General features: G+C 35.5%; 1 protein-coding gene across 1 annotated transcript; it reads left to right on the top strand.

Annotated features, from left to right (window-relative positions):
• The first annotated feature begins 65,241 nt into the window (after positions 1-65,241).
• Positions 65,242-129,225, top strand: NECTIN3 (nectin cell adhesion molecule 3). The gene is made up of 6 exons (XM_063108733.1): positions 65,242-65,410; positions 105,071-105,412; positions 113,060-113,356; positions 116,173-116,290; positions 120,775-120,926; positions 127,444-129,225. The coding sequence occupies exons 1-6, from the start codon at positions 65,242-65,244 to the stop codon at positions 128,022-128,024; spliced, it is 1,659 nt and encodes a 552-aa protein (XP_062964803.1). The 3' UTR covers positions 128,025-129,225.
• The last annotated feature ends 14,954 nt before the right edge of the window (positions 129,226-144,179 follow it).

The following is a 144,179-nucleotide window of genomic DNA, read 5'->3' as shown; positions in this document are numbered from 1 at the left end:
CTTACTCTTCCTTCTGGATAACTGGTACCTCTGATATCTGAACTTTTCCATGGTTTGACAAATGTACAGGTTTGCACCTTGTTATCTCCCTCTGCTTGATTTTAAGGTTCATCTTCCCCTGCCTTGTTTTTTCCATCCACTTGCCATATTTCCCCAAATTTTTTATCTTTACTGTCCACTGTTGTCTTCTCTACCATTTTCATTGTCCTGTCTTGTAAAAATCAGTACCTTTTTTATTCCTCCTGTAATTTTGCTGGAAATTTGAGAAGGAGCAGAGATAAACACATTTGTTCAATTAGCCATTTACCTGACAAGTTTCAATAAATTTAAAGTGCCTATACTATACTGTGTATATGGGGGCATATCAATCTGTGAAGAATTTGACTTCTGCCCTGAAATTCTTAAGAAATAAATTACACTTTGAGATAATAGTTCAGGAATAGCCACAAGGTGGTACAAATGAATCACAGAGTCAAGAAGTAATATGGCTGTTCAGATAAAGGATTGAGTGATATGTGACCTTGATGTTGAAGAATCAATAGGTCTTGGGAATTTAGGAAGAAGGGAGACTATGTTCCTGGTCCAGGGAACTAAAAGACTGTGTGTGTCTGAAAGATTATACTAAGTTGTGATGGAATAAGAACTCCAAATTCTAACACATCTTTTACACTAATGGTTTAAGTCTAGCATTGATGTATTCTTGAAGTTCCTGTTCCTTCTCATCAATACACGTAACTTCTAAAATGCTTTAATTCTTTCGCTGTACATTGCAATTTGGATTTTTGATACAGTCAGCATCTGAAATTATGATAATTTTCAGTTAATTTCTACCTAGTATCTCCTCCAGAATGTTTCGTTAAAAGTTTTTAAATTTTAGGGCCGAGCCCGTGGCGCACTCGGGAGAGTGCAGTGCTGGGTGCGCAGCGACGCTCCCGCCGCGGGTTTGGATCCTATATAGGACTGGCCGGTGCACTCACTGGCTGAGTGCCGGTCACGAAAAAGACAAAAAAAAAAAAGTTTTTAAATTTTTATTTAAAAATTTAAAATTATCCAACCTTATAGTCTCTTACTTTTTTCTCAATCTTCTGAATAAAAATACAAGTATATAATGGGTATATTTCTCAAGGCTTTCTCCCCATTCCCTCAATGTCGCAATAAAAATCATATATATACATTGAATTCTTACCTGTTATTCTATACCTTGTATAGATGCGTTTTTCTAGACCAAGGAAGGGATACGTATACCTATACTTGAGGAAGTAAAAGAACCAGAAGTTGCTATTGTTTGATTTTACAAAATAAAAACATAAACAAGTCCTGTCATAGCTTCAAATTTTAAAGTTTTAGTGCTTTACAGAAACTTTGAGAATTTCAATTACAGCTTTCTAATATTTTACAGTGCTGCCAAGTTAAACAGCAACAGTTGTAAGATTTATCTGCAGAACACGTGGCTAATGACCTTTAAGGCAACTTGCCACATATGTCAACTAGAAAAAAAAAAGAACTACAACTACTGAGATTCGTTACTTTTCTTATTTTTGCCCATTTATGGAACTCAGTATCTGGTGTAATAGATGTAACATAAGGCCATAGAGGTGTTTTTAAGAACAGACTTTCTCTAAAAGATGTTATTTTTGAAACCAATTATTAAGAAAATTAGATTTTTTGGCATTTTGATCTAAATTATGTCAGTGTTTCTCTAAGTAGTTGGATTACATTTTCCTACAAATGTGTATATCAGCTCATATTAATCTTGGCTGAACAAACTGTTACCATGAGATTGTGTTTAAAATAACTGGTGGGACTTGTGGAAAACACATTTCAGCCATTAATAACTTGCCTTCATATTACACATTTCTTTAAGCAATTCAAAGGAGGTTATAAGGCATTTTGTTTTTATTATAAATGTCTTATAATATCTTATAAATACTAGGCATTACTTTTATTACAAACAACTTTTATTATCTCACATAAGAAATAATTATCAATAAAATGTTACAGATGAGAAAACTGGAATATTGATGGAATTATTCACTACTAAGGGAGCTTTGTTCTAAAACAGTAGCAATAATATTTACATTAGGCTCTGTGTTTATGATCCATGGCTATCAACAAGAGTAGGATAGTGTTGACAACTCTCAAGGTTAGCAGCAGTCTATGGCATGATAACAGAAAGTGTTCTGGTACTCCAGGATTTTTAGTAGGATATTTGCAGGCTTTATAGTCATAAAGGGCTGAGGTTAAATATTGTCCACTACCTCTATTTAACCTGAAGCAAATTATTTCATTTTTCAGTTTGTTGATATAGGTAAAGTTGCAAGATCATGGCAATAACAAATGAAGACTATTATTAACTTGTACAACAGGGCTAACAGTTAACAATGGGTCAAGACTTGTTGGTCCCTAGTCAAAAAGGCTGAAACATGCCTGTCTAGAAGGAGATAAATTTAGGTGAAGGGAAATTTTGACAGACTGCTTTAGGAGAAATCTGCTCAATTCTTTTATGCTCTATATTTTAAACAGTACTTTGTGATTTTGCCTGATAACCTAAGTTTTTCTGGTTTTCTTCTATTCTGTATGAAAAAAATGGTTGCTTTCAGTGTTGCTAAAAATACATAGCTAACAGCAAGTCATAGCTGGAATTCCAGGAACTCAAAGGAGTTTGTTTTGGCACTATAATGGGGTGCAGGTCACAGTATTATAAGAGATAGTAATGGACAGGTAGGAATAGACCAGATAATGAAGAATTTTGAATGACAGGATTAAGAATTCAACATTTCTTATTATGGCTATTAGAGAGCTATTGGAGATTTTAAGGAGAAACTTAGATGATCAGACTCACATTTTAGAAGGATGATTCTGGCAGAAATGTGAAGAATAGATAGCAAGAAAATGAGACTAGTGATAAAATGACAAGTTAGGAGGCTCTGCACGATTCCTGGTGATGCAGATTCTGATGACTCTGGAAGTGTGGCAGTGGCTTGGGCATAAAAAGAAAAGGATTTTCTTTTTAAATCACTTAACTTCTACTACAAGAAATTATAAAGGAAGTTCCTTAGGCTGAAATGAAATGAGAAGAGCTAAAAACTCAGATTTATACAAGGAATGAAGAGCACTAGAAATGGTAAATATTCGGGTAAATAGGAAACACTTTTGTTCCTGTTTCTAAATATTTTTAAAAGACAATTTCCTTTTTAGAAGAAAAAGTAATAAAAATGAATTGTAGGGAATATCATAAATGTACAGGTAAAATGGCACAATAATCTGGAAGGGGATAAATGCAAGTATAACCTTCTAAGGATCTTAATTTATATATCCTGTAATATTATATCAATTGCAGGCAGACTGTGATAAGTTAAGGATGAATACAATAAACCATAAATAGACCACTAAAAAAAAAAATGGAACCAAAGAGTTATAACAAAAAAGCCAAGAGAAGAGATACAATGAAATACTTATAAATACTAAATTAGTTCAAAGAAAAGGGAAAGGAGGAAAAAATTGGACAAAGAACAAATGGGACAAATAGAAAGTGAAAAATGAAATAATAGACTTAAATCCCAAATTATCAAAGATTATATTAAATATAGCAGCACACTAAACATACAAATTTAAAAGCAGAGATTTTCAACTGGATTAGAAAGTAACTGGATTATTCTGTTTGGACAGTTGGCAGGAGCACAGGTACCTCAGGAGCCAAGGGCAACTCCTGCTATCGCCCCACTGCCATGTGGGTGGTTCACCACAGTTATCACCACAGCCACTGCCACCTCAAGGGTGGCTCGCTGCCATAGCAGCATCCACTGCAGTCACAGAAGCCAACACATGTAGGTGGCCTGCCAACCACTCAACTGCATTGACACAAATAGAGTCACCAGTGGAGCCCTGAGGAAAGAGGTGAGTGAGCACAGATGCAGGACCCAGTGGCCCAATCTACAGGGGAACTACACTGCCACATGCAATAGCACACCTGGGAGTGGGAAGTACATGTGCAGCCCATGCAACTGTCTTGATCTAGGGAGAGACACACACAGAATCCACCAAGAGCATAGAAACCCATGATACCCAAATAGAATAAATAAGAAAATTCCCAATCATCATCAAAACATCCAGCAACCATGGGAAGCAAGAACCCAGGAGTAGCCTCTGCCTGTGGGAAAGAAGAAAGAGAAAATCCCACCCAGGGTCACCCAGCCCAGCCATAGAGCAAGAGGGCACCCAGGCACTTCTCCCAAGAACTTAAGAACTCACCCATATCCTCAACAAGCCAACACAGTGTCAGTAACATCAGCAAGGAATCGCTAAGTGCCTCAGTGCCTAGACCTTGGAGTCATTCACATGCAGCTCCAACAGTGAATACAGCTGCAGTACCCACACACAGACTACACTACTACATCTACCCAGAAACAATACTAAAACACCTGCTCAATGGTCAATATAAAACACATCTACAGGAGGAAGTCTCAATCCTCAAAGCACTCTACAAACTAATACAAGAAGCAACTGTTCTGCCAGATAACCCACTATCAATATAAAGGTGCTAGAAATAAAAAAAGAAAAGAAAATATGACACCAACAAATGAATATAATTCTTAAATATACCAGACCCCATAGAGCAGGAAACCCTTGAAATGACTGAAGAGGAATTAAGAGCAACAATCATAGGGAAAACTCGCTGAGTAGGAATAGCTACTCTTATATCAGATAAAATAGACTTCAAATCAAAAACCATAAAAAGAGGCAAAGAAGGACATTATATAATGAAAAAGGGATCGATCCAGGAAAAATACCTAACAATCATAGATATTTATGCACCCAACACTGGAGCACTGAGATACATAAAGCAAACACTCTTAGACCTAAAGAAAGAAATAGACCCCCTTTTGATAATTGTTGCAGACCTGAACACCCCTCTCTCAGCATTGGACAGATCATCTAGTCGACAAATCAGTAGAGAAACACAGGATTAAAACTACACTTTAGAACAAATGGACCTGGCAGATATCTACAGAACATTTTATTCAACAACTACAGAATATACATTTTCCTCATCAGCACATGGAATATTCTCCAGGATAGGCCACACATTAGGTCACAAATCAAATCTCAACAAATTCTAAAAAATTGAAATCATTTCCAGTATCTTTTCAGACCACCATGGATTAAAACTAGAAATCAATAATAAGCAAAACTCTAGAAACTATTCAAATACATAGAAATTTTTTTAAAAATCCTCCTGAATGACCTATGGGTCCAAGAAGACCAATGAAACTAAGATTTGGGGGTTTTTTATTGATAAATAAAATCAATAAGCCTTTAGCTAGACTGAGAAAGAAAAAAAGAGAGAAGACTGAAAAAAAAAAGAAAATCAGAAATGAAAAAGGAGACATTACAACTGATACCACAGAAGTACAAAGGATCAGAAGAGACTCCTATGAACAATTACATGTGAACAAACTGGAAAAAAGAAGAAATGAATACATTCTTGGACACATACAACTTACCAAGATTGAATCATGAAGAACTAGAAAACCTAAGCAGACCAATTATGAGTAAGGAGATTGAAACAGAAATAAAATGTCTCACAACAAAGAAAACCCCAGGACCAGATGGTTTTACTGCCAAATTGTACCAAACATTAGAAAAAAATAACTAATACCAATTCTTCTCAAATTCTTCGACAAAATTAAAGAGGAGTGAATACTTCCAAACTTATTCTACAAAGCCAACATTAATCTATACCAAAACTCGAAAAAGACACAACAAAAAACTACAGACTAATATCCCTAATGAACAAAGATGTGAACATCCTCAGTAACATGCTAGCAAACAGAATCCAAAAACACATTAAAAAGATCATTCACCATGATCAAGTTGGATTCATCCCAGGGATACAAGGATATTTCAACAAATCAATAAATGTGATACATCACATCAACAGAATGATGGGGAAAAAATGATCATTTCAATAGATGCATAAAAAGCATTTGGTAAAATCTAACACCCCTTTATGATAAAACACTCAACAAACTAGGTATAGAAAGAATGTACCTCAACACAATAAAGGCCTTATATGAAAAACCAATAGATAATATCACATTGAATGGACAAAAATTGGAGGCTTTTACTCAAAGATCTGGAACAAGACAAGGATGCCCACTTTCCCCACTCCTATTCAATATAGTAGTGCAAATTCTAGCCAGCACAATCAGGCAAGAAAAAGCAATGAAGGACATCACATCAGAAAGGAGGAAGCCAAGCTATGCCTATTTGCAGATGACATGATCTTATACATAGAAAATCCTAAAGACTCCACCAAAAAATTACTAGAACTAATGAATAAATTCAGTATAGTGGCAGGATACAAAATCAACACACAAAAATCAATAGCCTTCCTATATGCCAATAATAAATAGCTGACAAAGAAAAAAAAGCAATCCCATTCACAATAACTACCAAAAAATGAAATACCTAGGAGTAAATTTAACTAAGGAAGAGAAAGACCTCTACTATGGAACTATAAAACATTGGTTAAAAAAAATTGAATATGACACAAATAAATGGAAATATATCCCATGATCCTGGGTTGGAAGAATTAACATCATCAAAGTATCCATATTATCCAAAGCAATCTACACATTCAGTGCAATGCCTACCAAAATACCAATGACTTTCTTCACAGAAATAGAAATAGAGAAAATGATTTTAATATCTTTGGAACTACCAAAGACCCCATATAGCTAAAGCAATCTTGAACAAAAAGAGTGAAGTTGAAAGTATCACACTTTCTGACCTCAAAACATACTACAAAGCTTTACTAACCAAAACAGCATGGTACTGGCATAAAAATAGACAAATAGACCAAAGGAACAGAATAGAGAGCCCAGGAAGCAAACCCAGGCACTTATATCCAATTTTTGACAAAGGTGCCAAGAAAATACAGTGGGGAAAGGACAGCCTCTCCAAAAAATGGTTCTGGGAAAACTGGATATCCACATGCATGAGATTGAAACCAGACCCCTGTCTCTCACCATACAAAAAAATCAACTCAAAATGGATTAAAGATCTAAATTTAAGACCCAAAACTATGAAACTACTGAAAGAAAACATAGGGGAAACACTACATGAAATAGGAGGAGGCAGTACTTTTTTGAGCAAGTCTACAAAGCCACAGACAACCAAAGCAAAAATACACAAATGGGACTACATCAAACTAAAAAGCTTCTGCACAGTAAGGGACGCTGTCAACAAAGTGAAGAGACGACCTACAGAATGGGAAATAGTGTATGCAAACTACACATTAAACAGGGGCTAATATCCAGAATATATGAGGAACTTAACAGCAAAAAAAACAATAACCCAAATACAAAATGGGCACAACCCCTGCACAGACATTTCTCAAAAGACATACAAATGTCCAACAAGCACATGAAAAAATGCTCAACACCATTAATTATCAGGGAAATGCAAATTAAAACCACTATGAGATATCATCTCACTCCAGTTAGACTGGCGAGGATGCAAATGAAAAGGAACTCTCCCACATTGCTGGAGAAAGTGTAAATTGGTACAGCCACTGTGGAAAACAGTGTGGAGGTTCCTCAGAGAACTAAAAATAGATGTACCTTATGACCCAGCTAACCCACTACTAAGACCAAAAGAAATGAAGTCAGTCTATCAAAAATACACCTGCACTCCAGTGTTCATCACAGCACTATTCACAATAGCCAAGAGATGGAATCAACCTAAATGGCCCATCAGCAAATGAATGGATTAAAAAAAAAAAAAAAAACTGTGGTATGTATGCACAGTGAAATGCTACTCAGCTATTAAAAAAAATGATATTCTACCATTTGCAGCAACGTGGACGGAACTGGAAACCATCATGTTAAGTGAAGTAAGTCAAACACAAAAAGACAAATACCACATGATATCACTCATATGTGAAATCTTAAAAAAAAAAAAAAAAAAGTGCTTCTCATAGAAGTAGAGAATAGAATAATGGTTACCAGAGGGGGAGGGCGGAGGGGAGAGGAAAAGTAGTAGACTAATGGGTACAAAATTGTACCCTATGCTGTCTACCCTAAGTAAATCATTGTGCAGTATAGGCCTGTATTGAAACATAATACTGTATCCCACAAATATGTACAAGTAAATGTTAAAGTTTTTTTTGTTTTTCGTGACCAGTAAGGGGATCGCAACCCTCCACACAGTGAGGTCTGCACCACGCTCAGCCAGTGAGCACACCGGCCATCCCTATATAGGATCTGAACCCATGGCCTCAGCGCTACCAGCGCCACACTCTCCCGAGTGAGCCACAGAGCCGGCCCAAATATTAAAGTATTTTTAATAAAAAAAAAAAAAAGAAAGAAAGAAAATGATAGTATCAGAATTTATAAGGAGAGAACAGACTGAGAGTATGGCCTAAGAAGGGTCAGAAGATAGGTATCTAACTTCAGCGTGGCATATTTTGTGGTAAAGCTTTAGAAACCTAACAAACATTCTTGTTTTCCATGAGTGTCATCTTTCTCTACAGCACAGACTATCATCACACAATAAACTACATAATGAGAAGTCCACTGGTCTAAACTATTAATGTGTTTGGGAAAGCTTATAGGAGTCATATTTCTGTAACATTTAGATTTCATATAATGAACATGTATTACTCCTGTAATACAAAAAATGTATTAAAAAATGACAAAAATGAAAAAAAAAACTGAGAATAGATTTATATTGAATCTGCAAGATGTTCAAATTACACGGGAATAAAATTGCAATGCTACTAATCCGGAAGGTGTATGGCAACTAATTCTTGGAGCAAATGTTTTGTATTATAAGAGCTCGCTCTAAACAATGGTGTGGGCCACAGCAAATAAATCCAAGTGCCTATTACATTTTTCCACAGGTTAAAGTTCCTGAACAAGAAAATCAAAGACTATCTAAAAGAAGTAAAATAATATAATAATAATATATATAATATATAATATAATTGGTTTTTTCTATGTATCAACACTAAAAACAAGAGAAACATGAGAAAGGCAGAATGTAAAGTCCCATCAACTTTTATTAGGGAAAATCTTATGTCTGAATATAGAATACGAAGATGGATGCCATTGGCTTTTCTTTCTTTAATCCTTCTGACTATTCCCTGGAACACTGACAAATTATCAGGTTATTACATCAAAGCTCTAATATAGGTAGCAATTGACTGTTTTGCTACCAATAAAAAAATGGTTATTTGCTTGTGTTATCTTTCCCAGCTCCTGCAGAATATGAAAGAAATCAAGTTGAGATTGAGATTTTTTTTCTACTTTTCACAGAACAGGCATATGTTTTAATTTATAAGCAAACCAAATTGTCAGTTGCTTTTAACTCATTATTTTGGTAGGAAATAGTTGTTTGAGGTGGTTGTGGCTTTTCTGAGAAAAATTTCATTTTCATGTTTTCAGTGTAATCTTGAATTCCAAGTCTGATTCAGTAATCAACATATTTTCAGTTGAAATTCTGAAGAACAGTATGAGTAAATGTTCTTACTGTTTTCTTCCTCTCTCTCTTTTCAGTATATATTTAAATTTGAAGTTGAAATCTTGGGGAATTCATATATGAAGTGATGAAAATTATACTGTAATCAACATATTCGAGTTTGTGTTTCTTAACTGTGCTATTGTGTTTATACGCAGGATATAAAGTAGAAGGCCTTCTAAGAAGAAGGCATTATAAGTAAATTTAACCTTGAAAAGTGAATTGTGTCCAACTATTCTATAGCCTCTTGTGAACGTTTACAGAATTTATAGGAGAATTGTTGGAGAATGTGCTGAAGAATCTAGGGAAATACTGTATTAAAAAAAAAAAAACTTAACACTTAACATCATCTATTTAATATTGATTTTTTAGAAGTTCCATAAAGCCAAATAGCCTATACAACTTTTCAAACATGTAATATTTGAAAAAAATCATCCCGATGGAACTAGAAACAATGATAAATTATTTTTTCTATAATTTGCTCTGGCCATAGCCATTAGTCTGGCTGCAATAGCATAAAAATCTTTGCAAAGACAAGGAGGTGGATAAAAAATCAAACCATAACAACCACAGCAACAGGTAGAAGCAAACATAAGGCTCCCCAAATTAGAGTCCACCCTTCATGTAGGCAGAATAAATAACCACTCACAAAGTTTGATAAAGAATCATAGAATGATACAGTTTATTTCATGACAAAGACCCTCTATAAGTTAGGTATAGAGGGAAAGTATCTCAACATAATTAAAGCCGTATATGACAAACCCACTGCCAATATCATCCTGAATGGGGAAAAGCTGAAAGCTTTTCCTTTAAGAACAGGAACTAGACAAGGATGCCCACTCTCACAACTCCTATTCAACATAGTGTTGGAAGTACTAGCCAGAGCAATAAGAGAAGAGAAGGAAATAAAGGGCATCCAGTTGGGAAAAGATGAAGTCAAACTGTCCCTGTTTGCAGATGACATGATCCTATATATCGAACAGCCTAAAACCTCTACAAAAACCTCTTGGAATTGATAAATGATTTCAGCACAGTAGCAGGATACAAAATCAACACACAAAAATCAGTAGCATTTCTTTTCTCCAATAGTGAAAATGCAGAACAAGAAATCAAGAAAGCCTGCCCATTTACAATAGCCACCAAAAAAATTAAATACTTAGGAATTGAGTTAACCAAGGAGGTGAAAAATATCTATAATGAGAACTACAAACCACTGCTGAGAGAAATTAGAGAGGACACAAGAAGATGGAAAGATATCCCATGCTCTTGGATTGGAAGAATCAACATAGTGAAAATGTCCATACTATCCAAAGTGATATACAAATTCAATGCAATCCCCATCAAAATTCCAAAGACATTTTTCTCAGAAATGGAAAGAACTCTCCAGACATTTATATGGAATAATAAAAGACCACGCATAGCCAAAGCAACACTGAGCAAAAAAAATAAAGCTGGAGGCATAACACTACCCTACTTTAAGCCATACTACAAAGCTATAATAACCAAAACAGTATGGTACTGGCATAAAAACAGACACACTGATCAATGGAATAGAATAGAGAATCCAGAAATCAACCCACTCACTTACTGCCATCTGATCTTTGACAAAGGCACCAAACCTATCCACTGGGGTAGAGACTGCCTCTTCAGCAAATGGTGCTGGGATAACTAGATATCCATATGCAGGAGAATGAAACTAGACCCATACCTCTCACCATATACTAAAATCAACTCAAAATGGATTAAGGATTTAAATATACACCCTGAAACAATAAAACTTCTTAAAGAAAACATAGGAGAAGCAATTCAGGAAATAGGACTGGACACAGACTTCATGAATACGACCCCAAAAGCATGGGCAACCAAAGGAAAAATAAACAAATGGGATTATATCAAACTAAAAAGCTTCTGCACAGCAAAAGAAACAATTAACAGAGTTAAAAGACAACCAACAGAGTGGGAGAAAATATTTGCAAAATATACATCTGACAAAGGATTAATATCAAGAATACATAAGGAACTCAAACAACTTTACAAGAAAAACACAAGCAACCCAATTTAAAAATGGGCAAAAGAGCTAAGGAGGCATTTCTCTAAGGAAGATATACAAATGGCCAACAGACATATGAAAAAATGCTCAACATCACTCAGCATCCGGGAAATGCAAATCAAAACCACACTGAGATACCATCTCACCCCAGTTAGGATGGCTAGAATCCAAAAGACTCTGAACGATAAATGCTGGCGAGGTTGCGGAGAAAAAGGAACTCTCATACATTGTTGGTGGGACTGCAAAATGGTGCAGCCTCTATGGAAAATGGTATGGAGGTTCCTCAAACAATTGCAGATAGATCTACCATATGACCCAGCTATCCCACTGTTGGGAATATACCCAGACGAATGGAAATCATCAAGTCGAAGGTATACCTGTTCCCCAATGTTCATCGCAGCACTCTTTACAATAGCCAAGAGTTGGAACCAGCCCAAATGTCCATCATCAGATGAGTGGATACGGAAAATGTGGTACAACTACACAATGGAATACTACTCAGCTGTAAAAACGAATGAAATACTGCCATTTGCAACAACATGGATGGACCTTGAGAGAATTATATTAAGTGAAACGAGTCAGGCACAGAAAGAGAAATACCACATGTTCTCACTTATTGGTGGGAGCTAAAAATTAATATATAAATTCACACACACACACTCACACAAAAAGAAAACCGGGGGTGGGGGGAAGATGATGTAACAACTACAATTACTTGAAGTTGACACGAAAAGCAAACAGAAAGGATATTGTTGGGGGGGAGGGAAGGAGGTTTTGGTAAGGGGCAACAATAATCGACCACAATGTACATCGACCAAATAAAATTAAAAAAAAAAAAATAAAGAATGATACAGTTTATGATGAAACTGAGGACCAAAGTGATGAGTGCAAGTGGGATAATTTTTTAATTCTTCCCCTGTGGCACCCTCTGTTTTCCCACTTACTTTCTATAGGAGTGCCCTCCCTGCTTCATCATCATCAACGGTGGAATTAGCAAAAATCTCAAACACAAACACTTATATTTTAAGCTCAAGGTCTTGATCCAGGAGTGAGTCAGGAAAGATTGAAAAGATGCACCATCAGATGTTTGTTTTCTCAACCTTTCTGCGACCAATCTAAAAGTCCTGTTTGAATTTTGTTGTTGCTGTTATGTCAGAACAACAGTCTTGATATGCCTCCAATGATGAGTTTGTGCTTAGTATGAGGCCTATGGGTGCAGGAGGGCTTTCTCGGTGTCTCTGCTACATCCCTATATTTCATCAGTCCCTGCATACCTCAGACGGCATGTCTCTCCAAGCTCTTGAATATCTAATCTAGAGAGGTTTTAGTTATAGGATGGCCTTTTGTGTAATATTAGCATAAGCTTGCATAGTTGAACCAGGCCATTTGAAGAGATACACAAGGTGGGCCTATGTGATCTGAAGATCCAAAGTCACTCCTATAGGAAGGTCAACAAAGAGGGCACCAACATCTTCAAAAGGCTCTGATTAAAACACATATGTTTTCCCAGATAGTCAGAATACCCTAGAAGGGACTTCTCTCTCCTGTTTCTCTCTTTTGCATGTCTGGAGATTTTCTTTTTAAATTCATTCATTCATTTGACAAATATTTATTGAATACTACCGTGTTCCAGGCACTGCCTTGGGATGTTGGAATATGTCAGAACACAAAACAAAGATCCTTACTAATAGTGTGGAGTTTTCATTCTAGTAATGGGAGACAGAATTAAACAATATATGTGATAAATAATACGAGGAAAGTTGTAAGTGCTACAGAAAAAAAAGAACAAGTAAGGGAAATCAGAAAGGGTGAATGTGGTAAGTTGCAATTTTAAGTAGCGTCAGTGTAGACTTCAATGCAAAGAAGACATTTGAGCAAAGACTTGGAGATGACAAAGCTAGCCATGCAGATAACTGGGGAAAGAATGTCCTGGCAAAGGGAACAGTCAGTCATCAGAAAGGCCATGGGAGGGAATGTGCTCCGTGTGTTCCAAGAACAGTAGGAAGGCCAGCAAAGGAAAGAGGAGTAGGAGTGGATAGAGAGAGGCAAGGGACAGAGATGAAAGATCAAATAATTGCAAGTAGCATGTCTTATCTCGACATGTTGTTTCTCATCCCCATGCGGAATCCCCCTTCTACTGGTGAATGATCCATCTCTTTTTGTATCTGGCTTTTTAAATAAACAAGGTCCTTATAATTTTCATGTTGTGAGTCACCAGATGGATTTATTTGAGAAAGCATAGTTCAGTCCCAGATTTGTAATACAGTAGTTAGTAGAACAATTATTACCAGATAATTGAAGCAGGTCACAGTCTAGAAACCTTGAAATAAAGGTACATCAGTGGATTTGGTTGCTAACTGTGTAGAAATATATTAAGATAATAATCAAATAAAGAAATACAGATGATCAATAAACAAAATGACAAAAAGAAAATTCAGTCTTATTAGTTATCACCAAGATACAATCTTCTAATATTCACATAGATTATTTCTATATAATCTAGTTCTATATACTACAAGTTCAACATATTATCAAGTGTTATCAAAGGTAGGGGAACAGAAATTCTCCCATGATCTAATTGGGAACATACATAGGTTACAACTTTATTGAAAGACAATTGGCAATATATCAATAGCTCTCTTAACTGGCCCCTTCTTAACCAGTCTTCTGGATTTAACCAGCACTTGCTATTCTCTCTCCAAACCACACTGACCAGTACCCTCTGCACACTGAACACTTGAAGCTAGTATGCTTCTCTCAAATTCACCTAAGCACTGCTGCTTTCTCAATGGTTAGTAACCAAAGGGATTTACCTACCAAGGGTCAGTTATATTTTTCCTAAACTTCATTTCAGCTGTATTCATTTCTATAATTTTTTTTAAATGACTCAAACTAAAATCCCTTTGAACCCAGCACTATTTATTTATTTATTTATTCATTAAACTTTATTTTATTATTTTTTTTGTTTTGTTTTGCATGGCTGGCTGGCATTTGGATCTGAACTCATGAACTTGGTGTTGTAAGACTGTGCTCAAACAAACTGAGCTAACCAGCCAGCCCATTTTTATAATTATGTAATTAAAATTATTTAATATGATGATATGAAAAGTAATTTCTAATGGAAACTAAATACTTTGTAAAGACTCGATGAATATAAATTTTTTTAAAAAGAAGAAAAGAAAAAAATTGCTATCAAATTAGATGTGGGTTATTCAAATTTAAAAGAAAATTTTAAAAATCTTGAAGAGCTGCTTTTCAAGTGCTTTAAGTTCTCTCTCCATTTTAAAAAAAATCGAAACAATAATCATTAATGATTCATTTATTATAGTTGTGATTTATGAAAGAAAGATGATTCAGAACTCCAATCAGTAGAATTTACTAATAACAAAAAACAAAACAAACAAAAGCTTGGCCCAATATTTAAAAATTGGCAAGTAAAGGTACATAAACAAATAAAAGATATGAAGTATGTATGTATCATTTTTTAAAATTTCCTTCTCTAAACAACTTATTTCAAGTAATCTATCATTTATACTGGGTAAGAGGGCTTCTAATGTATATGTTGTGTGTCAGAAACCTTAAAACCACAAGTATGGTCACATTTCTGGTCTAATAATGAGAAAATATCAGACAAATCCAAATTGAGAGACATTCTACAAAACAGTTAACTGGTACTTTTCAAAAACATCAAGGTCATTAAAAGCACTTTGGAAAAGATTAAGGAGACATGACATCTAAATGCAACATGGTTTTATAGATTGGATTCTGAAACAGTAAAAAAATTGTTAGTGCTATAGATGTTAATTACTTAGAACTGGTAAATGCACCATGGTTAGTAAGATGTTAACATTAGAGGAATCTGAATGAAGGGTATAGAGAAATTCTCTGTATGTCTTTGTGACTCTTCTCTAAATCTAAAATTATTTTAAAATAAAATATTTTAAAGAAAGACATATGAGGAAAATACACTTTACCCAGTTCCAGAAATTTTATGGCTGATAATTTATCTCAAGGAAATAAAGATGTATGCAAAAATTTAGCCACAAGATGTTAATTGGAAATAACTCAAGGCATAAAACGGATGACCAAGTGTATTAATTAAGCATTACAATTGGTGAAATATTCCACAGCTACTAAAATGATATTTTAAAAGTATAAAGATATGGAAAAATATTTATAATATTAAGTGAAAAAAGTAGATTTGAAAATAGTCTATAGAGTATGAATCCATTTGCAAGTGTGAGTATACACACACTCCAACAGAAAAATATGCACACATATACTCACACAAACATGCACAGAAAAATCTTCGGAAGGCCAAAGATGTTTTGTTAACAGGAGCTATTGCTAGATTCAGGAATAAGTGCTGTTTTACTTTCAACCTAATTTTAAAACTGATTGTATTTTCTGACTTAGTTGTGTCCATTGTAGCGGAATTTCAGATATTTTTTCTTTCTTTTTTTTATGCACAGAGATGGAACTTTCTATTTCTCTCTCTCTCTGCCCCCCTTCCTCTCTTCCTTCCTCTCTCCCTCCTTCCCTCCTTTCCTGTTCCTTTCTTCCCTCCTTTTTCCCCTCTCTTTCCTTCCTTCCTTCCTTTCTATCTTCCTTCCTTCCTTTCTTCATTTTTCAAGACAAATTATTGCTATTATCCATATCTTTGAGATTGCTTCAAGGAATCATATTTGTATAAGGGGGATATAAAAGTACAGAAGCTCAAACTACTTATCCCCAAGACTCAAGATTTTTAGAACTTGTTAGAGTAGATTAGGATAGACACAACAGAGGCCCAATGACAAAGCTAAAGAGCCACAGAAATAAAGTCACCATGAAGGCAGAAAAAGGTAAGACCAAGCATGACTGACAGAAGAGTGGTTCTGCATAGGTGAGCCGGGCCAGGCCTATCGCAAATCAGGCTTTCCATGGGCAGGCTTATGTCTTCCTGAGGTAACTATGTGCATAAATCTAAAGAGCTAGAATGTTGGCACCTCAGGATGATTTTACCAGAAAGCATCATTGTCCTGACAAAGGACTGAGGAGAGTGTTGGGGAAAAAGCTGATCCTTCCCTAAAATCCTGAAGAATCACTGGACAGTGATCTGCACTGGCTGATGGAAAAGCTACTGGAGCTTAAAGTCCATCATAAGCCTCATTCCTCTGGACCTGTTAAAGAAAAAATTATTCAATGATACTTGTTAAAGCACAGTAAGGAACACTTTATTCAGGGTCATCTAGATAGGTATAGGGATCATTGCAATGGAGTCTTGTGGAGAACAGGGATTGGGCTCAACTCTGAATACAGAATGGGCAAGTGGGAATTTATAGCCAAGAAGCAGGGTGGAGGTTAGTAGATGAAAAATTGCTAAAAGGAAATATCAGGAGTAACGGGAATTCTGGCTAAATGGACATAACAATATTCTAGCTGAAAAGAGGCCAGGGTGATCAGACATCAACTGAGGGATGTTGAAGGATGAGACACCAATCAGGTATTGGGAGTGACCAGAAACAAGGTCTTCGAAAAGTTCATGGAAACATTTGTATTACCCTTTAATTCCATTTTTCAATGAACTTTTTAAAGTACCCTTGTATTAATGGTAGGAGGTTCTTGTCAAACTAACTTAGCAGGGTTCTTTGCTAAAGCTGGATTTTACAAGGAAGAACATAGATGGGGCTAGGAGACAGTTCAGAAGCCTGGCTAAAGTTTGGCAAAGCAGAGAATCTGTGTCAGACCCCACTCACTCTTAATGATTACTGGACTTTACTCAGATTTTGGCTACAATGCCAGCAGCACAGCAGCAGTTGGGTGTTAGAGGAAGTAGTAGCTTTTTAAAGAGTAACCAATGTCTGCTGGCATTTGTGAAGTCTTCCAGGTCAAAGAGTGGGATTGTCAGATTTAGCTGGCTAAAATACAGAATTCCCAGTTAAATTTGAATTTCAGATAAACAATGAATAATTTTTTTTAGTATAAATGTGTCCCAAATGTTGCATGGGACATACTTATACTAAAAAATTATTCATTGATTATCTGAAATTCACGTTTAAATGGACATCCTATACTTTTTCTGGCAACCCAATCAACTGATGAGTTCAAATCCTCACTCTAGCAGAATAAGCTTATATTACTTCTCATTTTTCTAACTTAAAATATTATTAAAGAAAATATTATAATGGAAAACATTTGAGTTAGAGCTATGGCAGTTCTAATGCCTTAGTGAGTACATACTACAAAGAAGAGAAAATATGAAAGAAGGCAGCTGAGCTCAGACACTCTTCTAGTAACAGAGGTCCTATTACTCTTGAACTAGGAGTTACTACATATTGAATTTAAAAACCTTTTAACCATAGAAATTATTTTAGGCACTTTTAATTTCAAGAAATATAAAAGCGATAGAGCTAGCAACAAGATGGAATAAAACAGAACCTGCTCTCAGAATATAAAAGGGAAGTTGGGTGAGTATCAGGGAAAAGGAGATTGTATTTCTCATTAACGTACTAATATAAGTTGGTGAAGTCAAATATAATATTTGAAAATGTGGTTCACTGCTGGCGGCTATTATTCACACTCAAGCTGTAAATCAGGACACCCCCAATTTCAATTACATCTCCAATGATCACTTGTTATTTGGGCAACAAAGAATAAAAGTTATCAAGAAACAAAAGAAATAAAACAAGCTTTTAGGAGCAGGAACTCAGGTAAGAAAAGTGATAGGTCACTGATGTCAGGGAGAGCAAATCTAGAATGCAGAAAACTGCATCAGAATCAACATCACTGCCACAGGACACAGAAGAACCTAATTCAACAGAGGACTTACTTTCCTTCTTAGTATTTCCTGCCAGAGGGAAGATGGTGAACAAACTCAGGTTTCCCTGAGGCTCCAAGTGACTGCAGAGACAATATTATCATAGTTATCTTTGTGTTCCAAATGTCTAGGCTTTAGCATGTCATATAAATCATTCAAATTTTATGGGAAAAATTGATATTACAACTAGAATCCTAAGTTAAAAGTTAATGAAAGTTATTAAGCTTTTTTAAGTAACAAAGGATACAAATCCATTTTGCAGCCGTGACTTCATTTGCAACACAATGAATAACTAAGTGCTTGATAAATGCTTTTTGATGGGAATTGGAATGTAATGAATGGTAATAGAAGGGTCAGAAAGAGACTTGAAGGGAAAATTGACCGCCACCTATATAGAGACAACGTGACAGGAATAGTCAGCTGTGCAAATATTTGACTTACTGTACTTGTCTCTTTGCCTGCCCCAGGTTGTTCTTTCTTGGTGGTCTAGCAAGGAACACACATAATGACAATGAATTATGTGTTTTTAGTTGTGCTGTGTTTTCTCAGCAAGGGTTTAGTTCCTCCTGAAACAGATAAATCAAATTAAACAATTACTAATCCTTTACCTGCATTCCATCTGCAAATATGTTCTGCATATTTCTTCCTCAGTACGTATTTACAAGGAAATATTAAAAAGACTTTGAATCTACTATCAAGTTATTGAAATTAATTCACTCATGCATTTATGAGGGCCTACTAGGTGCAAAGATTTTCTTTTTCTTAAAAAAATTTTTTTGATGGAACCAAGCTGGACACATCTGAGAATGTCCATGATCATTGTCAATAACAGCAAAACTGTACACAACCCAAAAGTTCATCAATAATACAATGGATAAATAAATTCTAGAATCTTTATTCAATAAAACATTATTCATCAATGAAATTAATGAATTTCATCATTAATTTCATTAACCTATATTCATCAGCATGAATGAATCTCAAAATCACTTTGCTGAAATCACAAATTCGTACAGTATGATTCAATTTGTACGACATTTAAAATTTGGAAAATTAAACAATATAATTATGTTTAAGGATAGATATCTAGGTGGCAAAACTAAAAAGAAAAGCAAAGAATAAAAATTTAAGATAGCAATTAACTCTGGGTGAGAGTAAAAGGGTTGCATTTGGCAAGGTGCCTCCAAGGTGCTGGTAATGTCCTGTTTCTTAACCCTGGATGGTGGGATATTTTTTTTCTATTTTGATATCTCAGAAATATCAGTTCTGTATAAAATGCTTTTATGGGCTACTCTATTAAAAAAGAACTTTCTGTAGGTTTGTCAGACACTGACATACAGTGGGTAATTTAGATGATCATCGTTAAAAGGAGAATGTGGAGAAATGAGTATCTCTAAAGAAAATCTGTCTTTCATATTTGGCTTTAAGGTAGTCACATCTTGTTAAATAAAAAAAAATTCTATTTAGTATAAATTTCAAAAAAACAATGTATTGACTGAGATGACAACTCACTACACGTGATTATATTATCTATTAGCTGAGAGTAATCAACTGAGTGTCAAAATTAGGCTGCAAAACTGACTGGATGAGCCAGTGGCCCCATTACCCAGATGGTGAGACTTTCATACAAAGCTAGCCAGTATTAAAAATATATATATTAGAGATTTTTTAAAAAATTTTACTGGGGCACTTAATTCACAAACCAGTTTTTCTTTCCTAGTAAGAAAGAGAAAAAATGATTTTTAAATAGATTTACCAACGAAAGTTAATGGAATTGGGATAGCTTGACCTGAAGAAAGGAAAACTAAAAAGCAATTGACAGCTGGCCCCGGATCCATGAACAGTTTATAAGAGAAACTTGAATAGATGTTTCCTGTTTCTGGAGAAGAATACACAAGAGATATCATATTTAAATTGAAATATATATTGGTAGATAGATGGATAGATACACATGTATATTAATGTAGGTATTTTTATTTGTAGATATATATTTTAAATGTTTGGAAGGATATGCAACAACAGTTAACATGAATTTACTTCTGAGGAATGGCATCACAAGACAGCAAGACTTGGAATATGCACTTTCACTTTCTGTACTTCTGTATCATTTGACTTTTTTTTTCACTAAGCGTGTATTACTTTTTACTTTTCTAACTTAAATTATGTTTTATCTTCTATTATTTTATTTTTTATTATATGTTGACAAATTATAGTTGTATATATTTATGGGGTACAAAGTGATGCTGTGATTTTTTAATATAATGTAGAATGATTAAATCAGGTGAATTAACATATCTATTACCACAAATATCAATGTATTATTAATAAAGAAAAAAAGGTAATGAGAAGCATTTGGGTTGGACAGCATCATGGCTCTGATACTAAGACTTATTCCTGTTATTCTGTTATCCCTACAATTTGAAATAAAGAATGTTTAATCATAAGCATTATCTTAGTCAAGCATTGTTTAGTTACAAGAAAAAGAAATTCACTTGAGCTAGCTTAAGCTAGCTTTCAAAGGACAGGAAGTGTGGGATGGCCAGGAACTAGAAAGCAAGCTGGCAGGAAACTTCCAGCCCAAATGCTGTCTTCTACCTTCTGCTCTGTGCTTATTTGCTTTTTTTATTTGCTCTTCTCTTTTTCTATGTGTAAGAAATTTTTTCCTTTATTGTTCTGCGCACAAGAGATGGTGTCCTCTATTTCTAAATCTATATTATTTTCTAAAATAAGCTCCTACAGCCAACTACCTAAAATTTCTAAATCACATTTTTAAATCACAGATTGTCCCCTGATATCAATCAGCTTTACCAGAGTGTTGATTCACAGTCCATTATTCCATTCACAGAGATTGCTAGTGAGAGATTTCTGAGAAGGAAAAATGGACAAGTTCTCTAAGATATGGAGTAGGGGGGCAAAAAGGGAAGAATAGCATCTTTTCTAAAAGTGTTCGAAGTCATTGTAATGGTCTGCTAAAGTTTGGCTTTTGGAAATATGCTGTCCACTCCCTATGTTTCAAAGTTCAATGTCAGATATGTTTATAATATTTATAAATAATTTTTAGTAATATTACATTTGAATTTTTGTCAGACTATCTATGAAAATTTTTATCCATGTTATTCAAAAAAGATATACTTAAAAGAATATGCACTGCTTTATTAATCAGAAATATCTCTGCAAACTCGGAAGCCTGGGAGAAGGCTAGTTAACATAAAATACCTATGCCATCAGGAAAGGTGAAAATAACAAAAGTCACCCTGGGACTATAAGAGAAAACGTCAGGTTATCAATTCAAGATAACCTTGATGGTAGCATGTCCAAGGAAATGCCACCAGCCTCCTCTAGACAGAAGAGACATTTGTGGTGTTTTGCTACATGTCTGAGGTAGAGAGACACAGACTGAGAGCAGAAGTCAATATATTCATGTCATGAAGATAATGTGTGGAAAAATGAGCAATAGAAACCATTTTTTAACATAAAATGAAAAGTTGCAGTATTATGTATAGAGAAGCAAATGGAATTAGGTCAAATTAAGAGAAAAAAATCTGTTGAGATGATAATTTGTTTTTTATTGCCCTGAAAGTAAATTTTCTTTTTCTTTCTTTTTTTTTTTTTTTTTTTTTTTTTTTTTTTTTTTTTGGTGGCTGGCCAGTATGGGGATTTGAACCCCTGACTTTGGTGTTATAAGGCAGTGGTCCAACCAGCTAAGCTAACCAGCCAGCCCAGGAAGTAAGTTTTCTACTCTTTTGTTTCTTATCTTTATTTCAGCAGTAACTTCCTTAGCTTTTGTTTAACCTGGATATTTGATTGAACAAAAAGATAGTTAAGGATTGAAGAATTTACTTACAATGGGAATCTATTCATTGTGAATCATATCTTACCAGCACTGGCATTGTGCATCTGATCATACAAACTTTTTTCAGGCAAGAAAGATATGAAAACATACAGGCTAGATTAAGGACTCTCAAAGTAAGCTAGGTTCAATGCATTAATAAAGAGTTCCACCCCAAAAGCACGGGCAACCAAAAGAAAAATAAACAAATGGGATTATATCAAACTAAAAAGCTTCTGCACAGCAAAAGAAACAAGTAACAGAGTTAAAAGACAACCAACAGAGTGGGAGAAAATATTTGCAAAATATACATCTGACAAAGGATTAATATCAAGAATATATAAGGAACTCAAACAACTTTACAAGAAGAAAACAAGCAACCCAATTAAAAAATGGGCAAAAGAGCTAAGGAGGCATTTCTCTAAGGAAGATATACAAATGGCCAACAGACCTATGAAAAAATGCTCAACATCACTCAGCATCCGGGAAATGCAAATCAAAACCACACTGAGATACCATCTCACCCCAGTTAGGATGGCTAGAATCCAAAAGACTCTGAACGATAAATGCTGGCGAGGTTGCGGAGAAAAAGGAACTCTCATACATTGTTGGTGGGACTGCAAAATGGTGCAGCCTCTATGGAAAATGGTATGGAGGTTCCTCAAACAATTGCAGATAGATCTACCATACGACCCAGCTATCCCACTGTTGGGAATATACCCAGACGAATGGAAATCATCAAGTCGAAGGTATACCTGTTCCCCAGTGTTCATCGCAGCACTCTTTACAATAGCCAAGAGTTGGAACCAGCCCAAATGTCCATCATCAGATGAGTGGATACGGAAAATGTGGTACATCTACACAATGGAATACTACTCAGCTATAAAAACGAATGAAATACTGCCATTTGCAACAACATGGATGGACCTTGAGAGAATTATATTAAGTGAAACAAGTCAGGCACAGAAAGAGAAATACCACATGTTCTAACTTATTGGTGGGAGCTAAAAATTAATATATAAATTCACACACACACATACACACACACACACACACACACACAAAACTGGGGGGGGGGAGAAGATATAACAACCACAATTACTTGAAGTTGATACGACAAGCAAACAGAAAGGACATTGTTGGGGGGGAGGGGGGGAGGGAGAAGGGAGGGAGGTTTTGGTGATGGGGAGCAATAATCAGCCACAATGTATATTGACAAAATAAAATTTAAAAAAAAAAAAAAAAAAGAGTTCCAGAAATTGGTGCGGTCGAAGTAAAGTATTAACCTGACAATTAATGAATATAATCCAAACTAGAAGAGTTTCATTATACTTTAGTATTATCTATACTTCTCTTGCATTAATTAATTTGATTGGTATTAGGAGATGGAAGTCATGTGCCAATAACTAGAAATGTTATAAATATATGAATGCTCTTCAATGGCTAGGACTTCAAACTGCATAGGCTTCCAATCTTGAGAACAGGTTCTGTAGGTTAGCCCCAAGTAATATTTAGGAAGACACAACAGAAAGCTCAATGCATTTTAAAAGACTTGTCTGAACAATCTATTTTATACATTTCCCCTTGGATAATCATTAATATCTTTTCAATAAAAGAACAGAACATAAATTAAAACAAAGTGATTTCTGGGGTAACCACTTGCCTTAATTTAAAATAGTAGTTTACTGTTCTCTGAATCAGAAACTCTGAGAGTGGAACCCAGTAATTTTAACAAGCCTTCCAGTTGACTCAGATACATTCTAAAGTTTGAGAACCACAGCTTTAAACCATGTAATAAAATAAAAGTCTAATGACCTTTACTGGAAAAAGGGGAAAATCTAGGCCATTGATAAAAATGAATTCCTCATCAAAATACCTGCAAATGCGTTTTTAAGCCTTGATGGATTAATCATCTAGACTGGGTTATAAAGATTAACCAAAATAATTGCAATTCAGCAGCCGTTAGCATTACATTATTTTAGATAAAAGAAGGCAAGTTTCCATTTTTCAGGTGAAAGGTATTACAATAGTATTACAATAATTTTTCTTTTGCCATTGAAGATTGTAATTATGGCATTCTCTGTAATCATAGCACTGCAGAAATGATACTCTGGTAAAGACTGAGAATGCTTGTTTAATGAGGTTGTCTAATTCAGGAACTGAATTGAAATTTCAGAGCAAGTTTTCCCCTGGCCTAAAGATTTTTATACTGCTATACCACGTTCCAACAGATCATTGTTTATTTGGATCTCACTTTCCTCACCTTCCTATTTTCCCAGGGATAAAACTTCTGAGGACTTCAAAGGATGTTATAAATGCTAGTTAACGCAAGGGAATTGATTACTATCTATTTTATGGCCTAATTCCTTTGTTTCTTTTTCCTACCTCTCTCCCCATGCTTCCCAAATCCCCCTTGTTGGTCTACGAGAGTCTTCAGAGGCTAGTAATATTGTCCAGGGATTTATGAAGCTAATTATAGATTAGAAAACCAATTTGAGTTACTGAGGATATTAAAACTTTTATAAGACTTTCAAAGTATGTGTGTTTGAGTAGTTGTTTAGGCCTAATCAAGCTTCCTGCAGACAAACGGCCCATTTTTTAAATAGGCTAATTTAAATTACATTATTCTGAAGGAGGGTCTTAAATGCACTATCATTTATAAAGAAAATAAATTATTACTTTGATTACATAGGAGAAAGACATTGAAGACAAAGGCAGGAAAACACATTCTCACTTATATAAATCTATGTAAGCTCTGTAAAAAAAATAATTCTCGTTTATGATATTGTGATATAATAAGAAATGCATATATTTTGGTCTTTGCCTCCCCTTTTTCCGGCACACAGCTCCTTAAACCCTTGGAACCTTGGAAGTGGTTAAGTGTCTTTTTATATAGTAATGAGATTACTGATGGCTGGGGGGCTCCTTGGTAACTTCAGGATTAGAAGCTTGTTTCCAGGGGAACAAATCACATGATTAGAGGGTTGGAACTTGAAGCCCCACCCCTGAGCTTGGGGAGAGGAGAGGAGCTGAAGGTTGAGTTAATAATAACAATAGCTCATGATTTAATCAATCATGTCTACATAATAAGCCCAAAAGGCCTGGGTTCGGAGAGCTTCCAAGTTGGTGAACACAAGGAGGTACTGGCACGTATCAAAATTGAGTTGAATTGTAGGACACGCAGCTAATGTCAAATTGGTGTGGGAGAGATCCCCACTCATTTGGTAACCAGAGTGAAGTACTGACTGTTGTGAGAGTATAGGAGAAGAAAAAAGTTTGTTTTTTCTGTATTCACTGTTCATTTATAAAAAAATTTATCCTTTTTAAGCTTACAACTAAAAGAAGAAATTTTCTTTTTTTAAGACCTCTTCCTCTTCAGTATATAATCTTAGTTATTTTTCACTAATTTTGAAAGAAAAAGTATATAAAATGTAACTTTTGCGAAAAGCCTTAGATATTATTGAATTAAATATTAATAGCTAAAATTTTTTCTCTATATGAATTGTGTGATAAATACAATTTAGATATCACATATCCCAAGATATCATTACAGCTATCCAGACTGATAGCCAGACTTTCCCCAAAGGTAGCCAAATGTTTGAGACTATTCATTCGGTACCAAATTTATATTTGTCAATCACTGATGGCATTGTTATTGTGAAGAGAGAAAGAGGCCAGAAAGGAGAACAGAAGAAAGAACTGAAGTGACTTCATGTTTGAACTTTAAGTGACTTGTTCCCCAGGGCCTTAGAAACTGACCTTTTATTTGAATTTATTGATGTCAAGAAACCCACTGTTTAGACAAAGATAGGCATGATCATTTGACTTGGTACCGTAAACACAATTAACTTTGTTCTATAGATCAAAATTGTCCTGGAAACCTGATGTAATCACTTACCTATTATGCTTTAAAATTTGGGATCTTGTTTACTGCTTGTACATTTCTGTACTTTCACTGTAAAAACCTCTTGCTTTTTACTTCAAGTGGGCAGATTTTCCCATCATCTAGAGAAGTAATCTTTCCCAGTTTGCAACCCAATAAATGCCTCTTCAAAATTTCCTTACAAACTGAAGTGTTTTGCTTCAACAGTCTTTGGATATAATAGCTTGCAGTGATGGTAGGATACAATGCTATTATTATAATATTTAGCCAAAGATTCAGAAATACCAAATTTTGTCCCAGTAGCCACCCTTCACTACAGGAGGGGTGAAATATCCATTCAATTAGTCAACACATTTATTGAACACCTACCATTTGGCAAGTTCTAGAAATACATAATAAAACAAATCACATTGCTACATTCATGGAACTGACATTCTACTTGGAGTGATAGAACATAAACAAATATATCAAATAAATATTTAATGTATCAGGGCAAAAACTGCTGAAAAGAAAAAGTCAATTTAGGGGCTAGAAAGTGAATGGGATATAGAGGACAAAGAAATGCTCTTTTTAAATATAAGGTTAAGAAAGGCCTCTCTGTGAATAGTCAAATTGCAGAAAGCAGAAAATGAAGTGAGGGAAGAAGCCTTATGAACATGAGGGTTGGGGGTGAGGAATAAGTAAATGAGGGGAGATAAAGACGATGAAGTATCGGAGCCAGGAACAAGATCACTAAGGGCTGTGTGAAGCACGGTAAATCCTTTGGATTTGATTCTGAGTGAGACAGAAAACATTGAAGTGTTTGGAGCAGAAGCGTGACATAGTTTATAATGGATCACTCTCTGACTGCTATATTATTCGCAAAGTTGGAAGCAAGGACATGAGCTCAGGCAAGAGGTGATGAAAACTTGGATTAAGGTGGGGGCGAAAACTAGTCAGATTTGGGATATATTTAAAGGTAGATTCAATAAAGTTTACTTATGGATTAGATGTAGGTTGTGAAAGTAAGGAAGGAATCAAGGATGATTCAGGGTTTGAGACCTGAGCTTAAGAACGAAAGCTCAGTAGAGAATATACTTATGGCAGGAGCAAGAGAAGGAACTTTATTATTAGTGTAAATTTTACTTCTTGGAGGACTCTGTCACATGACTTGAAGGAGAACTTAGTAGAAGGAAATAACTGGCGCGAGAGAGCCAGAAAGAGTGAGAGCTATTCCTATCATAGCAGCTTATCAGAGCAAGATACCAGCAGGACATCTGTGGGAGACAGAGAGAGTTGTCCTGAGGCACCTTCACGTGACAACTTCATGTGGCCCAAGAGACAACAGACTACTCAGCATCTGACATCATCAGATACAGGTTGGAGTTGGAGATAAGGAAAATGGAGATAAAGAAAATGGAAAGCACCATATAATAATAGCTTATAGGCTTGGTAATAACAATAAAACATCCCTAGGGGAACCTTCAGAAATAACTATGGAAAAGTCAGTAGGGGGCTGGAGATTCTGCAATAGCAGGTACGGGAAAGAGCCAACAAAACAGAAGTTCAAGTTAGTTTAACACTTATTTCACTGTGGAGAAGCAAATATTTCAGGCCAAAATATACTTCTTTGACATATTTCAAGATGGTTAACTCAGGGAGACTGAAAAAATAAGATTAGCTAGAAGGCTGTTTTTTGGGAAGGAGTGCGGAAGGGGTGAAAGAAATTTACATCTGATGCAAACAGCCAGGCTACTCTAAGGCCCCTCATCTGCATAACAAGACAGTCTCTGTTTAACTTTAACTTTTGTCTTCCTTCTTTCACCTGCCACTTCCCCCAGGGCTCTGGAGAAACTCCCACCCAGGCGATTTTTCTGGGAGTTGTACCTCTCCCACCTCTTCTCTCTCTTATGAACATTGTATATAAGCTTCTATACCCCAGTGTATTATTGGGGTTTGAGGGAAATTAGTCTCTTGCAATTCCCCCATGCATTGCTCCCCCTCAGCATGTTAAAATAATACAATTTGTTATGCCTTTTCTTCATATTAATCTGAATTTTTCAGTTATTTCTAGTGAAACTTTGGGGTAAAGAGGAAACTTTCCCTTGGCCCCTACACACTTATCTAGGATTTTGTACATGTTTCTTTGGTTTTAGAGATTTTATAAATGAGAAATGAGAAATTGCTTTATACTATTGCCACTTTTCACCAGTGGAATGTTATGGAACTTTTTTTTTATTAGAAGTATGATATAAAATAAAAGTGTTAAAGTGGCACTTAAAATGTCTAGAACCTTTCCATATCATTTTATCAATAAAAAATATATATACCATCAATATATATTTCAACACTACTCAGAAATATATTGATTTCTATGTGATTTTACTTATTTTAATATTTCTTATGCAACCTATTTGTGATCTTTTCGAATCAGATGTAGTCTATAGCCTTGTTTGAAATAGGTATGTTCTAAGATGTGTTACACCCCTATGTGTACAATATACACAGTGCATGCTGCAAATGGTATTTTAAATCACTGCAAATATAGTAAAGGAGAGATAAGAGGCTTTTCATATTATATTCAGGAATATATCTTCTCTGAATATGCAATATCAACTGTCAGTAAGAGCTGATGATTATTTATATAACAGAAAAGATGCATTTTGGCTTTTGTGATATACACAGCTATTTTTCTCAATTATTCTTGCCATTTCAGCTATCATACCAAGAACTACCTTGTAGATAAGAAACAATGACCATTTTCTTCCAAGAACAAAGTGAGAATTACTTTGTTTCATGAAGTGATTTTTCTGTCACAGTTCTGAAAGCCTTGCTGGTGTGGATTAGTTTTTTTTTTTTTTTTTTTTTTTTTAATCTTCACACCAAAGATAGAGTAAAAAAAGAGAGAGAGGAAAGCCATCAATATAGTGCTATTTTCATATTGTAAAGGAGCATTGAAGATAAATTAAAATCCAAATGTTCAGGTGCAGTTTTAAGATCATAACAGGTGGAGTCCCAAAGGGAAGACTGAGTTTCTGCTTTAATTCACTTTGATAAGAAAAAGTGAACCCCATGAGTTAAGTGGGGGAGGACAGATGACTTTTATTACAAGCCTTGCTCTTTAAAGCAACCATATGACAATTAGGAACCACAGTATATTAAAAACAACTGCTTATGTGTTTACCCTGTATGATATGCTGGTAAGCTTGTCATTGTGAAAAGAAGTGGAAAAAACTATTTTTACAAAATCTGTGATTAACCCAGGGGACTTTCCACTAAATTTATAGCTTAGCTAGGATTCTAAATGGATTTAAAAGGTAGGCGAGTTAACTATCGCATTTTCATGAGTGACTCTCAGTGGCTGCAATTGACATAAAATAAGGATATCACTTCTTCTTTCTAAGTAGTAGCATTACTTCCAAGACGTGGGTAGAATTTCAGTGAGATACAAGTAGCAGATTTTTTTGAGTGAAACTTGGAATATAATCCCCATTGCAGTAGGGAGTATATCGGTCTTGTTCATCACTATATCTCTAGCACCCTGCACAGTGACTGTGCTATATATATAACAGCAGCTTGACAGATACATTCAACGTATGAGTGACCCTATCTGAAAACGCCATAATGTTAACATTGCTGCTAATGCAAAATGTATGACAACATGAGTCCCTAATGCATGGGAATGAGCCAAAAGGAAAGAATCCAGAAGTGCTGGAGTAACTGTCTCCAAAGTCAATTAAAGAACCTCCTATGATCTCATTTGGAAAGTAGACTTAATTAGAGGAATGGGTGTCTGGAGTTTAAATCTTTGAAACCATAGCATGCACTGTTGTTATCTTACCCATATCCCCTTGGGCTTTTACTACTGAAGAGAAAAAGAGGCCAGAAAAGAGAACTGAAGAAAGAACTGAAATGACTCCATGTTTGAACTTTGAGTGACCTGTTCCTCAGGGACTTTGAAACTGACCTTTTACTTGAATTTATTGATGTCAGGAAATCCACTGCTTAGACAAAAATAGGTATAATCATTTCACTTGTTACTGTAAACACAATCAACTTTTCTCTATAGATCAAAATTGCCCTGGAAACCTGAAGTAATCACTTATCTATTATGTCTCAAAACAATATTTGGAATCTTGTTTACTGCTTATACTTTCCTGTACTTTTACTATAAAAGACTCTTGCTTTTTACCTCAAGCGGTCAGACTTTCCCCTTATCTTGAAAGGTAGTCTTCCCTGGTTTGCAAACCTAATAAACACCTCAAAATTTCCTTGCATACTGAAGTGTTTTGCTTCTACACCATGACAGTCCACTCTAGCCTTCAGCTACTGGCATCTTCCATCTCCTTGCTAGAGGGCTCATTGGGCTTGCAGAACCAGGCCTGGCTTGGTAGGTGTGTGACCAGTGAACTCACACAGGATCCTTGGAAGTGGAATCCCATTCTTGGGGTTAACTGTCTACTGTTGCCACACTGAACTTCTTAATGTTTATCTTTAAATCTGCATTCTGTAAATGAAGTCAGTGGGACAATAGAATGTACACTGGGAGGTTAGAGCCCCCACTTTATACATATTCCCTCCTACTGCTGCCTCCCTGCCTCTCTGCTACTCTGACCGAGTGACTTCTGCTACACTCTGTCCATAAAGAGGGTCTGGACACAAGTTGGGTTGAGAGTCAGGATCAGGCACATGTATTCAGCAACCCCCATGTATTAGTGGCACAGGGGGAGGCCAGGACTAGCCAACTGTGAGGATCTGCACTTGCCCTATGAGCATGTCTGTGCCAGAGGGAGGGTGACATTAAAAAGCAAACACAAACATACACCTGGAGTGTGCGTGTGGGAGGAGGCGGTGAGAAAGACAGAGAAAGAGACAGAAGAAACATGGAAAAAGCCCTTTTTCTACAAGGGATCTCCTATTCTCATTTTGATTTTGCTCTGGGCTCCACAAATCCTATAATTGACACTGGGTGGGATTCTCTCTGCCCATTGGCATGGCAGACTGGCAATAGCAGAGAATTAATCCTCACCCTCCTCACTCTGCCCTTAACAAAGGACTGATTGTTGGAGGTGGTAGGACGATTCTGAGGCACATGTTCTGCCCTGACCCACTCCAGAGTTCTACAGCAGGATTACACTCCTTTTATCCTCCATGGTGACTTGCTTGATAATGGCTTTATTGGCTATCTTCCCTTCTCTATCTCACTTCCTCACATCTCTACTGGTGTTTCCTGATATCGCCTCCCAAATAAACCTCCCAAATAAACTTGGACTTGAATCCTTATCTCAGGGTCTATTTCTGGAGAAAACCAAAGTAAGACTTTTAAGAGACATTTCTAATATCTTTGACTAACTGAAAATAAATGTCTCCAGTGGAGTAGGGTCCTTTCTTCCACAGGCTACTCTGTAATTCAGAGGCTCGGGATTTGTATTTTTGTTTTCCTTTTAGTATCTAGGATACATAATGTAACTTATTTTTTTCCCTTTTATTTCCTCCTCCTCTGATCTGAATGAACAGAATGCAAGCTTTCCAAGGGTTCCTTCTTCCCCACTCTATAATTCTATGAATCTTCTGGCCTCTGCCTGAAAGAAAGGGAAAAGTTGCCCTATACCTATTATCACAAAACACAGTAATTTTCTGTGAATTTCTGAATTTTGGTGTGGAGGTGTTTATGTTAAATATGACCCTCAAATTACAAAGAACCTATACAATGGATTTCTAGTCCTTTATTCCTGAAAACAAATGCGTTCAACTGAAACTAAAAATGTGACTTCAATATTTCTTTCCAAATTTGGGTAAGAAATTAGAAATGCTAGAAAGGTATAAGAAGGTATGAGATTTTTTTTAAGAGCAAAATATGTTTTGTACTTAATTTTTCTGTTTAAATCTTTACTTTAGAATTTTACTTATACTATGGAACTTTTTTTGGTTTTGTTTTTTTACATTCTACGTCCCTAGGTACAGCTTCTTACTGCTGGTATGAAAGAAAGCGATTAGAGGGTCCTGTCAGGGTCTTGGTTAAACATCCCATTTTGGGAATTGCCTTAGAGGGAAAAAATAACATTTTTTAGAAATAAATTTCCACTTGCTCCCTCTTCACTCGATGATTCATGGACTCTTAGATAAAACTAGTTGCAATCACCGATATACAGACCCCCCTCTCTCTCCATGTTTCAGGCCTAATAAATGCAGGATGAACATACCAAACTAGAGCTGCAAAGGAAAATCCTAGGTCATCTTCTACCATAAGCAATTGATGCAAACCCCAACCCCTCTAGGTATAACCCTAAATACTAGGTCTTTTGACTCTGATCTATCTCACCAATTCTTCAGTTCTAACCATCCTCTCTACCTATCTCACTGCCTTGTCCCTATTCCTTGTCCTGATGAGAAGTTTATTCATTGATTTGTTCACTTTTTGAACAAAAATTGATACTCTATGGGACACAGTGATCTGCAATTCAAGTAAAATGTGGTCTGCAGAATGGCAGCATCAACATCACCTGAGAGTTTGTTAGAAAGGCAAATTCCTGATCCTCACCACAAATCAAATGAATCATAATCTCTGATGGTGGGACCCAAGAATCCTTGTTGTAAATAGCTGTTCAGATGATTCCTATGCACCTAAAGTTTGAGGAACATGGATCTGAGTCTCTAGATTGGGGCCCAAGAATTGGCATTTTTAATAAGCTTCCAGGTGACATTGATGCTGCTAGTCCAGGAACCACACTTTAAGAATCACCAGTCCAGAGATTTAAATTAATTTTCCTACTACCTAACAAGGCCTGAATCCAAGTCTTCCCAAATTATTTTTTCACCTTCATCCTCGGCTTGTCCAAACTAAACCCAATTTTACTAGAAAGTTTTAGGCCCAACTTGCCAATTCAAAGCTTTTTTAGTTTAGTAGCAATTTGAGACAGCTGCCACTGTATCCTGTTAGTATAATTTCTCTCATTATCATTATTTTTGTCTCACATGCTTTATCTAAAAATCTCATGGAATGTTGAACTTGATACAACTTAGAATTAAATCCCATGGGCTTAAACTTTGAATATACCACATTACCTGCGTAATTTCGAACTAGTCACTTAACATTTCTGAAGCTTGATTCCTTAACCAAACAACGAATATTTGATGAATTGGAAGAGATTATATATTTGAAGAAAGCCAGGGACAAGGTCTGGCGTATAATATGAATACTATTTAAATTTTTATATCACAATATTCTCTTTAATACTATCTAATACCAAGTAATGACATGAGATATGTTAAAATTACTAAATTTAATCTTGTATATGTCTTCAGAATGCATTTTTGTTACATGTAGAATTCGTTTTGACTTTATTGTCTATTTCCTTCCTCCTTCATTTTGGTGGCTTCTAGGAAGTGTAAAGTGCTAATTTTCCTTTGATTTTAAAAATATTTAAGTTTTAAAAAGGAAAGCAGACTATAATAGAATGTCACAGAGGTAGTTCTAATGTTCCATTTCCTATGTTTCCTTGTCTCGTTAGATGTCACATAGAAGTCATAGCTAAATGTACCTTAAAATTTCTCATTAGAAAAAATAGCTTCAGGCAGTGTGGAGGCGGTTTCAAGATGGCAGTGGCTGTGGCGGTTGGCGCGGAGTAGCTGAGGTGGAAAAGGCGGCCACTGGGCCTCAGGCAGCTGGGAAACTTGTGGACCTTCCTCTTGCCATCTCTTAAGGGAGGACTGCTGCTGGTGGCTGGTCGTGGGGGCTGACTGCCACTTTGCCCTCGGCAGGAGAGGCTGCCTCATTTACAGGCAACAGCTTTCAAGTATGAGGCAAGAAAAGAACTGTTTTGTAGCTGCAAAAGTGAGTCTCTAAACAGGGAACATGGCATCAGGGCTGCTGTGGATGCAGACTGGATCCCGGAGGCTGGGACCGTGCTGAAAGCAGCCAGCTGCCCTATTCATGATTCAAGGTTTCAGGCTGGCATAAAAGAAGATTCCTGGGAGTGCCCGAACCGCGCCGCGGGACCAAGTGAGCAGCCCGAGGTGGCGATGGCCAAGAACAGGGAAGGCGACAAACCAGAGGCAGAGAGTGAGCACCCGACCTGGCACAGCCTTCTGAGTGACCCCTGGCCCAGCCCTGCTCGGGGGGCTGATGTCCACCCGGCTTCTGCCTGCATCACCGGGCCACTCACCTCCCCGGGGCTGCCTCCATTTTCTCAGGAGGTGGCAGCTCCAGCCCGGCTCGGCTCCTCACTGAGCCTTCCCACTAGCTTGCCCTGGCGCGGGGCTTCCCGGGGCCTGTAGGCTGGCCTCCCCTCCCACTCCCTCCACGGTTCTCTGGCAGGGCTGGTGGCGTGGGGCGTCTCCGGCCAGTGTCGGGAGGGCAAGGAAGTACGGGCGGGGCCAACTGTCACTCCACCACACCCTGGACTCCGGCCCCCGGTAAACTTCCTGTTACTGGGAGGCAGATACCATCTCTGTGGCCACCAGTTCGGAAAAAGGCCTAACCAATTTCTGGTTGGGAATAGTGTGGTAGGAGAGTTCCCAAGTCTGCTTGAACCTGCTGGAGAGCTGACTGCAGGGGGGCACTGGACTCAGTTCATGCCAGGGGGATACAAAGGTGAACCATGTGCTGCGGGTCCTCCCCCAAGGAGCTCATGCTCTGGTGTGGGAGATAAGACAAGTACACAAATAACCGCGATACCAGGAGGAAGGTGATAAGTCCCAAGAAAGATCTACACAGTACTACAAAGGCACCCAAAGCAACCGGTTGTCTGTGCCTAGCAGAAACCTGGTAGACTTCCTGGGCAAGGCGGTGCCGAGCAGGGTCTTGAAGGCCCAGCTGATAGACGAAGGTTGCAGAAGACACGTCCCAGCCCATCCCAGTGCGCACAGAGAGGGGAGACGTGCGGCCAGGGAGGCGGAGACTCCACAGAAACCACACACCCTGTGGGGTCGCCACTGCACAATCCAACAGCCCGGGCCAGAGCACACGGAACAGGGAGAAGTCCTGCATGGGAAGTGAAAGCTCAACAGAGATCACACACCCTGTGGTACGTGATCCACCAGCCCAGCAGATTCCAAGCTGACCAGAAAGGTGGCTCCCCAGAGAGGCCCAAGACCCGAGGCAACTACACACATAAGGCACTAGAGGCCAACTGAGCAGTCACAAAGGTAGCCATAGCAAATTGGCAACCACAGCAACATCTAAGTTAGTCATTAGTCTCAAACCGGTGGACTGTGAAACCCCCTGCCACAATGAATAAACATCAAAAAAAAGATACCAGTAATACAAAAAATCAAGAAAGTACACCACCAAAAGTTAATAAATCTCAAACTCTAGATCCTATAGAACAAGAAGCCCTTGAAATGACTGACAAGGAATTTCGAGTGATAATTCTAAGGAAACTGAATGAGAAACAAGAAAACTCAGCTAGAAATCATGATGAAATGAGGAAAAGTGTACAGGACCTGAAAGAGGAAATGTACAAGGAAATCAATGTCCTGAAAAAAAATGTAGCAGAACTTGCTAAACTGAAGAAGTTATTCAGCGAAATAAAAAACACAATGGCGAATTTAACCAGCAGGCTTGTCAAAGATGAAGAGAGAACCTCTGAACTTGAAAATGGGCTGTTTGAAATAACACAAGCAGACAAAAAGAAAGAAAAAAGAATCAAGGACATGGAAGAAAATCTGAGAGAGATATCAGACAACCTTAAGCGCTCAAATATCTGAGTCATGGGTATTCCAGAAGGGGAGGAAAATGGAGATTGCATTGAAAACATATTCAACAAAATAGTGGCAGAAAACTTCCCAGGTATAGGAAAAATCACAGATCTTCAGATCCAGGAAGCTCAATGATCTCCAAACGTATTCAACCCAAAAAGGTCTTCTCCAAGACATGTTATAGTCAAATTGGCAAAACTCAGAGACAAAGAGAGAATTTTAAAAGCTGCAAGAGAGAAGCGTCAAATCACCTATAAGGGAGCCCCAATCACACTAACATCAGACTTTACATCACAAACCCTAAAGGCTAGAAAGGAATGGGATGATATTTTCAAAATACTAAAAGACAAAGATTGCCAGCCAAGAATACTCTACCCTGCAAGGCTATCCTTCCGAAATGAAGGGCAAATAGTATATTTCTCAGACAAACAAAAACTGCGGGAGTTCACTACGACACGACCACCCTTACAAGAAATCCTCAAGGGAGTACTGGGTTTGGTTCCTGAAAAATAACTACCACTGCCATAAAAACGCAAGAAAAATCAATACCCACTAGTATAATAAAAATGGCATTCAGGAAGAGAAAACAAGCAAACAAAAATGCTATCTACAACCTAACGAACCAACAAACACAGAAACCAAACAGTAAATCAGAAAGCAAGGAACAAAAGACACCTAAGACAACCAAACAACCAACAAAATGCTAGGAATAAATCAACACCTTTCAATAACAACTCTTAATGTAAAAGACTTAAATTCCCCAATCAAAAGACACAGACTAGCTGACTGGATCAAAAAGGAGGACCCAACTATATGCTGCCTACAAGAGACCCACCTCACACATAAAGATTCACACAGACTAAGAGTGAAAGGATGGAAAAAGATTTACAATGCAAACAGAAAAGAAAAACGAGCTGGAGTAGCTATTCTTATATCTGACAAAATAGACTTTAAACTAAAAACCATAAAAAGAGACAATGAGGGACCCTACGTAATGATAAAAGGACTGATCCATCAAGAAGACATAACAATCATAAATATATATGCACCCAATGTTGGAGCAGCCAGATTTATAAAACAAACTCTATTAGACCGAAAGAAGGATATAGACACTAATACCATAATAGTAGGGGACCTGAACACCACACTGTCAATATTAGACAGATCATCTAGGCAAAGAATTAGTAGAGAAACACAAGATCTAAACAAGACTCTAGACCAATTGGAATTGGCAGATATCTACAGAACATTCCACCAAACAACCTCAGAGTATTCATTCTTCTCATCAGCACATGGATCATTCTCCAGGATAGATCACATATTAGGTCACAAATCAAGTCTCAATAAATTCAAAAAAATTGGTATTATCCCATGTATCTTCTCAGACCACAATGGATTAAAACTAGAAATTAATAACAAACGAAACTCTGGAAACTACATAAACTCATGGAAATTAAACAGCATTCTACTTAATGACATATGGGTCCAAGAAGAAATCAAGCAGGAAATCAAAAAATTTATTGAAACTAATGAAAACAATGATACGTCATACCAAAACCTGTGGGATACTGCAAAAGCAGTATTGAGGGGGAAATTTATTGCATTAAATGCTCACCTCAGAAGAATGGAAAGATGGCAAGTGAACAACCTAACACTTCACCTTAAAGAACTAGAAAAACAAGAACAATCCAAACCTAAAGTTGGCAGATGGAAAGAAATCACTAAGATCAGAGCAGAACTGAATGAAATTGAAACCCAAAAAACAATACAAAAGATCAATGAATCAAAAAGTTGGTTTTCTGAAAAGGTAAATAAAATTGACAAACCATTAGCATGGCTAACAAAAAAAAGAAGAGATAAGACTCAAATAACAAAAATTTGAAATGAAAAAGATGATAAAACTGATTCATCTGAAATACAAGGAATCATTCGAGACTACTATAAAGAACTACATGCCAACAAATTTGAAAATCTGGAGGAAATGGATAAATTTCTGGACACACACAAGCTCCCAAAACTGAACCATGAAGACGTAGAAAATTTGAATAGACCAATAACAATAAAGGAGATTGAAGCTCTCATCAGAAGCCTCGCAGCAAAGAAAATCCCAGGACCAGATGGATTCACAGCAGAATTATACCAAACATTCAAAGAGGAATTGACACCTATTCTTTACAAACTATTCCAAAAGATTGAAACGGATGCAAATCTCCCACACTCATTCTATGAAGCAAACATCATCCTGATACCAAAACCAGATAAAGATATAACCAAAAAAGAAAACTACAGGCCGATATCCTTGATGAATATAGATGCAAAAATCCTCACTAAAATACTAGCAAACAGAATACAGCAACACATACGTAAAATTATTCACCACGATCAAGTGGGATTCATCCCAGGGATGCAAGGTTGGTTCAACATATGCAAATCAATAAATGTGATACACCACATTAATAAAGTCAAACACAAGGTCCATATGATCATCTCTATAGATGTTGAAAAAGCATTTGATAAAGTTCAGCACTCATTCATGACAAAGACCCTCTATAAGTTAGGTATAGAGGGAAAGTATCTCAACATAATTAAAGCCATATATGCCAAACCCACTGCCAATATCATCCTGAATGGGCAAAAGCTGAAAGCTTTTCCTTTAAGAACAGGAACTAGACAAGGATGTCCACTCTCACCACTCCTATTCAACATAGTGTTGGAAGTACTAGCCAGAGCAATAAGAGAAGAGAAGGAAATAAAGGGCATCCAGATTGGAAAAGATGAAGTCAAACTGTCCCTGTTTACAGATGACATGATCCTATATATCGAACAGCCTAAAACCTCTACAAAAAAACTGTTGGAATTGATAAATGATTTCAGCACAGTAGCAGGATACAAAATCACACACAAAAATCAGTAGCATTTCTTTTCAACAATAGTGAACATGCAGAATGAGAAATCAAGAAAGCCTGCCCATTTACAATAGCCACCAAAAAAATTAAATACTTAGGAATTGAGTTAACCAAGGAGGTGAAAAATCTCTATAATGAGAACTACAAACCACTGCTGAGAGAAATTAGAGAGGATACAAGAAGATGGAAAGATATCCCATGCTCTTGGATTGGAAGAATCAACATAGTGAAAATGTCCATACTACCCAAAGTGATATACAAATTCAATGCAATCCCCATCAAAATTCCAAAGACATTTTTCTCAGAAATGGAAAAAACTATCCAGACATTTATATGGAACAATAAAAGACCACACATAGCCAAAGCAATGCTGAGCAAAAAAAATAAAGCTGGAGGCATAACACTACCTGACTTTAAGCTATACTACAAAGCTATAATAACCAAAACAGTATGGTACTGGCATAAAAACAGACACACTGATCAATGGAATAGAATAGAGAATCCAGAAATCAACCCACACACTTACTGCCATCTGATCTTTGACAAAGGCATCAAGCCTATTCACTGGGGAAGGGACTGCCTCTTCAGCAAATGGTGCTGGGATAACTGGATATCCATATGCAGGAGAATTAAACTAGACCCATACCTCTCACCATATACTAAAATCAACACAAAATGGATTAACGATTTAAATATACACCCTGAAACAATAAAACTTCTTAAAGAAAACATAAGAGAAACTCTTCAGGAAATAGGACTGGACACAGACTTCATGAATACGACCCCAAAAGCACGGGCAACCAAAGGAAAAATAAACAAATGGGATTATATCAAACTAAAAAGCTTCTGCACAGCAAAAGAAACAAGTAACAGAGTTAAAAGACAACCAACAGAGTGGGAGAAAATATTTGCAAAATATACATCTGACAAAGGATTAATATCCAGAATATATAAGGAACTCAAACAACTTTACAAGAAAAAAACAAGCAACCCAGTTAAAAAATGGGCAAAAGAGCTAAGTAGGCATTTCTCTAAGGAAGATATACAAATGGCCAACAGACATATGAAAAAATGCTCAACATCACTCAGCATCCAGGAAATGCAAATCAAAACCACAGTGAGATACCATCTAACCCCAGTTAGGATGGCTAAAATCCAAAAGACTCTGAACGATAAAAGCTGGCGAGGTTGTGGAGAAAAAGGAACTCTCACACATTTTTGGTGGGACTGCAAAATGGTGCAGCCTCTATGGAAAATGGTATTTAGGTTCCTCAAACAATTGCAGATAGATCTACCATATGACCCAGCTATCCCACTGCTGGGAATATACCCAGAGGAATGGAAATCATCAAGTCGAAGGTATACCTGTTCCCCAATGTTCATCGCAGCACTCTTTACAATAGCCAAGAGTTGGAACCAGCCCAAATGTCCATCATCGGATGAGTGGATACGGAAAATGTGGTACATCTACACAATGGAATACTACTCAGCTATAAAAACGAATGAAGGGCCGAGCCCGTGGCGCACTCGGGAGAGTGCGGCACTTGGGAGCGCAGCGACGCTCTCACCTCGGGTTCAGATCCTATATAGGACTGGCCGTTGCACTCGCTGGCTGAGTGCCGGTCACGAAAAATACAAAAAAAAAAAAGAAAAAAACGAATGAAATACTGCCATTTGCAACAACATGGATGGACCTTGAGAGAATTATATTAAGTGAAACAAGTCAGGCACAGAAAGAGAAATACCACATGTTCTCACTTATTGGTGGGAGCTAAAAATTAATATATAATTCACACACACACACACAATAAAAAAAAAAACCGGGGGTGGGGGAAGAAGATATAACAACCACAATTATTTGAAGTTGATACAACAAGCATACAGAAAGGACAGTGTTGTGGGGGAGGAGGGGAGGGTGGAGGGAGGGAGGTTTTGGTGATGGGCAACAATAATCAGCCACAATGTATATCGACAAATTAAAATTTTTTAAAAAAAGAAAAAAAAAAACAGAACAGCTAAGCAAATTTTGGTTTTCAATGTAATATTATCCAATTTTTGAAAATAATGTTTATGAAAATTGCCTACAGTATCCACAGCAAATGAAAAATAAAAAGCAATTTGATATTTTAAATAAATAAATAAATAAATAAATAAATCGCAAAAAAAAAAAAAAAGAAAAGAAAAGAAAAAATAGCTTCAACATTGACTAAGCTTTTCACCCAAGTACCTGAAATCCCTTTATAGGTATTAGCTAATTAAGTTTTAAAACACCTCCATCAGGAAGGTAAGAATTAGAACACATGGACTAAAACCACAGAGGCTAGTTTAAGAAATAGGGGCTTTACTATACCTATCAGAGTAAACTGAACAGGTTACAGCACAGCCAGTCTGTTCATTTTCATAATATTAATGACTGATGTGGAAGTCCAACTTGGAAGAGTTTTTTAAAAAAATTCTATTTATATAAAAGTAATGCATACATATGCTTACAAAAAATCAGATAGTACTGAATATTAACCATGTTTTTTCTCCATATCTCCCCAACCCCAGGTTCTGTTTCCTAGAAACAGTTTCTTTTTAACTACAGGCTTCTGTATTTATAAATAACATGTTTAAATTGCTATCTTGATTTACCAATGTTAGACACTATTTATGTCCTTCTCTGATAAATAAGGATTTCACTCTTACAACATAACCACCACCTCTCTCCCATTCCTTCCAATATAGTCATATAATTTTTAGTTAAATAACCTAACAGTGTTTGGATTATTTTGAGTATATATAAATATTCACTAAACAGTCAAGTAGTTGGGACTATTAGCCAAAAAGTCGTACTATGGTTACATTTCCTTTCTTAGAGCTTTTTGGTTTTGTTCCTGGAATTCCTAATTATTTTACTTTATTGTTGCAGTTTCTTCCTTATAACCATCCTTAATTTTTATTTTTTCCTGAAATCTCATCATAGCAGGTATTTATTAGATTAGTCCCCTCTTCTTCCCACCCTAACCACAGAAAGTTTCCCTCCCAATTTTCTGCTTCATGTGGGGCTGCTGCTCTCTAGACCTGCTGCATAGCTATCCTGGGACCACCCTTGACTACATTTCTGGGTTAGAGCAACTATTTCCTGAATTTCGTGTATTTCTAATTCTTGATTTACTTTGTATATTGCTGGAGGCAAATTTTTTGAGTCTTTGCCTACTGAAAGTGTTTTTATTCTCTTTACTCTCACACTTGATACTTTGTAAAAGTATAGAATTCTAGATAGAAAATCATTTCCCATTAGAATTTTGAAGGGATTGCTTTGTTTTCTCAAGACAATAGATGACTGTGAATAAACTTGAAGGTCCTAACTGTGCCATGATCTAATTTGACATCCCCACATGCAAACATCTTGAGAATTCTTAGAGAATGAAATAAGAGTACAGATCCCATGGTAACAAGCCTTTGGTTTAGGTAGGACTGGCTACATAATTTGCAGGGGCCCAGTGCAAAAGGAAAACATAGGGCCCTTTGTTAATAAATTATTAACAATTTCAAAATGTTGACAGTGGAGCATTAAACCAAGCACAAGGGCCTTTTACATGCAGTCACACCTGTTACTCTGGCCCTGGTTTAAGATCTGGATCTGTAGGGCATCTCTAATTTTTAATTCCTCACTTCACTGAGCCTTATAGTTCCATTACTAAAATAGGAATAATGTTATCTGCCCTTCCAACCATCTAGGGTTGAAGTGTGTTATATATAAAATATGTATAAGCACGATGCAAATCATAGCCATGTCAAGAAGAGTTAGTATATATGAAGTACTTTCCTGTATCATTTATAAAAATGTTATTTTGCTGTGTGCTTCATCATATCCTCTTCTATGGATGGATGGCTGATGTACAGACTTTTCTTAGCTTCATATATATGTCTTAGAGCTACCTCAGCGCTAGGGTTTTGTACGAGAAGCTTCAACTCATTGTTGATCATTGCATCATAATAGGAAACTAAAATAATGGACTTTTTATTGGAGTTTTATACTGATTTTTCCTTATAAATGACATTTTAGTCAGCACTTAAAATCTGCCTTAAGTTGTGAAACATGAGTGGTAAGAGTGTGATTTACTATTATTGTGCCCTGTGTTTTACCTGGTGACCCTATTAAAATGAAAGCACTTTACCCAATTTCAACTTATATTCATTCACAAGTGTGTGTGGGTACTCTGTTTCAGTGTTTGAATCCTGGATTAGTTATTAACTAGCTCTGTAACATCAAGTATGATATGGAATGTTTCAAGTCTCACAGGGTGTTGTGGAGATTGAGTAATATATCTAAGATTTCAGACACATAATAATAGGTACTTTGCAAATGGTTACTATTCTTGTTATTACAAGAAAGAATAGGAATAATAATTTTATTTTTCACATGACCAAGCATACCAATTTTTGTACAAGACAATTTTTTTCAAAAACAGTCTAATTCAAAACATGCGAGTGTATAGTTTCATGGCCAGAAATGAGTACTCATCTTCTTGATAGGTCAACACTGTGCCTTTAGACTAGGAGTCTAAACAGTGGCTCACTGCCTGCTTTTGTGAGCTAAGAATGGAATTTACATTTTAAAATGATTGAAAAAAAATTTGTGTGACATGTGAATATCATATAAAATTCAAATTTGTGTTAATAAATAATTTTATCATAACACACCCACACTCATTCATTTATATATTGTCTATAGCCTCTTTTATGGTACAACAGCAGTTAAGCAGCTGCAACAGAGATCTTATGGCCTGCAAAGCTAAAATAGTTACTATCTGGACTTAACAGAAAAGTTCTTAACTAAGACCCAAAGAGACTGGTTGATTTGCTTGAGCTCTTTATTGATAGGTCTTGGACTTGAATCCGTTTCTCTTCCTGTTCTAACAGAGAGAGAGAGAGAGAGAGAGAGAGAGAGAGACTGTGTGTGTGTGTGTGTGTGTGTGTGTGTGTGTGTGTGTGTGTGTGTGTGTGTGTGTGTGTGTGTGTGTGTGTGTAAGTGGATGTGGGAGGAAGAGGTTGCAGTATTTGTCTGCAATTTTTTTTTTCCTCTTCCCTCTAACTATGAGGCAAACAAGGAAACAGAATACATTTGACCCAGTATGCCTATGGAAATTAGACTGTAGTGGATCCAGAGTCATCCTGGATATCACTGCAGGTACTATGAGGCTCTCTCATAAGTTCTCATGAGACTTGCAGGTGGACTAGTCTATCACTTTCCACCCTCTACCCAACTACTTCCCCAGAGTCTTCAGTTACAATATACACACTGGCTCTGTCTTGTTTCCAGAGCACTGAGGTTGCAAATAGCTATTAGAGCCATCAGTTATATTTCACTTGAGTATCGTTCTAGACAATTCTCTGTACAAATTATATTGTTTCTTTATGGCTGTCTTACCTTTCTCATTTGGGATGATAAGATTTCATCTTCCCTTCTGCCCTGTCAGATCTGGGAGAAGTTTTGGGAAGACTGGTAAATTACTCTTTCTTTTGTACCTGTCTCAAGTCCATGGCTTCTATTCCCCATCATACAAGGGAGACTCCTTTTCAATATACAGTACTTCCAGTTTTGAGAAAAACAAACTGCCAGGAGCTGAATTGCTGCTCTGTGGCCAGCAGGCAATTTCTGGCTTCTAGCTCTAACTTCTCCATGTACCTTTCTGAATTGTGATGATTAGTGGCACAGTAGGTCACTACAGATTCTCTTGTTTTCTGAGAAGGACTTTGGGTACGATGATCTTCCTAGTTATCCTCTGAGCCAAAGAATATGGCAGGAATTCTTAGGAAAAAGAATGTGCCTCTAACAGCAAGTATTAGAATCTTTATCTAGCAGAAAATCCAGTATCCTAGGGGGAAAAAAACAATTGGAAGTGCAATTCTTGAATATACAGAAACCATTCTTTAAACAGGATCCCATTAATAATTAACACATCTGAAACTGTTTATTTTATAAACCTAGGAGAGTAACTCAGAGTTATGGTTTATATAATAAGAAATCAAATTTGCAAACATATTACTAATTCTACCTACTCCACAGTGTCCAGAACACACACGCATGTGCACTTTAAGAGAAAAGAAAATCGAGAAAATGTTGCTTCTAATACACTTATTTTTATATTTCAAGATAATAACCACAGCTACCAGGACAGGCTACTTGGGAACTTCAAAAACATCAGTCAGTTTCATAACTAGTAGCATTGCCTTTCTTTGGGGAACACTTCGTAAGAGGTGGAATGTGCCCTGTTCTGACCAGGGCAGAAAAGGGGAGCTTAATAGAGAGGATGAGAGAGCCATGCCCACCCGCTCTACAAGGAAAGGTGGGGAGGTGAGAATTAGCCAGCACTCACTCCTCCACCTGCTTTCCACATGCCTCTTCCTGTTTTGCCCAATTTTTCTTTCCCCTCTGAACTTGGACTCTTTGCATAGATAGGCAAAAAAGATGCTTCTAATCTTGCCACAAACACTGGACAATTAAACTGAATTTTCAAGAACTGCCCAACAGCACTTCCTCTGGACCAGACTTTCAGATTTTTTTATCCAAAACTTGAAAATAAAGGAAAATCTCAGTGCAAGAATGCCTTTTAAATCATTCTCTTTTTTCCTTCTCTTCCTTTTTTTCTACCTTCATTTTATGAAAGGGGGAAATATGTGAATATATATGAAATGTATTCATTAAAAGCATCATCTGTTCTTTGTTTTTACCATTTGTTCATTTAACAGCTATTCATTATGCATTAGCTAGATGCTGAGTATGTATATGGTACTCAACAAAATAGACAAGGTCATAATGAAGCTTATACTCTTCTGAGTTAGACAGTAAATCAAACATTTGCTGTGTGAAGAAATAACCAGGGGTTACCTAATTTAGACTGGAGAATCAGGAAAGGTTCTCTGAGGAAGTGACACATGTTAATATACTTGAGGATGATTCTAGATATTCTGGACAAATTGTTCTCCTAAGTCTTCTGATACAAAAATTTAACTGAGCATATCTACATATCTGCAAAATAAATGTAATGGAAAAGTGTGAACATTTGTTTTTAAGAAGAGATATTCATTTTTCCAGGACTGAAGCCAATTTCATCCAGTAAACCTGCATTTTCTATTACTCTGAGAGAAGATCCCAAATAAAGTACCTTATTATTTGATGTCAGTGGGGCTTACTAAAGTGACAGGGTAAATACAAAGGCAGTCAGCCAGATACACTTTTCAGTAGATATTTAAGAAAGGAATTTAAAAATCTCAAAATGAATGGCAGAGGGAGACTGATTAATATTATAAACAGACTCAAACCCTTTTTTAATTACACCTTTGTTGTTATTGCAAGCTATGTAAAGGAGAACAACATGTAAAATATGAAAAAGTAGTTTTTCTAGACACTGTCTTGGTTAAACTTCAGAACTTTATTATAAATCCTTGAAATACAGTTTACCTTAAAGGAGGCCCACCTTGGACTTACCCCCAATTTAATTGCCAAATTAACAAGATAATGCACTCATAACTTGTTTTCTTGTTCATAAAATGCTCACATCTATATTAATATCCCAGTTGATTCTCAAACCAAATTTTTGAAGTAGATATTATTATCCCTATTTTGAAGAATAAAGAGTTTAAGTGAAGTGCTCATAGAGAATTAATGTGTGGGGAAACTGAGCTTCAAATCTTGGTCACTGCCGTCAAAGCCCATGGTCTTGCTGTTGTATCACAATGCCAGCCCTTAATGTGAATAGAAGAGCCCTTGAGGCTGTCCCAGAAAGAGTGACAGACTAAGATATTGCACAGTAAAATGTCAGTTGGACAATCATACTATTGCTGTGTCACTTTATGGAGTCCAAGAGGTCACAACTTCATCTCATTGTACTTTTTTTCATAAACCCAGTATAATATCTCACATTTAGAAATAGAAGGAAAGATAAATCTTAACTTTTAACATGGTTTTGAGGTATTTTGTGACAGTGCCTACAGAGGCAAATTTGACAAAGGTGAGACTGACAGTCTCATGAGTATCTTTCATAAAGAAGGATGCAAAAAAAGAGGAGAGAGGACTTGGAATAAGATGAGAACTTGTAAGTGATGGGGTTCAGGACATGCTACCCCCCAAATGTGGCACCTTGGCATTTGAGAAAACACCAGAAGCAGAAAGGTCTCTCTGACCTTCTGCCCTTCTCCCCTGAAGCAGGCCATAAAAGATTCTCTGAACTTCCTCTAAAATAGGTCAAAAGGGCCAGCCCGTGGCTCACTTGGGAGAGTGTTGTGCTGATAACACCAAGGCCACGGGTTCGGATCCCTATATAGATATGGCCAGTTAGCTTACTTGGGAGAGCATGGTGCTGACAACACCAAGTCAAGGGTTAAGATCCCCTTACTGGTCATCTTTATAAAAATAAATAAATAAATAAAATAGGTCAGAAGACCCTTATAAGAGAAATACCCTCCCTGTACCTGCAGAAAAGGAACATCCTTATCTGTGAAGCACAGGGACATAGAAAAGAACCTGAACTAGCAGGTCTTACTAAAGTTCCCCCCAGTTTCTTACTATTAGATACTACCCACTTTGTCCAATCATACTTCTCCATGACTATCCACTTCTTCATCAAACCTAGCATAAAATATACACAGGTTTATCTGTTTTTTTCGGGTCTTCATTGCCTTATCAAAGCTTCCATATCATGTAAAATTTATATGAAATAAATTTGTGTGCTTTTCTCTTGTTAATCTTTTGTCATAGGGCTCTCAGCCATGAACCTAGCAATGGGTGAGAAATCTTTTCTCCCCAACAAGCCTGTTTCCTTGTGTGTAAAATAGGAGAAGGATGAATCCTTGTAGATCAAAGAATGCTCATTCAAAAAGTACATTGGCCCTAGTTTACTCAGAAGCACATTAAAAAAAATACATATTTCAAGCTTGTGTTTTTAATTTATAAATAGCATTATCTTTGCTGTGGGGATATGAAATATCATATATTTTAAATATATTTTGCTGTTATTTGTTTACTGTTTAAACGGTTATATAATTTTAATGCAAAATGCTTTTATGTTTTCATAATTCTTCACAGACAGGATCCTAGTGAATGCAATGGGACTTTTCCATTGGACCTGTCTTAAAAGCCAAAGAATTTTTGGTGTCATAGAATGTATACTTTAATTTTAAGAGGACAAAGACAATTACAAAAAGACTATCAATCAAGTCCTTAGTCTGAGCCCAGCACAGGGAAAACTACCTTTTCCAATGACAACTCTGAAGAAAAAGGCCTTTTATTGTGTCTATTTAAAGATCACTATGGGAAGTAATGCTTGGGCACTGACAAGGAACTCCCTTCATAGGCAAAGGGATGGAAGTAAGGGCTTTTTAGGGCAATTAGTAGATATGCAACAACAGACTTTCAGGAAATGACTATTACCTTTGTTTTCAATAGGAAGCCATGTTATCATAACAAAAATAAAATACTGTGTCTTCTCACATATAATTTTAAGAGTTTTAAGTATTAGAAAGGCCTTAAAAATTAGGATTTTTTAAAAAAACAGTTCTAGTGAGCAGAATCAGAGTGCTATATTTGAGGTAAAAAGCTGAAAAATAATAATGTATTATTGCTTTCGTGTGCCTCAATTTTTTTAACAATTATGTCAAGAACAGTAGATATACAGTCTTTTTACTGTTAATATTTTAATAATTGTAAATCAGCATGATTCAGGATATAGCTCTACTTCTAAGTTTGGCTTAAATGGTAGAATATTTTAAAAATTCAGTTTAGTATACTGTTCTTTTTTAAGTTCCTTTTAAAAATCTCTCAAAACAGATTCATATTATACTGAATTTAACATCAGTAACGAATAAGTGAAAAAGGAGTTTGCACCAAGCTGACAACTTGTTTATAGTTTTTAATAGATGAAGCTTGAACTAGTAAGGATCTTACAAAACTTCTGAGAACTTAAGAAAATCAAATAGAATTTGTGTTGCTTCTGTGTAAGCAAATCCTTGTAAATTTGTTCCTGTCTCCACGTAACAGATGAGGGCAAATAGTAATGGTACTTCTCCCTACCATGGTGGTATTTTCTGGCAGCTTAATCACCCATTCTTAGGGTGTCCCTCCAGTCACAGAGATCATCTTGACCTCAGTCTTTCTCTTAGCTAGAGAAGTGAAAAATTAAACATTTCACTTTCATTAAACCTTTTTGTCTCCCCTCAACCAGCTAAGAGTTGATGGAGAAATATCAGACAACTGAGCATATAGGAATTCGTTTGTATCTCTAATGCCCAACCTCTGTTTGGCCCTCAACACTGCCTTGCAATTTTGCATTCCTTTGGTCACTCACTCTCTTACACTCAAAATAATTATTTTAAACTCCTGCTCTTAAACTCCATCCTTGCTGTACTTCTTATACACTCATGACTGTATCTTCCCTTAAAAAAAAAGCTTCACATGGAAAATTTTTTCTTCAATCTTTTAACCTTCTGCACCAAATCACTGTTACATCTCCCCTTTCTAATCTAACCCGTAAAAATGGAGGAAATTTTTCTTCTTATTTTTCAAGTCTAATCTCCCCCCATATTCTAGGCATTCTATTTCTTTGTATACTTCCTGGAAACTTACAGGCTTTTTGTTCTCAAGTTTTAACTGTTTTGGGTAAGCAATATATTTAAATGATGCAAAGTTCAAAAATTACAGAAGAGAATATGATGTAAAGTCTCTTTTTCATTCCTAGCCCCAGTCACCTATCTTCTCCTAGGTACAGGTGTGCTGCCAGAGATATTCTATGTACACACAAGTAAATGCATACCAACATTCTTTCTTGAGTCTTAAAAAAAAAAAAAAAAAAGCAACATACTTTACACATTGTTACATATCTTGGTTTTTTATTTAAAAATATGTCTTGGAGACAAAACTAAATTATAAAGTATCGGTTTATTCTATTTTAACTGCATAGCATAAATTATGAATGTCCAATAATTTATTTAACCTGACCATATTGAGGGACATTTAAGTTGTCTCTAAACTTTTACTATTATAAACATTGTAATACATAATTTTGTACATTATTTTACATATGTGAAGATATATTTGTAGGTTAAATTCCTATTAGTGGGAATATAGGATTAAAGGATAAATGTAGCTTTCATTTTAATAAATATTGCCAAATTATCCTCCATAGAAGTCAAACCAAACTGTAGTGTCACCAAAAATATATGAAAGTAACAATACTTACCCAACAGAAAGTCATCACAAAGTTTTTGCTGATTTTATAATATAACTTTAATTAGCAGTTTGCTTACTACAAGATTGAGCATTTTCAAATATTTAAAAGCCATTTGTAATTATTTTTTCTAGGACCTCTGTTCATATTCTTCTTCTATTTTTTCATGTTATGTTTCCTAAAAATTGATTTGTAGAAGTTACTCACGTGTAAATATAGCTTTTATAATATGTGTTGTAATTTTTTTTTGGCCATGCAGAAACATTTTACTTTTATGGTTCTGGCTTTTGTGATATACTTAGAAAGTTCTTTTTCCTCTAAGATTATGAAAAAACATTCTATAGTTTTTTTCTAACTTTTTTATGATTCCCATTTTAAAGTCTTCTTCATGTAGGTTTTATGTCTTTCTCGTTAGGATCATTTCTAGGTGTTTGATCATTTTTATTGCTATTGTAAGTAGATCTTGTTTTGAATCTCCTAGCTCATTGTTTCAATATATGAAGGCTACTAATTTCTGTATACTAATTTTGTAGTCAGTTACCTTACCGAATTCTCTGATTTTAATGGTTTTTCAGTTCATCGTGTTGGGATTTTCGTGTGTACAATTATATTACCTGCAAACAGTGATAATTTAAACTCTTCCTTTCTCAAATTTAAAACTCAAAATTCTCTTTATTTTCTGTAATTTGTATCTCCAGAAAAATGTTAGACAATAGTGTGATAGCAGGCACTCTTGTCTTGTTACTCAAGTAATCTTACATTTTAGATTATCTTCTTAATATCATCAGCTTCTCTCTATTTGCTGGATCCTTCTTATCTTAAAAACTCCCTGTGACTATGACTCTGCTCTCTAGCTACTGCTGCGTCACTTTTCTTACACAGCCAAATGCCTTGAAAAAGTTATCTATACTTGTTCTTCTCATAGCCTCATCTTCCATTCATTCTGCCATTAATTTCAATCTACCTTTTATTTCCACCACTAGATGGGTCAGATGCACTGGCCTATGAATCACATAGTACTCAAGAAACTCTTTGGTTGCTGAGACTGAGTTCCAGAGCTGTAGGTGGCAGCAACGTAAGAAGTGGTGTCTAATATAAAGTTTGAGCTTTCTCCTTGGTGCCAAATGTGGCAGCTAGTATCCAGTGGCTTCATCAATGGTATCCTCCCTTGGGATAAATACTGCAAGTACTCATCATAAGTGGGAGCTAAGAGAGGAAGAAGGAAGGAAAGAAAGACCACAGTGGTGCGTTGGACTTGCAGAGGGAAACAACATACCTTGGGATACAAAGTGGAGTGGGGGTGGGGTGGGGTGGGGATAATTGGGTGAGGACACAGGGTACAATCACAATTTGTGGTAATGGGCAAGCTGTCAGTATGAATCTGGCCTTCACATCTTGGGCACAAGGGGTGACAATCAGCTCTGTATCTCATGAATATTCATTCCCAATAAAAAGAAAAAAATGATATCCTCTCTTGATTACTGTCTGGCTATAACAAGGGCTACTGTGAGGCTAAGGCTGATGTTGCGAATCCTACTCACAGCCCCAATTGTCTAGCTCTTAATCCTGTAGGCGATGCCAATTGTAAAGCTAGGCGACTGCGCTAGTTGTCGTGGCTCTTTTACCTGCCAGTAATCCTGCACCGACTGGGCCAATTATTGAGCTAGGGCAGGGTCTGGAGCTCCCAGACCCCTCAAGCCTGTTCGCAGACTGAGTCACAAACCCTTCATACACCAGGCTGGGTCACCAGCCCCCTCCATGCCAGCCTGGGTCAGCAGACCCCTTAAATGCCAGGCTGGGTCACCAGACCCCTTCACACAGGTCTATATGCTAGGCAACTGGCCACATGGTCCTCAGAAGCTGCAGGTCTGGAAAAACATGGCCACATAGGGCAGGCGCCAGAGGCAGTAAAACACCAGCCAAAGCGGTGCTGTTCAAGCCACTCACTCCACCCACACAATGTTTACCGAATCACCCTGAACCGGCTCCAAGGTGAGGGGAGCCTGATCAAATTGTTCCATTTTCCCAACAATTACATCTACAGTGTAATTTTAGGCATTGTTTCTGGCTGCTGAATGTAAATCTGGTTTACCATGCCTTCCAGAGATTTAATGAACGACCCGATATCCTTTAAACAAATTCAGTGTCTGCTTATATTAACCACAGTGGGTTTCTGTTATTTGCTCTTGCTGAGATTATCAATGCCCTTATTTAATTATAACAATCAACCTAATTGATCATTTCCTCTTTCTAGAAATATTCTTGTCCTTAAGTTTCTACCTGATCATATTTTTAGTCTCCCTTTTTTTCTCTCCTGCATCTCCTCATTCTCTTTTGCTAGTGCTGCCTTTTCTTCAACATGTTATTTAAATATCCTCACTTCTCAGGATTAGGCCTTATCTTCTCACGATGTGCTCATGTCCTAAGTGATCTCATATATTTACATGGCTTGAAATACAATCGATTTGCTGATCACTTCTAAACTTATTTCCCCAGCATAGACTAATGTTATGAACTCTATATCTCTATATTAAACTGTACACAGCAAATCTGCTTGGATGTTTCATATGTAACTCAAACTCAAAGTTATGATATTTGCCCCTAAAATATTATCTCAGTGAATTGGTATCACTATCTATCCAGTACTTATGTCAGAAACCTTAGAGTCATCCTTAACTTTTTTCTTCTTACCCCCTAAATCTGACTGATCCCCCAATCCTACCCATTCATTTTCAGCTCTGTTAATGTCTCTATTTTCATCACTTTGGATCTAACTACCATCACTTCTTGCTTGAATTCCTACATCCACTTAATCGATCTCTGAATTTACTCTTATTCTTACCAATCCATTCTCTTTATGGTAGTCAGATTGCTCTTATTAAGACTGAAAAATTGGTCATGTCACTTATTTATTAAGACTCCTTCAATGGCTTCCTATTGTTAGGATGAAGTCTAAAATACCTAACATGGCCTGTAAGAATCTCCTTCACCTGGCCCCCTTCTATCTTGAAAGGATCTTATGCCATCCTTCTATTCTGTATTAGTCAATGTGCAGCCAGAAAAACAGAAACCCAAGAACCACTTCAATGAATTTAGTGTTACCTGGAGATTAGGAAGTTGCTATACCCCCTGGGTTGGGGGAGCCCACTAGCCTTCACTTCCCTTTGATATGCTAGAGGCACTGTGCCTGTTTCTGTTGCTGTTGGAATTAGATAGGTTTCTGGTTTTCTACAGGTGCTGCTAAAAACTTCTACTGACTACTGGAGCTCAGAGCCTTCTACTACTTCTATTGTTGCTATCAGAGGCTCTACCAGAAGCAGAAAAAAATGGCTTCTTTATTCTCTTAATTTCTAATGTCCTGCCAGTGCAGCCTAGTGGCAGAAATTAACAGAAAATGTGCTGACAAAGAAGTTTGCAAAATGTAGTTTGCAGGCTTCCAGCCCCTGTCAGTAAGAGGAGAACACACAAGGTTGGGAGTAGAGCTGAGGGCTGAAGACAAATAACTGGCACATGCTTCTACTCCAGTTTTTCAAATTAACCGAACTGTTGGCTTTTACACCCAACCCTTTCAAGACACACATGTGCATACACACAACACACATACAGTTTTTATAGGGTTAAAAACTCATACAGTTTTTATAATCAATTTATCTTTTGGTTTTTAGCTTAAACTACAGTTTGTCAATAAAGCTATTTTTGGCCCAACATATTAATCTGAGTGCCTCAATATATACTCTTTAGCACCCTGTTTCCTCATAACATTAATAAAATTGAGACTAAACAACTAACTGCATAATTATTCATTTAATATCTGCCTCTCATGGTAAACTGAAAAGACGTTGAAAAGAAGGACCTACATGTCTTATTCATTGCTACATCTCCACTGAATGGAGCACAGAAGATCTGGAAATACATTTGCTGATTAAATGAAGTGTATCTTCTATCATAGCATTCAAAAGGGTAGTTCCTTATTCATTGTCAATAATCCCTCCAGGGACAAAACATTTACTAGTCCTGAATACTTATTTTATCATTAGGAAAAACGGTCAGTTTCTCAGGGATTTCTCTCATAAACACAGAGGTTGACAGAAATGACATATTGGTTTCTCTGAGTAAGTTGTGTTGAAAGTACGAATGCCCATATATTTTTCAGTAATCTAGTACAGTTCACCATAATTTAAGTAATCATGGAGATAGTTACGGAAATAGCTAGGAAAAGACAAATTCAAGAAGTTAAATAGATGGAATTCTTATGAAATGTACGAAGGGTAGAGTAAAACAGACTAGGAAAATTAGAAAGCAAAGACTTCTAATCCTGAGGCTCTAGCACATATGAAAACAACAAGACCTGCTTATTTACCCAAATATTCACATACATTTTATACCAAAACAACATCTTCAAACAGTGAATGGCAACAGCTAAGCATTAAAATATATGAATCATGAGAGGAATGGAACTGATTCCCTTGACAAGCTGGCTGGTAGTTCCCCAGTTTAGTTCTATTCATCGGGTCAGCTCCTTTGGCTTTCTATTCCCATAACAGAAAGACTAGGGTAAAAGAGGGCAGCCGAGCTATTGGCAGTCTGTTATCTTTGAAGCTGAGTTCCTGATTCTGAAATTAGATTTTAAGAATTCTAATATTTCACATGTTTGATCTATTTTTAAGAGTCGAGTTGTATCTGTGCTCTTCCATCCCCAGCTGATTAGAGAATAATCATCTACAGGTTCTAATTTGTGGGGAAAGGTGGAGATGAGGTTATTGTCAATGAACTTTTAAATTATTTCTGAGAGAGAGGAAAGTGTGACAAGATAAATTAAATTAGAGGGTGATTGATGCATTTCATTTAGGAGGGCTTCAATTTTTTCAGAGAAATAAGCAGAGTTATCAAATGAAAGTACACGGGCTAAGGAAGTGGATAGAGGCTTGAAGAAAAAAGGAAAAATTTGGAGCAGTTACTGCAAAAGCTTCAACAAAGATGACTATAAAGACTGTTGCATAACTTTGAGAACCTGAGGGGAGGTTTCAGCAATACCGTGAAAAACCATGAAATTTCAGGAATCATAACTAATACCCTGTTGAGATTGTATCAACAACCTCCTGAACTATGGCAGGAATGCTAAATGTCATTAGAGAAGGTTAACAAAGAAGACAACGGCTGATGAGTGCATTACTGAGAAATTTACTGTGAAGTCCGGTCCAGAAAGGAAGGCAGAAATGCCAGAATAGGAATAACGAATTTGGAGATAAGTGTTGGAAGACAAAAACTGGGAGAAAAATAGTAAATTCAATAGTGGTGATAAATTGATAAGAAAACAGGAGGCTAAGTAATAAAAAGGTCTTAAATGAGAAATTCCCACTAAGACCAAAGGTTCACAGCAAGTTAAAAAGTAGAAACAGGAAAAAAAGTGTACACAGAGGTTCAAGAGAAGAGAGGTTATTAAATGAAGTCTACACAACAATGTTCTAGAAGTAGAGACTCCCAGCCCTGATCCAGGCCACATGGGTTGAAGGAAGTGAAGAAAAAAAACCCAAAAAAACCCAAAAACCAAAAACCCCAGAAGCTTTCTTTTAGAAAAGGATGCAAAAGGTCTTAAATTTTAAGTGGAAAATCCATGTTTCATTTATTTTGAGAAGGTAGGAATGTTAAAGGCAAACATAGGAGGATGTTTGTTCATGGAGGAACAGATGCCTAAAGGGTTTCAAAAGGGAAACAGATTGGTCAGGAATTGTTTGGGCCTAGAACAGTGTTGAGACAAGCTAGATGAGGTGGTTAGCAACAGGCTGAGTTTTATTCCTTGAGTCAAAGGAATTAAGGTTAGGGGGTTGGGAAATGTGTTAGTTTTCTACTGCTGCTGTAACATTATCACAGATTCAATGGCTTATAACAACACAAATTTATAAACTTATAACTCTGTAGCTTAGGAGTTTAACACAGGTCTCACCTGGCTAAAATCAAGGTTTTGGGCTGGGTCACAGGCCCCTCAAACCCGTTGTGCAACCTGGGTCACAGACCCCTCAAACCTGATGTGCAGACTGGGTCACAGACCCCTCAAACCTGATGTGCAGACTGGGTCACAGATCCCTGTTGGGTTAGGGCTCACACATCCTTCAAACTCATTGTACAAACTGGGCCACAGACTTCTCATATGCCAGGCTGGGTCACCAGACTCCTCACATGTCTGGCTGGATTGCCAGATCCCTGACATGTCTGGCTGGGTCGCCAGACCTCGCACAACAGTTCCCTGAGCTAGGTAATTGGGAAAGATCCCAGGAACTGTTGGCAGACAACATGAATTCAGTCCTCAGCTTCCTCAGCAGCAGCAGCAGCAGCCTCCAGCAGTCTCCAGCAGATGCAGCAGCCTCCAGCAGATGCTGCAGCAGCAGCCACCACCACCTCCCCTGAGCCCCCCCAACCCAGGGCACCCCTGGGGCGAGGGTGCTGTGGATCAGAGCCATTCATTCATCCTTTATACTCAAATCCAATAACCCAGGACACCTGGGTGCAAGTCAGACAACCCAGGAACACCTTGGCAAACATGTGCAACTACATTAGACAATAACCAAGTAATACCTGGGCGCATGTGCATATTTACATTAAATGCTTGCCAAGATTTCAGACATCTGAGGGGCCCCGATAATTTACTTTTAATTTTCCGTACATCCCTCAACTGTGCAGACTGGGTCACAGACCCCTCAAACCCACTGTACAGACTGGGTCACAGATCTCTCACATGCAGGTCACGATCTAGGTAATTGGATAAGATCCTGGGAGCTGTGGGTAAAACTGACATGCTTTATTCTGACTCGAGCTCAGCCCCCTCTATTCCCACAGCAGCAGCTTACAGCAGCCTCTTGCAGAGGCAGCAGCCCCCTGATGGCCTCCCAGGGGTGTCCCAGAGGCACTGTGGATCAGAACCATTCATCCTTTATACTTAAGTCAGATAACCCAGGGACACCTAGGTGTGAGTCAGATAACCAAGGAACACCTGGGCACACATGTATAATTAAGGTATCTACATCAGACAATAGCCAAGGAACACCTGGGTGCACGTGCAAGGTTAATATTTACATCAAACAGGCCAGATCATGCTGGTTAAGATTCCAAACAGCTGAGGGAGCCCGACCATTTTTCATTTTCCTTGCACAAGATGTGGGGAGGATTGCATTCTTTTCTGAAGGCTCTCATGGGGAATCTGTCTTTGACTTTTCAGTCATTTAGATACTGCCATATTCCTTAGCTCATTGTCCCCCCTTCCTCCATCTTCAAACCCAGTATCGTTGCATCTCTCTAACCATTCTCCAGTAGTCACATCTCCCTCTGACTCTTGTCTTCTGCCTTCCTCTTTGACTTTTAAGGGCCCTGGTTATTACATTGCACCCACCTGGATAATCCAGAATAATCACCATATTTTTAAGGTCAGCTGATTAATAACCTTAATTCTATCTGCAAACTTAATTCCTCTTTGCCATGTAATCTAATATGTTCACAGGTTTTGGAGATTAGGAGGTGGACATCTTTGGGGGAAGGGGACATTATTCTGCCTACCACAGGAGGTAAACTGCACAGGTTTGTAAGCAATAAAGAAGGAAACTGAATTAGCAAAATCTGGTTAATGGAAGGCAGAGTTTATCAGAACCGGTTTCAAGATTTCAGTTGGGAATATGAACCTTATCAAAATTCTACTCTCAGGCTGCTATGACTGATATGCAACTTCTGAATTTATGTTTAAAATACTGCTACTATTAATAATAATACAACTACTACCACAACTAACACCTCTTGGACTTATGTATCAGGCCTCTTCTAAAGTCATTACATGAACTAATTTTATCCTTAAACAATACTATAAGGGAGGAATAATCATTTTCCCTATTTTAACATGAGAAAACTAGGAGAATCAGTAATTTACCCAAGGTCACAAAGTGAAGGACTTAATCTGAAACCCAGGTAGTGTGGCTCTAGGGCTTTTAACATTATATTATGCAGCTTCTTTATGTGCATCTCTCTGGGTTTGGGGACAAGGAGTGGCTGATGAGTATCTTGTTTTGCATTAGATACCAAAGGGTGCAAGTTAGAAACAATGTCTTAGGTGATTAATTAGGTCAGGATCTGTTGACACATCCATAGGGGGAAAAAGTGGCTCTTCTTTGTACTGAACCTATGCAGACAACAGACTTCTTTAGTTCAGTTCAGTCTAAACGTAACAGGAAAATCATCTACAAGGCTATTCTTTCTTTTCTTTCTCTTCCTCCCTTTCATTCAAAAAATATTTGATTGTTGACAATGTAAAAGAAACTGTACTGGACATTATGAAAACCTGATTAACTGAGATAAGACTTAAATAATATTCAGTGGAAGTGAATTATAAAATTTGCACTAAAATTTTGCCCCATAATTTATAAAATCATCAATTGCATTATTGCAGCCTTTGCCATTTGGCTTTCTCCCACTATTTTCTTCTCTCTTCTTTTAATATCCCCTTGACTCTACCCGTATTGTCATTATCTTCTTTGATTGTTTCTCTTTTCATCTTTCTGCTCTTAAGCCTTTTGACTCTTGCTTCTCTCAGTTGCTTAGATGACTATCTCCTCACTATCCATACTACATTCAACCCACTCTGGAAATAAACTATTTTGTTTTAAAAAACTACAATTCTCCTCAACTCGTTTTCTCCTTTTCATCCACTTTACCATTTTATTTTATCCATGAATGAAAGTTCAGACCTTCATTTGCTCTGCTCCTTTCAACTTTTTTACAAAATTCCTGCTTATAATTCTCCCAGATCTCTTGACAATCCATTCATCTTCACCTTCACTTTTCTCTAACTTTTCTAGCAAATCTAACCTTGTCATTTTCCTACTCAAAATTCTTCAAGTGTTCTCATGATCTACCAGATAAAATTCAAAATTCTTTACAAGGTTTAAAAAATCTCTGCTTACCCATCTAACTTCATTTTTACCTTTTCCCCTAATTCCCCTTTGCATGCTACCCTCTAGCAGCACAGAAATACTTGTGGTTCCCAGAACACATCATACTTCGTCATGTCTATGGTAACTTTCCATCTGTCATTCCCCTATTCCCTCTGCTGCTTTTTTTCCGCCCATATGGAAAACTTATTCTTTAAGATTGTTCAAATGTTATCTCTGCTGCGAGGTCTTCCCAGTCTCTTTCAGGTAGACCTGGGACTTCTTCACTCTCTCCTCCTATACGGTACATCCCTCTAAATGTTTTTAAGAATATTTCTATTCATATTTCGGATCAGGACTTGGAGTTTTCTATTCCTAACACCCAACATAGAATCCAGCACATAGTTGCTCAATCATTTTAGTTAAATTAACCTACCCTAGTATCTATATTTAACCTACCATAATGCTGAATAACAATTTCCCAAACTGTATTTTTTGGAAAATTAGCACCCCTACAAAAGAGTTGTGTATTATAGAGTTGGACTTTTTTTTTTTTTTTTTTTTTTTTTTAATTTTTATTTTATTTAATTTATTATTTTTTTTATTATTATTATTTTTTTTAAATTTTATTTTGTCGATATACATTGTAGCTGATTATTGCTCCCCATCACCAAAACCTCCCTCCCTTCTCCCTCCCCCCCTCCCCACCAACAATGTCCTTTCTGTTTGCTTGTTGTATCAACTTCAAATAATTGTGGTTGTTTTATCTTCTCCCCCCCCCCCGGTTTGTGTGTGTGTGTGTGTGTGTGTGTGAATTTATATATTAATTTTTAGCTCCCTCCAATAAGTGAGAACATGTGGTATTTCTCTTTCTGTGCCTGACTTGTTTCACTTAATATAATTCTCTCCAGGTCCATCCATGTTGTTGCAAATGGCAGTATTTCATTCGTTTTTATAGCTGAGTAGTATTCCATTGTGTAGATGTACCACATTTTCTGTATCCACTCATCTGAAGATGGGCATTTGGGCTGGTTCCAACTCTTGGCTATTGTAAAGAGTGCTGCGATGAACATTGGGGAACAGGTATACCTTCGACTTGATGATTTCCATTCCTCTGGGTATATTCCCAACAGTGGGAGGGCTGGGTCGTATGGTAGATCTATTTGCAATTGTTTAAGGAACCTCCATACCATTTTCCATAGAGGCTGCACCATTTTGCAGTCCCACCAACAATGTATGAGAGTTCCTTTTTCTCCGCAGCCTCGCCAGCATTTATCGTTCATAGTCTTTTGGATTTTAGCCATCCTAACTGGGGTTAGATGGTATCTCAATGTGGTTTTGATTTGCATTTCCCAGATGCTGAGTGATGTTGAGCATTTTTTCATATGTCTGTTGGCCATTTGGATATCTTCCTTAGAGAAATGCCTACTTAGCTCTTTTGCCCATTTTTTAATTGGGTTGCTTGTTTTCTTCTTGTAAAGTTGTTTGAGTTCCTTATATATTAGAGTTGGTCTTTAAATAGTTATGTGAAATGTATGTTTGTTTTCACTGTAGGTTTAAGAGAGAAGTTCAAATCTTCTTTTCCCTAATAATACTCTTATCTTTTAGTGTCATAACAATTCTCAAGTGCAGTCAAGTTTCATAAAATAAATAAATCGCCTAAACCACCTAAAATGATAAATTTATATTTGTTTTTACCATGACCTGGATGAGGAACATCAACCAAAACAAAGCATATGTATATATGACTAAAATGCCAACATAATTACCTCCAAATTTACTTATATCAAATCCAGCTCTGCTTAACCTGGATTATTGCCAACAAAATAGAACAAATTTTGCTCAGTTGCCCTATTTCTTTTATTTACATTAATTGATTGATTGATGAGGGCCCTGTTTTTTAAGCAGTTTGGCTTAGTGAAAATTATCTGTTACAAGGGAAGATTTTGGGAAATAATCACTGAAAAATAGAGCATCTATTGAGGTCCAATCAGGAATACAGAAACCATTCTATGGAAACTAAGGAACTTAATATAGGGGAATTTTACACAGAGGTTGGAGGGAGTCTCCAGATCAAAAAGGGGAACACTGAGGTGACCCAGCGATATTAACTATAGGAAGTTGTTAATCACTTTTAGAGCTGGGGGAGCGAAGAACTTGGAAGCTCAGAGGAAGGATTCCACTGAGCTGGACTTGGACTCTGAAAAGTAGAACAGACTGGCTGAGGCTGCTACCTTTGAGGGGTCATGATGAGTCTGGTTTTTAAGGAACAAAAGAAGTGGGAAGCTGGATTCAACTGCTAAAGACAGGGTGATGGGCTGTTACTGCCAAGATGATGCTGATAGGCGCAAGAAGCAAATGGAAATGAACAAGTCTCTCTTTTCTATTCCTGCTTTCTACTCTCCCTCCAGTGACCTCTGTTGATAGAACCTATCAGGAAGCCAGTTGGTAAAAGAGACATGTAGTTTGGGGAGTCTCATCCCCAGAATTACAAAAACTGAGTACAAAACTATTGATACAGAGTGGAGAGACAGTTTAATAAGCTGCACTAAGCAATTAAATCAAGCTGCACTAAATAGAGTCTTAATCAATGGTCAGAGTAACCATCATCCAGCTTAAAAAACTCAATAACTTAAAAATTAATATACTTCTATTGAATTTGCTTGCCATTAGACATGCACTTTTGTATGCTTCATCACTATAGTTATCATTTAATCGTCCAATCTGGGACCTATACGGCACACATTATTTTAGGTTTTCGGATGGAGAAAATAAAGCAAACTGAGGGGATAGGGATTGGAGTGGGGGCAGCTCTTTCATATGGGGTTGTTCTAGAAGGTCTCAATGAGAAAGTGAAATTTGAGTAAAGACCCAAAAGAAATATGAGAAAGCAGTAGGAATATATGGGGGAAGATTTTTTCAGCAGGAAAGAGTTGTGTTTGATAAATATGAAACTGGTAAACATTTTGCAAGTGAGTGGACTTTTCTGAGGGTTTGAAGTTTGTTTTTAACTATTTGCATAGTTCTCTTTTAGAAGACTGTGATTCTAGCTGAGTACCATCAGCTCATTATCAAGTATAGTATCAAGTTCAAACATTCCACAAAGCATTGCTCACCTCTTCCACTAAGGGAAAAGCTATGCTTTTCACACAGCAGGTTATAAAAAATTTGCTGATGGTAAAGGAAGTTAGGTGAAGTATATAATGCTCTACCCCTACTATAAAATACTTCCTTTGTTTCAGAGTCAGCTATGAAATTCTAATAATAGTCTCAAACCTTTAATTTGGATTATTTGAGTAAACGTAAAATGCCCAGCACTGTACATAATTACTTCTTTGTTAAGATGTCAACCTTTGTTTTTTAGTTAAGAGTTAATGAACCTTGATAATTTGCAAACAATCTTTGAGGCAGAAAGTAGGATGGACACCATCAGTATTCTTAACCCAAAACAATGAAACCATTGTTGGTGTTTGAATCACGCTGCTTTTTGTTCAGATAATTTTTTTCCTGAAAAAATACATGCATACTTTGGTACCCAAAGGTGTCAGAAATATTAATAATTTAGCTATAATGAAGTACTCCTTCAGTCAGTTTTGTTACTCAAACAATAAATGTGAACTTATCTGTAAAGTTAGAAAATTAAAAATGATATAAAACCCAGGAATATTCTCATGTTAAAGGTTTAAAAAATCAACAGTAATTGTTGTCCTTGAAAAAAAAATGAGTTGTACCAGATAATGTAAAATCTTTCTGTAGTGAGTAAAAATTTCCAACAGGAAAGCTTGGGGTGGGTATGTCTAAGGTTCATTCATCTGAGGAGAATTTAAGACTGGACAATTTTAGAAAGTAGATATTTGAGTTACCTTAGTAAATTTGTTTTTAACTTAAAAAGAATCTTGAGAGGTCAGTAGTGCCCACTGGAAGGCAAGGACTTGGTTCTGGCAGGAAAACCCTTGCACGTGGCTGGTAGTATTTGCAGAGCACTTAACCAGTGTGCCCAGTTTCCCCTAGCTGTCAAGTATAAATAATAGTAATTGCTACCTTCCGTGGGAAGTGAGCATGTGCTTTGACATCCCTGGTTGGAGATGCTATACCAACACAAATATTATTATTAGAATATAATACATGTATGCACATAAACCGCCAGCATCGTGCTGTTTTAATGCTTATATAACATCTATATATACGGCTCTTCCATGCTCTCTCTTCACTTTAGGTCGGAGGAGAATATAATCATAGCATGCCACTATTCAATTTTTCCAAATATGGAGGAAATATGTTTTGTAAAGCTCCATATCATCCTTCTGAGAAGCACTAAACCTACTAATCCCTTATGGTCTCTAGCAATTGCATGATGGCCCCCATATTAAGCCTTCGGCACCTTTTTCAATATTAGCTAAATTACTTTTTCTGGAACCATCGGGGAAAGGCTGGGGAATGAAATTGGCTAGCGTCTTAAAATTGTGGTTGTTTAACATTTAACTGAGTCTCAACAACGTGTTAAAGTGCTATCTAAACAGATAATTAGCTAGCTGTTGCGCAGTGGGCTCTGTCTAAATTTAGCAGTAAATTAGGCTCACGGAAAGTAAAATTTTCTTAAGGGAAACGGTGGTGTCAGCACAGCCAATGGATGTCACAATAGCTACATTTCGTCAATTATGATGATCATCAGGGGATCTCCCAGAGCGATGCAGGACAAGGTTTACTTATAAGTACCTACTGAGGATAGGTGATAGAGAAGTGGGCAGTGGGTAGAATGGCCTGAAGCCTTGGAGGTGAGTAAAACATTGTAAGCCAGCCGGCGGAGGGTGAGCCGACCCTAGTGATTGAAAGCTGAGGACAGTGTGGTCTTAGCCACAGGCAAACGTTCGTTTAACTGCGACAGGCTCGTCTGTAGGAGGCTGACCCTTGTTTGACTTTATTATTGGAGCATATTTGTGGCTATCTGGTGGAGGTGGAAGGACTTACATACATGTAAAATTAATGGTATCAGCCCTGAGAACTGGTGTTCTACGCCTCCACCCACCCCCACCAGTCCAAACTGTCCACCCTCCTACTCCCCCCGCGGAACTGCAAGTGGCTGTGGCTCCAAGGTCAAGCCACCGGGGCTGTGAGTGGCGGGTGGCTGAAGAGGGCAGGGCAGGCAGCCATCTAGGGTGAGAGAAGGACATGGGGGACCACAGACGCTCCTTTTAGGGGCAAATGTTTAATACTTTCCGAGGTTGCTTTCCTGCGATCAGTTAAAAGGAAAACAGGCAAGAATATTACACGTGCGAGCATGCAAATAAAACAAAACCAAAGAAAACACCACCGCATGCGAAGCCCTCCGATGGGGGAAAATCCATGGCCTCCTGTTGCCAGTCGCCCGGCGCTGAAAGTGGACAGCCCGGCGGCCGGAGAGAAGAACGGGAGGCAAATCTGGGACCCCTCTCCTCGCCTGGCTCCGCTGGCCCTTCCACCAAGCCGCCCTCCCAGAGAAAGGAGCAGGAAAAACGCTTCTGCAAACGTGCCTTGGCGAGCGGGGGTGGGGGGGGGGGTGAAGAGCGGGGCTGAGAAGAAAGGAGGGAATCGGAGAGCAGTTGTCCCGGGAAGCAAGAAAGAGTCTTTCATTCCCCCGCGTCTAGGCGAGAAGGGAGAAAACTAGTCCAGCAGGCAGCGTCCAGCTTCCTAGACAGGAACCTTTAGCACGGGCAACGGAAGGGCAGCCCCATCCTGCCTTCCCCTCCCCAACCCCTCCTTGTCCCGGGTCGCCACCACAGGGACAGCGCCGCCCGGGTAAGACGAGCTCCGAGCGCGATAGTCCCATAGCCCTCCTCCTCCTGCGCCGGGGCAGCAGTGGACCCGCGAGGGGCGGAGTGGACGAGACCATTGGAAACGCTGGGTAGAGGGTGAGCACGAAGCAGGAACGGGGGGCGGGGCCGACTAACCTATTCCAGATTTTCCTGTCCTCTTTAAAGCTCTGCTTTGGGAGAAACCCCGTTATCAAAGTGGATGAAGGAGAGTTTTTTTTTTTTTTTTTGAAAGGGGAGGAGCGTGTGTAGGAGGGCGGGGTGGGAGGAGACGCGGCTTATACCCGGGGATCAGATAGAAGCAGCAGTTGCGCGGGGAAGCGGACGAGTCCCAGCGTCCGCTCTGAGGGTCGGCTTTCTCTCCCCCTCTGGCGCGGGGCAGGGTGGTGCGTTCCGAGTTCCCAGGAGTTCGAGGCGGGCGGGTGCCGGGGGGAGGGGAGTGGCGGCGGTGGCGGGCGGCTCCCACTTCAGGCTCGGCGTCGGCTACGGCTGAGTCTAGGCAGCCGCGAGCACTCGGCTCAGTGTCAGCCGGCGGCGACGGCGCTAGAGCTAGGAGTTGGGTACGCGCGCGCCGGCCGTTTCGCCGCCGCCGCCCAGAGACTGAGACGCCGGGGCCGGGGGAGTCGGGGGGGCGGGCGGGTGAGCGGGCCGGGGGGAGGGTGGGGGATGGCGCGGACCCCGGGCCTGGCCCCACCGTGTCCTGGAGGCGGCAAAGCACAACTTTATTCCACTTCTCCCCCTGGGGCCGGGCTCCTGCTGCCGCCCCCGCCGCCGCCGCCGCCGCCGCCGCTGCTGCTGCTGCTCTTCCCGTTGCTGCTCTTCTCCCGGCTCTGTGGTAGGTGAACCTCGGCGGCCGGCGCGGGCTGAAGGAGGCTCGACGGTGGCCGTGAACGCGCGGGCCGCTGTCCGGAGTGACCAGGCGGTTATGCTGGGCGGTTGGCTGCGCGAGCGGGTACCGTGGACTTTGGCTGGAAACTTTTCGCCGCGCCCGGGGCGAGGCCGCTGAAGGGCCGGGCCGCCGCGGCGGCCGCCCGCTCTCCTCCCCCGCGTCCGCGCGGGTAGCCGCGCAGATGGCCGGGGGTCTCCAGTGGCGCTTCGTGTGCGGGGCTCCTCCGGATTTGCTCCTGGGACCGTTACTTCCTCGCTCTTCCGCGGAGGAAGCCGAGATCGCAGACTTTTCTGGGCCGGGGTTAAGATGCCGGGATGCACGTTTGTCGCTTCCTTTTTTCCTGTTGAAACTTGTAAGCCCAGAAACCCTAGGGACCAGAAGCCGACGGAACCAAGCCTTCGGGTCCGCTCCTCATCGCCTGCCACCCAGGCTAAGGCACCATTTTAGCCCACCCCTCCGTAGCATCCCCTACAGTCAGTTTTCTTTGGTCCTCCGACCCCGTTCTGCCCTGGCAACCTCTGGGTCTCTTTGGATTGAGCCTCCTGCTGCCTTCCAGTTTGGGGGACGTCTCTCACACCGTCCATGCTTATTTTAGCAATCCCTGTTTGTCCCCAGGACCTAGATTTACGTGTTAAATGCTTGATTGAATCTATTGTGCCCCGACTGTTCAAATCAAAGCAGCGCCACGCCACTTCCCCATCTCTTCCTTCCCCGTGTTATGTTACAGTTTTCCTGTCACACACATTTGGGAACTAGTCTCTTTGTAAGTTCTGTTTCCCAGGTATCGAGACTAGAAACCTACTTGTGGGGGAGGGGAGCAGGGGAAGTCTGCCTTTCGTGCAGGAGAAATCGACGTAAGTAATAGTTAATGGAAGGCGGTGATGTGAGAAAATAAGGCCACCAGTCTTTGGAGATTAGCTCTAAATGTCTTTAGTAGTATCAAGACACCGTGGGGCGTTATTCATTCGAGGGCTCTTGGTGAGCAAGGTGGAAGAGCAAAACTTATGGTTGCTCAAAGATTGGTTCTTTGTTTCATGAAATTTTAAACTGAAGTTTTACTTGTATTTATTAAAAGGAGAGATGTGTGCACATTTCTTGGATAATGTGATTTAGAAGAAAAGAATCCCGTTAAATGTGTAGGTGAGTCAAGGGTAGTTGGTTGTGAGCGAGGCAAAGTTTTCATGATGAGAATGAATGCCTCTTATAGGCTGAGAATTCACCACCACATTTCTACACTGTAGTGAAAGTTTCAGATTTACACAGAATATAGTGTGACAAATGGCGTGTTATCTAATGTGCACTGTTTCTGTATCCCCACTCCCCAGATGTTTGGTTCTAAGACACAGTTCTTAATAATATGACCTCTTTAAATTGATGCAAGATTCTAGATTGAATTTGTGTACTATTCATTTCCGTTAAGGAGGATTGTGGCTGCTGCTTACAATTGGGTGAGGAAATAGTTGGAGGGGACTTAAACCTATCCCGACTTAATTTATATTAAGGACTGAGAATATTTGTACCTCTATAGAGGCAGATCTACTTAGGTAAAGCTCTATGGAATACTGAAGCTAGGTAGTGTGTACACCTGATACAAGAGATAAAATTTGCATAATAATTTAACAGTGGTTGTGAAAATGAACTGTTGATTACTTTTTGAAGGCACACGTTGGTTTTCACATGGAAGAAGAAACGTTTTAAAAAAATCTTTTTAGTAATGTGCTATTGGAGGGACTTGATATTTTAGAGCCTAAAAACTAAGCATTGTAGGCAAATGGACTGATTTAGAGAAGGTATAAACTGAAGATTTTAAAGCCAACTCTGCTTGTAGCTGTAGAGACAGACAGTAGTTTTGTGCACTGCTCATTTAAAGAGCTTCCTTTTTTGGCTTATAGTGTTATAACACCCTAATTTGTGCACCCTCATGACAAGTTTTTTTCCATCAGCCTTTGTTTTAGAATTCAGTCTTTGAAAAGGGCACAGTTGTGACTTATGGATGCTTTGTAAGTATGGAAACAGAATTTTCTTCATGTAAGCTGTTTGTTGATCTAACAACTAATGTTAGTAGTACTGATATTCATGACAAAGTTTGGCATGTACATATGTTTGACTGAGTAGGGCCAGTTTTAGAGTTGACAGGATTTTTAGGCTTTAAAAAGATGACTTTTTCTGATGATTTGTTCATCAATAGGCTTTACTTGTTTTATCCCATACAGATTTTTTTCTTTTTGCTGCTATTTTTTATATGTTGCTTACATTCAGCGTGGCCTTAACTTTGCTTAACTTTGTCATGTTATTTTGAGTGTTAAAAATATCTCTCACAACTGGTAGACCTGATATGCTGAAAGCTATAAAAAAAATTTTATAGCAGATTTGCTCTTTGTTTTGGGGGTGTACATTATCTTATTTGAAGAACTGAAATTTTAAAATTAGAATTTTACAGGTTGTCAAACTGCCAGTTTTTTGTTTGTTTTTTATTCTTAGGTATAAAGGTGAAGGGAACTAAGTTTACCACAGTGTCTGACTTTATAAGCCTCATTTTCTTAATTCTGAAATTCCATGTTTCTTTATGATGGCAATAATCAATTAATGGATGATCAGATATATCTCACTTTTCCTTCTTACATTTTTCTTGGGACATAGAGAATATTAGTACACATATGGTATTGACGAATGAGAGGATAGACTATTTGACCTTTGTATGGTCCCATTTGACTCTGGGATTCTATAACTCTTTTCATTTTCAACAAAACTTTATCTTAAGATAGATATTTAGAAGATGATAGAAAAGATGATCTAGTATGATATGGGACCTTTAGCACTTTAAGTACTTTCTATGTAATTGATGGGCACTTGGGGACATAACACATGAATAAGACAGTCCTGGCTTCAAGATGCTTATAGCTTTGTAACAGACATAAAGGAAACAGATGATTATCAGACACTTTGGTGTTTATGGTAGAGATATGCATGAGGTACTGTAAGGTTGCCCAGAAGAGGGATACCTAACTCATTAGGTGAAGACATATGAGTGTGAAATGAGAAAAAAAAAAAATCACTTTTTAGCAATCGTTTGAGTCAGATCTTTTTTCAGATTAGACATTGTGGTAGTGGTACAAGATCTCCCCTCTCTCCCCCTCTCCCTCCCCCTCCCTCCCTCTCCCCCTTTCTCCCTCCCTCTCCCCCCTCTCCCCCCTCTCCCCCCTCTCCCCCCTCTCTCCCTCCCTCTCCCCCTCTCCCCCCCTCTCTCCCCCTCTCTCCCCCTCTCCCCCCTCTCTCCCCCTCTCCCCACCCTCTCCCCCTCTCCCACCCTCTTCCCCCTCTCCCCCCTCACCCCCGCTCTCCCCTGCTCTCCCCCGCTCTCCTCCTCTTTCCTTGGGCAGTTTATGGTTTAGTTACTAAAGGGGCAGTTTGATTCTGAAAAAAGAATGCACTTACTAGCTGTGAATCATTGGCAGGTTATTTAACCTTGGAAATTTAATGTTTCTCATTCATCTTTTTAAAAAAGGATATTACCTTGCTGATTGAGTTCTTGGGAGAATTATATGAAAGAATAAAGTAAAACATTTAGTGGAGTGCCTGGAATACAGTAACACTCATGTTAGCATTTATTATATTCCACAGCTTAAACCAACCAGCCTGATACCAGTGATTCTTAAATTCTACTCTGATGTCCTGAATAATTGAGTTTTCAAGTTACTTGACTTGTATTTGCATTTTACATCTTTGTACTGAGGGTATAGCCAAATCAGTGGTCATTACCGATAGTATTAGGTTGGGGCCTACAGTATATTCTGCCTATATTAGTCTTTATACATCCTAAACAGATATTATTGGAAAGTGAACCAAATTTAGAAGCAAGCAAAAAAGACCAGATCTTCCTTTCTTGCAGTTAGCTGCAGCATCAGAAATAGGAATTGGAAAAGTAAAGCAGTTATACATATGTGTGTGTATGTTATATATTTAACTGTCTTACCTTGTTTATGTCACTTTCACATATATTTATAATTTAGTGACTCAGCAATTCTGGTGTATGTTTTATATCTGTATAGTTAAGGAATAAAATTTGTGGGTTATTGCCAGATATTTGAAAGTTATCAGAGAAGCTGGCTGTAATATCCTTTTTTTTTTTTAAAAGTAGTAGTCTGACATTTTGTAATTTACCCATTAAAAATTAGTGGGTAAATAGTATATTGTTATAGCATATTCTGTAATTTATTAAAGTCTTCATAAAAGTCTTCATTTAATAGAATGAAAAGTTCAGAATGTCTATAGAGCACTATATGGGTTGCAAAAGATGAGACATATTTAATTTATAATTACTGTTAGCATATAAATACAGGATAAAATCAAATAACCCTTAAGTCCATAATGGAGTATTAAAGATGATTTTGTGTGCCAAACACTCTTATCTAAAAATCTGAGTACCATTAGTCTGTCATACTTTTGATTACCTTATATCTTTTTGTTTAAATTTTTTGTCTTTAAATTCTTGAACCTTTATCCTTCAATAAATTTCATAAAACTTATGATTTTTATTTTTGTAATAGGCTTTGGTATAGTTTAATCATTTATTTAAAGTTTGCTGCAAACTTTTATCAAGGGTGGGCTTCAAGTTTTTTTCTAAGTGGCTCACTTACTATAATGTAGGACATCAATTTAAAATTTTAGTGAGAGTTGCCTCCTGTGAGTCTAGATATAGCCATATTGCAGGTACTATACAGCCATGCCTCAGAGAAATTGCAGGTTTGATCCGAGACCAATGCAGTAAAGCAAATATGGCAATAGAGTGAGTCACATGAATTTTTTGGTGTCTGAGTACACGTAAAAGTTACGTCTACACTATACTGTTTAATCTCTTAAATGTGCTATAGCATTATGCCTAAAAAAGCAAATGTACATACCTTAATTAAAAATACTTTTCTGCTAAAAAAAATGCTAACAATCATCTGAGCCTTCAGCGAATTGTTTCTTTTTGTTGGTGGTGTAATCTTGGCTCGATGTCGATGGCTGCTTACTTACCATGGTGGTGGTTGCTGAAGGTTAGGGTAGCTGTGCAAGTTTCTTAAAATAAGACAGCATTGACCACATCAATTGATTCTTCCTTTCACGAAAGACGTGTCTGTAGCATGCAATGCTCTTTGATAGTATTTTACCCACAGTAGAACTTCTTTCAAAATTGGAGTCAATCTTTCAGACTCTGCTGCTGCTTCAGCAACTTAGTTTATGTAATATTCTAAATCCTTTGTTGTCATTTCAGCAATGTTCACATCATCTTCACCAGGAGTAGATTCCATCTCAAGAAACCCCTTTCTTTACTCATCCATGAGAAGCACCTTGTCATTTGTTCAAAGTTTATCATGAGATAGTAGCAATTCAGTCACATTTTTAGGCTCTCTTTACAATTTTAGTTCTTTTGCTGTTTCCACCACATCTGTATTTACTTCTTCCACATAAGTCTTGAACCCCTCAAAGTCATCCATGAGGGTTGGAGTCAACTTCTTTCAAACTCCTGTTAGTGTTGATATTTTGACCTCCTCCAATGAATCATGAATGTTGTTAATGGCATTTAACACTGTGAGTCCTTTCCAGAAGGTTTTCAATTTACTTTGCCCAGACCCATCAGAAGAATCACTATCTATGTCAGCTATGGAATGTATTTCTTAAATAATAAGACTTTGAAATTCAAAATTACTCCTTGATCCTTGGGCTTGCAGAATGGATGTTGTGTTAGCAGGCATGAAAACAACATCTTGTACATCTCCATCAGAGCTCTTTGGTGACAAGGTGCCTCGTCACTGAGCAGTAATATTTTGAAAGCAATCTTTTTTTCTGAGCAGTAGGTCTCAAGTAGGCTTAAAATATTCAGTAAACCATGTTGTAAACAGATGTGTTGTCATCCAGGCTTTGTTGTTTCATTTATAGAGCACAGGCAGATTAGATTTTGCATAAATCTTAAAGGCCCTAGTAATATTCGTTACAGCATTTTTGTTTATGGTTTGACCAGATCTGACCAATGTTTGAAAGAAATATACTCTACCCTTTTGTTGACTATTTATATCCCCAGGTGCTTGGCATGTAGTAGGCTTTATTTCAAGAGTTTAACAGCAAAATCCAGTTTAGTTTAAGCCAGCACTGTTCAATAGAAATATAATGTCAGTCACATAATTTTAAGTTTTTTTGATGCCATGTTAAAAAAGTAAAAAAGGAACAGGTGAATTTAATCTTAATAATATAGTTTATTTAGCACAGTGTAACCAAAATATTATTTCAGCATGCAGTTCATAGTAAAAATGGAGAATAAAAATTTTCTTTCATAGTAAGTCTTTGGAATCTCGTGGATATTTTACACTTATAGATATTTTCAGTTTGGACTAGGCACATTTAATGCACTAAGATAAGTGTGGTGTGGCTGTTGGCTACCATTTTGGCCTGTGAAGTCTAAAAACTATTCATTGTCTCTGAAGTATAGATTATACCCTTCTCCAGTCCTTATTCATAAGTCCCAGAATGACATTTATCTTCCTTCCTACCTAGTGAAATTTTGGAGTACTCGAAATTTTGAAATTTACTTTCTTCATGAAGGCTTCCTTCAACACTTCTTGTGAACAGTGAGCATGCACATTCTGTTCATTTTTTCATGCTTTTAGTTTTAGAACAAAGTTTGTCAATGTTTTCATGGAACACTAGTTTCAGAAGATAGGTTTTTGGAAGAAAGTACCATGGTTGAATACATTTGGGTGTGGGAAAAAATAACCATACACTCTTCATGGAAAGTTAAAATGTACATTAGTTTATTAATGGTCTGAGGAATTCTTCAGTAAAATATTCTGTTTTACAAATTAATTAAACAAATCCTTTTTATTGTAATACCTATTCTCATGTTGCAGATGTTATGTTGTGCGGACTGCACTATGGGAGATAAATCCTTAGAGAGATTTGTACTCTTACTATTTTTATCTTGGAAGGAATTTATATTTTAAATTCGAATTCTAAACTAGAAAATATAGGTTTAAAGATGTTACTTGATGAGATAGTTCTGCACTGGTTTTTCTTTTTATATATTTTTTTTTGCTCTTTTTAGTTGTCTGTCTTTTTCCCCGTTGCCTTAGTATTTTGGATTTGAGTTGTACAAAATCAGCTGTGTATTATTTGCCCTAGGATGTATGTAGCTTAAACAGCCTCTGTGGAACATATCTTACTTTAGATATGACACATCTCATGCTGAGACTGTTTTCGGAATAAAGTGGGTAAATTTAAGATAGCTAGTTTGTAAGAAAACTATGCCAGTGCTCCTATTGGGAAGGACATGAAAAAACCAAGGGGCAAATATAAGAATAGGTGCACAGAGCCTGGGCTCCAACTCAGCATTTGAGAATATTGTATATAATTAAGAATATGGTAGACTCTTCTAATTGCTTCAATTCAGAAGAAAAACTAAGACTTTAATGAAATGTTATTATTGGTAAATTGCGGTAAGATCAGTTTCATATATTAACTCTAGGAGTTACTCATGACAGACATGATTGCCATTACTAAAATATCTATGAGACAATAGTCTTTGAAGATTATTAATAAGATTTCTAGTTTAGTCATATGAGGGCACTTCAAAAAAGTCCGTGGAAAGATTTATATTATCTTTTAATTCCGTTTTTCCATGAACTTTTGAAGTATGCTTGTAGTTACTGCAGGCTAGGTTAAGATTTATTTTACAGATTTCCCTTGTTATGGACCCCAACTCTTTACTAAATTGATTTAGATTAGAAGTAATCATTTAAGGGTATAAGTCAAGACAATAAACTGCTTAGTTTTTAAACTTGCTTAGAAATACCCTAGCTCCTTTATTTTAAATGCAAAATTTAAAAATGCTTTTTAGTTTCTTTCATTGAATGTTTTTGAAGATAATGAAGTGGGAGAAAGAACATAGCTATCAGTTCTATCCTTCTTTGTTAAGGGCATGGGACTAGAACAACATAGCAGCATTTTTCACTAAATCATGTTGGCTTATGTTAATTGCTTATAGCAGCCACTCTAAAATTGTACATTTCTGCTTGTTAAATTTGAAGGAGGTAGAAAATTACCACCAACACAAACCTCAAGAAACATCTGCAAATAATGCTGTTGTATTCAATATTAACTTTTATAGTAGCTTCCTCATTCCTATAAGCTATTCTGAGATTATAAATACTATAATATTATAAGTACTGTATATCTTGATGCTGTTTGTCTGCCTATTTCCTATTAAAAACAGAATGAACTTTAATATTGAAATAACAGTAAAGAACTTATTCTTTTTCAAGTTATTGCCTTCTGTTTGTTGTATAATAGTACATTATTAAAAGAATCATTTTTTTTTTTTTAAAGAAGGTATAGACCCTACAGTTGGCTGACTGATTTTGAGTTAAAAAAAAAAAAGGCATATCAAGGCTAGAATTAGTAATACTAATGAGGACGTCTTTCTTAGCAGGAAATAAGACTGTCTAGTTAGACTATTGACATTCTTTTCTATACCTAAGAAAATAAAATTAGGAAATAAAAATAGGTTATCTTTATGCTTTTTAAATGATAAAACATTTTCAACTTTTAGATTCTTAAAGATGTCAGCAATTATAGTGGCTGTTTTGAAACCATGCATTGTTTATCAAGTTTATTTTCCTTATGTATACAGAAAGATCTAAGAATTGATACGTTTTCATTATATTCATAGTTGATAGTGAAAATGTTTAAATATATAAGTAGCTGGTGAAATTTGTGTACAGTATCCCCCAAATCTCTTGTCCTCAAAATGCTTTAATCCTAGCAGCATCTGTTAAAATATGGAAAAAAAAAAAATCTAAACCTCCCTAAGAAAAATACATGTTTTTCTTTGAATATACTACTGTTGCTTTGCTGCCCTCTACAGTCATCTAAAATAGTCACTGTAGGTTTTTCTCCGATCAAATGATTAGGATACTTCCTTGACCTGTGAGCTTTAAATTTCAGGAATGGATTGAGTAATATTTACTGTTAAAATATGTTAAAATTTAGTTAGTTGCAATAGTTGATCTATATCTGTTATGCAAAACATGAAGGACTTAGAAATTGGAGCAGGGAATAGATTGGAGACTACTGAGCATCAATTAGGAAATAGGTGGTAGAGCACCAACTGTATGCTATGTAGTGTAGAGGATACCTTGATGGAATAAGGAATGGTACTACTGTCAAACATATAAACCCATTGTAAAACTAATGACATGCTAGAATATTTATATATGAGGGTACTTCAAAAAGTTTGTGGAAAAATATAATTAAAAGATAATACAAATCTTTCACGAGCTTTTTGAAGTACCCTCATATGTAGGTATTTGTAGCAACATACCAAGTAGTATGATATAATTTTTAAAAAGATCAGTGAGCCTGGAAGAGTCAAGGAAAACAAGGAAACTTTTGAGCTGTCTGGATGGATAGAGTTCAGACAGGTAAAACAGGGTTATTTCAAACAAGGAAGAGAATATTTATTGAAAACACAAAGTATCTGTTATACACAAAAGACTCTGCTAGGCTGCTTGCAGTCTTTACCCTTAAGACATGTAAAATTTAATTGTCAGGAGATTTGGAGTTAGAAGATCTCTGTGTGTGTGTACTTCTCTTCCTGTTTCATCCCGTGTAAAATTGGCTAAACAATACTTCCTTCACAAAATTTCTGTGAAAATAAAATGCAATAAAGTGCTCTACAAATACAACTAACAATAATGCAAGGGAAAATAAACTATCTTTTGTTAGAAATATAAACAAAATGTTGGGATTATAGAAGGACGGGGCAGTTTAACTGGAGATGGAGGAAGACTTAAAGAGGACTGAATTTTCTAGGTGAATCTTGAACTTGAGTTTAGATTTCCATTTGCAAGGGAAGGTCAGAGAAAAAGAGGGCATTCCAAGTTGGAAAGACCACTGGATTCAGGATTCTATAGAAGGAATTAGTATTCCTATGTGGTTCAAGCATGAGTTTTATAGAGGGAAGGCATGGATTTTTAAATACTTTGTTGAGGAGATTAGACTCTGTATGGTAGGTGGTGAGGACCGTTTGAAGGCAGGTAGCTATTGAGTCTGATTTGAGAATATTGTATAGCTCTGGCAGCAGTGTGAAAGATATATTGGAGGTATGAGACAGGAAAAAGGGAAAACCATTGCAGTGTTCCATGGGAAGAGAGGATTACAGAGGTAAAGGGCAGTTTGGCAGAGGGAGTTGAAAGGAGGAATGGGATCTGAGAAGCAGATTACACTCTTTAGTTACCATTGTGGATGAGGAAGGAGGAGTTAGATATGAACTGACATGGATTTTTCCCTTGAATGATTAGGAAAGGATGGTGAAAGGATTGATTAATCAATCTGGTGATTTTTTTGTGGGCATTTTAGTTGTGGTGGCTCTGGGGCATATTTTTGAGCTGTAGTTGGAAATTTGTTATGAGAAGTTGGGGGTATGATGTGAAATTGGGAATTATTAGGATTGAGGTATTTGGATTGGATGAGCTGTTAGAAATAGAGGACTGCAGTGAGGGGAGAGAGGGAGGGAAAGGAAAAGGAGGGAAGAAAAGGGGGGGCTGGGAAAATTTTTATGATTGAGGTATTTTGATCAGATTAGCTGTCAGTGGGAGGAAGGGAGGAGATAAATAATTAATATGGGAAAAAAATCTTACTTGGTAACTAGATAAATACATTTATTTAGTAGTTAGGAGGAAGACATTGGTGACCCTTAGTAATTTAGTAGAAGTAGGTAGGGGGAAAAAAGTCAGATTTCAAGGGATTAACAAATAAGGGGTTAGTGAGGAAGTAGTAAGGTAGAAATTACTCTTGGCAAAGATGGGAAAGAGAAAGAGTAATGTTAAGAGGAAGAATATATCAGTTGTTATGGACTGAGTCCCCTCTACCCACCTGCCCAAAGTTCATATGTTGAAGCTCAACGTGATGTTATTAGGAGGTGGAGCCTTTGGAAGATAATTAGATTTAGATGAGGTCAGGAGGGTAAAGTTCCATTATGGGATTAATGCCCTTATAAGAAGAGGAAGAAATACCAGAGCTACTTCTCTGTGCCATGTGTGGATACAGCAAGAAAGCAGCCATATGCAAGCCAGGAAGAGGGTCCTCACCAAGAACCCAACTATGCTGGCACCTTCATCTCAGATTTTCAGCTTCCAGAACTGCAAGAAATAAATGTCTGTTTAGGCTACGCAGCCAATGCTATTTTGTTACAGGAGCTCGAGCTAAGTTGTCAGTCAAGGATCTTGGTTAATAAACTTCAGAAACTTAACTCTGGTTAAAAGAAATTTTATTGAAGCATACGGAGTGGTTCAAGTATGGAAATCAAGAACCAAAAGAGGCTAGGCAAGTAGAACTATATTCAGAACTACAGCCAAGATAATGTTGAAGAGCAGTGTATCAAGGTCATTACTTCTTGCTGCTTAGACAATGGATATTGTAGCCTTGTCTCTGACACTGGCATTGCTGCTCTTACAAACTGGATGATGTTGTTGCCATAGCCCAAGAAAATATATTGTCCATAGGTGTCCACTATAGAAAGTTGAAGTAAAGCATATTCTTTTTAATACAGTTTTTATAATGAGACTTCCATGTCTTTGGGAGGGGAGTGAGAGAGACATATTGATATGGCAGGGTACAGGAACAAAAAATAAGTAGAAACATTAGAAACACAGATGGGAGAGGCTAATCTTAGAAATAAGAGACTTCTTTCTGTTAGAAAGGGAAAAGAAAATGATAGGTGAAAATGTAGAGATACTTTTAGGAGTACAAGAAGGCAGTTATAGAAAGGCTTTGATCTTTAGTGACTTAAGTGTTATATTTTGAGAATAAGTGAATATGGGCTGATGTTGAGACTTAGGACAGAACCTTTGGGGGAAAATGGAATAAGAAATCAACTAAGAATTAATAAACTGATGAATGAGCATTGAAGGCATGTGTTGCCATAACATGAACTAGTAAATGTGAATGATGGTGTGGAGGTGTAGTAATAAGTTTATGTTTATGGCTGTTAATATTTAGTTGAGCACTAAGTGTAATGGAGATTATTGTAGGTACTATGAAAGACTAGAGAATAAAGACTAAAGAATAAAATGTGTTCCTGGAAACCACTTGTATATGGGGTCTTCGAAAAGTTCATGAAAACTGCATATTATGAAAAAACTATGTATAGATTACAAAAATTTTTTGAACCAAAATAAATTCATACTAATTTGTTATAACATGTCTGAACAGGATCTGGTTTGAGGCACTAAGAAGGGTAAGACATCAATTTGAATAGAGCCCCTATCAGAGCAACATGAATTCTGTCAACATTGAAACAAGAACAAACATCAAATTGATAGTGAAGCTTGGGTAGAAGAATGGTGAGATCACTGATGTTTTACAAAACATGTATGGGAACAATGTCCCAAAGAAATCAGTTTACAAATGGATAACTCATTTTAAGAAAGGATGAGACAGTGTTGAAGATGAAGCTGGCAGCGACAGACCATCCACATCCATTTGTGAGGAAAAAAATCTTGTTTGTGCCCTGGATGAAGAGGACCAATGATTAACAGTAGAAACAATAGCCAACACCATAGACATCTCAATTGATTTAGCTTACACAATTCCAACTGAAAAATTACATTTGAGTAAACTTTCTGCTTGACGGGTACCAAAACTCTTATGTCCCAGTCAGCTGCAGACAAGAGCAGAGCTTTCAATGGAAATTTTAAACAAGTGGGATCAAGATCCTGAAGCATTTCTTCAAAGAATTGTAACAGGAGATGACACATGGCTTTACCAGTATGATCCTAAACAAAGCACAAACCCATGGGTACCAAGAGGTGGAAGTCGTTCAGTCAAAGCAAGAATGGACCAGTCTAGAGTAGAGGTCATGGCAGCAGTTTTTTGGGATTCTCAGGGCATTTTGCTTGTTGTCTTCTGGAGGGTCAAAGAACGATCACATCTGTTTGTATGAGAGTGTTCTTAGAAAGTTAAAGCTTCAGCAGAAAAACGCCTAGAAAGGCTTCACTGGAGAGTCATTCACCACAGCAGTGCTCCTTCTTATTCCTCTCATCAAACAAGGGCAGTTTTGCAAGAGTTTCGATAGTAAATCATTAGACATCTACCTATGATGCCTGATTTGCTCCTTCTGACCTTATTTATTTATTTATTTTTGTTTTCTAATCAAAAAAATCTTTAAAGGGCACCCCCCCTTTTTTTTAGTTAATAATACAAAAAGACTATGTTAACATTAAATTCCCAAGACCCTTAGTTCTTTAGGGTTGGACCAACTAGCTGTTATTCTCGCTTATAAAAGTATTTTGAACTTGATGGAGCTTATGTTGAGAAATCAAGTTTGTATTTTTTATTTTTATCTTTTAATTCCATTTTTCCATGAACTTTTTGAAGTTCCCTTGCATTTATGTATTGAAGGAAACAATATAGTTAGGCTACTGAGTACCTTTTGAATATGATGGGATAGGGTGTCTGAAAGTTTGGGAACAGAGATTATATAAGGAAAGTAGAATTTAAGAAATACTGATTTATCATAAGTGAGGTGGTCTAGATGTAGATTTATTAAGGCCTGTATTAGGGTGGTAGTGGTAGAGATGGAAGGGAAGGATTTAGAAACTAGATAATTAAAGGGTAGTACCTCTTGATGATCCTAGAATATGAGAAGTGGAGAAAAATCAGTAAATTTGGAGTTTTTGTATTGGACAGATGGGAGAATAGTGTACATATTGCTGAATGAGAGGTTGAGGTAGGAATTAGATATTGCATGGGAAGGGCGTATTAGTTTCCTAGGCCTGCCATAATAAATCACCAGAAACTGGATGGCTTTAAGACAGCAGCAATTTATTCTCTCACAGTTCTGGATCCTAGAAGTCTGAAATCATGGTGTCAGCAGTGCCATGTTTCCTCTGAGACTGAATAGAATCATTCCTTGTCTCTTCCAAATTTCTGGTAGTAGCCATCAATCCTTGGCTTCCTTGGTTTGCAGCTGCATCACTACAATCTCTGCCTCTGTCATCATGTGACATTCTCTCTGTGTGTCTCTTTCATGGTGTTTTCCTCTTATAAGGACAATAGTCGTATTGTATTAAGGGCACCTAGCCTTTTCTAGTATAACCTCATCTTAATTTACAAATTACATCTGTAGTGACTATTTCCAAATAAGGTCACATTTACAGGTACTAGAGCTTAGGGCTTCAACATGTCTTTTGGGGGGACACAATTCAACCCATAATAAAGAGGTGATGATTTTTGTTTTTACTATGTTAACTGTGAGATTTGAGGCTTGACTCAAGTCAAGGTACCAGATAAACAAAATATTTTGAAGATGTGAGGTATGAGCTGGTTTGAACAAGACTTGAGACAGATTTATGAAATATTAAAACTTTTATTCACGTACACGTACAGAGAAGTATACATAAGTGTACAATTGGAGGAGCTATTACAAAGTGAGCATAACCATGAAATGATCACCCTGGTCAAGAAATAAAACATTACTAGCACTCCAGAAGTCTCTCTCACTCTTCTTCTCAATCACAAATTCTTCCCTCATCTCAGAAATAACCACAAAACCACCAAAAATCAGTTTTACCTGTTTTTGAGCTTTATGTAATACTTTATTGCTGACATTGTGAGATTCACCCATGTTGTAGCAGGTAGCAATAGTTTGTTCTTTTTTAACATTGTATTTTACCCTTGTATGACTGTTCATTTATCAGTTCTTTTAATGTTGGACAGACCGTTGGGTTGTATTCACTTTGAGACTTTTGTGAACAGTACCACTATGTGCTTGTTTTTGGTGGTAGAATTACTAGTTCTTATTATGCATGTTTTTGTCGAAACAGCTTTCCAAAGGGTTTATAACTTATACTCACACCAGTAGTGTATAAGAAGTTTTAGTTGCTCTACATTCTCACCAGTCCTTTGTAATATTAGTATTTTTTTTTTAAAAGATGACTGGTAAGGGGATCTTAACCGCCCCGACTTGGTGTTGTCAGCACCACACTCTCCCAAGCAGGCCAACCGGCCATTCCTTTATAGGGATCCGAACCCGCGGCCCTGGTGCCAACAGCACCACACTCTCCCACATGAGTCATGGGCCGGTCTTTTTTTTTTATCCGTTCTGATCAGTGTGTTATGGCATAACATTGTGATTTTAATTTATATTTCCCTGATGATTGAGATCTAAGGATTATAGGCCATTTTTTAATATCCTCTTTTGTGAACTACTTGTTCATTCTCTTTTTATATTCAGTTGGGTTGTCTTTTGTTTTTATATGCTAGGTATGAACTCTTTGTTAGTCATATGTATTGCAAATATCTTCTCCCACTCTGGCCCTTTCACTCTATGAATGGTGCCTTTTGATGAACAGAAGTTCTGTAATATCTATCCATGTAGTCAAAACTAATCTTTTTCTTTACAATTAATTCTTTGTGTCTTATTTACAAAATCTTTCTGTAGCAAACCATCATGAAAATTTTCCTCCTAGAAGTTTTATTATTTTGCCTTTACTATGAAACATCTAGAATTTACTTTTGTGATTACATGAGGTAGGGTCCATGTTTTTTACCCCCATTTACTATCCAATCAATCATTACTGGGCTGAGCCCGTGGCTCACTCGGGAGAGTGTGGCGCTGGGAGCGCCGAGGCCGCGGGTTCGGATCCCATATAGGGATGGCCGGTTTGCTCACTGGGTGAGCGTGGTGCTGACAATCAATCATTACCATTTATGGAAAAGACCCTCTGGTGTAGAGTGCTCCTTTATATAAGTTAAGTAGTCTTATATGTCTGGGTTTGTTTTGGGCTCTTCCTGGTCCATTTTTCAATTTTTGTGCAAATGTCATAATGTGTCATTTAACATTATAATAATAGCCTGGTATCGGGTGGAGTAAGTCCACCTGTTTATTCAAATTTATTGTGCTTAATCTTGGTCCTTTTTCCTTCCTATATAAATTTTAGTAGCAACTTATCAATTTCCACAAAAAGCCTGCAGGAATTTTTATTGGGAATACATTAAATATATATGGATTAATGTGGGGCTAAATTGACATCTCTAATACAGAGTCATCCAGTACATGAACCTGGTTTATTTCTTCATTTGCTGAGGTTTTCTTTAAGTAAAACTTTCCAGTTGTTTCAGTGTGTAGAAGTCTTGTATAACTATAAATTTTAGATTAAATTTAATCTAAATTATTTGAGTTATAGATTTATTTTAAATTATTTGTTTTTTTATATTATTGTAAATCATACTTATAAAATATTTTCTAATTATTTACAGGCATATAAGAATGTAATTGATTTTTGTATTGTGACCTTATATTCAGAGACCTTGCTTAACTCCACTTATTTCTAATACTTTGTAGAACCTTTTGGATTTTCCATCTATACAATCATGCCATCTATGAATAATGAAAGGCTATTTCTCTCCAGTCCTTATACTTCCTTTCTTTTCCTTTGCCTTATTGCACTGGCTAGTACCTCCAATATGATGTTGAATTAAAGTGGTGACTTCAGGAATCATTGTCTCATTCATAACCTCAGAGGTAAAAGTGTCCAGCATTTCAAAATTAAGTATATTTGCTGTAGTTTCTTTTCTTTTTTTTTTTTTTTAACCCTTTCTAAAAAAAAAAAAAATGAGATTAGGGAAGTTTCAACCATCTGTGTGTTTCTGGGATAACCCATTTGGTTTTGACGAATTTATGCTTTATTATATCACTGGATTCAATTTGATATTATTTTCATTCTTTTTTTTCTATCTATGTTTATGAATTAAATAGGTTTAATTTTTTAATTAAAATTAAATTTAAATAGGTTTGTAGTTCTTTTTTATAATGCTTTTGCCGAGTTTTGGTATGTAACAAGGTTATGCTAATCATTAAAACATTGAGAAGTGTTAACGTCTTTTTCTATTTCATGTGAGAGTTTAAGATTGGTATTTTTTTCTTTAACTGTTTGGTAGAAATTCATAAGCAAAGAAACCATCTGGGCCTGGGGTGTTTTTATTGTTGTTGTTTGTCAATGAGAAGGTAAAGATTCAACTTTTTAAAGATTATGGTTCTAGTCAGATTTCTCCTATTGTGTCAGTTTTGGCACTTAGTTTTTGTAGGAATTGGTTGATTTTTATGCTTTCAAATCTATTGACGTGAAATTGTTCCTATTATCTTTTAATGCCTGGGGGATCTGTAGTGATGCTGTGCATTTTCATTTCCTGTATTGGTATTTTGTACCCTCTCTTTTGTTCTCTGAATTAGTCTTTCCAGGGGTTCATCAATTTTATCAGACTTTTCAAAGAATGCTCTTTTGATTCATTGTTGATTCTATTTTATGTTTATTTTTTATTTTATTATTTTTTGTTCTATCTTCTACTTTTTGGGAGGAGTTATTTCTTATTCCTTTTCTAGTTCTTGAGATGGATAGTTAAGTTACTGATTGCCAGCCTTGTTCTTTTTCTCATAGGCTTTTGAGCCTATATATTTCTCTGTAGGCACAACTTTACTGCATCCTGTGTGTACTGAGTTTTAAACATTTTTAAATTTCCTTGTGATCTTTTGACTCATGATTATTTTGAAATTTATTGCTTAACTAAACGTGGGAATTTTAAAGTTATCTTTGTTATTGATTTTTAGCGTCATTACATTGTGTCAAGGAACCTACTCTGTGATTTCAGTCTTTGGGCCCACGTACAATTCCATGTACATGTGAAAAGGATGTATATACATTGCTTTTGTTGGGTGAAGTGTTAGATATACATGCCAGTTAGATCAAGTTGGTTGCATTGTTCAAATCTTTTTTATTCTTTCTGATTTTTTTTTGGGGGGGGGGGGTCCTGCTTCTTCATTTAATTACTGAGAAATGTATTAAAATCATGTACCATGATGTGGATTTATTTTTTCTTTTGATTCTGTGAATTTTTACTCTGAACAGTTTGAGGTTAGATTATGAGGTGCAGTCAAATATGGAATTGTTATGTCTTTCTGGGACTTGACTCTTAACGTTAGTAAATGGCCCTCTATCATTAGCATTACTTCTTGCCTTACAGTCTACTTTGTCTGATTTTAGTATAGCTACCTTAGGATTATTTTGGTTAGTGTTTGCATTTTATCTTTTGCATATTTGAGTTTTACTCTTACACCTGCTTTCTGCTTATCCATATGTTCTTATTTAATTCATTCACTCATTCATTGCTTTGCTTTGTATTATTTTTAATTCCATTTTCTCTCATTAAATTGCTAGTGTTATATGCTTTTATTATTCACTTTGTATCTACCTTAGAGATTACAATATACATCCCTGACTTAATAATATCTAATATAAATTAGTACATTTATTATTTCCTAGATAATTTAGGAATCGTCAAGCACTTTATTTTTATCCCCATTTTATCATTGGCACTATAGTGTGTGCATTTCATAAGGCATTTTTATTGTTTTATGCAGTAAATGTGTATTTTCCCTATGTGTTTACCTTTTCTGTAATTCTTCGTTTCTTTGGTAACATCTTTATTTTTTTTGCTGCTTCATTTCTTCATGGTATCTTCAAGTTCCCATTGGAATCCTTTTTCTTATGCCTGAAGAATATCCTTTGTGTTTTATTGTGAATGTTATGATTAGAATTCTCTCTCTCTTTGTCTGAAATTTATTTTACCTTCTTTTAAAATATATAACAGCTTTATTGATAAAATTCACAAACCATACAATTTACTGATTTGAAGTGCATCATTTGATGGTTTTTAGTATATTACAGAATTGCACAACCATCACTACAGTCAATTTTATCATTCCCTTAAAAAAAGCGGTCATTCCCTGTTTTACCTCACCCATCCCAACACCAAGCAACCACTAACTTACTTTTATGTCTTTGTAGATTTACCTATTCTGTACTTTTCATGTAAGAGTTATCATGAAATACGTAGTCTTTTGTGACTGGTTTATTTCATTTAGTGTAATGTTTTCAAGGTTTATCCATCTTAAAGCACATATCAGTACTTCATTCTTTTTTATTATACATAAATTGTGGATATATCACATTTTATTTATCTAGTCATCAGTTGACAGACATTTGGGTAATTTCTACTTTGGGGCTATTATGAATAATGCTACTGTTAACATTTATATACAAGTTTTTTGTGTGGACATATATTTTTATTTCACTTGGGTATTTACCCTGGAGTGAAATTGCTGGGTTCTTTGGTAATTATACTTAACCTTTTGACTATTTCCCAAAGGGGCTGCACCATTTTTCATTCCCCAGCATTGTATGAGGCTTCTCCACATTCTTACAAACACTGATTATCTGTAATTTTGATTGTAGCAATCACAGTGTTTGTGAGGTGGTATATCATTGTTGTTTTGATTTGCATTTCCCTGATGGCTAATGATTTTGAGCAAATTTCATTTGCTTATTGGCCATTTGTATATCTTCTTTGGAGATGTGTCTATTTGGATCCTTTGCCCATGTTTCAGTTCTGTTATTTGTATTTTTATAACTGAGTTATAGGAGTTCTTTTTATATTCTAGAGACAAGAATCTTAGGTATGTGATCTGCAGATATTTTCTTCCAATCTGTAGGTTATTATCCATTTTAACCCAAAAGTTTTTAATCTTGCCGAGGGCCCGTTTATCTCTTTTTTATCCTTTAGTTGCTTATACTTTTAGTGTCATATCTAAGAATGCTTTTGCTTATCACAAGTTCACAAAGTTTTACTACTGTATTTTCTTCTCGAAGTTGTATCATTTTAGTTCTTATGTTTAGGTCTATGATCCATTTTGATTTAATTTTTGTGTATGGTGTGAGGAAGGGGTCCAACTTTTTTTTCTTTTTTAGTATATATGTGGATATCCTTTTGCCACAGGACCATTTGTTGAAAATATTATTTTGTCCCCATTAAATTGACTTGGTACTCTTCTTGAAAGTCAATTGATCATAAGTGAAATGGTTTATATCTGGAATCCTAGTACTATTCTATTGATCCATATGCCTATCCTTATCCTAGTAGCACACAGTTTTGAATACTGTAGGTTTGCCCCACAGTTTTTTTTTTTTTTTTTTTTTGTCTTTTTCATGACCGGTACTCAGCCAGTGAGTGCACTGGCCATTCCTATATAGGATCTGAACCCGCGGCGGGAGCGCCACTGCGCTCCCAGCGCCGCACTCTCCCGAGTGCGCCACAGGCTCGGCCCCACAGTTTTCATTACTGTACTTTTGCAGAGAGTCTTGAAATTGTGAAGTGTTAGTCCTTCAACTTTTTTTCTTCAAGTTTGTTTGGCTATTCTTAATCCCTTTCATCTCTATATGAATTTGAGGTTGAATTTGTCAATTTCAGTAGTGATGCCAGGTGGGATTTGGATAAAGATTGTCTTGAATCTGTAGATCAGTTGGGGATCGTTGCCATTTTAGCAGTATTAAGTCTTCTAATACATGAACATGGGATAGCTTTTCATTTATTTAGGTTTACTTTAATTTCTTTTAACATTGTTTTGTAATTTCAGTGTAAGTTTTACACTTTGGTGTTAAATTTATTTATATTTATTCTTTTTGATGCTGTTGTCAATGGAATTTTCTTCTTAATTTCTTTTTCAGGTTGTTCATTATTAGTTTATAGAAATGCAATAGAATTTTGTATATTCTTGTATCCTACAACCTTGATGAAGTCTTATTAGTTCTGATAGCCTCTTTCTCCTGCACTATCCCTTCAACTCCATCTCCTGAGAAAGCATAATACCATGTTATATTAAAGAAGAAGTTCTTAAAAGAATTTCATTTATTACAGAGCACATATAGAAGGGTGTATTTGGAGCTAAGAGGCAATAGTTGATAACACATACACTGCAATAGTGTGAAGATATTTTAAAGGCATTCCTACACAAGATTAGAAACTATGTCTTGTGTTTTGTGTATCTCTTAGACCAAATGAAATGAAAAATGTCTTTATTCATGCTTTTCTGGAAACTTTGAGAATTATATATATTGATATAAATAAAACAATTTAAATATTTGGAAAATATGGAATGCAGAAACAACAAACAATTATTTTTTTTTATCTCTTTAATCTTTTTTGAGTGTCATAACTTGCATTGCCTTCTCACATGAGATACTTATTAATATCAATATTTTACCCATAGGCGTAGATTTTTTAGTCATCATAACTTGTGTGCATACATGGAAAATATAAGTGGAAAATGTTTAAGGTATTTCTGTTACCTCTTTACAGTCAGAGTCTTACTTTTTTGTATTGTTTTTGCTATGTCTGTGCCATGTTTTTCATCAGTGCTATAAAGAGCTCTTTGATGATGTCTTTCTTAAAAGATGTGTTGGAAGGCTCCCAAGGCTAGCCTCAGATTCAGTAATTCTCTGGGAGGATTCACAGGACTCAGCCTAGAGTCATTTTTAAGTCTATGATGTATTACAGCAAAGACACCAAACATAGTCAACAAAAGGGCATGAAGCAAAGTCTGGAGAAAACCAGGCAGAAGCTTCCAGAGTCACACAGGATTCACTTAATTCTCCCAGGAACAAGTTGTGACAACATGTGTGAAATGTTGCCAACCAGAGAAGCTCATTAGAGATTCAGTGCACAGGGTTTTTATTGGGGGCTGATGATGGAGGTACTCCCCACTTAGCACATACCCAAATTTCAAACTCCCAGAAGGAACGTAGATGTTCAGCATAAAGCATATTGTTTATACAAACAATTTAAGCTCAGTGAGCTTCTATTATCAGTTAATGGTAGGGATCCTCCTCAAATCCAAGTATCTGGATGCCAGCCGAGGTCCAGCCTTGTAAGAAGGCCTTTTCAAGGACTGTACTTTAGGTTTGCCGTGTAAACTCATTAATACATAAATGACCATCTGAGATTTTTTAAAAAAAAACCTCTAATATCCATTTTGCATATTTCTTACCAGAAGGAATTAGTGGAACATATGGTCCTTGTTAACCTAAAGGTCTTAAGCCATAGGGTTGCATACTGTCAGTCATGCCGCCAGGAGTAACATTCAAGTTTGCATATACACAACTGTATCCCTATTTTAGAGAATGGGGTGTGGGGTGTGGGATCTGCATCTTGAAGTCAGTGAAAAAAGTAATCTAAAAGTTACTTTTTTTTTTTTGAGATTGCTGGCTATATTCAAGAATTTATCCAATTCAAAGGATAATTAATATTTGTTGTTGAGATGCTTTATTGAAACTGTGGTGGGAAAAAATAGTGTGGTTAGATTGCAGTATAAAATTTGGGGTCTGACTTTGACCATCTTTTTTCCAGAATGCAGAAGAAAAAACAAATTGCTAAACATTGCTAAAAATGACTCTAAACATCTATTCTGGCAATATTCAGCCTTTTTCCCATTTCCCTTTCCCGTCCCCTTCCTTTCTTCAGTTTCAGATGTTCAAAAGTGAAGCTGCTCTGATAGAATCTCTGAACTCTGTCCCTTGAAATTCTCTTATTCTTTTTCCCACCCTTCCTTGAGTTACATTATTAGAATTGGACATGAAGAATAATTTGAAAACCACTTTTCTAGTCCAGATTCTACCTTTTCTAGATGAAGAGTCCGAGACCTATTGAGGTTATAGTTTTCTTTGGTCTTAATCTGTCAGTTTTTTCTCTGGATTTGTAACAGACAAAAATACTTTTAAATTAACACAGTGATTCTGGGACTTTTAAATGACGTCTAAACATCTTCCCTGTTTCTATTCATATTATCTACTCTTATTGTAGGTATTATTATCTTATGCCTAGTCTAGTGCAATCGTCTCCTATGCTAGTTTCTTAGGGCTTCTATAACAAATTACCATAAAGTTGGTGGCTTAAAACACAGTTCTGGAGTGCAGAAGTCCCAAATCAAGGTGTTGTCAGGGCCTTGTTCCCTCCAGAGGCCCTAGGGAAGATTTCATTCCTTGCTTCTTTCAGCCCTGGTGGCTACAGGCATTCCTTAGCTGTGGCTGTGTAACTCCAGTCCCTCTTTCTGTCTTTACAAGGTCTTCTCTATGTTTTTCCTCTCTGTGGCTCTTAGAAGGACACATGTCATTGGATTTATGGCCTGCCGTGGATAATCCAGGGTGATTTCACTCTTAAGACTGTTAAACTTAATTATATCTGCATGCAAAGTCCCTTTTTCAAATAAGATCACATTCACAGGTTCACATCCCCTAATTGCTCTTTCTGCATCTATGCTTTCTTTTTCCAGTATAATATGTGAATTGCTAGATGGATTTTCCTAATATTCCTGCTAATTTTTTGGCTTCCTGTATTTTCATCCTACAATATTCCCTATTTTCCTCTTTGCTTATTTACAGTTTCCCTCACTAGGCTTTTGGTTACTGTAGCGTAATGCCTGGGCTACACAGATAGTTGTTAAATAAGTGTTTGTGAAAACAAATGGATGTACAAACAAACTGAATTAGGAATTTGCCTTTCTGGCTTTATCTCCTCTTATTTTGTTACCAATACTTGTATTTTTCTGACTTCTACAAGCTTTCCTTGCATTTTCTATTTATATGGGTATCTTTGTTTTTCTTTTTCCTTTTGTGCCCTTTCTTTACTTGAAAAAATTCACCTCGACTAAAATTTGACTTAAATGCCACTATTCTCCCACAGAGTACACAGATAAAATTCGAATCACTGATTTAGGCTTAACTGAAGGAAAATTTCACTTTCTAGATGTTGCTTTTTACTCTATATGCTTCTCTCATTGCCTCTCCGAAGTCTCTTTTTAAGTTTACACCCTGAACCAGGGTGGCTTTCATAGGGGTAATATGTTCTGGTTTGCCGTGGAATGTCTAGGTTTACAGTTGTTATTCTGGCATATTTATTAGTAGTGCTTCTCTACTCCTCTTTACTCTAAAAAATGCTTTGGCTTGGATAACAAATTATATGGTCACTCTACCCATAAACATCTCTTACCTTATATGTCTTTTCTACATTCTCAGCTCTTGGAAATTTCAGGCTACATTATTTTCTACCTTATAATACGAAGTACTTAATATTTAGTGAAGGAAACTCAATAAATATTTGAGCTCATAATATGTGCTATATGTATCCTGTATTTTGCCCATATTAGCTCACTTCTTTCAAACTAGACTTGTCTTAGAATATCTTATCACTTGCCCGTATGATTTTCAGTTACACCAGCCTTGCAAAATCTTAGCTGTAAGATCAGTTCAGCTCTACGACATTCTTTGTGCTTACCTCCCAGCTTCTAGTGATGCTGGGGCTGGGGGTGGGGGTGGGGGAAGGGAGTGAATTATATAGCCATGCAGATTGGTGCTACAACAGAATCAGGTTTTAGTTTTAACTGGACCTCAAACAATTTTAGCAATTCTTTCTTTGGTGCCTGTTCCCATGTGTGAGTGTTTTCTTTTAAATTTTGTTGAAACCTTGTTAATTAGGTGATAATAGTCCCATACAGGTGGTAAAACAGCTCAAGTACAGAGAGTCACACTGTGTTCTTGGATCTAGGTTAGTCTGGCTCCAGAGTTCTTCTTTATTCCATCCACTCTGTTACTGGTCTTCAGTTTTAAGTCTCATTCTTTGAGAGAAGTGTACTACTGAACCATAGTCCCATATACTTGTTTAGAGATACCTCCTTTAAGACAATAAATTTGAGATTTTTGGAGAATTGAATGTTCACGGGCTCTCTGTTTTTATGTATTGCTTACAGTAAGTTTAAAGTAATTAAAGGATCAGAAGTAAATTCATAAATATGGTTAAAAAAACAATTCCTTTGGATCAAAATTGTTCGATGTTGATTATAAATTTTACTGCTGGAATAGCAGTAAAGCCTAACTAAGATAACATAATTCCTGTATTTCAGGGATAAATTTTATTATTAGGATTAAAACTCATTTAAATTTTTAAACAGTGATTCATTAGCATTTAAAAATTGCAACAATTTTACACATTGAAATGGGAATTGAAAGAGCAGATTCTTAGTATTTGTCATTAAAACCCTGTTTCTGATTCATTTCACCTGTGGTGGAAGTAGCGTGGACTTAACAACTGCATCCCCCTCCTCCACCTTTTCATTTTGAAAGTCACTAAGCTTTTGAATGTCCCAACTAATGGCCCTTCTAGGTTTGCGTTCTGTGAAATGTTCAGATTTTACTCATAATGTGCTCAGCAGGATGGAGTTGGAAAGATTCTTTTCAAAGCCAGGAGGCTTCTTGTCTGTGTTTTACCACTAACTAGCCATGATGAGGGCAGATCACTTCACCGTCTCTGTAAAGTAAGTGTAGATCAAATACCCGTACATTCTCTTCCTGGTCTAAAGTTTCGTGCTTCTATTCTGAAAATATGAAGAAATTGTGCTTTTAGGCATAAAGTAAATTCAGCTAAAAAGAACCCTTGTTTATGTTGGTTGGTGCTGTGATATGAATGTCCCCTTCAAAGTGCATGTTGAAATGTAATTGCCATTGTGACTATGTTAGGAGGTGGGACCTTTGGGAGGTGATTAGGTCATGGGGACTATACCCTCATGGATGGATTAATGTCGGAGTGGGCTCCTGAAAGATGAGTGAGTTTGGCCCAATTGCCTCTCTCTGTCTCTCATGCTCTCTTGCCTTTCTACCATGTTATGACTTAGCACAAATGCCTTCACCAGATACGACCCCTCGATTTTGAACTTCCCAGCCTCCAGAACCTTGTGCCAAATATATATATATATTATTATTTTTTTTTTTAGGGCAGCATGATTTACATTCTGCTTTTTTTTTTTAACTTCTCAATATACATTGTAGTCGATTTTCATGACCCTTTAAAATCTTTTTTTTTTAATGTAAATTACCCAGTCTGTGTGGTATTCCGTTATAGCAGCAGAAAACAGACTAAGACAGTTGGTTAAATAAAGCTACTCTCCTTATTTGAAATGACAATAGAGTAATTGAGAATAGATGGTGAAAACCACATTTTAGAAAGAGCATTTTATAAAGCCTGAAATTGATACTTAAAGATTATTAATGATATCATGATGCAATAGAATAAAATTTATATTTAGTGTTAACGTATAGAAAACATTTTAGTAGAAATTTGCTATTTCCCGCACCTGTTAATTTATTATGTTGGTTACATGTAAGTTATCATTATAGAAATGTAAACTTTTAAAATTTAACTCTTTGAGACAATTTTTTTAGTTTTATAGAAAACTGTAGACCTGTAGTTAGGACGGAAGTTAACCGTTATTGCCTTTATTGAACTGCTATTCTAGGTCTGTGCTATCTAGAACTTTCTGCAGTTATGCACATGTTATATAGGTATATTCATCAGTACCATAGTCATAAACCACATGTGGAACTTGAGCACTTGAAATATGGCTGGTGAAACTAAAAACCTGAACTTTAAATTTTATTTAATTTCAAATCTTGATGTCAGCTGGTGTCAGTCCTCTGGCTTTGTTCTTCTCCTTCAGTATTGTGTTGACTATTCTGGGTCTTTTGCCTCTCCATGTAAACTTTAGAATCAATTTGTTGATATGCAAAAAATAACTTGATGAGATTTTGATTGGGATTACATTGAATCTACAGGTCAAATTGGGAAGAACTGACACCTTTATATTGTCTCCCTATTTATGAATGTAGGATATCTATTTAGTTCCTTGGTTCATCAGAGTTTTGTAGTTTTCTGCATATAGATCTTGCACATATTCTATTAGATTTATACCTAAGCATTTCATTTGGGGGGATGCTAACATAAAAGGTACTGTGTTTTTAATTTCAAATTCCACTTTTTCATTGTTATTACATTAGAAAAGTGATTGACTTTTGTTTATTAACCTTGTATTCTGCAACCTTGCTATAATTGTGTATTAGTTTCAGGAGTTTTTTGTCACTTGTGGACAAAGACAGTTTTATTTCTTCCTTCCTAATAAATATACATTTTATTGCCTTTTCTTGTCTTGTGACATTAGCTAGGATTTCCAATATGATACTGAAAAGGAGCAGTGAGAGGGGACATTCTTTCCTTGTTCCTGAACTTAGCAGGAAAGCTTCTAGTTTATTACCATTAAGAATGATGTTAGCTGTTGGTTTTTTGCAAATGTTCTTTATCAAGTTTAGGAAGTTTCCCTATATTCCTAGTTGGGTGTTCCTTTTCATTTCCGGGTAATATTTCATTGCATGGGTCTACCGCAATTTGTTTATTCGTTCACCTGTTGGTGGATGTTTGGGTTGTTTACAGTTTTTAGCTGTTGTAAGTAAAGCTGCTATGAACATTTGTATACACGTCTTTGAATGGACATGTGCTATATTTTCTAATGGGTAAAGACATAGAAGTGATATGGCTGGCTCATACGGTGATTGAATCTTTAAGAAATTGCCAAGTGTCTTCCAATATAATTATATGATTTCATAGTCCAACCAGCAATGTAGGAGGGTTCCAGTTCACCCACATTCTCTTGAACACTTGGTTTGTCAGTCTTTTCAACTTTATCCACTCTAATGGGTATGTGTGGGTATCTTGTGGTCATAATTTGCATTTCTCTAATGATGTTGAGCATCTTTTCATGTGCTTATTCATGTATCTTTTTTTGGTGATTTGTTCAAATCTTTTGCTCATTTTTATTGGCTTGTTTTCTTACTATAGTGTTTTGAAAGTTTTTAAATGTATTTTGGTCCTGATTAGATATAAATCTTTTATCAGATATATGTTGTGCAAAGATTTTCTCCTAGTCATTGGCTTAAGAGTGTCTTTTGAAGGGCAGAAAATTTTAATTTGGATAAAGTTCACTGATTGTGCTTTTAGTGACATATTTAAGAAATATTTGCTTTCTGTGAATAAGACGTCATTTCTTCCTATCCGATCTGGATGCCCCCACCCTTTTTAAAAAAAAATTCTTGCCTGATCATACTGGCTAAAACCTATAGGACAATTTTAAATGTAACTCGTGAAGGATGCCCGACTCTGTTTAGTTTCTTTCTCCCTCTTCTGCGGTCTTGAAATTCTCTCCAGGTGGTAAGCTGGAGCCAATCACAGGCCTCACCTTGTTTGTTTACTGTCTCTCAGGAACCAGTATTTTGCTGCCTGTTGACTATTGTCTTGAAATTGTTATTTCAGGCAAGAGGATAAAACCCCTTCTTGTGTAAAAGCAGAATTCTCTATTCTATTTTGAATATATTCCAAATCAGCCTTTTATCCTCGCCACTCCATCAAAACAGTTGCTTAATTCAGTAGTTTCTTAGTCCTCTTTTCACTTGTTAACAGCAGTTGGAATTACTGATCACTCTTTTTTTCTAGATACTTTCTTCACTTACCGTGAATACCTTCTTAGTTCTCTGCCTTCTTCCCTGGCTGCTCTTTTGCCATCTTTGTTGAATTCTCCCTTTAAATGTTTGAATGCACCAGGATGTTTGGTCTTCATAGCTGTTTTCTCTTTGCTATTAATAATTTATAGATGGTTTCATCCAGTCCCATGACTTTATATACCTCTTATATGTTGGTTACTCTACATTTATATCTCCAGTCTACCACTTTGTCTGGAACAGCTTATTTATTTCCAGCTGCTTTGTCAGCATACCTATTTGGTTGTCAGATAGGCATCTCAAACTTAACAAGCCCCAACTGCATTTCTGAATTCTTCTCTACCCATAATCCTTTAAAGTGTTCCACTTGCTAGTTCTTATTTCAGTAAATGGAAGCCATCATTCCACTTACCCAGACCAAAAACCTTCTCTATTTCTTTTAGACCCTGTTTTTCTTTACATTGTCAAATCTTGTTTGCTCTGCTTTCAGGAATTGTTGAATTAGTCCATTTTTGTTGCTTGTAACAAAATACCTGAAACTGAGTAATTTATAAAGAAAAACAAAGTTTATTGCTTACATTTTCCGAGGCTGGGAAGTCCAAAGTCAATCCTGGTGGTGGTGACAGTGACCCAAGGATCTCACATTGCAAGATGGTGGAAGTAGAGAGAGAGAGAGAGAGAGAAAAAAAAAAGATAGACTCTCCTCTTCTCTTAAAGCCCTCGGAACCACACCCCTGACCACCATTTTTAATCCACTCACTACTTACTGCATGGTCCTACAATCCATTCACCTCTTTAAGGCTCCACCTTTCAATTACCGTAATAGGATTCCCACCCTCTTAACAGTCACAGTAGGGATTAAGCTTCTAATATTTGAAACTTGGGGACACAATTCAAGCTTCATTGAGGTTTGGAAGCACATAATTCAGTCCACTACAACAGTATTTCCAGAATCTGACTTCTTAATATTACTCTCTTGATTGCCCTTATCCTAACCTCATCTTTTCTTTTCTGCATTAACATAATAGATTCCTAACTGATATCCTTTAGTCTTTGCTTTCCTGCTGCCTATTCTCAACAGAGCCGAGTAATCCTTCTAAAAGGTAAGTTAGAATATTATAATGTTCCTGCCAAAAATTCTCCAGTGGCCTTCCATCTTATTCAGGATTAAAGCCAAGTCTTACAATGGCGTGCATGGTCTGGTGCCTGCTACCTCTGTGGCCCATCTCCTGCCATTCTTCCTCTCACTTACTTCACTCCAAGAACACTGATAGGTTTTTTCCTTTCTCTCACTTTATTTTTTTTTAAGTCTGTGCTCCACAGGCTCTCTTTTATCACCCTTATGTCAAAAAAGCTATGCTGCATCCACCTTACAGTAATCACTGCCCCTATGACTTTGCTTTACTTTCCTCCATAGTTCTTACTCTCTGATATATTTTTGCTTCCTTGTTAATTGTTTCGCCATTAGAATGTAAACTTCATAAGGGCAGAGACATCTGTTCAGTACAATTCCCAGCACCAAGAACAGTGCCTGGCGCAATGTATGTACCCAGTACATATTGATGAATGAAAGAATGAATGAATGAAGCAATGGTTTGTTCTCTCAACCAATTTTTGGCACATAACCCAGGTTTCTTCTTAGAATATAGATGCTCCTATGGTCGCAGAGTTACCATTTCTAGTTATGACATGAGAGGAAGTTAAAAATTCTTTCATACTCTAATAATATTTGTTTGCAGTTTTATAAATAGTTTTTACATGGTCATGTAATTCACTTGGCTCTATTTTTCTATGCTTATTTCTGTTTTGAATGTTGTTTAGGTATTTTGTTGAAAAGTCTGTGTTACTTTTTTGAAGTTGACATGACTTAAGCATTTATTAGTTTAAAACAATCCATGTTAATTATCGAATGTACTGGTAATAAATTTGATTCATCCAAAAGATTGAAGTATGTTGAAATTTGGGAGACCTAGATGCTGTTATAGTGCTAGTTTCTTGAAAATGCATATAGATCTCAAGTCTTTATTTTTGTTTGTTTGGTTTTTAACCCATAGTAGCTATATGTCATAATATTTTGTTTTTGTTGTAAACTTCTTGAATACGTATATTTCCAAGTGTTTTTAAATACTGAGCACACACAAAGACTCCAAAAAATTGTGTTCTTGAGGTTGTAGTGTTTTCATAGGCAGGGGAAGAAACAATCTTTTCTCTCTCTTTCTCTCTCTGAAAGAATAATAAGTTGAATTTAATTAATTAGCTAATGATACAGAACTTAACTTGTAAATCAAGTAGATACACAGAGCAGAAACAGAATATCCTGTTTTGTCTAGGTTTTCCTTGGCTCACAGAGTATGCAGGAACTAGGAACACCTTATGACAAGGTTAGAGTCTTGCTAGATATGGAAGATTCAGTTTTTTGCTGTTCCTTAGCCTCTTTATATTCCAGACTTATATCTTATATTCCATTACCAGTAATGATGAACTTACTATAAATAATTAAGGTCTTTAGTAATAAACATTTATGTTTCTCTGGGATCCTTCTGCTCTCCAGTTAAAGTCAGCTTCATATGGGAAAGTAGAGGAGGGGAGTAGGCTTAATGTCAGGTAGTCCATGAGTAGTGAGGCATGCTAATATGGATTTTGGTTTAAGAGCCACATCAGAAAATCTGTTTCTCCACAGTTTTAAGATTCCATGGGGAAAAGTCATGTTCAGAAGTGGATTTGAACTTTTGGGTTTAGTCCAGGGATGGAAATGTATTAGACTCTTATTTGCAAGCAACAGAACTCTGGCTAACTAAAACACAAAAAAGGAGATGTGTAATTAGACGCTCATGGAATCTGAGAGCCACATTATTAATACTTGAAGGGAAGTACAAAACCTTGCTTAGAGGTTTAAGGTTGGAACAAAGAAACATTACCAATACTTACTTTTATAACATGTAAAAAAATACTCAGAATATTTTTGAAAAAAAAAAATTGAAAGTAAATATCACTCATTACTTCTTAGAAATTAAAATAGAAAATGAAAAAAAGCCCTGATAGTTACATTAATATTTGTTTACCAGTAAAGCTTCACACTAAAAATAGCTGTTTATAGTTTATTTCTAAATGCCTACTTATACTCTTTGTACATTAGGGGGTTACTTTTTCTTGTCATATCTATCAGCCTTTTTCTTGATGGCTTTTTGTATTTTCTGTCATGCTGAGAGGCTTTCTACACTTAATTGTTGTAGGATTTTTAAAATATTTATTTGAATCAGTGGGTGAGTCTTCTTTTTTTTTTTCCTCTTATCTCCATATACTCCCTTTAGTAATGGTGGCCCACAAGGTCATGTTTCTTCTGGGTTGTAAGGAGATAGAGTGACAATATCCCTTCCGGGTTATTCTAATACTACCTGTTTTCCTTAGTTTGTGCTGCTGTAACAAAATACCATAGACTGGGTGGCTTAAACAGCAACATTTATTTCTCACAGTTCAAGTTCAAGATCCAAGTGTAGGCTGGTTCAGTTCCTGAGGAGGGCCCTCTTCCTGTACTGCAAACTTGCCTTCTTGCCATGTCCTCACGTGGTAGAGACAGAAATGAGCTCTGGTCTCTCTTCTTTTTCTTATCAGGACACTAATCCCCATCAGTGGGATTCCTTCCTCATGATCTCATCTAAACCTAATTATCATGAAGAGACCCCACCTCCAAATAACATCTCATTGGGGGTTAAGGATTCAACATAAGAATTTGAGGGGAGGGTGGAACGCCCAAATATTCAGTCCATATATTTCTCTTATTCCATCTCTTCTCCACTTCTACCTGAGGATAATTTTATTTCTTTTTTTAAATTTTGTTTTTATTATGAAAATTACTTCTTATAAATGATTCTGACATCAAAGAACACAAAAAAGTTCTTTCCTTAATACTCAGTAATCCCACTTTCTAGGGGGGTAATTAATATTATTTGACAGAATATACAAAAAATTATTGTCTGTATATATATATGTTCAGGCAGTATGTAGCCAGCCTTTTACATTTAGGTGTTTAGTTCATCTGGGTTTGTTTGTTTAGTGTAAAATAGCGGTTTATCTTTTTCCAAATATTTAGTTCTTGTCCTTTCTGGACTGATTCGTATTTCCCCACTCAAACAAAATACAAACTTTATTACTTACCACATCCCACTATATATACCAGTATAGCTTGTGTACTTAAAATTGTTTTATGAAAATATCAAACGTGTTTTTACTTTAATATCTTCTCTCCCCCTCACTAGGCCACTGTTTTTGAAATATTTCTTGACTATTACTCTTAGTCTGTTTTTCCAATTTTTATCAGGATTTTTACTGGAATTACATTTAGTTTGTGTATGAATATTGGGAGAAGTGACATGTATGTAAGTTTTCCCACCTAAGAACATTTTTTTCCCTAGGTATAGGAGTTCTTTACAGTTTTATTCATGATATCTGAAATATTAATTAGTGTTTTACAAATATGAGGATACTGTTAAAAGTTCATGGAAACATGGAATTAAAAGATCCAAATCTTTCCATGAACTTTTCGAAGACCTCTCATACTAATTAAACCTTTTCTTCAGTGCATTTGTAAAAGTATTACATATTTTAGCGTGCTGATTATATAATTTGTATACATTTTGCACGTTTTTAAGCAAATATCAAAATTATTGGTTCTATTAGCCCTTCACTTGATCTTCTTGGATTTTTCAGATAATAGATTTTTAAAATAATAATTCTTTCTGTTGCTTCCTAATATTTGCCCTTCCCTGTTTCTTTTTCTCATTTTACCGCACTGGATTGAATTTCCAGTCTTAGTTGAGCAGTGATAATTATAAAGCACCATCTTTTCTTTATCTTTTCTTTAATGGCTATGCCTCTTTTTTCTATTTTAGTATGATGATGCCCACTGATTTGAGAAGTATCTACTTTATTATTATGAATCCTTTTCTTAGTAGTTAGTTTGTTTTTTAAATTAGATAGTGGGTGTTAAATTTTATTAAATGCCTTTTCAGCATCAAATGAGAATGTTGTGTGAGCTTTCAATGTGATGAATAGTCAAAAAATATCCTTACATGTTTGGTATAATCCTACTTGGTTGTGGTATATTTTTCTTAAATACAGAACTGGTTATTTCATAATTACATAAATTTTTTTTATTAATATTTATGAGACTGCTCTTTTTTTTTTTGTTTACATATTTCCTTGTTTAATGCCAGGCTTGTGATAGCTTTCCAGAATACTTTCATGTTTTATATGTATTGGATTAATTTTAAAAGCTTAGTAATTATCTATTCTTTAAAGTGTGACATGGCATGATGGTAGATTTTGGGGGTCTGATATGTTTTTTGGAGCAGTGGTTTAAAAAAAATAAACCTTTTTCTTTTCCTTTCACAGCTGTTAAGTATAGTAATTGTGAATTGTCAGTTCCTTTCTGTAATATCCTCAGATGGTAAAGTTTGTCTTCTAATTTACTTTTGTTTCTTTTTTTCCCCCCAAATGGGTTCCTGGAAACAATATTTGTAAAGTTTTTGTTGTTGTTTACTGTTTGAATGTTTAAACACGTTTTCATAAGAATCAAATTTATTTATTTATTTATTTATGTTTTTTATTTTGTCAATATACAATATAGTTGATTATTGTGGCCCATTACCGAAACCTCCCTCCCTCCTCCCTTTTCCCCCTCCCACCCAACAATGTCCTTTTTGTATGCTTGTCATGTCAACTTCAAGGAATTGTAATTGTTATGTCTTCTTCTCCCCCCCCCCGTTTTTTTTTTCTTTTGTGTCTGTGTGAATTTATTTATTTATTTTTATCTCCTACCAATAAGTGAGAACATGTGGTATTTCTCTTTCTGTGCCTGACTCGTTTCACTTAATATAATTCTCTCTAGGTCCATCCATGTTGTTGCAAATGGCAGTATTTCATTCGTTTTTATAGCTGGAGTAGTATTCCATTGTGTAGATATACCACATTTTCCGTATCCACTCATCTGATGATGGACATTTGGGCTGGTTCCAACTCTTGGCTATTGTAAAGAGTGCTGCGATGAACATTGGGGAACAGGTATACCTTCGACTTGATGATTTCCATTCGTCTGGGTATATTCCCAACAGTGGGATAGCTGGGTCGTATGGTAGATCTATCTGCAATTGTTTGAGGAACCTCCATACCATTTTCCATAGAGGCTGCACCATTTTGCAGTCCCACCAACAATGTATGAGAGTTCCTTTTTCTCTGCAACCTCGCCAGCATTTATCGTTCAGAGTCTTTTGGATTTTAGCCATCCTAACTGGGGTGAGATGGTATCTCAGTGTAGTTTTGTTTTGCATTTCCCGGATGATGAGTGATGTTGAGCATTTTTTCATATGTCTGTTGGCCATTTGTATATTTTCCTTAGAGAAATGCCTACTTAGCTCTTTTGCCCATTTTTTAATTGGGTTGCTTGTTTTTTCTTGTAAAGTTGTTTGAGTTCCTTATTTATTCTGGATATTAATCCTTTGTCAGATGTATATTTTGCAAATATTTTCTCCCACTCTGTTGGTTGTCTTTTAACTCTGTTAATTGTTTCTTTGGCTGTGCAGAAGCTCTTTAGTTTGATATAATCCCATTTGTTTATTTTTCCTTTGGTTGCCCGTGCTTTTGGGGTCGTATTCGTGAAGTCTGTGTCCAGTCCTACTTCCTTAAGTGTTTCTCCTATGTTTTCTTTAAGAAGTTTCATTGTTTCCGTGTGTATATTTAATTCTTTAATCCATTTTGAGTTGACTTTAGTGTATGGTGAAATGTATGGGTTTAGTTTCATTCTCCTGCATATAGATATCCAGTTCTCCCAGAATCATTTGCTAAAGAGGCAGTCTCTTCCCCAGTGTACAGGCTTGGTGCCTTTGTCAAAGATTAGATGGCTGTAGGTGTGTGGGTTGATTTCTGGATTCTCTATTCTATTTCATTGATCAGTGTGTCTGTTTTCATGCCAGTACCATGCTCTTTTGGTTATTATAGCTTTGTAGTATAGTTTAAAGTCAGGTAGTGTTATGCCTCCAGCTTTATTATTTTTTGCTCAGCATTGCTTTGGCTGTGCCGTGGTCTTCTGTTATTCAATATAAATGTCTGGATAGGTCTTTCCATTTCTGAGATAATGTCGTTGGAATTTTGATAGGGATTGCATTGAATTTGTATATTACTTTGGGTAGTATGGACATTTTCACTATGTTGATTCTTCCATCCAAGAGCATGGGATATCTTTCCATCTTCTTGTATCCTCTCTAATTTCTCTCAGCAGTGGTTTGTAGTTCTCATTATAGAGATTTTTCACCTCCTTGGTTAACTCAATTCCTAAGTATTTTATTTTTTTGGTGGGTATTGTAAATGGGCAGGCTTTCTTGATTTCTCTTTCTGCATGTTCCCTTTTGGAGAATAGAAATGCTACTGATTTTTGTGTGTTGATTTTGTATCCTGTTACTGTGCTGAAATCATTTATCAACTCGAAGAGGTTTTTTTGTAGAGGCTTTAGGCTGTTTGATATATAGGATCATGTCATCTGCAAACAGGGACAGTTTGACTTCATCTTTTCCAATCTGGATGCCCTTTATTTCCTTCCCTTCTCTGATTGCTCTGGCTAGGATTTCCTACACTATGTTGAATAGGAGTGGTGAGAGTGGGTATCCTTGTCTGTCTTTACTGTTCTTAAAGGAAAAGCTTTCAGCTTTTCCCCATTCAGGATGATATTGGCAGTGGGTTTATCATATATGGCTTTAATTATGTTGAGATAATTTCCATCTTTACCTAACTTATAGAGGGTCTTTGTCATGAATGAATGTTGAATTTTATCAAATGCTTTTTCAGCATCTGTAGAGATGACCATATGGTCCTTGTGTTTGACTTTATTAATATGGTGTATCACATTTATTGATTTGTGTATGTTGAACCAACCTTGCATCCCTAGGATGAATCCCACTTGATCGTTGTGAATGAATTTATGTATGTGTTGCTATATTCTATTTGCTAGTATTTTAGTGACGATTTTTGCATCTATATTCATCAAGGATATCGGCCTGTAGTTTTCTTTTTTGGTTGTATCTTTCCCTGGTTTTGGTATCAGGATGATGTGTGCTTCATAGAATGAGTTTGGGAGATTTGCGTCTGTTTCAATCTTTTGGAATAGTTTGTAAAGAATAGGTGTCAATTCCTCTTTGAATGTTTGGTAAAATTCTGCTGTGAATCCATCTGGTCCTGGGCTTTTCTTTGTTGGGAGCCTTCTGATAAGAGCTGCAATCTCCTTTATTGTTATTAAGTCTGTTCAGATTTTCTACATCTTCATGGCTCAGTTTTGGGAGCTTGTGTGTGTCCAGAAATTTATCCATTTCCTCCAGATGTTCAAATTTGTTGGCGTGTAGTTGTTTATAGTGGTCTTGAATGATTCCTTGTATTTCAGATGAATCAGTTGTAATATCACCCTTTTCATTTCTAATTTTTGTTACTTGAGTCTTCTCTTTTTTTGTTAGCCATGCTAATGGTTTGTCAATTTTATTTATCTTTTAAAAAAACCAACTTTTTGATTCATTGATCTTTTGTATTGTTTTTTGGGTTTCAATTTCATTAAGGTCTGCTTTGATCTTAATGATTTCTTTCCGTCCGCTAACTTTAGATTTGGATTGTTCTTATTTTTCTAGTTTTTTAAGGTGTAGTGTTAGGTTGTTCACTTGCCATCTTTCCATTCTTCTGAGGTGAGCCTTTAATGCAATAAATTTCCCCCTTTGTACTGCTTTTGCAGTATCCCACAGGTTTTGGTATGATGTATCATTATTTTCATTAGTTTCAATAAATTTTTTGATTTCCTGCTTGATTTCTTCTTGGACCCATATGTCATTAAGTAGAATGCTGTTTAATTTCCATGTGTTTGTATAATTTCCAGAAATTCATTTGTTATTGATTTCTAATTTTAATCTATTGTGATCTCAGAAAATAAATGGGATAATTCCAATTTTTTTGAATTTGTTGAGACTTGATTTGTGACCTAATTTGTGATCTATCCTCGAGAATGATCCATGTGCTGATGAGAAGAATGAATATTCTGCGGTTGTTGGTTGGAATGTTCTGTAGATATCTGCCAATTCCAATTGGTCTAGAGTCTTGTTTAGATCTTGTGTTTCTCTGCTGATTCTTTGCCTAGATGATCTGTCCGATATTGACAGTGGAGTGTTCAGGTCCCCTGCTATTATGGTATTAGTGTCTATATCCTTCTTTAGGTCTAACAGAGTTTGTTTTATAAAGCTGGCTGCTCCAACATTGGGTGCATATATATTTATGATTGTTATGTCTTCTTGATGGATCAGTCCTTTTATCATTACGTAGGGTCCCTCATTGTCTCTTTTTGTGGTTTTTAGTTTAAAGTCTATTTTATCAGATAGAAGAATAGCTACTCTAGCTCATTTTTCTTTTTTGTTTGTATGGTAAATCTTTTTCCATCCTTTCACTCTTAGTCTGTGTGTGTCTGTGGGTGAGGTGGGTCTCTTGAATGCAGCATATAGTTGGGTCCTCCTTTTTAATCTAGTCAGCCAATCTGTGTCTTTTGATTGGGGAATTTAAGCCTTTTACATGAAGAGTTGTTATTGAAAAGAGTTGAATTATTCCTAGCATTTTATTGATTATTGTTTGGTTGTCTTAGGTGTCTTTTGTTCCTTACTTTGTGATTTTACTGTTTGTTTTCTGTGTTTGTTGGTTCTTTGGGTTGTAGATAGCCTTTTTGTTTGTTTGTTTTCTCTTCTTGAATGCCATTTTTATTATATTAGTGAGTTTTGATTCTTCTTGGGTTTTTACGGCAGTGGTAGTTATTTTTCAGGAACCAAACCTAGTACTCCCTTGAGAATTTCTTGTAAGGTTGGTCATCTGGTGGTGAACTCCCACAGTATTTGTTTGTCTGGGAGATATACTATTTGCCCTTCATTTCGGAAGGATAGCCTTGCAGGGTAGAGTGTTCTTGGCTGGCAGTCTCTGTCTTTTAGTATTTTGAATATATCATCCCATTCCTTTCTAGCTTTTAGGGTTTGTGATGAAAAGTCTGATGTTAGCCTGATTGGGGCTCCCTTCCTTATAGGTGATTTGACGCTTCTCTCTTGCAGCTTTTAATATTCTCTCTTTGTCTTTGCGTTTTGCCAATTTTAGTGAATGTTTAAACACATTTTTTGATTATCTTGTGATGCCCTTCTACATTTTTGCATTCTTTAAGAATATTAGACATGACTTTAACTATTAAAAGTATTGTTTATTATTTATACTGTACAATTTCCATTTTTGAGTACTTATTTTGGTTTACTTCTTTTTTGGGGGGGGGGTGTCGTGTGAGTGGTAAGCTCTCCAAAGATTTGTTATATGACAGTACTTCAAAAAGTTTATGGAAAAATGGAATCAAAAGATGATATGAATCTATGAACTTTTTGAAGATCTCTCATGTATGTTCTAATATATTTGCCAGTGATCAGCATCTTGCCCGATTATCGTATTCATGAATATTAGGCTTATTTCCCTCAAGATGATATAAGTTTTGTTCCATTGCTTTTAGGAAGGAATTAAGTATTACATGGAGGAAGTTTTATAGTTTTATGTCATCTTATTTTAACTTTTGCTTATGTGTTGTTTTATTTTCTTCACCCTGAAATGGAGAAAAAAAAATGATTTCACATTTATATAAGTATTTCTTCATTAATATTTTCTGGCAATTGTTCTGTCTTAAGTTATTTTTAAATAGAGATTTTGATATAGGGCCCCTCCAAAAGAAGATACTTTGTTACTATATTTGTTTGAAAGATCCAACATGCATAGTTATCTATTCTGTGTAAAAAATTACCCCAAACTCAGTAGCTTAGAACATCATCCATTATCTCAGTTTCTGTTGTCAGTAATCCAGGCATGGCTCAGCTGGGTCTTCTGCTTAAAGGTTTTGTATCACAAGGCTGCAGTCATGGTGTCAGCGAGGGCTGGTATCTCATGGGAAGGCTTGACTGGGGAAGAATCTCCTTCCAAGGCAACTCTTTGTCCCAGTCTACTGCTTTTTCCACTGTAGCACATATTGGCGGGTATTTTATTTATTTGTTGGTCACTCTTTATATCTTACATCCAGCCCAGAGACCATCTGGCTATTTTCAGTCCTTTTTGTTATTTAATCTGTGTGTGTGTGTGTGTGTGTGTGTGTGTGTGTGTGTGTGTGTGTGTGTGTGTGTGTGTGTGTGTGTGTGTGTGTGTGTGTGTGTGTGTGTGTGTGTGTGTGTGTGTGTGTGTGTGTGTACCTACAGAGTGGGGGAGTAAGGGAGGGAGAGACATCATTTGTTAGCATAACTTTTTTCCATTTTAAGAACTATAGTATTTTTTTCCCCTATAGGTGCCTTAGCTGGACCAATTATTGTGGAGCCACATGTCACAGCAGTATGGGGAAAGAATGTTTCATTGAAGTGTTTAATTGAAGTAAATGAAACCATAACACAAATTTCATGGGAGAAGATACATGGCAAAAGTTCACAGACTGTTGCAGTTCATCATCCTCAATATGGATTTTCTGTTCAAGGAGAATATCAAGGAAGAGTCTCATTTAAAAACTATTCACTTCATGATGCAACAGTCACTCTACATAACATAGGATTCTCTGATTCTGGAAAATACATATGCAAAGCTGTTACATTCCCACTCGGAAATGCCCAGTCTTCTACAACTATAACTGTGTTAGGTACGTATGTTTGAATTGCATATTTTGGTGATCCTGGTAAGGATTATAACAAAAGTATTTTCAAGAATTTTAAATGGTTGAAATTTTATTTAAATTTAGGTTTAAAGTAAAAGAATTCAAATATGATTTTTCAAATTCTGTCTTAAAATTTTACATTTCTAGGCTCTCAATTTAAATAAAATTTTGTCTATATTTACCTACCTATCTATATAATGCTATGTAGTTTTAGCTATTTTACTTTTTTTATAAAAAATAGTGTTTTGATTATAATACTAAGAGCTCAGTCTCTGTGATATATTTTAACTTTCCTTCAAATTTTCAGCATTTAATTACGTTACTATCTTTAGTTAAATTTTTCCATTTTTTTAAAATGACTAATTTTGTCTTCTTGGAGCCATTGACTCCTGGTGTTTCAATTTTTTATATCAAATTTTATTCCTACTATTGTGGATTTGCATAGCTTTTTGAATCTTGTGCTATTGCTCATAATAATAAATGATACTTCACCTTTTCCTATCAGATAACTGTTAAAGTTTATGGTGAAATTTTGAATTAGCTTATTTAGCATTAAGATAGCCACTTACAGTGAAAGGTAAAACAATTTGGAAATGTTGATGAGTACTTTCAGAGTAATAGAAAAAGGATTAACGGGTAATAGCAATCTGTGGAAGGAACTGTCAGCTCCTTTAAGATTGCTTCAGTTTTTGAGTTGAGGTCATGTTCTTCCAATTGGTGGCCCCACGCTAGTCACTGAGCTAGTGGTAGCTGAGGGCAAGCTCTTCTTGGGGCCAGTGTAATATGAAGAATGAGCCATTTCTACCCAACATGAGATTCCTTTAGTGGGGAGTCTTTGCTCTGTATCTGCTCATTGGCCTGACAGAGACTTTGTTAGATCTTCTGGTAGCTAGCTCTTCCTACTTAATTCTTATTCTTCTCTTTTTTCCCAGATCTCCTAGATATTACTCCCTAATAAACATTCTGCATTCCTCACTTGCTCTCAGTGTTTGCTTCCCAGAGAATCAAACAAGTTCATAGCCATTAATATTTAATGACATCATGTTAGGGTCTCTGAAGTGCAGGAAAGCAATTTTGTCCAAATTTGTTATATATTTTTTTATGCTGAGAGATGCTATTTAAACATAAAAATAAAATTAGATATTCAAGGACTTAATATGTTTAAGACACTGCCCTAAGAGCTGTGGAGAAATAGTACTTACATTTAAGAGACTGATACTTTTGAGAAATTTTCTGATTGTAAGTCATAAATATCTGAAAATTCAAATGCAGGACATAGGTAAAAAAGATCACACAAAGTTCTGTATTAAGAAAATAATAAATAGTTTGCATGTGAAAGAGAGAGCTCATAGGGATCAAATCAATTTTTTATTTTCTTTAAGTTTTGTAATTCCCTCTAAATTAATACAATAGTCATTGGCTTAAAACCCAAGATGGCTTATGTTATAAGACTAGTTATGATTTTACCCATATCCCCTTCTCTAACTTCATCTGTTCCATCCCTTGCCTCAATTCTCTCAACAACCTGCATCTTATAATCATAATAAACTATTTGCAGTTCTGTTAACCTGTGTTGCTACATGTGTTTCTCCTTTTGCCTGTGCTGCCTTCTTTTTTCTCCTGTCTTTCTCTTCCTACTTTCTTCTATTTAACTGTTATTAATCAAATTTCGTCCTTTTAGAAGCCATTCTTGGCCCCTTTCCCCCAACTTGGTACTTTTTTTGCCTTTTCCTATTGTATCTTGAGCATATCTTTATTGTAGCAGTTACCATACTATTTATTATTAATTATATGTTTTCTTAACTGTAAACATGTGGTGGACAGCAACTGTGCACTTTAAAATTTGACTTTATGTCCCTAAAGCCAGTAAGAGTTCCTGGTATATAACAGTCACACCTAAAAGTTGTTTAAGTAGGATATAGGAATGGGTTGGTGAATTTCATACTCAAGAAATGTGTTATCGAAGAAATAGTTGAGCCACTCCTTGAATGTTGGGTAGGTTTTGGGTAGGCAAAAATGAAAGAACAGGAAGATGTTATTCTAGAACAGAAAGTAAGTGAGCCAAGGCAGAGAGGCAGAATACATTAAGGTACAGTTTCCTTAACCCCAGCATTTTTGAAATTTTGGGCCAGAATTTGTTGTGGTGGTGAGCTGTCCTATCCATTGTAGACTGTTTAGGTGCATTCATGGCCTTCCTTTACCCACTAAATGTGGGTAGCATTCCCTCAGTTTTGACAACTCAGAACATCTCCAAATATTGCCAAGTGTCCTCTTGGAGGGGTTGGGGCTTTGGGGCAGATCACACCCTGTTGAGAACCCTGCATTAGTGGAACACTGAATAAGTAATTTGTTGACTTTTTAAAGGAATTTATATAAAGTATAAGAAATAAAGTCTAGAAAGGTAGACTAGGACCACACTAAAAGTAATTGGAATGCCAGGACGGGGAATTTGAGCTTTTATTCTTGGAAGTACGAACTTAGTATATGATGATTATGCATCTTCTGACCTACCTTCTTCTACGTTAAGACCCTTGCTGTTTGAAATGTGATTTATGGACCAGTAGCATTGGCATCACTTAGGACCCTGTTAGAAATATGGAATTTTAGACTCCTCCCAGACTTATTGAATGATAGCATACATTTTATCAAGATCCCCCAGTGATTTGTATGCACAGAAAGTGTGAGAAGCACTGCCTTGACCACCTTCTCACCTTACCTGGAGGGATGCCTAACTCATAGTAGACCTGATTTAGAGAGTAATGTGATAAAAGTTGTGATTTAGGAAGTTCTGTCTGGTGTTTGTGATAGATTATAGTGAAGAGATCCTTAAATCATAATATCTCAGTCATGAAGCCATGAAGGCTTGAAGTTAATTTTTTTATTTCTGTCACTTGAGTGAAGAAGGGAACTATTACAAAGGAATGATTTGCAGGATTTTTTAATTGATTGGATATAAGAAACAAGGGAGGTTTGAACAGTATAGATTTGAAACTTTGTGATTGAGTATGTTGCTATTAATTAAATGGGCACATCTGAATGAAAATAGGTGCTGGGAATTGGGAGGATAAGATGATAAGTTCAGCATTAGGTTTATTGAGTTTGAGGATGTACTCGTTTCAGTGAAATAACAGGTAGGTACTGTAGTTAGAAACTGATGAATCAAGCCTTGTATGAAATTGGAGAAACTTCAGGATCATCTGGGTAGTAGTGTTTACCAGATAAAAACTTTAATGTGAGATACTGAAGGCCTAGGATTGAATATTTTATTAGGGCAGGGATTAGAAGAAATAGAGACGAAGAGTTCAGATAGAGCTATGAGAAGAACTTTGGCAGAGTAATATTATTATATCAGGAGGAGATATAAAAGTTTTAAAGAAAAAATTACTGTAACAGACTTTTTCTGCAGTAAGAATTAAGCCCTATAGAAAATATGACTATTTTTCAGTTCTCATAAGAGTGGTTCATAGCTAGTATGATTGTAAATGCGTAGCTTAGAAGTTAATTCATGACTTACAACAGCCACCTTTAGGCATTAGGACTTACTTCATGACAGCCCTTCTCAATCAGTTGAAAAGAATTATCAGATTTTACAAAATTTATCAGAGAATAGACATAAAGAAAAGTATTAAGTCTGTAGATTAGGTGGTCTTTGGTGACATTAGAGTTTTAATGTAGTAGTAGTAGCAGAAACAATTAAGGGAATGTGATATAAAAAAAAAATTGGGGAAAATTGAAGAAACATATGTCCCACAGTAGAAGAGTTGTTAAATAATTGGTTATTTCCTTTTAATGGAATATTATATAGTTGCTAAAGTTATGGTTGAGAGAACATGAAAAAAATGAGGCACAGAATTTAGGCATACTATGATTATATCTGTAGAAAAACTAGAAATAGAAATAAAAGGAAGAAAACAGAAGAATATGATAATGACTGTTTCAGGATATTACAGTTGTGGATGATTTTTCCCTATTTTTCCAATTTTTAATAAGACTACTTTTGCAATTAAAAAATAGGCTTCCACTGCTGAGCATGATGGCATAACGGCCTGGATTTATAGCCTTTACCCAGGAACAAGAAAACCAGGCAAATAATACAGTTTTTAGTCATTGACAATAGGCAGTGTAGGACTCTAATCTTTGAAAGACAAAAAACAAACAAGGTAACCCCTGCAATTGCTCCAGCTTCTTCCTTAGGCAGTTTCCAGGCCTGAGCTCAGTAGTGAGGAGTTGAAATGGAGCATGGCGGTCTCACTGAGTTGAAGAGACAGATTGGAATTCAGAGAGAACAAGATGGCTGGAATTTGTATAACAGAATACTTGAAAGAATGGAGCAGCACAGAGAGAAAGAGAGACAGGGCACTTTCGAGGTCATAGAAGAGCCCACTAGTTTGTGTACATGTTAGAGGAAACTTTTGAGGTGGGGCGAAGAGCCATGCGAAAGCAGTAGGCCTAACAGTCCTTGTGTTCATGCAGGACTGGGAAAACTTCATGTTTTTGCCAGAGTACACGTCATTGGGTAGCATCTTAAAAGGTCAGAGGAAGCAATAGCAAAACTGCTGTACAGAGAAGGGTGGTTGTACAGAGAAGTTAACTACAATGTTGAGGTATATAAGAAAACTAACTTTAGAACACAAATAAAATCAGCAACCAGGAGATGGATTCCCTTAAGAAGAGGAAATATAAATAACATAACTTAAAATTGACTTTAAAATAAATGTTTAAGTTCCTTAAAGAGAAAAGAAAAACTTTATTTAATGATGGCATAAATTCAGACCAACTTTCCAAATGGAGGTGAAATATAAAAACACCTTAAAATTTTTCAAAGAAATATTAACGTGGTTTGAAGAATATAACCAGACCAAATCTAGGAAAAGGTGAAAACAGAAATAGGCCTAGCACTGAAAGCTGCATTTAACTTGAGGACATTTAACAATTCAGAAGAAACAATGGAGATGCTGATGTAAAATTTTGAGAGCCTTGATAGGTGAGAGAGAAACAAATGTCTGAGTGTAATTCTGCTCAGTTAGGGTGTCTAATAACCCTTGTTATATTTACCTGTTACCCCAAAGACTTACATTCTCAAAATAGTAGTAAGCCACAAGTAAACCCGCTTTTTTTGTAGACTTCTGTACTTGGTTAACATCACTTACGTAGACTGAACTTAATTTATGTTTTCAGAAGCTTGACACAAGAAAATGCAAATCTTTTCTGGAAGAAAGGTACCTTTATTCTAGGCCTCAAAATATTTCTACATTAATTATTCAGACACAGGTATATAGTGTGCTTGAATGATCAGACATGTAAGTAGGGAAGACCCCACAAGCAGCAGCCAGCACAGATAAGAAAACAGAAACAGACCTGCAAAAACATAAGATGTTGGAATTATCTGACACAGACTATTAAACAACAGTGCTTATTATCATTTGGAGAAATAAGTCAAGCTATAAATTTCCTGCAGAGAACAAGAAACTAAAAAAATCACACAATAGTTGGCTTTAAGTAGAGAAATATTTCTTAGTACATAAAGGCAGTTAACCACAAAAGGTAAATAAAAACTGATACGTTTTAGTACATTTGAATGCTCATCAGGACGTATCATATGAGTAAAAAGACAAGCCCTAAACTGCTAGCAGATATTTGCATCACATATAATCAAAACAGGACTGTCTTCCCAAATCTACATAAAACTCCTATACATCAATAAGAAAAAAATGGACAGCTGGCTTTAATAGGCATTTTGCAGAAGAAATTTCAAATCCCCATGAACACATGAAGAGATCCTCAACCTCATCTGTGATCTGAAAAATTCAAAATAAGATTTCAGTCATATGCCATTATATACCTATGAGACTAGGAAACATTGAGAAATCTATCAACTGTGGTGAGTGTATATATACTCTGCAAGAGCTGTAAGATTGAGGGTAAATAGGTACTTTGGGGTATTTTTGGCATTTTCTGGTGAAGTTGAAAATAAATATAGTGATAGTAATTTTACTACAAGAGATAAACTAGAGAAAATTATGCACAAATATAACAATATACATGGATGAGACTATTTCTTATAAAATTGTCTAAACCAAACAGGAAACAATCCTAGTGTCCACCAGTAAATAATCTGTCCAGCAATTAAAACTAACAATCTGTACAATTGCGTGTGAATGTAAATGATCTAAAAATAAAAAGTTAAATGAATTCCAAAACTAATAAACTAAAGCTAAATATTCCAATATGAACGAATCTCCAGAACACAAACTAGAGTCAAAGAAAAACTATAAAAATACATGTAGTCCCATTTCATTCTTACGAAGTGCATAAACAAGTGAAATAAAATTATTTTGTTTAGATTTGCATCTGTTGGTTATAGAACAATAATGAAAAATAAGCAAAAGTTTATTTCTAGAGTTAGTACAATGGTTTCACATTGAGGCTGGCAGGGTGTTATGGTCAAGGAGAGGCATATGAGGGACTTGTGAGGTGCTAGTAATGTTCTTTGTTAAGATGTGAGATGGTTATGTGGATGTTTGCTATACATTATTCACTATGTATTGTACTTTTCCCTTTGTTATTTTACAATAATTCATCTTATAAAAGAGGAATTACATGAAGAAAATATTAATATCCCTCAAAGTAAAATATGAAACAAAAGTAAGTCGACACAAATCAAGAACAGATGGCATTGAATGAAACAATTAGAGTCCTGGAAAAGAAAAAAAATGGTCATTGAGATAAAAACTCAATGTACAGAATAAACTATAGACTTGACACAAAGAATTCATGAAGTGAGTACTGAGGAATTTATACAGAAAGCAGAACATAGGAATTTCTGGGTAATGTGGAGAAATAGCTAGAAGATGTGGCAGGTAAATTGAGAGGTTCTAACATTGTTATTTTATCCTGCTTAGTTAGGAACTTTCTTATATTAGAAGAAGAGTAGTATCTACATTCCAATAAACATAACAATTAGTGATGTTATATGTTAGCATGAATTTAAAGTATATATTATAAACAAAAGTAGTTGAACAAATTCAGCAGCCCTAATCAGTTCTTTTAGACATATGAGAAGTTAAAGATTAAATGTTTAAAAGGCATTGTTTTAAATGAAATTATTGAGTCACTCACTAGGCCAAGAAAAACATGTTTTATCTCCTATGGATGCTCAAAGGAACTTTTTTTTTTTCTTAAACATTTTAACTGTAGGTTCCGTAATCTTATTTTTAAAAGTATTTGCTTTAAACTTTTTTTGCTGCAAAATGAAGCATTGTGTATTAAAACTACTTTTTTCCCCTTCCAGAATAATAATATCTTTAATCTCAGAAAGGAAATTATGATCTAGTTCAGAGAAATTTTTTGTATATACTAATTTGGAGGGAACTCATTTGTCCTTAAAAAGTGATACATATCTGTTTCAGGAAGAGTTATCTTTGTAATCGTTATATAAAATCTTTACCTCTTGTTTGTGCTAGCTTATGATCTTCTTTTGTTGTCCCAAGAATGCAGTTGATATTGGCATTACCAAAAAGTGTGTGTAGATTTGATATGTGGTTTTCCTTAAGCTTATGAAATATGTCCAGGTGTGGCTAGGAATGATGTAAAGACATTCTTAATTGAAATGTAACTAATTTTTTTAAACAGTTGAACCCACTGTGAGCCTGATAAAAGGGCCAGATTCTTTAATTGATGGAGGAAATGAAACAGTAGCGGCCATTTGTATCGCAGCCACTGGAAAACCAGTTGCACATATTGACTGGGAAGGTGATCTTGGTGAAATGGAATCCACTACAACTTCTTTTCCAAATGAAACAGCAACGATTGTCAGCCAATACAAGCTGTTTCCAACCAGATTTGCTAGAGGAAGGCGAATTACTTGTGTTGTAAAACATCCAGCCTTGGAAAAGGATATCCGATACTCTTTCATATTAGATATACAGTGTAAGTAAATAGTACCATTTCAACATGTCATGCGTTTTATTTTAATTTTTCTCTGTTGATATAGTTCTTTATCAAACCAGTCTGAATATTTAGTATTGAGATATTCCTACAGCTTTTATTGTTGACATTTTTTTCTGTTTATATTTTATGTTTTCATGGAAATTTCATTTAACCAGAACATTTTTTTTTTATCAGTTTTCTAAAGACGAATAGATGACTTTCAAGTTGCTCTCCAGTTTAAAATTATTCAACCTTGTCTTTTTAAGACCTTAAAAGTAGGCTGGACTTAAGGAAGTTGTGGAAATTTGTACCTCAAAATGTACAGTGCTTAGAGACAACCATTCTAATTAACTGAGCTGTTACTCAGTTTCATTGATGCTGCCCATGCTATTTTCAGCAAGAATCTTTTACTTCCCTACGTGCATATTAATTAGTTTGAAAATCTGTATTTTTTTTATGTCATTTTAAATCTGATCTATTAATCTCGTAAAATTATTGTGTAGGTTAAACAATATTTTAAAGAAATCATTGGGATAGTAGCCATTGTAGATAGGTCTCAAAGCCGGCCCACCTATACTTACATTTTCTTGTTAAGGAGTTCTCTCTTGTGTGCATGTCTGTTTATGTATTTGTGTGTATCTGCTTCTCCCTCTTCTATGCAGTTTCTCAGTTTTTGGTATAATCTTTGTGATTTGTTTAACATTTTGAGCAAGAGAAAAGGTGGTTGTTGCAGATAGCTGATAGCAAGGATAATGAAAAATTAGGCAGATTAGAGATAAAATTAAGGGAAAATATTTGGGTTCTGCTGTCATTTTCATCCAATTACAGATTATAAATCTAGATAGGTTTTTGAAGAAGTTACTCTGTTGTTGTTGTTACTCTTGTTTTTTGATACAGCATATGTAGAATTACTTATTATACTTGGTGTAATGGTTTTTAAAGCTAACTCTGAAGGTCTTTTTCAACATTGAGGTTATATTTGAAAAGCTATAGTTACATAAATGTTATTAGCACTGTATTCTTAAATGCTAATAGACTCCTCACTTCTCTGGAGAATCCAATAAAAAAATTTTTTTTCCCTTTTCCTACCTTGCTTTCACTGACTCTTAACTTTTTTCTTTTTCTCGTAACATTCAGATTCCAGTTGTAAGTACTGTTAATATATTTTCATATTATATACTTTTTCCTTCCATGTCTAATAATGACTGAAATTTTCTTCAATTTGAATCATTTATAATTATAGTTATTAATGTTATTGTTTTTTGCTTGAATATAGTCCTAGATATATAAAAGTATTTCTTCTAGTAAGGTTTCATAATTATGGTTTAGATTTATTGGCTTGCTCCAAAAATGTTCTGAAAGTACTCATGACTTTTTTCCTTTTTTAAATTGGAGACCTATAAAACATGCGAATGAAGTTTAAGGAGATATAAGGTCTTATATCCCAAATTCATACCTCAAAATTGGAAGGTATTATTTGGGGATATTTGAATGCTTACCCTTTCTTTCTCCCTTTTGAAAATCTAGACTGTTCTTTCAGCAGCATTTTTAAGTACCAAATTTAAGTTACAGAAATGTTTGTTAATTCTTGGTATTTATAAAAAGCAGGCTTTTAAAAAAATTACTAAGGTAATTGTACCTTGCCAAAGGCTTAATTTTTACAACTTTTTTGTAAACTTTGCTTTTCTGTACGTCAGGCTTCCCTGGCAGATTTAAAGACTGACCTGGTCTCTCTCTAGCTCCTCATCTGGCCATGTGCTGTTTACCTGATTTTCTACGTAGCTTACAGAAAGATGAAAGGTCCCTGCACCATGCATAAGCAACACTTCCTTAGGGAAGCTTTTCATGACCTCCCCTGCCCCCATCCCCAGTCTAAATTAGTCCTTTCTTTTTATCTTATCTTAGTATTCAATTCTTTTCCTTCTTGGCCCTCATAGCAGATTTTAGTTAAATATTTTTAAATGTCATTTTCCCTGTTACTATGAGAATGTAAATTTTATGAGTACAGTGTCTATATGTATATTAAACACCTAAAACAGTGCCTGGCACTTATTAGAAGCTAAACAAAATAATGGTTGAATGAATGATAGGTATTGGGCTTTATAGTTTGAAGACATACATTTATATTGCTGGTTAATCTGTATAATTGCTCATTCAAGTAGTTATGTTGGACATATGCTAAACGACCTTTGGGGACATTGAATGGATAAAAGTTAATGTTTTAGTACAGTTGAGGCCCTAGATAATTTACCTCAGTTGTAAGTGTATAGTCTTAGAAAGTCTGTGTCACATTTTTTCATGCCTACAGAATATTAATTGTAATATAGGGAATCTAATCTCTGTTATTGACTTCGTAACTCTTATGGGATATTTCCTTTCAGATTAATCATCTCTTTAAAGACAGTTTTATATGGTGACTTGGTACTACATGGTACTTAAATGCCATGTCTTATTATTTAAGTATTATAATATATTTGCTTTGTTCATATGTCTCTACATCTCTCATAATAGGACTCATATTTTGCTTTTGGTGATTATGGGTTTATAAATATTCTTACACTCAGCATCCCTAATAATGAGAATTGTACATTCTTATAGTTGCATAGTGTTCAGTTATTCATTTTCCATTCCTTCATTCATTCAGTCAACTGATATTTATTGAGTGTTGTCTTCCACTTTGATTATATTTGTTGGGAGTAAGGAAAAATGATTCCTGTTCTTCTAAAGCTTAGTCTGTTGTGTTAATGTTTTATTATTGTATATTGCATTTATCATTAACAAAAGATAATCTGTCCTGTCCTGCATTTATTTTATAGATGCTCCTGAAGTTTCAGTAACAGGATATGATGGAAATTGGTTTGTAGGAAGAAAAGGTGTTAATCTCAAGTGTAATGCTGATGCGAATCCACCACCCTTCAAATCTGTGTGGAGCAGGTAATGCTATATACTTCTAAAGAAAAATTATTTAAAACTGAAAAGTATTATTAAATACATATTTAAAATTGTTTCTATCAGTGTACTGCATGATTATAGTAATAGCTGAAAACTTTAATTAAATGAAGGGTTTTTGAGAATTCTCTTACCTTATCCTTCCCCACCTTCCTTCCCCCTCAGTTTTATTCTTCAGAGGCTACTTTAGTAATGTTAGCAATTCCTTCTGGTAGTTACCATCATAGGTCTTAAACTACTGCTTCTTAATTTACCTATTTTTAACACTCTATTGACTTCTTAGATAATGAAGAATTAATTTTATATCTATCTCTTTACCCACAGACACACCCAAATATATGGTACACATTCCTACCCTTCATAGCCCTAAGGAAATTAAGCTACTTTTAAACTCTGTAATTACTGTTTGTCTCCCTATAACAGATGAATATGAGGTTATTTTAAAACGTTTGTGGAAAAATGAAATTAAAAGAAAATATGAATCTTTACATGAACTTTTTGAAGTACCCTTGTATTATTTACTGAGAACTGATTATTAAGTAGTATACTGGAATTCTGTTTTCCCTTGTCAACAGCTCTTTGTTTTCCTGTGCTGTGGCTAAAAATTGCCTCTTTTTACTTGTGTAGTTTACTATTAGCATAATTCTCTTTATCTTTGAAATTCAAACTGTTATAATAAGGTTTCACTGATATTGTCAGTATTTGGGACTCGTTTCAATCTCGAGACTTGTATCTGTCAACTTTGGATGATTTTCTTATTTTTTTAATTATTTCCCCTCTTTATTTTTTTCTGTTTGCTCTTACTGGAACTCCTCTTTATTGTATAATAAATTTTCTTTCTTTTATATTTTTCAGAAGATTTTCTTGTTCTTTGAAGATTTTCTTGATATAAAAAATTCATTTGACTTAAAGATTTTAAAAATTTTCTGGCATTTTTTTCAATTTATAAGAGCTTCTTCTCATTTTCAGTTCACTTTATAGCATCCCTTTTTTATTTTATAGATGTAATATCTTCTTGTTTCTTACCAGAGATACTAGAGTTATTTCATCCCCAAAGTTTTTTCTGCTTCCTACATGTTGTCTCTGTTTTCCTCCAAAATCTTTGTTTTTCTGATTTGGTCTTTTTTTCACTTTATGGATATTCTTTAATCTTCTTGGTTGTCTAGTCATTTCACAGTGAAGCATTAAAGTGGGTATTACTCATTAATAGGTTCCACTTTGATCAGGCAGAGAAGTGGTTGTTTTCCTGGAGAAGATCCAGATGTCACTAATGGAAGAGTGGAAGTTTTTTCTTCATGGCCATTCAGTTTATTAATTGAATTAACCTTCATTCTTTTGCCTGAGAAATAAATGCCTGGTTTGTGTACAGAATTGGGAAAAAACTATTGTTTTGTAGTTTTCAAGTAATCTTCCTATTTTCATCCCTCTGCCTCCTTGTGGCCTTCTGTATAGTACATTGAGTCAACCTCCAAATCTTTCTTGAATTTTTCGGACCAAATTCGCTGCTGTCTCGTCCATATGCCTCCAGTAAGAAACGCTTCAGCCTGAAGTAGAGCTTTTCAACATTGGCACTGGTGACATTTTGGGCTAGATAATTCTTTTTAGGGATGGGCAGTCCTGTAAATTGTTGGATGTTTGTTTAGTAGCATTCCTAGCTTCTCCCTCTATAGCCAGTATCATTTAATCCCCCTACCCCTAGTTGTGACAACCAAAAATGTCTCCAGACATGCCAGATAATCCCCAGGGGCAGAATCACTCCTGGTTGAGAAACAGTGGCCTGCAGCATATATTGTTTTTCCATATGGACTTTTCTGTCTTCTAAAGGTTTGTCGAAATACCTTGTCTGTTGAATTCTGCCTGCTATTCTTTTTCTCTTCATGGATTTTTAATATGCCTTTTTAATTCTTTTACACTTGTTTTTGTTAGGATTTTATGAGAGTAAGGAAAAGTATATTTGGTCGGTCTGTTGTCTTTAAGCAAAGATACAGTTTTGAAAGTAGAAAAGGCCTGTTTCATTTACATTTTCTTAAAAGTAGTAAGCAGTCGTTATTTATGTTTATTTGATAGGTATTCCTAAAAGCTATACAATCCTGTATTCTCATTCCAGTGTCTATACTTCTAGATGTCTTTTTTCTTTTCTTTTTTTTTTTTTTTGTCGTTTTTTCGTGACCGGCACTCAGCCAGTGAGTGCACTGGTCATTCATATATAGGATCCGAACCCGCGGCGGGAGCGTCGCCGCGCTCCCAGCGCAGCACGCTACCGAGTGCGCCACAGGCTCGGCCCTCTTCTAGATGTCTTTTTTGAGTAAGTCATTTAACCTCTCTAATCCTTAACAGTACTTCATATAGTTTTTGTGAAAGTATAAAGAGTAAATATAAATCATGTAACATAATTTAATGTGATATTTATTGTGGAGCTCTTGCTAGGCTATGGCTAATGTCGGAATCCTGTCAACATCGCCAATTATAGTGCTCTTAATCCTGTTCGTGACGCCAATTATCTAGCTACATGACCACACTTGTTGTCGGGCTCTTTTACCTACCGGTAATCCTATACCGACTGGGCCAATTGACGAGCTAGGGCTGGGTCTGGAGCTCAGAGACCCCTCAAGCCCGTTCACAGACTGGATCACAAACCCTTCACATGCCAGGCTGGGTCCCCAGACCCATTACAGGCACACCTATGAGCTAGGTAACCAGCCAAACAGTCCATGGAAGCTGCAGGTTGGAAAGCATGGCTGCGCTGGGTGGATGCCCGCCCACCTGCTTCACTAAATCTCCTCTCTCTCTCTGAAGAACATAAGAATAGCAACAAAACTAAAAAGATACATTGGCGCACATGCGCACTAACTCCACACACACACAATTTGCTTACAGAGGATGTGCTAAAACCACACCCAACTGGACCTGAGGCAAGGGCCCTGACCAAACTATTCTATTTTCCAAACATTTATATTTTTGTGACTGTGGCTTATTTGAGTAAACAACTTTATAAGATTATAAGACATGTTTAAGTTTCTCCGAGAATTAAAGGAATTAGAATTTTGAGCCCAAAGTATGAAGGTAAGACATATAATTCGTATTCATTGATACCCTTTTAGGAAAAGAGTTCATCTTTTGAAAGCTGATGCTTGCAAAAATTTTCTTTCCAAAGTTCTCTTAAGAAAAAGGTTGGGTGTCTTTGTTTTTTAAACCATGTAAGAATATTTTTCTTTACCCTTCAGTGCTAAATTAAAGTGCTAAGATCTCTCAAATATTTTACTGACGACTTTTCCACCCACTACCCTTGGGATTGCAAAATGAAATTGTTCCACCTATTTTCCAGTGTTGATTTGTTTCTTTCTGCCTTTTTATTTTTGTTCTTATTCCCTTCGTAATGAGTTGTTGATCTTCTACTATGTACTTAACATCACTGAAGGCAGGGACCAAATCTTCCTTTCTTCTGCCTCTCAGCAACATCAGCAAAGCAAAGTATATAGCACATAGTAAACTTCTAGTAATTGAATGAATTAATGAGAGAATGTACTTTTTTGAAAATCTTCTTGGCTTAAAGTATAATAGTTGATTACCAGGGTTTACTTGATTTTTTTCCCCCTTAGGAAAAAACTTACGTAAGCTTTAAAAAGTTTCAAAATAAACAGTTATTAATTTTTTTTTGGTACCCTCGGGTTGGAAAAGTGATTTATAACAGTATACTTAGTTCTACTACTATACTAGTATACTAGTAGAACTAACAATGAATGGCTTCAGAGTTCATACAGTGGGACTTATGTAGTTTACAGTAATGTATATACTAGATGTAGGACCTCATGGCCAAATTAGTATAAACACTGTTTAAAAAAGTTATGATTGATACCGAATGGTGTCTTGGTTTTTTATTGTCTCAGATGTCTACCTTACAAATGAAATTATTTTATAAGAGGACCCTTCCTGCTGCTTTAGGAACTGTCTTTGGATGGGGCACACTATAGATTTGTATTAATATTAAATAATGCTCTATAAATATGTTATAGAAACATTATCATATTTAAATGAAATGACTTCATTAAGAAAATTATATATATATATATATCATAAGTAGATCTATAATTCATTGAGAATTTTAATTCTCTTAGTACTGTGGGTGTTTTCAAACAAAGTGTTTTTCTGATTTCCAGTTTTCTGAATATAATTCTTTAAAATTGTATTTTTTTCTATGCTTTCCTCCCTTTCTATTATGTTGGCCTACCTTTACTTATATGGATTGATATTTCAGGAGAACAGTGTTCTTAATGGACTTCATCTATTAGTTTGTCTTTATTAAAATGAAAATTTATTACTTTTATATGCTTTTATTTCATAATGAATTGTGTCTAAAAGATACTGGTTCTTTTACTAACATCTCTGAAGTATAATGTCTTATTTTAACTAGCTATTGATAAATAAAGCCTGAAGATATTTAAGATCATTTTATGCTGTTTAAAATCTAGGTTGGATGGACAGTGGCCTGATGGTTTATTGGCTTCAGACAATACCCTTCATTTTGTCCATCCACTGACTTTCAATTATTCTGGTGTTTATGTCTGTAAAGTAACCAATTCCCTTGGTCAAAGAAGTGATCAAAAGGTCATCTACATTTCAGGTAAGTTACTGTCTATTTGCAAAATAAGTTATTTAATTTATTTCTGTAATAACAATCATAATAACAATGTAATTCTAGGCAGTCATTTACACTTGCAAAGATATAAATTATTCACTGTGTGGTTTTCCAAATAACCTAAAAAGTGATATGATAAAGTAACCCTATCTGAAATACATATGCAAGATGGCATTCCTTTACTTAGAGAAATGTGAAAATGTCTATGTAGCAAGTTTATATACATTTTAATACCTATACATATAGTTAATTTTTCAGTGTTGAATATCCCTTTCATAGGTAATATGCCTTTCTAGATTCTTTTGTCTTTACACCAAGAACAGTGATTTATTTACATATGTATGTATGTATGTATGTATGTATGTATGTATGTATGTATGTAGTTTTGCTTTGATGGCTACTCTGCACACAGTTATTTGATAAATAAAATGGGATATTAGCTTTGATGATCTGGCATGTTAAATGACATTAATTGCTACTCAATATGGGACTATACCATATTGGGTTACTGAGAGGTGAAGCAGGAATGCTACTGAAAGTGTTTTAATGAAATAAAATTTAAGATGTTTCTTGTCAGTCTTTAAGCCACTAACAACTTAGATTTTCCACATCCTATGTATTTCACTGTGAATTTTTGTGTTAATTTGACTGAGTATAAATTTGGGCATTCACAAAATATGTAGAGAGCTAAAAATATATTTTCCTGAGTGTGGCTATAAATAACAAATTATCAATGGAATGCTTATTTATAAAAATTATATAAAGCATTTTTAGCATCTCCTTTCTGACTGCCAGAATATAGAAATATATCTGATAGATGGAAAATTAAGGGGCAAAAGGAAGAGAACCTTGAGAATTGCAGGTTTGTATGGTAATTATATAACAGGTAGTTAAGGTTTTTATCTCTACAAATCTAAAACTAAATAAATAAGCTGTTAGAGAAATTTTATGCTTGCTTAAATGTTATATTCTCAGTTTTTTTGTGATCATTTAATCTAATAAGTCCCCCGTTATTTTCTCATAGCACTCACCACAATTTGTAGTTCTATGCTCTATCCTCACAATTAAGCATTTGTGTTTGCTTTATTCACCACTGTGTATACTTAGCAGTTAGCTTAGTGCCTGACACGTGATACTCAGATTTTTTTGCATGACCATAGCAGAAGCTTAGAAATGTATGTATCTAGCCCTTTCTGCTAGTAGCAGTGCTCTGGTGGAGCTGGATGAGATTAAATATTAGTATATTAGTCTCTTATCTCTTAAAAGATAAGCCACAGGCAATAAGTATTTAAAATGTATTTACTGAAGGACTGTTTATTTTTTGTTTCTGGTGTGGAATAGTACTGGTAAATCTTAGGTTCAATGTTATAGTTATGTAATCATTTAAATATCAAGGCTCAATTTGGGCACTGTTATATATACTGATTCTATTGGCAGTATCCTAAATTTGTATCTTTTTTTTTTTTTTTTTTTGGCGGCTGGCTGGTATGGGGAACCTTGGTGTTATGAGGCTGTGCTCTAACCAACTGACCTAACCAGCCAACCCCAATTTGTATCTTTTGACATTCTGGGTCCACTTCCCAGTACTCCTGACTTGTGTGTCCAACTGCCTGTTAATGATTATTAACTATATGTAGAAGCCATATACAACTTAACATGTTCAAAAGTGAGGTCCTGATCTTTCTACTGCCCCTTGACACCAAACCTGTTTCTCCACCAGTCTTCCTCTGTTATTGGTAATTTCATCCTTACATTTTCTCAGGGTACACCTCTTGATAGTTATCCTTGATTTAGCTTTTTCTCTTATGCTCCACCTGATCCATCAACAAATCATTGTCAGTTCTCTCATTATGTTATATAAAAAATCTTTCCAATTCATTACCTTTTGGAAGCTGCTACTTACTACATTGGTCCAAACCATCAGCAACTCTTACTTCGTTCACTATCACAATAGCCATTTAATCTCTCTCCTTTGAATCTATATTCCCCTTCCGTCTATCATCAAATGAATAGCCAGTGTGATCCTTTTAAAGGGAGTATCAGATCATATCAATCTTTTCAAAACCTTCCATGGGCTTCCTCTTTTACCCACAATGAAAGCCAAATCTTTACAGTAACTTCCAAGGCAATGTACATGCCGTCATCCTGGATTGTCTCTCTGATCTCATTTTTTATTATATCCCTTGCTCACTGGCTTAGCCACATTGGCCTCCTTGCTGTTCTTTGAACACAAGGGGCATATTCCTACCTCAAGAGTTTTTGCATGTTCCATTTCCACTGCTTGGAATGCTCTTCCACCAGGTATCCTCACAGCTTTTTCCCGCACTTCCTTTAGTGAGCTAAAATACCACCTTTTTAGTGAGGTCTTTCATCCTTCATGACTGTATTTAAAATCGAAATCCTCTCTTCTCACCCCTTTACTACTTTTGGTCCACCTTTTCTGCCTTATTTTTCTCTTCAGTACTTACTGCCCTTTACTACATGTTTTATATATACGCTTGTCTGTTTTTTCCCAAGAGGGCAGGATTTTTGTCTGCTTTAATCCCTGCTATATTCCCAACATCTGCAATGATGTGTAGTATATAATAGGTGTTTAGTACACTTTTGTTGCATGAAAGAATTAATTTGAGAAGAAAATAATCAGGAAAGAATTAAAAATCCAGAATCTGCTTTTATGTAACTTTGTTTTCTTTGAGGGAACTGATGTAATACTGGTGACAAACTTTGCACATTTTTTTTGTTATTAACATCTACTAAGTCTTACAAGAAGAAAAATCAAATTTTGAGTAAATATGAAAAATTACATTTAATTATCTCTAAGCACTTCAAAAGAGGATGGCATTAATTATATGATATGATTTTCTTCAAGTAATCATCAAGAATTAGACTTTACCTTTCTATGCAGAATCTTTAATACGATATACTATGCCAAGTTTAGTTAACTCCTCTAAGGGCTTCTTAGCGTATGTTAAGTATCCTAGATATAATGCTGCCTTTCCAAAATGACTATTTAGTAAAAACTAGTAGGCTTTTATCAGAGTAAGAGGCCATTATTCACACAGTGCAAAATCAAACAGTTAATCTTTTTCATTGTTATATGTATCTTTGTTCTTCTAGGAAAATTTTTTTACCTGAGTACTAAAATTGATATTTCAAAATTTTAGAAATGATCTTTAAAAATATGTGTAAAAGAAACGTATCTTATGATTAGAGACTAAAAGTTCTATGCAAAACAGATTTGAGTTAGCAATTCTGTTTGAGGGAAATTGTTCTTAATTTTAATTATACATTTTCCCACATTGATAAACATAAGATTTTGGATAAGAGGTCATTGATTCAAAATTGCAGTATTCAACTTCAGTTATTAAATTGTATTCTAGTATAGTAACACTCTTAGAGAATACAGTGGCTCTTTGTCTTGTTAACTGACTGCTGGAAATTGTATTTTTCTGGTTTGCTTTAGGTGTGTATTTTCTCCCTAACTGATACTTGTCACTTCTCTTTGAAAACAGAAAAGCAAATTTTTATATATCAAATAAATACCCCCATGCCTAAAACTCATATTCCTATGCAAAACTTTAATTTCAAATTATACTGATTTTAGGATTCAGGCATAATATCAAACTTAAGAATCCACATCTACTTAGCAATCATTAAACCTTAAAATGTGTGATTTTATCTATTTAAACAACTTATGTAAAGGTTAAAAGAAAAAGAAGTCAACTAATCCATTTAATTTTTTTTTTTTTTTTTTTTTTTGCACAGTAATTATTAGGCTAAAGTACAAGCATACCTTATATCTTCAAAGGCCTTACCTGGCAGTTCTGTTTTCCTGTTTGGCTGAACTCATTAGTTAGAAAAAGAAAGTTAAAAAGTTTTTCATTTGGGTGAAGAGAACTCAGAGTCATTATATTCATTATATACTCATTTAGCATACATTCAGCAAAGAATATAAAAAATAATGCCTGACTGAATAAATAGGAATGTTGTTGGGAAGCATTTTCAACCATGATAAATAAGTAGCTATTGGTGATTAGAAAATAGTCCAACTGCCTCCTTACATGGATTGTGACTCTCATTCTAAATTAGAAAATAGAAATAAATGTCTTATAATGCATTGACATATATCCATTGCTTAAAATACAGAACAATGAAGTATTAACAATAGTCCCTCTTTCATGGAAAGATATTAATAGTGAGTCTGTACTGTTTTTAACACTAGTTGAGGAGGATGGTGAGTTGAAACATTTTTAGAACCACTAACAAAATTAAGATTTTAAAATAATTTCTTTGGTTAGATTTTTCTGAAAGCTGTATTTTGTTAAATCTCTGTGAAACGGACAGTAGACATCCATCTGTGTTCATATAAGGAACTTTGCAAGTAGAAATAAGAAGTGTCAGTTGTTCTTTTTTTTTTCTTTTGTTTTTAGTATACTTGGTACAAATGTTCAATTACGTATCTTATATTTGGTGAGATCTCAAGTGTATGTACTGTTCTAAGAAAACTAGTATATCAAGGGCAATAAACTGTACAAGTCCTATGTGCACAGAAGTGTGTAAATTATAAACAATTTACTTAGGTGATTTGTACTTTTATTTAATGTGCTGATGCCAATTTATTGTAATACTTTTTTCTTTGGGAATCATTGTAAAGATGACATTCAGTACTTAAAACCTGCCTTTCTGTTATTCCTCCTTCCTCAAAAAATACATGATTTGTCTTACAAATGACTTACTTTTTTTTTTTTTTTTTTTGTCGTTTTTTTTTTTCTCGTGACCGGCACTCAGCCAGTGAGTGCACCGGTCAGTCTTATATAGGATCCGAACCCGCGGCGGGAGCGTCGCCGCGCTGCCAGCGCAGCACTCTACCAAGTGCGCCACGGGCTCGGCCCCAAATGACTTACTTTTTAGTCTATTTCTTTAGTATCCTAATTCCATGAAATTGGATTATATGAGGCTTTACTACTTTTATACTAGACACGATCCTTCAATTCCACTATTGTTTTTTTCTGATTGAATTTGTTCAGCTAGTGAATATGTTCTCATAAATTAAAACTCTTTCTTGATTCACTTACATATGCTAAGATAAGTAATGTTCACTTCAAGGTACTTGATAGGATTACCTGTTATATTAGTTAAACTCAGGAAATTAGTTATACTGTATTGTTAAATTTTTTACTGTACTTGTTAAATTTTTACCGCATTCTGTACATACGGCATTCCGTGATGAAACCTGTTTCAGTAAGTATTTTTCTTTAGCTTGTAATATTAGAATAACTTACCCCACGTAGATTTAGTATTTTTCTAACAATCATTTTTTAAAAACTCTATCAGTACCACTCATTTAAAAATTATAGGAGATTACCATTTGGGTCATTTATTTTTATCTGTGAAGAAATTCAAGATTTTTAAACTCATCCTTTCTTCAAACTCCAGAATTTTGTGTAACATGACCTACAGATACTACTTAATTGATAATTAACCAATCTTTAATTGTTACTATTTATGTTTAGTTGCTTTTTAATATTAATGGCTTTTTACTTTGTAATCTAGTGTCAACACAGGTTCATTTGCATCTAATAAGTAGTACCAGAATGTTCTCTCTAAAATATTAGCTACTCTTTTTGATACTCCATCCTAAAGCAATGACATTAAATTTTGCTGATATAGTTGAAATTCCTGAATTTCCTAAATGTTCAGATATCTTACCCATGGGGTATTAGATGTGATAATGACATTTTTATCACCTTATAGTTTATAACATATTTTTACTTTGTCTTTTTCTATTAGTCATCTCATTTATAATAGTCCGTTTGGCTAACACATTTTAAACATAGCTTTTTACTTTTTTTAAATAACTAAATAATGGTGTTTACCATATATCTCCTTTCTAAAAGTTTTTAGAGTTATCTTTGTTTAAGGAAAATATTTTTGAGAGAATTATTAAACCAATGGCTTATACTATGCCCACTTAACAAGAACCTATAGTTTTTCATTCTTTTAAAGATTACTTCAGATCTTACAAAAATAAAACATTAGGTAAAATACATATTAAGAAAACTTTAATTTTTTTATTCTTTCATTCTTTCAATTTCCTGTGCTACTGGTTAAGGAAATGTACATTTGAATTATTTAACTTAATTTTTTGGTACAATAATTCTTAAGCCAGCCGTATATAGGACCCTTAAGTATATATACTCTTTGTTTTAAACAAAACTATTTTCTGGAATACAGTATCACTCTTAATCCTGGGATAAAATAGTTTAGTATTTACACCATAGGTTTCATTCTTTTCACTTCATTGGTGACTGAAAAAGTGTCATTTAAAAAAAAATTTATATAGGTACTACATTCTAATTTTAGTCAAATTAAGAATGAAAAACTATTATTACTATGAATATATATTCATTAACTGTGCTGTCTTTTCAACTTGCTGCTGAATCAGCCTGCATTGACATTCTTTGCCTTTCTGTGTCTTGTCTATCTTTACTGTTTCCATTAGATCCTCCTACTACTACCACCCTTCAGCCTACAATTCAGTGGCATCCCTCAACTGCTGACATCGAGGATCTAGCAACAGAACCTAAAAAATTGCCCTTCCCATTGTCAACTTTGGCAACAATTAAGGATGATACAATTGGCACGATCATTGCTAGTGTAGTGGGTGGGGCTCTCTTCATAGTACTTGTAAGTGTTTTGGCTGGAATATTCTGCTATAGGAGAAGACGGACGTTTCGTGGAGACTACTTTGCCAAGAACTACATTCCACCATCAGATATGCAAAAAGAATCACAAATAGATGTACTTCAACAGGACGAGCTTGATTCTTACCCAGACAGTGTAAAAAAAGAAAACAAAAATCCAGTGAACAATCTAATACGTAAAGACTATTTGGAAGAACCTGAAAAAACCCAGTGGAACAATGTAGAAAATCTCAATAGGTTTGAAAGACCAATGGATTATTACGAAGATCTAAAAATGGGAATGAAGTTCGTCAGTGATGAACATTATGACGAAAATGAAGATGACTTAGTTTCACATGTAGATGGTTCCGTAATTTCCAGGAGGGAGTGGTATGTTTAGCAACCACTAAATGTGACTTAACTATGTACAATGTTTCATTCATACTAGGTGATCATTTTCAGATTGTTCATACTTTTTCTTGAGGAAGAATAAGCTTTTTTCAAGTTGATTTTCAAGCTTACTTTTTATATTCTAATCTGAAAAATGAAAATGTAAAATCTGGGTTCAATGTATCTGAGCTGCTTTACAATTTTTTTCAATGTTGTACTACTGTCTCAAGATTTAAATTTTAATGCAGAGTACTTTATTGGTCTGAGGCACACAGGTAAGAAGAAATGTCAGTGTTAAATGTATGACTTTTTTGGTACAAAAATTAAAAAAAAAAAAGGAAACTACCTTGGTATTGTGTATTAAATGTTTACCTAAGACTTAAGTCTCAAGTATGTTTGTTAAACATATACCTCTCAAAATTTATCACCACTAAACTATACTGCATCAAAATTGACTATAAAACTAATTCAAGAAATGTTTATATATATTTTTAGTATAAAAAAAAATATTTAGCCTAACGGAACATCTTTCCTTTTCAAACATTATTTTCTAAGTTTCTATACAAATGGAGCCTTTACCTCTGCATTTTAATGAGCCTTGCCATAATTGCTGTAGAGTGGCTTTTCAAAGATATTTTGTTGCACTAAAATTGTGGTAGTAAACTCAGTGAACATGATATGTGGAAGAGCATAATTATCTGGTCAGTATTTTTGTCTAAAATACATATGAGAGTAATAAAATACATGCCTTTTAAACATGACAATTATTACAATTTTTTCATGTCTGGAAGACAATTCTTATGTTGTCATGTAAACATGGATTTTGGTACATTAGCGGTAGCCTTATTTTAATGCATTATGTCCTAAATATACGAATAGTTATGAAAAGATGGTACACAAATATAGTGCAGAGAGGGCATTTTCAGTATATTGGAGTACCAGTTTTAGAAATGAGACTTTCAGCCAAGAATCTAAAGAAAGAATTTCATAGTCCATCTTGTTTTGGTCATTTAATGTTGATGTTGTTAAAACGGGTAAATGTACAGAAAAAAATTTAGAATAAACTTGGAAACTTGAGATTTAACTAGAAAAACCTGAATTATAGAACCAATTGGTAGCATTTGCTGATTGATGTTGGCAGTCCATTCCCTTTTCCCTCCTAAATGTATGTATGTGTTTCAAGATTTTTGTTTTACCAATTAAAACTGGAAACGTACCATGAGTTTTTTTGTTTTTGTTTTTGTTTTGTTACATAATTCATTAAATATATTCTTTCCAGAATCATGTATCTTTTGCGAAAGAAGTGCTATCTAAATCTTCAAATGTGGATCTTCTTTGTGAGATATTTAAATTGTTCCTACAGTGGAGTCCTGTAAGATTGTAATAATGACGGCTATTTTGAAGCCCAAAGAGTATGTTTTTCTGCTGATGATTCATTTGAAAAGAAGACTGTGTAGAATAAATGTTTTGCCAGGACAATAAAGTGGGAGTTAGTAGGAGAATCATAAATAAATTATTTTGTTAATAAAAAGGCAAAGTAGGTACTTCTAGAAATCTCGTTAACCATCCCCTCCCAATCCTCATCAAATCGAAAAAAAAATGTTTACAGTGCTCAATTTTAACATGTTTATAAAATATTGCAAGTAGTGAAAGCTTTATTATAAGTGATTATAAACAAGTTTTCTTTATTTCAACTAATAGTATATTGTGGAAATTAGAAACCTATTTTATTTCTCTTCCCAGACACTTAATACAAGATCGTAATAACAGGTTAAGGATACAGTTAAGTAAAGTTTACTGATATCTTGTTTAAAAATGTCTAGATTTTAATATGGTTAAATACTTATATACAGATACTAGGAAACTTTAGTCCAAGTCATTGAAAGAAAACTTTCTTGATAATACATTGTGATAGAAATGACTTTATTTTTTATTTAATTATCAGCAGCGATATGGCCACAAGAAACACAGGTCTAAAATTTCTTGAAATAAAAGACAAATTTATGGCTTTTTTGGGTCAAAATTTTATTGTTAAAAATAATGTTTTAAATGCTGTATGAATCTAAGCAGAATAATCATGTTCAGGATTCTGTATAAACCTCAACTTAAGTATAATCTGAAGAGAATTAGTAATGTATTGCAAGAACTATATTTCAAAAATATATAAACATCTGTTTACTGATTATGAACTTCCTTTTACATTGTGGCCATTGTGAGGTTTTGTTTTTATGGTGTTTTGGGTTTTTCTGTGTGTGGGAGAGGGTAACCTGGAAAACTACAAGCAAGTATTTGATACATTCTGTATTAATAACTTAAATCATTTAGCAAACTAAAAGGTTTACAAATTTTGAAAATCTGATACTAGCACTTAAAACTTTTGGAAGCATTGCACTATTGTTTATTAGAACTTTATGTATATTTACTGTACATACAGACTTGTTTGAATAGTAATACTAAGTAAACATTTCATTAAATTAATTTTTGAATCCAGTTATGTGCACAGATAATGATAAGTATATATGAAAATCCTACTGTCTTGGAAAAGATGAAAGATATTTTTACTGTTTTTTGGCCACATTTATATTTATTTTTCATATGCTTTTAACTGTTTTTGCATTTTTGTAGTCACTTCAGGGTTTTCTTTCATACTGGTTAAAATACTTCAATAATATAATGAAGATGAATATAACTAATTTTGTTTCGGCCATTTTTATTAGAATACATTGAAACTTCAGTAGGGGTTAACTTTAAAAGTGATATTTGAGAAGTCCTTTATAGTTGAAAAATGTAGTATTTTACCATGTGCCTAATAGGAAAGAAGCCATTAATATTTTTCAGTAGTATTGCTTCTTATAGCCATATACAGGAAAGTTTGACAAAATAACCATGGCTAAATATTTTGATTTAAGGGGCTGTAGGAAGTACAGTGTTTAAGTGCAAAAATTGAGAGAAATGTGGTCATTTTATATGTGAGCACATCTGATTTGAGTTTGATTTTACTTTTGGTAAATACTGCTAAAGTATATGAATAAGTAAGTTGTTAATGAGTCGAAGTAATCAATGTAAAATATAAGAAAGGAAGAAATGGCCTGTATATTGGATTTTTAATTCTAATAGTGAAATAGATTACAGACTGAAACGTCCTTCCTGTCTACTTTTTAATTAGAAATTCAGCATTCCTAAAAAGCTCCTTTCTCAAAATTTTGGTATATCGGGTTTGGGTTTAATTTTAGTTTATACCAGTGGCAAAAGAAAAAAAAATATATATATATATATATGTATGTATATATGTATTTATTTATATATATATGTATTTATTTATATATACATATATTTTTTTTTTCTTATAAAGTTACTTATTAGGTGTTAGCCCTAATGGCCATGCAACAAATCTTTAAATAAAAGTTAAAAAAAGAAACAAAAAAAAAACCTCTTTAGAGGTATATTTCTCTGATGAGCCCATGGCTTTGTATTACCTCCTTTGTCCTCCTTGTGGTATTTGCTAGTGTTTGTGAGTGTGTGTTTGTGTAACGTACTTTCCTTTATTTTAATTAATGATGAAAATTTAATTAGTGATTTGAGGAAATTAGAAACCTGTTTTCTCTTCCCAAACTAGAATTAAATAAAATGTGAGGGAGCATGTAGGTTAGCATGTTAGCCATTATAAAATTTTATTTTTATTAACCATTTAATTTCTCTTTCATATATACATCATGAATAACATTCTCCATAATCATGAATTAACTTGTTTCTATAGCCTTAGTAGTTAAAGCCAATTTTAAATGTTTTTGCTGTGACTTTGGTATAAGTCAAATTCTATATATGGGCTTTCAGTTTGGAATTAACATGTTTTATAAGTACATGTATACTTTGACTTGAATAGTGTATCAGTTTCCATCAAGAACATTAAACCAAACATTGCTTACAAAAGCTTTTGCTGTAGATACCCCTAGGGGTCATGTCTTTTCTTGAACCTTAGTAATAGTTATCCATGTTCATTTCAATTTAGAACGATAAAACATTCAATTTGGGGATAAGTCTTATTCCACTTGCCTTTTAGTGAATAGCTGCTGTTTTTTCTGGGTTGTTGTTGTGGATGAAGCAGATTGAAAGTGACCTTCAGAAAAATAACTTTATAAATAATTTCCAAAATTTGAGAATAATTTATGGCTTCTCATATCCTTACATGCATATGTTCTATGTAGGCATGATACTTAGTTGAAAGGTCTCAATTATGAGAAATATCTCAGGGAAAATGTAATCATAAAGGGACAGTTTTGTGTAAAAGCATGGGGTAACTAGATGATGCCTTGGCCTTCCTTTTAAAAAGATAAACTTTTTATTATGGAAAATTACACAAAAATAGGACAGAATAATGAAATAAATCTCCATATAGTAGCTTTAATTATCAATTCATGGTCAATTTTGTTTCATTTAAACCTCTACCTGCATAATTTCTCCTCCGTAACTTCATCTGTAAATACATTAGTATGTAGCTCTAAAAGATAAGGGCCATTTAAAAAATTAATCTACAGTATTATCATTATACCAAAAATTAATAGTAATTTCTTAACATTAAGTCTTCAGTGAGTGCTCACATTTGTAATCATGTATATTTTAGCAGTTTTAATCAGGATCCAAATATCCATACATTATGATTGCTAAAGATGTTTTTTAATCTGTTCCCCCACCCTTCCATTTTTCCCTTGCAATTTATTTGCTAAAGAAACTGCTTTATTCGTCCTACTTTCTCATTTTGAATTATGCCACTTGCATCCCAGATACATCTTTCTATATTTTCTGTAAAATGGTTAGTGAGATCTAGAGCCCTGGTTAGATTCAAGTTTAATTTGGGGGGCAAGATTGCTTCATAAGTGGTGGTATGTTCTTCCACCAGAAATCACATGCCTGCTTTTCTTCTGATATTAGCAACCATTTGATGCTCAGTGCCTATTAACAGGGAACTTACTCAATGTCTAGATCTATTAACTCTGTTCTTTTACCGTACTATGTGCTTTCATGTCTGAATAATTGTGTCCATGCTGCTCCCCATATCACTGAAAAGTCTGACTGTACCTATCAGTTAAAAATTAGTATGTTCTCCAATTATATATGTGCTACTACAGCAGTTTACTACATTTGTAAAATATTCAAAAATGGACACTTAGATAATATTTTAAAATGTTAATGTTTTTTTCTCGCTTAAACTTTAATTTTGGAAACAATGTCATTGCATTCATTTTAGAAGTTAACTTTCTTACTAAAACATCTTTAGGAAAACCATATGATTGAATGTACCTTATTTGTTTCTTAGTCTTGATTTTACATTTTTTGATTCAGTGATTGAGAGGTCTCATTCTATGTTCAGTGTAGCTTGATAACTTGGTTTTGGGATGTGATAACTAAAGTGCTACCTCTCAAATTGAAATAGGAGAAGTAAGTACATTGTTGGGAACCTTAACAGATTTCGTCTCAACCACTATTTTTAGAGCTTGTCTTCATGTTCAAGATACTTGGTTTTTCAGTGTCTTGTATTTCACGATAATTGCACCTCCATATTGGCTGCTCTTTCAGCACGGTATAGATTTAGTGTGAGGTTTATTGTTTATGAGTGAATGTAAATGTATATTTTAGTTGGTCTCCTGATGTATTTGAATTTTTTTGGTTGACTTCTCACATCTCATTAGATTGCTGTGATTTTACTTCATAACGTAACTAACTGATAAAGTTCATGTATTTAGGAGTAAGATATTCACATTGTCCGTTTTTTGTTTTTGTTGTTATTTATACCTGCATTATTAGTATTATTTTCATTCTGCTAATTCTTTGCAGAAATGACATTTCCTAGGAATAAATGCATAGTAGTATATAACATATACAATAGCACTAATACCCCCACTTGATCCTTGTGTCAGGTATTCACATGTCACAAAGGACACCCATGCAATTTCTACAGTTTTAGCTGTTTGTTAATTCTAGGTAAGTTATTAGTTCAGCTTAGTTCTCATAAATCACAGTGTGTCACAGGGTGTTGATTATGCTAAGAAGGAACGACCAAGTAAAGATGTAACTGGCTACTTGAGTTTGTTCAGAATCTATCCTACTCCACTCTTTCCATACTATACCACGGGTGTCCTGTGTGGTAGATGAACACCTGACACCTGGACCAAGTGGAGCCACCAGTGCTAATTTATGTATTATATACTAGCAAATATTGATTTTTATTATTTTTTTTAGATCGGTGATAATATTTCTATACTTCCTTGAATTATATATATTTAAAGCGTTCTGTGACCCTTCTTTGGGGATATAGCTTTCTAACTGTAAGGACAGGGACTATGTAAAATTCATCCTTGCATTTCTAGCACATACCATAAGGCCTGGAACATACTAGGTGCTTGGTAATTTGTTGGATTGGAGGATGAAGAGACTGACCTGACCCAAATAGAATAACATTATTATAAATAAAGCAGTGAGAGATAAGTACTTAGATGGATATAAAGGATTAGATGTCATATAGAGAAACATTTAAGGGGCTATTTTAAAATGAAGAATGTAATTATTTATGGGGAAAAATTGGTAATACAGTGATGTGTAGTATGGGACAAAATAATAGGTGGGAAGATTAAGTTTGAGGCCATCACATTAACCTGTCAGTCATTTGATGTCATCAGTGAAGTTTTGGCAAAGGGACAAGAAAAAAAGGATATTGTCATGTCTCAGTTTCAGATGTGAATTAGGTGTGCACATGTTTGAATAGCTGTCACATTTTTTACTCATTTGTATCAGTGATAAAGATAAAACTTTAATTATTATCTATAAAACTTATATATGTATACTATTTTCCAAAAAGAAGTGAAAGTATTTCTTGTATCTTAAATTTTTTTTTGGTATGGTTTGTAACCAGTTTTTGAACATTTTTCCCAGAAGATGTATGTGCGTATCTTTAATTATGGGCAGTATACCTTTGTTGTATTGGGAAATGCTGTTTTTCATTTTTTGGTAAGGAGTCTCCAGCAAATGTGGGTTACTTACTATAGCTGCCATGATAACAGCAAGCTGTTCTGTTTAGCAACACATAACACCAGTCTTAATGGTAAATATTCTAATGCTTTTGTCTTTTTTTTTTTTTTTTTTTCTGCTGCTTGTAAGCATATTATTAGTTTCGGTAGAACATCTCCTTAGGTCTTGGTAATGTTGATTTATATCAGTCACTCAGTAAATTAGCTTAAAGTTTAAAAATGACAAGTGTTTATACATTTGCTCACTTAATTATTTCCCTTATGGTTTTGTTGGCATATAGAGTCTGTATAGTGTGTATGTGTCTATGTGGGTAGGGATGTGTGGGAGAATGAGTTGAGACTAGGTTAATTTCATCAAAATACTTTGACTTGATTGCAAAAGATTTCAGCTCTTTGCATTTCATACTGGTGTTCAACAACTGTTAATACCCTTAAAATACTAGTACTCTATATTATTTCTCTTTTCCTCAATTAGTAGAAGAACCAGAAAAGAAAATATGAAATCTATTCCATATGTAGATTTAACAATCATTTTACCTAAGTGGAGTAGATTATCCAATTGATGAATGGATTTATAGCTAGTTTTTCTTCCACTTGCTCATTTCAGCACTTACCAGAGGTATGAAAAAGAGAGGATAAATATGGATAAAGAATGAATAGAACCAGGTGGAATAAAGATGCCCAATTTAAGATGGAAGTTTTGTGGTGTATATAGTCAACTCTCAGTTTTAGAATCCTAGAGCTAGACAATAAGACTTATGTAACAATCGGATAAGTAGATCATAATTAAAATGTTTAAAAAATAGTATCTACTTAGACTTGAGAATTACTTCAGGATGTTAAAAATATTATCTATTTAGAGCTGGAAATTCCTTTCAGATAATTAGAAGTGTGCATGATTATATTTTATTACTTACAAAGCACTACCAAATTCAGATTATTGCTAAGATTACACAAAAGGCTTTCTTGGAGAGGCTATGTGAAGTTTGAGGAAGAATTTATAATGATCTGTGAATTGAGAATTTTAATTTGGGCTTATTATATTGAAAGAGTAACCTGAGCTTTTGAAAAGTAATTTTAGAAGTATTTCTATAAATACGGTTTTAACTTTATTATCAAAATAAGAACACAAATTTAAGTTCTGTACACTTAGGTAAACATGATAGGGCTGCTTTACCCTGTAACAAAAGAAGAATTTCCATTAAAGGGAGATCTTGTAGAGTAACTTGTGTAGAAGAAATAGCATACTGACAATTGGGGTTTTTTTGTGTGTGTCACTGACTAGGTGTATGATCTTGATCAAATCACATAACCTTAATAGGTTTAAATTGGCCTGTTAAAGACTAAATAGAGTTATCTACTTTATAGCTATGTCCAGTGGTCAAAGCTATTATTTATATGGTGAGAAAAATGATAATAAAGAATGGATTATCCATAATTCTTCTCAAATCTCTTTTGACATCTGTAAGTGTAGAGTAATATTTGTCTCTGCTGGGTTTCAAATCTCATCTAGCACATATTCAAATGGAAATATGAGGGGATTAAAGAAATGAGCAGCAATATATAAACCAGGCTTGTATTAGCAAATAAGGGTAACACCCTGAATGACTGTTTCAAAATAATTATATATTGTTTTCACTACTTTTAGATTATATTCATTGTTTGAAAGATTATTGAGATGGTTGGCTTGCACTCATTGGTATAAGATTTAGAGTCTAGAATGAGGCTAGCAAAATGACCCATTAATAAATAAACCCAAGGTTGTTAATTTCTGAGGACAATCTAAAATACCATGTTACCCACATTTTAATTTAAAAAGTTGAAAAATACTTCTAAATATGTGCGTATGTGGAAACCATGATGATAAGTACGTGAAACATACAAAACCAATAGTGCTTTAATTCCATTAATTTGCCATGTCTGGATCCCAACAATTATTGCAGTTATTTGAGTATATGTGTTGATAACCTCTTCATTACCAAATAGGGGACCTAAAAGGCAAGTCTACATTAGATGTTGAAACTCCCAACAAGGGCATAAGGGTGGAGGCTTCTATCCTACCCCAACCTATTTCACTGTGTATTCTCTACTGCTCATTGAGTGAACGGCTTTGGGCAGATTATTTAACTTTAGAACTGCAGTATCTTTATTTACAGAATGTTATCCTCACTATCTTTTTATTGGTTAGAAAGAAAACAAAATCGTGTGTATGAAGGAAGTTTATTACTTATAAATCACCCCACAAAATTTAGTTATTGGATTTGATGTAGCTGAAATTGTCAAAATAATATTTGCACCTTGGATTAATGGTTTTGTCATAACCCTTAATACATACATTTGAAAATATATATGCAATTATAATTTAGTAGATTCCCTTATTTGGGATTCATAAAATATAGAGTGGTTATAATTTTTTAGAATTTGTGAAATGCTTACTGCTAAATATGTTTTGTAAATTCTTTCTTACAGCATTTGTAGTACGGTACAGGAAGGAGAACTTTCTTTTCAGAATTGATACAGTATGTCTGTAACAAGGAGACAGGAAAGAATTTCCATTTAATTTTACATTAGAGAAGCTATTTTAAATGTACTTTGTATCAAATGTGCATGAATTAAGGGAAATTTTGTGCAACAAGTCCTTTTTTTAATATTTCTATTTTAAAACATTTAAAAATTTTTTAAATGTTCAGTGTCACTTTGTTGATTATATTTATTTGATCTGGGGATTTTTTTCTTTGTTTTGTCCTGAAAGGTTTTTTGGTTTTGTTAATAGAGTTTTTGTTTTTTTTTTTAATAGAATAAAAATGATAAATGTCTGGATTGTTGGTCAACTCTATTAAACAATACTGAATTTTTTTTAACTCACCTTTAGAGTAAGAATTTAAAATTATTTTCATCTTTTTCTCTATCTTCTTTTCTCCATAAGTCATTCTTTGCCCATAGAGACTAGATTCACTTGTCGATGTCTGGCTGGAGATACTCTCTTCATGATTTGAAAAACGCAAATTGGTGTCCTAAGGTGATGTCTTATGAGGAAGAAGGGAGGGTGCTAGCATCATGCTACTAAAACTATTGAATGAAATTTGGAGTCCTCTAAACTGACTGTTGGAAAACATACCTCAATCAAATAGTCTTTGCACATTGTAGAAATTAAGGTATGCAATTGTGAGGACGTTTTAAAAATTGTTTGAAAAGTCTAATTTTTGTCACTTTTCAGATGTTCCATTTAAGCAGACCTCTTCCATAGCTGTAGCTGGAGCTGTAATTGGAGCTGTCCTTGCCCTTTTCATCATTGCTATCTTTGTGACTGTGCTGCTCACTCCTCGAAAAAAGAGACCATCCTATCTTGACAAAGTGTAGGTAACATTTTTATCTGTATTCAACTATGAATATTCAGTGTGCATCAGTCTTTATATCTGCCTTTACAAGTATTCATATATAAAGTGTCCAAGGAATGGAAGTAAGGATAATTTGAGACTTTTGTTAGATGACCCTGGTCTCATCAGAACGTCTTGGAAATGAACAGTGTCAAGAGCTGCTGGAAACAAATATATTAGATACATTTTTCACCTACAGTATGTTAAGCATCTTTCCAAATATCGACAGATAATACTTTGTTGTCTTGCCTTATGAACAGAAATGTAGGCCTTGATGAAGCAGTAGTTTAAAGACAAATATAAAAATATTTTAGAAGTTTAATTGCATCTTCAGATTGTATATTCCTGACTTATGTATAGATATAACTTTGAACTACCAAGAGTTTTAAATACATTGAGTTTAAAGCCTTTTCCTTAAAGAAAAAAAAAAAAATACTTGGTTTTCATTTTGGTGAACTATAAAATATGTATCTTTTTTATTTAAAGAATAAGCAATGTTTTTGGCCTAATTATTGAGATAGAATTATGAGGCAGAAATTGTACCTTGTTGTAGAATCGAATAACCAATGTCCCAATTCTCTTAATTCCATCAACTTCGTTGCTTTATCTGTGAAATGTGAATAATACTTTTTCTACTTACTTCACATGACTGTGTTGAGAATAGAGTAAGAGAATGTTTTATGAACTGTGACATTCTGCACAAATGGCATTTTTATTTCTTGTGCAGTTTATTCATGTTAGGACTTAAGGCTGAATTTCAAAGAATGTTTTTCTGTCTTCATAAGTGCTTTGTGTATGTCTTTGATTCTCTACTCTGGCAAAGTTATAGCACTGGTCTTTTTGGATTAAAGACAATTGGGTGTCATTTTCAGGTCTATCATGATTAAAATAGTGGTATGACCATGAACAAGTCACTTTTCCTCCATAAGTCTCAGTTTTCTCACCTCAATGGCCTATGGCACCTTGGAGCTATAAATTTGCTGCAATTTTCATTAAACAAAAAGAAATACTTAAGAATGGTAAAATGCTCTTTCAGTGTAATACCTGTGAGACTTAGTATTTCAAGAGTGCCTACTATGTGGTTAATTTCATCTTAGTTACCAAATTATCTTAGCCTTTTCTACAATTTCAAAACAATAAACAATTGTATTTATTGTTTGAATTCCATTCATTTAAAATGTTACTTTACGCCCATATTGGGAAGTTATTAGACCACAGAGAATTTATTGCTTCATCACCTGTACCTTTCCTTTCATTCTCTTTATTCTTTAGTATAGATAACCTTTTGTTTGATTTACTAATCACAAGTACTGAATATGTTATCTGTGATCTTCAAAAGTATGAGAATAGATATATATAATTATTTTCTGAAATGTAGAGAGCTGTGATATATTTGTCTGTTTTTGTTGTAACAAATCTATTTTTGTTGTAACAAAACAATGTTTAAAATTATGAAAATATTGTTTTTTAAAATAGATTATGTCATTCCAGCAAAAATAAATGCATTCTCTAAGGATGTAATGGTCTCTATTTCAGGTGGCAAGATTTATAATGGTTTGTAGATTGAAAATCTTAATTTGTGTGATGAATATTCTAGGAGTGACCAAGATCTTTAAAAATCAGTTTTGGAAATATTTCTCTAAAATACAATATAAAAAATTGTTTAAAATCATTTTATGATACACATTTTAAAGTCACTTTTATGAGATTTTGGAGGAAAGTGTAATGAAAGACATATTTGACTATCTCTTAAATGTTGATAGGCATAGTCAAATGAAAAACTTGCAATACTTAAGTAAATTGGTCATGTACTAGATTACTTGCTTAATAATAATTTTCAAAAAGTGCTTCCATTTGAATTGTTTTTTTAACTAAATATGAGTCAATTAGATTGGTCCTAAACATTGGAATGTTTAGAATTAATGTTTCCTTTTATTTTCTATCTTTGAAAGATTAATGGAAATATAAGAACTGAATTAAACATGTAGGGTAGTATAAATATTATTTATGTAGTATTAGGAAAATATCCTCAAAACTTATGAGAGTCTTGATCCCCTGCCCCCTCCCCCCTTTTTGTGCTAAATGTGGCAATCACATTTTTTAACCTTTTTAATGCAGGATCGACCTCCCACCCACACATAAACCACCTCCTGTGTATGAAGAACGATCCCCCCCTTTGACTCAAAAAGACCTTCTATATCAGGTATGTTCATGAGTACACTATGAAAAATAATAAGCCATTGATATTTTTTTCAAAATATCTAGTCATTAAATATTACATAACAATACATAATTCTTAACATGCTCAATCATTTCTCTGAAACGTTTAGGGGATCAATTTTTTTCCACAACTTAGTAAGAAAAGTTATCATCAGTATAGCTAAGACAAATCAACACTGTGTTAGGCTTTTTATTAAAAGCTTGTGGTTGAAGGTTTACTGTTAATACAGTTTTATTGACATACAAATTCATTGTAAAATACACATTTTTATATAAAATAAAAAGCAGGAAAATTGAGTGCCTTTGGTAGAATATGGCGAAGAGCTTCTTCTCTTTGGAGCATTGTATTTTATTTTGTTTTGGAATCAATTTACATTAAATCATGTGAAAGTATTTGTTCAACATGTTTATCTTGTATTCTATACCTGGATTAATATACTCAACTTGGTATTTGGGAAAGTTTAAACCATCAGAATATTTTAATTCTTTTATTATCAGCTTTAGTGTTTTTGTTTTTTTGTCTTTTTCTCTTTTGGAGCTCTAACCCTATGTTGGGGTTATATTACCTCTGGGAATAGTCTAATATTTTTCCTCCTAAAATGTGTCCTGTATCTGCCGCCTGAATAAGGCAAATCACTTGCCTATCAATTAATTATTTAATTTGGTGGGAAAACTCCAAAAGAATGTTTCCGTCAAGATGTTCTCAGCTTCTGTTCCCTGTCTGACCATATAGTTGGTCTACAGGCTAAGCATGGGGCAGGCAGAAGCATTCCCTGGTATGTGCACCCACCATTAATGGCCACCAGCTTTGTCATCTTACACAAGTTAGGTGTTTCGAGGGTGAAAATGTGCCTTCTTTTCAGACTTCTTGTTCTCATGTAAAGAGTATAACCTCACATCGCTTTTAGCAAATAAATGAACTTGACAAGTAGTGTGAAATGTCAACAAAAATACTTAGTTAAAACAGTTAACTGTCACAGAAGGATAACCATCTTTCTCCATCAACAAAGCTAGTAATCAGAGGATTTCTGCACTTAGTTTGGGGAATTTTTTTTTTTTTTTTTAGAACATTGTTAGTGATTTTCTTGGACAACCCTAATTGTATATAATTTTAATCTTGTCAGTAAAATCAGTTGATTATATAATTTCTTATTTAATATTTTCAAACTGAATATTTACAAAAGCTTCTGAACTGGGAAAAAAATTATTTGGCTCAGGTCATATGTCCTGAATTTTAATTAAGAAAATGACTGGTATATTTATAGGTACTGCTTAAATAAACACAAAAGAAAGATTTTTTCCTTGGATGATTTCAGTTGACAGTGGTACAAACTACAATTTTTATTATCCTTGGAGTCAGAGAAGACTTCCTGGATGGATTGCTTATGGAGACAGGAGTTTTGATGCAATATATCATGTATGAAAAAGAACCGAGAAAACAAGTGACTCTATGGAAATATTACAAAATGTTGGCAGTGATTATCTTTGTATTAGACTTCTCAGTGAACATTATCTTTTATGTTATGTTTTCCTGTAGTTTCTGGTTTTTCTGCTGTGCCTTTCCCCTCTTTCAGTGGCCTTTTAGCATAGGAAAATGTAGATCTATCAAAAACCTGAATCATTGGACTGGAATGTTATGTTGGTCATACTGGTTATGCAGTGCTACAGTAGAATTCACTCTGGAAAAACTGAGTTTTTTTCTAGTAGTTCACTATAGTATATTGTGTTCTTTAGTAAATGTTCATAAATGTTCATGGCAGAGTGTTAGTGGAGAAAGAACGCCTTTCTACATATTTTTGTGAGTAGGTAATACATACACTACAGGATAAAGGAGTATTTTCTGAAATCTCACTCATTGCCATCCCTACCCTCCACCACCTCCTACAGAGAAGGACTTTGATTAGTTTATTTATTTTGATACTGTTTCTTTAAGCATAGACAAGCAAACACACACACGCATGCACATGCATGCATTTTTATTTTCTCCTTGTATAAAAGGTAACATATACACACTGTCATGTATCTTGCCATTTCCTCCTGAGATATACTGGAGATCTTCTATTATTGGGATGCAGAGAGCATTCTCATTCTTTTTTATGTCTTCATAGTATTCTAATTTGTGTATATTACATGGTTTATAAAGTCAAAATATTTTAATAAATCAGTAATGCTGCAATAAATAGCTTCGTGCATATGGTATTGTATATCTATGCAAATATAATCTGCAGGGTAAATTTTTAGATTTGATTTTGCTACATCAAATAGTAAATGTATTTATAGTTGTGATAGATACTGTCAAATTGTTCTCTTTAAATATTGTACTGTTTTACACTTCTACCAGTAATGTATGAAAGTGCCTTTCTCTACAACCTCAACAATAGTATCTGTATTCTGCTTGATTATTGCTAATCAGATAGGAATGGTGTATTAGTCCATTTCTGATGCTTATAACAGAATACCTAAAACTGGATAATTTATAAAGAAATGTAATTTATTTCTCACAGTTTCAGAGGCTGGCAAGTCCAAAGTTCAGGGAACACATCTGATGAGTGCTTTGTTCTTGGTGGTGACTCTCTACAGAGACACAGGATATCACATGGCCAGAATGAGCTGAGCAAGAGAGAACTAACTTTCTTATTTGCTGTCCTTATAAAGCCATCAGAAACACCCCCATTACTCCATGAATGGATCGGTCCATTTACAAGGGCACAGTTCTTACAATCTAACCACCTTTTAAAGGCCTCACTTTTCAAATACCATAATTGAATTTCCCACCCTTTTAACATTCTTGCAGTGGTGGTCAAGTTTCCAATACATGAACTTTTAGGGGACACATTTAAACCATAACAGATGGGATTTACCTGTAATTGTAATTTTGTAATCTTTTAGAGATTTTTTTCTTTTGAATTGTTTAAAAGCCCATTCTGGGGGGCACACTGTCATTCTTTTATCTTTTTATTGAACAAAATTATGATAAACATTTGAACATTTTATAAGTAGATATAAAAACTTGTTTTCATTGCAGTATGAATAGTATTTACATTGCCTTGGTGTCCAAATTTGTGGTAAAGAGAGTTTAGTAGGATGTATCATATTACCTCGTTGATTTAGGTTATAAGAAGATAGAAAGTAAAAAACTGTTATGGCTGCAGCTCAAATGTTACCAAACTACGTGATTTTAAAAGCTCAAGTTCAAGAGTTAAAAATATGTCCTTTAGTTATCTCAGTTTCAATTACCAATCACGCCATATTTCATTTAAGTCTTTTTTGAACCTGTTCATTCTTTTGCTCTTTATAGTTTCATAGATTTCCATTATATCTTTTAAGCATTTGTCTTTTGAACATATTACTGCCATCTTCCAGTAATATTTTTTAGGTAGGCTACATCTTTTTCCTTGTTTCATATTCTATTCTATTTTATTTTATTTTAATGTTTACTTGTACATATTTGTGGGGTAAAGTGTGTTATTTCCATACATGCGTATACTAGGCAATGATTCACTTACAATAGATAGTATAGTTTTGTACACGTTCGCCCAACACTTC

Source organism: Cynocephalus volans, chromosome 1 (genome assembly GCF_027409185.1).
Source record: "Cynocephalus volans isolate mCynVol1 chromosome 1, mCynVol1.pri, whole genome shotgun sequence".
Lineage (NCBI taxonomy): Eukaryota > Metazoa > Chordata > Mammalia > Dermoptera > Cynocephalidae > Cynocephalus > Cynocephalus volans.
This window is presented reverse-complemented; position numbering and strand designations above follow the sequence as displayed.

Coding starts and splice junctions, on each gene's coding strand:
- NECTIN3 (XM_063108733.1), top strand. CDS start 65,242: ATGGCGCGGACCCCGGGCCTGGCCCCACCGTGTCCTGGAGGCGGCAAA. Junction 65,411..105,070: donor GCTCTTCTCCCGGCTCTGTG/GTAGGTGAACCT, acceptor TTTCCCCTATAG/GTGCCTTAGCTGGACCAATT. Junction 116,291..120,774: donor TTCAAATCTGTGTGGAGCAG/GTAATGCTATAT, acceptor TTTAAAATCTAG/GTTGGATGGACAGTGGCCTG.